Source organism: Triticum urartu, chromosome 6 (assembly GCF_003073215.2).
Source record: "Triticum urartu cultivar G1812 chromosome 6, Tu2.1, whole genome shotgun sequence".
Lineage (NCBI taxonomy): Eukaryota > Viridiplantae > Streptophyta > Magnoliopsida > Poales > Poaceae > Triticum > Triticum urartu.
Genome location: NC_053027.1, coordinates 338,175,514 through 338,319,692, shown reverse-complemented (window position 1 = coordinate 338,319,692; position 144,179 = coordinate 338,175,514).

Sequence of the window (144,179 nt, the reverse complement as noted above, 5' to 3'; positions counted from 1 at the left end):
ATGCATTTATATGACATTTTATATGATTTTTTGGGACTAACCTATTAACCTAGAGCCCAGTGCCAGTTTCTGTTTTTCCTTGTTTTTGAGTTTTACAGAAAAGGAATACCAAATAGAGTCCAATTGACGTGCCAATTTTTGATGATTTTTTATGGACCAAAAGAAGCCCCCAGAGTAAAAGAGTTGGGCCAGAAGAGTCCCGAGCCGTCCACGAGGGTGGGGGCGCGCCCTACCCCCCCGGGCGTGCCGCCCTATCTCGTGGACGACTCGGGGACCCCCTGACTTGTTCCGACGCCAAAAATTCCTATAAATACAGAAACCTCCAGAAAATAACCTAGTTTGGGAGTTCCGCCGCCGCAAGCCTCTGTAGCCACCAAAAACCAATCGGGGCCCTGTTCCGGCACCCTGCCGGAGGGGGGATCCCTCACCGGTGGCCGTCTTCATCATCTCGGTGCTCTCCATGATGAGGAGGGAGTAGTTCGCCCTCGGGGCTGAGGGTATGTACCAGTAGCTATGTGTTTGATCTCTCTCTCTCTCTCTCTCTCGTGTTCTTGATTTGGTACGATCTTGATATATCACGAGCTTTGCTATTATAGTTGGATCTTATGATGTTTCTCTCTGTGTACTCTCTTGTAATGGATTGAGTTTTCCCTTTGAAGTTATCTTATCGGATTGAGTCTTTAAGGATTTGAGAACACTTGATGTATGTCTTGCATGTGCTTATTTGTGGTGACAATGGGATATTCACGTGATCTACTTGATGTATGTTTTGGTGATCAACTTGCGGGTTCAGTGACCTTATGAACTTATGCATAGGGGTTGGCACACGTTTTCGTCTTGACTCTCCGGTAGAAACTTTGGGGCACTCTTTGAAGTTCTTTGTGTTGGTTGAATAGATAAATCTGAGATTGTGTGATGCATATCGTATAATCATACCCGAGGATACTTGAGGTGACATTGGAGTATCTAGGTGGCATTAGGATTTTGGTTGATTTGTGTCTTAAGGTGTTATTTTAGTACGAACTCTATAATAGATCAAACGGAAAGAATAGCTTCGTGTTATTTTACTACGGACTTTTGAATAGATCGATCAGAAAGGATAACTTTGAGGTGGTTTCGTACCCTGCAATAATCTCTTCGTTTGTTCTCCGCTATTAGTGACTTTGGAGTGTCTCTTTGTTGCATGTTGAGGGATTTTTATATGATCCAATTATGTTATTATTGTTGAGAGAACTTGCACTAGTGAAAGTATGAACCTTAGGCCTTGTTTCCTAGCATTGCAATACCGTTTAAGCTCACTTTTATCGCTTGCTACCTTGCTGTTTTTATAATTTCAGATTACAAAAACCTATATCTACCATCGATATTGCACTTGTATCACCATCTCTTCGCCGAACTAGTGCACCTATGCAATTTACCATTGTATTGGGTGTTTTGGGGACACAAGAGACTCTTTGTTGTTTGGTTGCAGGGTTGTTTGAGAGAGACCATCTTCATCCTACGCCTCCCACGGATTGATAAACCTTAGGTCATCCACTTGAAGGAAATTTGCTACTGTCCTACAAACCTCTGCACTTGGAGGCCCAACAACGTCTACATGAAGAAGGTTGTGTAGTAGACATCAGGCCCTTTTCTGGCGCCGTTGCCGGGGAGGTTAGCGCTTGAAGGTATATCTTTAGATCTTGCAATTGAATCTTTTAGTTTCTTGTTTTATCACTACTTTAGTCTATAAAAGAAAACTACAAAAAATGGAAGTAAGGTTGCCCCATATGCTTCATCTTTTTAATGTCTTTCGTGAAAATAAGGATTCTGATAATTGTGCCAAAGTGTTAGAAGAAGAATGTATTAAAATGTTTGGCACTAAATCTTTTGATGATGAGCATGATTGCAATGTTGTTAGTATGAATTCCTTGAATATGCATGATGCTAATGATATGCAAAGCCACAAGCTTGGGGATGCTATGTTTGATGAAGATGATATTTTTAGTCCCCCAAGTTTTGATGAGCAAATTTATTATGATGATAGCATGCCTCCTATTTATGATGATTATGTTGATGAAAGTGGTTTCGTAGAGGTCATGACTTTATTTAGTGATGAATCCACTATTTCGGAAGAGGTTCCAATTGATTATGAGAACAAAGTTGCTATCTATGATCATTATTGTGATGACATGTATGCTATAAAGAAGAATGATAACCATGAAACTTGTCATCATGATTTTAATTTTCAATTGGATTATGCCTCATATGATAGGTATTTTGTTGAGTTTGCTCCCACTATTCCGAATGAGAAGAATTTTGCTTATGTGGAGAGTAGTAAAATTTCTATGATTGTAGATCATGAAAAGAATGCTTTATGTGATAGTTATATTGTTGAATTCATTCATGATGCTACTGAAAATTATTATGAGGGAGGAATATGTGCTTGTAGGAATTGTAATAATATCAAGTTTCCTCTCTATGTGTTGAAAATCTTGAAGTTATCCTTGTTTTACCTTCCTATGCAAGTTGATTCTTGTTCCCACAAGTTGTTTGCTCACAAATCCCTATGCATAGGAAGTGGGTTAGACTTAAATGTGCTTGTCATATGCATGATTCTCCCGTTATGTTTCAATTCTTATATTTTATGTGAGCATCATTGAAATCATCATGCCTAGCTAGGGGCGTTAAACGATAGCGCTTGTTGGGAGGCAACCCAATTTTATTTTTGTTCCTTGCTTTTTGTTCCTGTTTAGTAACAAATAATTCATCTAGCTTCTGTTATGATTGTGTTTTTTATGTTTTAGTTAGTGTTTGTGCCAAGTAGGATCTTTTGGGTGATTGTTGTTTGATCTTGCTGAAAAAATAGAAAGTATGCGCTCTCGAGAATAATTTTCATTTTTTACCAGAGAGTGATAAAATACCAATTCTAACTGCGGTAGATCAATATACAAATTATTTAGGTCGTCCTAATTTTTCAGAAGTTTTTGAGTTACAGAAGTATTCGAAACCTCCAGATTGCTACAGACTGTTCTATTTTTGACAAATTCTGTTTTCTATGTATTGTTTGCTTATTTTGATGAATCTATGAGTAGTATCAGAGGGTATGAACCATAGATAAGTTGGAATATAGTAGATATTACACCAATATGAATTTAGAATGAGTTCACAATAGTACCTAAGTGGTGATTTATTTTCTTATACTAACGGAGCTTACGAGTTTTCTGTTAAGTTTTGTGTTGTGAAGTTTTCAAGTTTTGGGTAAAGATTCGATGGACTATGGAATAAGGAGTGGCAAGAGCCTAAGTTTGGGGGATAACCAAGGCACCTAAGATAATATTCAAGGACAACCAAGAGACTAAGCTTGGGGATGCCCCGGATGGCATCCCCTCTTTCGTCTTCGTTCATCGGTAACTTTACTTGAGGCTATATTTTTATTCACCACATGATATGTGTTTTGCTTGAAGCGTCATTTTATTTTATTTTGTTTTGCTTGCTGTTTGAATAATATACCAAGATCTAAAATTCTTAAATATTAAAGAGTCTTCACATAGTTTCATAATTATTCAACTACTCATTGATCTTCACTTGTAACTTTCGAAGTAGTTTGCCGTTTGCTCTAGTGTTTCACTTATATCTTTTAGAGAACGACAGTGGTTTTATTTTGAAGAAATAGATGAACTCTCATGCCTCACTTATATTATTTTGAGAGTCCTTTAGAACAGCATGGTAATTTGCTTTGGTCATTAATTTAGTCCTAGTATGATGGGCATCCAAGATGGGTATAATAAAAACTTTCATATAGAGTGCATTGAATACTATGAGAAGTTTGATACTTGATAATTGTTTTGAGATATAAAGATGATGATATTAGAGTCGTGCTAGTTGAGTAATTGTGAAATTGAGAAATACTTGTGTTGAGGTTTGCAAGTCCGGTAGCATGCACGTATGGTAACCGTTGTGTGACAAATTTGAAGCATGGGGTGTTTCTTTGATTGCCTTCCTTATGAGTGGCGGTCGGGGACGAGCGATGGTATTTTCCTACCAATCTATCCCCCTAGGAGCATGCGTGTAGTGCTTGGTTTTGATGACTTGTAGATTTTTGCAATAAGTATGTGAGTTCTTTATGACTAATGTTGAGTCCATGGATTATACGCACTCTCACCCTTCCATCATTGCTTGCCTCTTCGGTACCGTGCATTGCCCTTTCTCACCTTGAGAGTCGGTGCAAACTTCACGGTGCATCCAAACCCCATGATATGATATGCTCTATCACACATAAGCCTCCTTATATCTTCCTCAAAACAGACACCATACCTACCTATTATGGCATTTCCATAGCCATTCCGAGATATATTGTCATGCTACTTTCCACCGTTCCGTTTATTATGACACGCTCCATCATTGCCATATTGCCTTGCATGATCATGTAGTTGACATTGTATTGTGGCAAAGCCATCGCTCATAATTTTTTATACATGTCACTCTTGATGCATTGCCCATCCCGGTACACCGCCGGAGGCACCCATATAGAGTCATATTTTGTTCTAGTATCGAGTTGTAATCCTTGAGTTGTAAATAAATAGAAGTGTGATGATCATCATTATTAGAGCATTGTCCCATGTGAGGAAAAAAAAGAGAAAGGCAAAAAGAGAAGGCCCAAAAAAAGAGAAAGGTAAAAAAAGAGAAGGCCCGAAAAATGAGAGAAAAAGAGAGAAGGGGCAATGCTACTATCCTTTTTCCACACTTGTGCTTCAAAGTAGCACCATGATCTTCATGATAGAGAGTCTCCTATTTTGTCACTTTCATATACTAGTGGGAATTTTCATTATAGAACTTGGCTTGTATATTCCAACAATGGGCTTCCTCAAATGCCCTAGGTCTTCGTGAGCAAGCAAGTTGGATGCACACCCACTTAGTTTCTTTTGTTGAGCTTTCATACATTTATAGCTCTAGTGCATCCGTTGCATGGAAATCCCTACTCCTTGCATTGACATCAATTGATGGGCATCTCCATAGCCCATTGATTAGCCACGTCAATGTGAGACTTTCTCCTTTTTTGTCTTCTCCACACAACCTCCATCATCATATTCTATTCCACCCATAGTGCTATGTCGATGGCTCGCACTCATATACTGTGTGAAAGTTGAAAAAGTTTGAGAATACTAAAGTATGAAACAATTGCTTGGCTTGTCATCGGGGTTGTGCATGATGGGGGCATTTTGTGTGACGAAAATGAAGCATGGCCAAACTATATGATTTTGTAGGGATGAGCTTTCTTTGGCTATGTTATTTTGAGAAGACATAATTGCTTGGTTAGTATGCTTGAAGTATTATTCTTTTTATGTCAATATTAAACATTTGCCTTGAATCTTATGCATCTGAATATTCATGCCACAATAAAGAGAATTACATTGGAAATTATGTTAGGTAGCATTCCACATTAAAAATTCTGTTTTTCTTTATCATTTACCTACTCGAGGACGAGAAGGAATTAAGCTTGGGGATGCTTGATACGTCTCCAACGTATCTATAATTTTTTATTGTTCCATGCCATTATATTATCCATCTAGGATGTTTTATATGTATTTGTATGGTATTTTATATGATTTTTGGGACTAACCTATTAACCTAGAGCCCAGTGCCAGTTTCTGTTCTTTCCTTATTTTTGAGTTCTACAGAAAAGGAATACCAAACGGAGTCCAATTGATGTGCCAATTTTTGATGATTTTTTATGGACCAAAAGAAGCCCCGAGAGTAAAAGAGTTGGGTCATAAGAGTTCCGGTCCGTCCACAAGGGTGGGGGGCGCCCTACCCCCCCCAGCGCGCCGCCCTATCTCGTGGACGACTCGAGGAACCCCCTGACTTGTTCCCGACGCCAAAAATTCCTAGAAATACAGAAACCTCCAGAAAATAACCTAGATTGGGAGTTCCGCCGCCGCAAGCCTCTGTAGCCACCAAAAACCAATCGGGGCCCTATTCCGGCACCCTACCGGAGGGGGGATCCCTCACCGGTGGCCATCTTCATCATCCCGACACTCTCCATGACGAGGAGGGAGTACTTCACCCTCGGGGCTGAGGGTATGTACCAGTAGCTATGTGTTTTATCTCTCTCTCTCATGTTCTTGATTTGGTACGATCTTGATATATCGCGTGCTTTGCTATTATAGTTGGATCTTATGATGTTTCTCTCCATCTACTCTCTTTTAATGGATTGAGTTTTCCCTTTGAAGTTATCTTATCGGATTGAGTCTTTAAGGATTTGAGAACACTTGATGTATGTCTTGCATGTGCTTATCTGTGGTGACAATGGGATATTCACGTGATCTACTTGATGTATGTTTTGGTGATCAACTTGTGGGTTCAGTGACCTTGTGAACTTATGCATAGGGGTTGGCACACGTTTTCGTCTTGACTCTCCGGTAGAAACTTTGGGGAACTCTTTGAAGTTCTTTGTGTTGGTTGAATGATTAATATGAGATTGTGTGATGCATGCATATCATATAATCATACCCGCGAATACTTGAGGTGACATTGGAGTATCTAGGTGACATTAGGGTTTTGGTTGATTTGTATCTTAAGGTGTTATTCTAGTACGAACTCTAGGATAGATCGAACGGAAAGAATAGCTTCGTGTTATTTTAATACGGACTCTTGAATAGATCGATCAGAAAGGATAACTTTGAGGTGGTTCCGTACCCTACAATAATCTCTTCATTTGTTCTCCGCTATTAGTGACTTTGGAGTGACTCTTTATTGCATGTTGAGGGATTGTTATATGATCCAATTATGTTATTACTTTTGAGAGAACTTGCACTAGTGAAAGTATGAACCTCAGGCCTTGTTTCCTAGAATTGCAATACCGTTTATGCTCACTTTTATCGCTTGCCACCTTGTTGTTTTTATAATTTCAGATTACAAAAACCTATATCTACCATCGATATTGCACTTGTATCACCATCTCTTCGCCGAACTAGTGCACCTATACAATTTACCATTGTATTGGGTGTGTTGGGGACACAAGAGACTCTTTGTTATTTGGTTGCAGGGTTGTTTGAGAGAGACCATCTTCATCCCATGCCTCCCACGGATTGATAAACCTTAGGTCATCCACTTGAGGGGAATTTGTTACTGTCCTACAAACCTATGCACTTGGAGGCCCAACAACGTCTACAAGAAGAAGGTTGTGTAGTAGACATCAAATATGCTGACATGTATGAATGTTCAGTTGCTCAACGTGTTTTGAGTGTGCAGGTTACACAAGCAGAGAAAATCAGAGGCATAATTTGTTACATACAAAGGGAGTTGTGAAGGAACATTTTGTTCGCGTCATCATAGATGGAGGGAGTTGTAACAACTTGGCTAGCATGGAGATGGTGGTTGTCGGTGTCAAAACCGGCGGATCTCGGGTAGGGGGTCCCGAACTATGCGTCTAGGTCGGATGGTAACAGGAGGCAGGGGACACGATGTTTTACCCAGGTTCGGGCCCTCTTGATGGAGGTAAAACCCTACGTCCTGCTTGATTAATATTGATGATATGGGTAGTACAAAAGTAGATCTACCACGAGATCAGAGAGGCTAAACCCTAAAAGCTAGCCTATGGTATGATTGTTGTTCGTCCTACGGACTAAAACTCTCCGGTTTATATAGACACCGGAGAGGGCTAGGGTTACACAGAGTCGGTTACAATGGTAGGAGATCTACATATCCGTATCGCCAAGCTTGCCTTCCACGCCAAGGAAAGTCCCTTCCGGACACGGGACGAAGTCTTCAATCTTGTATCTTCATAGTCCAGGAGTCCGGCCGAAGGTATAGTCCGGCCATCCGGACACCCCCTAATCCAGGACTCCCTCAGTGGTGAAGCTATCTCTGACCACAAGACCACATCCACATCCTTACTACATCCAATGGTTCAACAACAGCGGCAAGGTTAAGGTAACACGTACTGTTCGTGTGCATTTTAGTATCTCTACATATGCTAATTATGTTGATTACGATGTGGAACGATGCAAGCATGTTCCTTATTACTTGGTAGACCATGGCAATTTGATAAAAAAATTATGTACACCATGGTAGAAATGATCAGTATACTCTTGTTCATAAGGATAAACATATTACTTTGCTTCCTATGTCTCCTGATTCCATTTTGAAAGATGATATTAATAGAGCTAATAAAACAAAACAGGAGAAATATTATTAATGCCTCTACAATCAACACACATACACGATGTACCATCCTTTTTCGTCACTAGAATAATTCGCTTGGTCATCTGGAGCAGATCGAAAGCTACGCCCCTGGCCATCAGGTTAGATTTGGAAGTTTGAACTATACGCCCGACATCCACGGAGACTTGATCTTCGACGGATTCGAGCCACAGCCGAGCGCGAAAAAGACTTGGTCACTACAATCTATGTCCTTGTGTTGCTCCTATTATTCTAGTGACGAAAAAGGATGGTACATCGTGTATGTGTGTTGATTGTAGAGGCATTAATAATATTACTATTCGTTATCGTCATCCTATTCCTAGGTTAGATGATATGCTTGATGAATTGAGTGGCTCTATAATATTCTCCAAAGTTGATTTGCGTAGTGGATACCATCAAATTCGTATGAAATTGGGGGATGAATGGAAAACAACATTTAAAACTAAGTTTGGATTATATGAGTGGTTAGTCATGACTTTTGGGTTAATTAATGCACCTAGTACTTTCATGAGATTAATGAATGAAGTTTTACGTGCTTTTGTTGGATGATTTGTGGTAGTCTATTTTGATGATATACTGATTTATAGCAGATCTTTGGAGGAACATGTGGAACATTTACGTGCTGTTTTTATTGCTTTACATGATGCACGTTTGTTTGGTAGCCTTGGGAAGTGCACCTTTTGCACCGACCGAGTATCTTTTCTTGGCTATGTTGTTACTCCACAGGGAATTGAAGTTGATAAAGCCGAGATTGAAGCTATTGAGAGTTGGCCGCAGCCCAAAATGGTCACACAAGTGAGGAGTTTTCTTGGACTCGCTGGTTTCTATAGGCATTTTATGAGAGATTTCAGCACCATTGTTGCACCTCTCAATGAGCTTACAAAGAAGGATGTGCCTTTTGTTTGGGGTACCGCACATGAAGAAGCCTTCATGGCATTGAAAGATAAGTTGACACATGCTCCTTTACTCAAACTTCCTGATTTTAATAAGACTTTTGAGCTTGAATGTGATGCTAGTGGAATTGGATTAGGAGGTGTGTTATTACAAGATGGCAAACCTGTTGCATACTTTCCTGAAAAATTGAGTGGGCCTGGTTTGAGCTATTCTACTTATGACAAAGAATTATATGCTCTTGTTCGGACCTTAGAAACATGGCAACATTATTTATGGCCCAAAGAATTTGTTATACATTCTGATCATGAATTTTGAAACACATTAAAACTCAAGCAAAACTGAACCATAGACATGCTAAATGGGTTGAATTCATTGAGACTTTCCCTTATGTCATTAAACACAAGAAGGGTAAAGAAAATGTTATTGCTGATGCATTGTCTCGTCGTTATACTATGCTTTCACAACTTGACTTTGAAATATTGGGTTTGGAGACCATCAAAGATCAATATGTGCATGATGCTGAATTTAAAGATGTATTGCAGAATTGTAAGGAAGGGAGAACATGGAACAAGTTCGTCGTTAACGATGGATTTGTGTTTCGTGCTAACTAGCTATGCATTCTAGCTAGCTCCGTTCGTCTTTTGTTGTTGCGGGAGGCGCATGGAGGAGGATTAATGGGACACTTTGGCATGAAGAAGACGGAGGATATACTTGCTACACATTTCTTTTGGCAGAAGATGAGACGGGATGTTGAGCGTTTTGTTGCTCACTGCACTATGATAACCCACAAGTATAGGAGATCGCAATAGTTTTCGAGGGTAGAGTATTCAACCCAAATTTATTGATTCGACACAAGGGGAGCCAAAGAATATTCTCAAGTATTAGCAGCTGAGTTGTCAATTCAACCACACCTGGAAACTTAATATTTACAGCAAGGTATTTAGTAGCAAATTAATATGATAGTAGTGGTAATGGTAGCAAAAGGTAATGATAACAAAAGTAATGTTTTTGGTATTTTGTAGTGATTGTAACAATAGCAGCGGAAAAGTAAATAAGCGAAGAACAATATATGGAAAGCTCATCGGCAATGGATCGGTGATAGAGAATTATGCCGGATGCGATCGATCATGTAACAGTCATAACCTAGGGTGACACAGAACTAGCTCCAATTCGTCAATGTAATGTAGGCATGTATTTCGAATATAGTCATACGTGCTTATGGAAAAGAACTTGCATGGCATCTTTTGTCCTACCCTCCCGTGGCAGCGGGGTCCTATTGGAAACTAAGGGATATTAAGGCCTCCTTTTAATAGAGTACCAGACCAAAGCATTAACACATAGTGAATACATTAACTCCTCAAACTACGATCATCACCGGGAGTGGTCCTGATTATTGTCACTTCGGGGTTGCCGGATCATAACACATAGTAGGCGACTATAGACTTGCAAGATAGGATCAAGAACTCTCATATATTGATGAAAACATAATAGGTTCAGATCTGAAATCATGGCACTCGGGCCCTAGTGACAAGCATTAAGCATAGCAAAGTCATAGCAACATCAATCTTAGAACATAGTGGATACTAGGGATCAAACCCTAACAAAACTAACTCGATTACATGATAAATCTCATCCAACCCATCATCGTCCAGCAAGCCTACGATGGAATTACTCACGCACGGCGGTGAGCATCATGAAATTGGTGATGGAGGATGGTTGATGATGACGATGGTGATGGATTCCCCTCTCTGGAGCCCCGAACGGACTCCAGGTCAGCCCTCCCGAGAGGTTTTAGCGCTTGGCGGCGGCTTTGTATTGTAAAACGTGATGAATCCTTCTCCTTGAGTTTTTTCTCCCCGAAAGTGAATATATAGAGTTGGAGTTGGGGTCGGAGGAGCACCAGGGGGCCCACGAGGTAGGGGGGCATGCCCTGGGGGGCAGGCGCGCCCCACCCTCGTGGCTAGGGTGTGGGCCCCCTAGTCTTGATCTTTTGCCAGTATTTTTTATTATTTCCAAAAAGACGCTCCGTGGAGTTTCAGGTCATTCCGAGAACTTTTGTTTCTGCACATAAATAACACCATGGCAATTCTGCTAAAAACAGCGTCAGTCCGGGTTAGTTCCATTCAAATCATGCAAGTTAGAGTCCAAAACAAGGGCAAAAGTGTTTGGAAAAGTAGATACGATGGGGACATATCAACTCCCCCAAGCTTAAACCTTTGCTTGTCCTCAAGCAATTCAGTTGACAAACTAAAAGTAATAAAGAAAAACTTTTACAAACTCTGTTTGCTCTTGTTGTTGTAAATATGTAAAGCCAGCATTCAAGTTTTCAGCAAAGATTATGAACTAACCATATTCGCCATAACGCTTAGGTCTCATGTTTACTCATATCAATGGCATAATCAACTAGCGAGCAATAATAATAAATCTTGGATGACAACACTTTCTCAAAACAATCATAATATGATATAACAGGATGATATCTCGCTAGCCCTTTCTGAGACCGCAAAAGATAAATGCAGAGCACCTTTAAAGATCAAGGACTGACTAGACATTGTAATTCATGGTAAAAGAGATCTAGCCAAGTCATACTCAATGTAAACTAACAGTAATGAATGCAAATGACAGCGGTTCTCTCCAACTGGTGCTTTTTAATAAGAGGATGATGACTCAACATAAAAGTAAATAGATAGGCCCTTTGCAGAGGGAAGCAGGGATTTGTAGAGGTGCCAGAGCTCGGTTTTGAAATAGAGGTGAATAATATTTTGAGCGGTATACTTTCATTGTCAACATAACAACCAAGTGATGGCGATATCTTCCATGCTACACACATTATAGGAGGTTACCAAACAGAATGGTAAAGTTTATACCCCCCCTCCACCAACAAGCATCAATCCATGGCTTGCTCGAAACAACGAGTGCCTCCAACTAACAACTCTGATTGCCACTGGTTGGCAACCATCTCCGGATCCCACTGGTAATTAGACTGTCGTGGAGGATCAACTTGTGGTTCCGACTCTGGCTCTGTGGCTGATGTAGGGTTCCGGTAAGCGTGAATGTCCTCCGGTGAGACGAGGTACTGGCCTGTAGATAAATCAAACAAGGAAGGAGCAGGCAAGGTGATAGTCTCAGGATGACGTTTATCAAAGAACAATTTGTATTTAAGCTCCCCTTCCCTATTCTTTATAATAAAATCATGCGCTACCATACTCTTATATGTTATAATATGCAGCAAGGCGTGAAGCATAGATACCACCAAAGATGGGGCCCTTTGTATGGTTCAGACTTAACCGTTTAGCAATAATACCGCCCATACTAACAGAGTCGTCACGGAATAAACCATGGAACAAAATAAAAATATCAGGAACACTAAGGTTTCCACAGTTTCCGCGACCAATTAAGCAATGACTAGCAAATATTGCAAAGTAGCGTAAAACAGGAAAATGTATGCTAGTGATTCTTGCATCGGAAACCTTCCTAGTTCCCCTACAGTGATAGTGTCAATAAACCCATCCATGTCTTTACGATGTGGTTCCTCTAAGCTACCCTCGAAAGGTATTTTGCAAACCCTGCAAAATTCATATAGTGACATCTTCTTAACCACATCATATAAATGAAACTCTACTGAAGGAGGTGATTCCCTAGGATAATAGTAGAAGTTTTGCACAAAAGTATTGGTGAGTAAGAGATACTGTTTGCGTTGGTCGTGGAGGAAGTCGGTGAGGCCTGCATTCTTAGCCAATTCATAAAAATCCTCATAAATCCCGGTTGCTCTTAAGAAATCATCGGAGGACCATTCACACGGCCTAACCTCCGCGGTGCGAAGCAGATTATATTTGGGCTTCTTTGCTTCTTCATTTTGCTTTTCCTTCGAGCTTCGACTTGATGAGCCCCTCAAAAATCTCTTCATTATTTTCTGAAAAATTCTGAAATTTTTAGTAACTTCAAAATAAAAGTGAACCAAACTCAACAAAATTGATAGCAACTACTCCTACAAGTGCCTAGAGCCCATATCATGCATTAGAACTACTTGGAACCATATAAATTTGACATGCAAGCTCAAGAACAGGGTCACCTAAGCAGCAAAAATATGCAATGAATAAAGCACTAGAACAAAAACTAATTAGACTAATGGAGGAGTCACATACCAAGGAACAATCCCCCAAGCAGTTTTGTGAGAGGTGCTTTGAGCAAGGAGATCGAAAATGGCAGCAAAATGAGCTTGGACTCGGGTTTGAGCTGGATAATGGTGTTTGTGGGAGGAAGAAGGAGTGTGTGGGTGCAGGAATAAGTGGAGGAGGGCCACCATGGGCCCACGAGGCAGGGGGGCGCGCCCAGGGGGGTAGGGCGCGCCCTCCACCCTCGTGGCCAGGTGGATGCCCCCTGTTGTGTTCTCAGTGCCAAATATTCTCAAATATTCCAGAAAAAATCATATTTAAATTTCAGGGCATTTGGAGAACTTTTATTTTCGGGGTATTTTTATATTGCATGGATAATTCAGATAACAGACAAAAAATACTGTTTTTATTTTATTTAATATAAATAACAAAAAGTAAAAGGAGGGTACAGAGAGTTGTGTTTTCTAAATTCATCCATCGCATGATCAACAAAAGGAATCCATTAACAAGGTTGATCAAGTCTTGTTAACAAACTCATTCCAAATAACATGGAACCGGAGAATTTTTGAATAACACTAGGTTACCTCAACGGGGATATGCACATCCCCAACAATAAGAATATCATATTTCTTCTTGACAGTAGGAAGAGGAAATTCAAAACCTCCAAAAATAATCGATGGAATTTTTCCAATTGAATTGATACTGTGGACTTGACGTTGTTTCCTCGGAAAGTGTACCATTTTCTCATTACCATTAACATGAAAAGTGACATTGCCTTTGTTGCAATCAATAACAGCCCCTGCAGTATTCAAAAAGGGTCTTCCAAGAATAATGGACATACTATCATGCTCGGGAATATCAAGAATAACAAAGTCCGTTAAAATAGTAACGTTTGCAACCACAACAGGCACATCCTCACAAATACCGACAGGTATAGAAGTTAATTTATCAGCCATTTGCAAAGATATTTCAGTAGGTGTCAACCTATTCAAATCAAGTCTACGATATAAAGAGAGAGGCATAACACTAACACCGGCTCCAAGATCACATAAAGTAGTTTTAACATAGTTTCTTTTAATGGAGCATGGTATAGTGGGTACTCCTGGATCTCCAAGTTTCTTTGGTATTCCACCCTTAAAAGTATAATTAGCAAGCATGGTGGAAATTTCAGCTTCCGGTATCTTTCTTTTATTAGTAACAATTTCTTTCATGTACTTAGCATAAGGATTCATTTTAAGCATATCAGTTAATCGCATACGCAAAAAGATAGGTCTAATCATTTCAGCAAAGCGCTCAAAATCCTCATCATCCGTTTTCTTGGATGGCTTAGGAGGAAAAGGCATGGGTTTCTAAACCCATGGTTCTCTTTCTTTACCATGTTTCCTAGCAACAAAGCCTCTCTTATCATAACGTTGATTCTTTGATTGTGGGTTATCAAGATCAACAACAGGTTCAATTTCTATATCATTATCATTGCTAGGTTGAGCATCAACATGAACATTATCATTAACATTATCACTAGTTTCAGGTTCATTACCAGATTGTGTTTCAGCATTAGAAATAGAAATATCATTTGGATTCTCAGGTGTTTCAGTAATAGGTTCACTAGAAGCATGCAAAGTCCTATCATTTTTCTTTTTCTTCCTTTTAGGAGGAGTAGGTGCATCTATATTATTTCTCTGAGAATCTTGCTCAATTCTCTTAGGATGGCCTTTAGGATACAAAGGTTCCTGAGTCATCTTACCAGTTCTAGTAGCCACTCTAACAGCAAAATCATTATTCTTACTATTCGATTCATTGAGCAAATCATTTTGAGCTTTAAGTACTTGTTCTACTTGAGTGGTAACCATAGAAGCATGTTTACTAATAAGTTTAAGTTCACCTTTGACATTAGCCATATAATCACCCAAGTGTTCAAGCATATCAGCACTACGTTTTAATTCTCTACCAAAATAAGCATTGAAGTCTTCTTGCTTAACCATAAATTTATCAAACTCATCTAAGCATGGGCTAGCAAACTTAGTAAATGGGATTTCAGCTTTATCATATCTATAGAGAGAATTTACCTTTACTACCTGTGTCGGGTTATCAAGACCATGTGTTTCTTCAATAGGAGATGGATTAAAATTATGCATTTCTTTGACATGCGGTAAATTAAGACCATGTATTTCTTCAATAGGAGGTGGATTAAAATTATGCATTTCTTCGACAGGCGGTAAATTAAGACCATGTATTTCTTCAATAGGAGGTAAATTCTTAACATCTTCAGCTTTAATACCCTTTTCTTTCATGGACTTCTTTGCCTCTTGCATATCTTCAGGACTGAGAAATAGAACAACTCTCTTCTTCGGAGTTGCTTTAGGAATAGGCTCAGGAAGTGTCCAATTATTTTCATTAGTCAACATATTATTTAATAGAATTTCAGCTTCATCCGGTGTTCTTTCCCTGAAAACAGAACCAACACAACTATCCAGGTAATCTCTGGAAACATCGGTTAGTTCATTATAAAAGATATCAAGTATTTCATTTTTCTTAAGAGGGTGATCAGGCAAAGAATTAAGTAATTGGAGAAGCCTGCCCCAAGCTTGTGGGAGACTCTCTTATTCAATTTGCACAAAATTATATATATATCCCTTAAAGCAGCTTGTTTCTTATGAGCAGGGAAATATTTACCAGAGAAGTAGTAAATCATATCCTAGGGACTACGCACACAACTAGGATCAAGAGAATTAAATCATATCTTAGCATCACCCTTTAATGAGAACAGAAATATTTTAAGGATATAAAAGTAGCAAGTTCTCTCATCATTAGTGAACAGGGTGGCTATATCATTTAATTTAGTAAGATGTGCCACAACAGTTTCAGATTCATAGCCATAAAAAGGATCAGATTCAACCAAAGTAATTATATCAAGATCAACAGAGAATTCATAATCCTTATCAGTAACACAGATAGGTGAAGTAGCAAAAGTAGGGTCAGGTTTCATTCTAGCATTAAGGGATTGCTGCTTCCATTTAGCTAATAACCTCTTTAGATCATATCTATCATTGCAAGCAAGAATAGCTCTAGCAGATTCTTCATCCAGAACATAACCCTCAGGAATAACAGGCAATTCATATTTATTAGGGGGAGAGTCCTCATCATCACTTTCATCAATATTATCAGTTTCAATAATTTCATTCTCTCTAACCCTAGCAAGTTGTTCATCAAGAAATTCACCAAGTGGCATAGTAGTATCAAGCATAGAACTAGTTTCATCATAAGTATCATGCATAGCAGAAGTGGCATCATCAATAACAAGTGAGATATCAGAATGAATAGCAGAAGCAGGTTTAGGTGTCGCAAGCTTACTCAAAACAGAAGGTGAATCAAGTGCAAAGCTAGATGGCAGTTCCTTACCCCCCTCGTAGTTGAGGGATAAATCTTGGTTCTTGGATCTTTCAAGTTCTTCATAATGATAAGCAGATATAAATCCCAAGTGACTCAAAGAATAGAGCTATGCTCCCCGGCAACAGTGCCAGAAAATAGTCTTGATAACCCACAAGTATAGGGGATCGCAACAGTTTTCGAGGGTAGAGTATTCAACCCAAATTTATTGATTCGACACTAGGGGAGCCAAAGAATATTCTCAAGTATTAGCACCTGAGTTTTCAATTCAACCACACCTGGAAACTTAATATCTGCAGCAAGGTATTTAGTAGCAAAGTAATATGATAGTAGTGGTAACGGTAGCAAAAGGTAATGATAACAAAAGTAATGTTTTTGGTATTTTTTAGTGATTGTAACAATAGCAGCGGAAAAGTAAATAAGCGAAGAACAATATATGGAAAGCTCGTAGGCAATGGATCGGTGATAGAGAATTATGCCGGATGCGATCGATCATGTAACAGTCATAACCTAGGGTGACACAGAACTAGCTCCAATTCGTCAATGTAATGTAGGCATATATTCCGAATATAGTCATACGTGCTTATTGAAAAGAACTTCCATGACATCTTTTGTCCTACCCTCCCGTGGCAGGGGGGTCCTATTGGAAACTAAGGGATATTAAGGCCTCCTTTTAATAGAGTACCAGACCAAAGCATTAACACATAGTGAATACATGAACTCCTCAAACTACGGTCATCACCGGGAGTGGTCCTGATTATTGTCACCTCGGGGTTGCCGGATCATAACACATAGTAGGCGACTATAGACTTGCAAGATAGGATCAAGAACTCTCATATATTGATGAAAAAATAATAGGTTCAGATCTGAAATCATGGCACTCGGGCCCTAGTGACAAGCATTAAGCATAGCAAAGTCATATCAACATCAATCTCAGAACATAGTGGACACTAGGGATCAAACTCTAACAAAACTAACTTGATTACATGATAAATCTCATCCAACCCATCACCGTCCAGCAAGCCTACGATGGAATTACTCACGCACGGCGGTGAGCATCATGAAATTGGTGATGGAGGATGGTTGATGATGACGATGGTGATGGATTCCCCTCTCTGGAGCCCCGAACGGACTCCAGGTCAGCCCTCCCGAGAGGTTTTAGCGCTTGGCGGCGGCTTTGTATTGTAAAACGTGATGAATCCTTCTCCTTGATTTTTTTCTCCCTGAAAGTGAATATATAGAGTTGGAGTTGAGGTCGGAGGAGCTCTAGGGGGCCCACGAGGTAGGGGGCGCGCCCTGGGGGGGGGGCAGGCGCGCCCCCACCCTCATGGCTAGGGTGTGGGCCCCGTGGTCTTGATCTTTTGCCAGTATTTTTTATTATTTCCAAAAAGACGCTCCGTGGAGTTTCAGGTCATTCCGAGAACTTTTGTTTCTGCACATAAATAAAACCATGGCAATTCTGCTGAAACAACGTCAGTCCGGGTTAGTTCCATTCAAATCATGCAAGTTAGAGTCCAAAACAAGGGCAAATGTGTTTGGAAAAGTAGATATGACGGAGACGTATCACACTACATGTGAAAAAGATAAGTCACGACTCAATCCTCATGGTTTATGTATGCCTTTGCGTGTACCTAGTGTTCCTTGGGAGGATATATCTATGGACTTTGTTTTAGGTTTACCTCGAACAAAGAAGGGGAGGGATAGCATATTTATTGTTGTGGATAGGTTCTCAAAAATGGCACACTTTATGCCATGTCATAAAAGCAATGATGCTGCTAATGTTGCCGATTTGTTCTTTCGTGAAATTATTCGCTTGCATGGTGTGCCAAATACAATTGTTTCAGATCGTGATACTAAATTTCTTAGCCACTTTTGGAGATGTTTATGGGCTATGTTGGGGACTAAACTATTTTTTAGTACTACATGTCACCCCCAAAGTGATGGACAAACTAAAGTAGTCAATAGAACATCGTCTACTTTGCTTAGGGCTGTTTTGAAGAATAACAAGAAAATGTGGGAAGAATGCTTGCCTCATATTGAATATGCTTATAATCGTTCATTGCATTCTACTACTAAGATGTGCCCTTTTGAATTTGTGTATGGTTTCCTTCCTCGTGCACCTATTGATTTGTTGCCTCTTCCATCTTCGTAGAAGGTTATTTTTGATGCTAAACAACACACTGAATTGATCTTTAAAAATGCATGAGCTAACTAAGGAGAACATTGAGTTTATGAATGCTAAATATAAACTTGCTAGAGATAAGGGTAGAAAATGTGTTGTCTTTGAACTCGGAGATCTTGTTTGGTTACATTTGCGTAAGGACAGATTTCCTGATTTGCGCAAATCAAAACTAATGCCACGTGCTGATGGTCCATTTAAGGTGTTGGAGAAAATAAATGATAATGCATATAAACTTGAGCTGCCTGCAGATTTTGGGGTTAGTCCCACTTTTAACATTGCAGATTTGAAGCCTTATTTGGGTGAGGAAGATGAGCTTCCGTCGAGGACGACTTTATTTCAAGAAGGGGAGGATGATGAGGACATCAATACCATTGTTACACCCACAGCCCTACTGCTACATATACTAGACCAATTACTAGAGCTCGCGCATGCCAATTAAACTATCAGGTACTTTCGTTTCTTGGTAATGATTCTAATGTTCATGAGAATATGATGCTGCCTAAATTGGATATGTTTGTTTTGCTTACAAATGAAGGGCCTGGCATGGATAAGAGGGATGAACACTGGAGCAAGACCAAGCATGGAGATGATAGCATGCACAAGGGGAACAAGAATAGAGTTACAAGTGATGATTTCAAGACTTTGAAGCCACCATAAGGAGTGCATGAAGCCTTGGACGAAATACACAAGATGCCACTTCATAAATTTTGTCCAGAGGCTATTCTAGGTGCTGCGTGATACGCCCATTTTGCATCAAGTTTTCTTACTGTTATTTATAATGTTTTTACCAATAATAATGCTTTTTGGAGTAATTCTAATGCCTTTTCTCTCATAATATGCAAGGTATACACAAAGACGGAGAATTCTGGCAACTGGAAATCTAGACCTGGAAAAGCTACATCAGGCCACCTATTCTGCACAACTCTAAATGAGCTGAAACTTCATGGAGAATTTTTATGGAATATTTGAGGAATATTGGAGAAAATAACTACCAAAGGGGCCCCACCAGGTGGGCACAACCCACCTGGGTGCGCCAGGGAGCCCAGGCACGCCCTGGTGGGTTGTGCTCACCCAGGCCCACCTCTGGTGCCCATATTATGGTATATAAGTCATTTTGACCTAGAAAAAAATAAGGAGAGGACTTTCGGGACGGAGCGCCGCCGCGTCGAGGCGGAACTTGCGCACGAGCACTTTTGCCCTCTGGCGGAGCGATTCGGCCGGGGAACTCCCCTCCCAGAGGGGGAAATCATCATCATCATCATCACCAACAACTCTCCCATCTTGGGGAGGTCAATCTCCATCAACATCTTCAACAACACCATCTCCTCTCGAACCCTAGTTCATCTCTTGTGTTCAGTCTTGTTACCGGAACTATAGATTGGTGCTTGTGGGTGACTAGTAGTGTTAATTACATCTTGTAGTTGATTACTATATGTTTTATTTGGTGGAAGATTATATGTTCAGATCCAATATGCTATTTAAAACCCCTTTGATCTTGGGCATGATTATCGTTTATGAGTAGTTACTTTTGTTCTTGAGGTCATGGGAGAAATCATGTTCCAAGTAATCATGTGAACTTGATATGTGTTTGATATTTTGATAGTATGTATGTTGTGATTCCCTTAGTGGTGTCATGTGAACGTCGACTACCTGACACTTCACCATATTTGGGACTAAGGGAATTCATTGTGGAGTAGCAATTAGATGGTGGGTTGCGAGAGTGATAGAAGTTAAACCCCAGTTTATGCACTATTCCGTAAGGGACCGATTGGATCCAAAAGTTTAATGCCATGGTTAGAATTTATTCTTAATACTTTTCTCGTAGTCGCGGATGCTTGCAGGAGGGTTAATCATAAGTAGGAGGTTTGTTCAAGTAAGAACAACACCTAAGCACCGGTCCACCCACATATCAAATTATCAAAGTACCGAACACGAATTAAGCCAACATGATGAAAGTGACTAGATGAAATTCCTGTGTACCCTCAAGAACGCTTTGCTTATCATAAGAGACTGTTTTGGACTATCCTTTGCCTCCAAAGGATTGGGCTACCTTGCTGCACTTTTGTTACTACTATCGTTACTTTCTCGTTACAAATTACCTTGCTATCAAACTACTCTGCTACTTACAATTTCAGCACTTGCAGACATTACCTTACTGAAAACCACTTGTCATTTCCTTCTGCTCCTCATTGGGTTCGTCACTCTTACTTATCAAAAAGAGCTGCAATTGATCCCCTATACTTGTGGGTCATCAAGGCTATTTTCTGGCGCCATTGTCGGGGAGTGAAGCACCTTTGGTAAGGAAACATTTATATATTGTGCTGAAATTTATTGTCACTTGTTACTATGGAAAACAATCCTTTGAGGGGTTTGTTCGGGGTATCTTCACCTCGACCGGAACCACAATTAGCTACCCCTCAACCTAATGCACCTACTAAAAATATTGAATATGAAATTCCTTCGGGTATGATAGAACAACTGCTAGCTAATCCTTATGCAGGAGATGGAACCGAACATCCTGATATGCACTTGATATATGTAGAACGAATTTGTGGATTGTTCAAGCTTGCAGGTTTACCCGGAGATGAAGTTATGAAGAAGGTTTTTCCTTTATATTTGAAGGTAAAAGCATTGGCATGGTATAGGCTATGCGATGATATTGGATCTTGGAATTGGAATCGTTTGAAATTGGAGTTCCACCAAAAAATTTATCCTATGCATCTAGTTCATCGTGATCAAAATTGTATATATCATTTTTGGCCTCGTGAAGGAGAAAGTATCACTCTAGCTTGGGGGAGGTTTAAGTCAATGTTATATTCATGCCCCAATCGTGAGCTCTCAAGAGAAATTATTATCCGGAACTTTTATGCTCGGCTTTCTCGTAATGATCAAACTATGCTTGATACTTCTCGTGCTGGTTCTTTTATAAAGAAGACTATTGAATTCCGGTAGGATCTTTTGGAAAGAATTAAGCGCAACTTTGAATATTGGGAACTCGACAAAGGTAAAGAGTTAGGTATGAAACTTAAGTATGTCTGTGTTAAGTATTTCATGGATACCGATACTTTTCAAAAGTTTAGCACTAAATATGGACTTGACTCTGGGATAGTAGCCTCCTTTTGTGAATCATTTGCTACTCATGTTGATCTCCCTAAAGAAAAGTGGTTTACATACCACCCACCTATTAAAGAAGAAATCAAAGAACTGGTACCAGTTAAAGAAGAAACTATACTTTATAATGTTGATCCAGTTGTTCCTTCTACTTATATTGAGAAACCACCTTTCCCTGTTATGATAACGGAACATGCTAAAGTTTCAACTGTGGTTAACAAAAGCTATATTAGAACACCTAAACCCAATGAACAAATTAAAGTAGAGCCTAGTATTGCTATGGTTAAAGATCTCTTGGAAGAAGATATGGATGGGCATGTTATTTACTTTTGTGAAGAAGCTGCTAGAATTGCCAAACCCGATAAAAAGGATTAACATAAACCTGTTGTTCGCATGCCTGTCATCCCAGTTAAAATAGGAGATCATTGTTATCATGGTTTATGTGACATAGGTGCTAGTGTGAGTGCTATTCCTTACACCTTATACCAAGAAATTATGAATGACATAGCACCCACAGAGATAGAAGACATAGATGTTACTATTAAACTTGCTAAAAGAGACACTATTTCACCAATTGGGGTTGTTAGAGATGTTGAAGTTTTGTGTGGGAAAATAAAATACCCTACTGATTTTCTTGTTTTTGGTTCCCCACAAGATGATTTTTGTCCCATTATATTTGGTAGACCTTTCTTGAACACCGTTAATGCTAAGATAGATTGTGAGAAACAAACTGTCGGTGTTAGTTTTGGTGATGAGTCTCATGAGTTTATTTTTTCCAAGTTTAGTAGAAAGCTTCATGAAAAAGAATTACCTAGTAAGGATGAATTAATTGGTCTTGCTTCTATTGTTGTACCACCTACTGATCCTTTAGAACAATATTTGCTAGACCACAAAAATGATTTTCATATGCATGAAATAAATGAAATAGATAAGATTTTGTTTGAACAACGTCCTCTACTTAAACACAATTTGCCTATTGAAACCCTAGGAGGTCCTCCTCCACCTAAAGGTGATCCTGTGTTTGAATTAAAATAATTGCCAGACACTTCGAAATATGCTTATCTTGATGAAAAGAAGATATATCCTATTATTATTAGTGCTGACCTTTCAGAACATGAAGAAGAAAGATTATTGAAAGTTCTAAGGAAGCACTGACCTACTATTGGATATACTCTTGATGATTTAAAGGGCATTAGTCCCACTCTATGTTAGCACAAAATTAATATGGAACCTGATGCTAAACCCGTTGTTGATGACCAACGTCGGTTAAACCCGAAGATGAAAGAAGTGGTAAGAACGTAAATATTAAAACTTCTAGAAGCAGGTATAATCTATCCTATAGCTGATAGTAGATGGGTAAGTCCTGTTTATTGTGTTCCTAAGAAAGGAGGTATAACTGTTGTTCCTAATGACAAGAATGAACTTATTCCACAAAGAATTGTTACAGGTTATAGAATGGTTATTGATTTTAGAAAATTAAACAAAGCAATTAGAAAAGATCATTACCCTCTGCCTTTTATTGATCAAATGCTTGAAAGATTATCTAAGCACACACACTTTTGCTTCCTTGATGGATATTCTGTTTTTTCACAAATACCTAGTTCTCAACCTTATCAAGAAAAGACCACTTTTACTTGTCCCTTTAGAACCTATGCTTATAGACGTATGCCTTTCGGTTTATGCAATGCACCTGCTACCTTTCAAAGATGTATGACTGCTATATTCTTTGATTTTTGTGAAAAGATTGTTGAGGTTTGCATGGATGACTTCTCTGTTTATGGGAAGTCTTTTGATGATTGTTTAAGCAATCTTGATCGAGTTTTGTAGAGATGTGAACAAACAAATCTTGTCTTGAATTGGGAGAAGTTCCACTTTATGGTTAATGAAGGCATTATCTTGGGTCATAAAATTTCTGAAAGAGGTATTGAAGTGGACAAAGCAAAGGTTGATGCAATTGAGAAAATGCCATGTCCTAAAGATATAAAAGGTATTCGTAGTTTCTTAGGTCATGCTGGTTTCTATAGGAGATTTATCAAAGACTTTTCAAGAATTTCTAGGCCTCTTACGAATCTTTTGCAAAAGGATATTCCTTTTGTTTTTGATGATAATTGTTTAGAAGCCTTTGAAACACTCAAGAAAGCCTTAATTTCTGCACCTATTGTTCAACCACCTGATTGGAACTTGCCTTTTGAAATTATGTGTGATGCTAGTGACTATGCTGTTGGTGCTGTTCTAGGACAAAGAGTTGATAAGAAACTGAATCTTATTCATTATGTTAGTAAAACTCTAGACAGTGCTCAAAGAAATTATGCTACTACTGAAAAAGAATTCTTAGCAGTGGTGTTTGCTTGTGATAAATTTAGACCTTATATTGTTGATTCCAAAGTAACTATTCACATAGACCATGATGCTATTAAATATCTTATGGAAAAGAAAGATGCTAAACCTAGACTTATTCGTTGGGTTCTCTTGTTACAAGAATTTAATTTACATATCATTGATAGAAAAGGAGCTGAGAACCCTGTAGCTGATAATTTATCTAGGCTTGAAAATGTGCTTGATGACCCACTACCTATTGATGATAGTTTTCCCGATGAGCAGTTAGCTGCAATAAATGTTGCTCACAGTACTCCTTGGTATGTTGATTATGCTAATTACATTGTTGCTAAATATTTACCGCCTAGCTTTACGTACCAACAAAAGAAAAAAAATTCTTCTATGATTTAAGACATTACTTTTGGGATGTCCCACATCTTTATAAAGAAGGAGTAGATGGTATTATTAGACATTGTGTACCTGAGCATGAATTGGGACAAATCCGACGTAAATGTCACTCCGAAGCTTATGGAGGGCATCATGCTGGAGATAGAGTTGCTCAAAAAGTATTACAATCTGGATTTATTGGCCTACTCTCTTCAAGGATGCTCGCAAGTTCGTCTTATCTTGTGATGAATGTCAAAGAATAGGTAATATTGGTAAGCATTAAGAAATGCTTATGAATTATTCACTTGCTATTGAACCATTTGATGTTTGGGGATTTGATTACATGAGACCTTTTCCTTCCTCTAATGGGTATACACATATTTTGGTTTACTATTGATTATGTTACTAAATGGGTAGAAGCTATTCCAACCAGTAGTGCTGACCACAACACTTCTATTAAAATGCTTAAGGAAGTTAAGGTTTGGAGTCCCTAGATATTTAATGACTGATGGTGGTTCACACTTTATTCATGGTGCTTTCTGTAAAATGCTTGCCAAGTATGATGTTAACCATAGAATTGCATCACCTTATCATCCTCAGTCTATTGGTCAAGTTGAACTTAGCAATAGATAAATAAAATTAATTTTGCAAAAGACTGTCAATAGGTCCAGGAAGAATTGGTCTAAGAAATTAGATGATGCACTTTAGGCTTATAGAACAACATATAAAAATCCTATGGGTATGTCTCCATATAAAATGGTTTATGGAAAAGCCTATCATTTTCCTCTTGAGTTAGAACACAAAGCTTATTGGGTAGTTAAAGAACTCAACTATGATTTCAAACTTGCTGGTGGAAAGAGGCTATTTGATATAAGCTCCTTAGATGAATGGAGAACTCAAGCTTATGAAAATGCAAAATTATTCAAAGAAAAAGTTAAAAGATGGCATGACAAAAAAATCCAAAAGCATGAGTTTAAAGTTGGAGAATATGTTCTTTTGTACAACTCTCATTTCAGATTCTTTGCAGGAAAACTCCTCTCAAAATGGGAAGGCCCCTATGTCATCGAGGAGGTTTATCGGTCTCGAGCCATTAACATAAATAATTCTGAAGGTACTAACCCGAAGGTTGTCAATGGACAACGAATAAAGCATTATATCTCAGGTACGCCCATTAATGTTGAAAGTAATATTATCCAAACTTTCACACCGTAAGAACACATAAAAGAGTCCTTCCGGAACACCACAGAATCGTGAAAATAAGGAGGTACGTGATACGATAAGTAAACGAACTCCGAAAAATCCGCAAAAACATTTTTTATCAGTTTTGGAATATTTAGAAAATTTGGAAATAAAGAAACTTCCAGGAAGCATCCCCTGGTGGGCACAAGACACCAAGGCACGCCAGGCATGCCTACCGTGCCCAGGTGGGTCGTGCCCACCTGGGACACCTTCCGAACTCCGTTTTTCTTCTGTTTGCTTGTCCCCCAAGATAAAAAATCTATATATACTTCCTGAACCTGTTGATCACCGTATCACAAAGAAATCCTCTGTTCTCTTTTCTTGCTGTTTTTCTGCCAGATCCCACCTACCATGGCCACCTCAGGCTCCTCCAAGGACAAGTTCTTCAAGAACGTCATCAGCCCATATCTGCGGGAGGTGGTGCATGTAACGCCCAAGATGCGGCAGCTATATCTCCCACATGTCGAGGCATGATTTAGAGGCATAACCGCCTTTTGGTATTGTCGCAAGAAGGATCATCTTCACACAATCCCATGTAATGAACAAGGTAGTAAATAGTTGGCTTACAATCGCCACATCACACAACGATCAAATTATTCATACATCATTCGGAGAACACACAAAGTCCAACTACAGACGAAACCAAATGAAAAGAAGATAACCCCAAATGCTAAATCCCTATCATCCCAACTGGGCACCACTACTCATCATCTGGAAAGGAAACATAGTAACAACCAAGGTCTTCGTCGAACTCCCACTTGAGCTTGGTGGCATCACCTGCATTGGTATCATTAGCACCTGAACTGTTTTGGTAATATCTGTGAGTCACGAGGACTCAACAATCTCAAAACCCGCGAGATCAAGACTATTTAAGCTTATAGGTAGGATGTGGTTATAATGTGGAGTTGCAGCAAGCACTAAGCAAATATGGTGGCTAACATACGCGTACAAGAGTAAGATGAGAAACTACGCAACGGTCGTAAACTAGAAGTGATGAAGAAGTGATCCTAAACTACTTACGTTCAATCATAACCCAACCGTGTTCACTTCCCGACCCTCGTCGAAAAGAGACCATCACGGTTACACACGCGGTTGGTGCATTTTAATTAAGTGTCAAGTTCTCTACAACCGGGCATTAACAAATTCCCATCTGCCACATAACCGCGGGCACGACTCTCGAAAGTTTATACCCTGCAGGGGTGTCCCAACTTAGCCCATAACAAGCTCTCACGATCAATGAGGGATATTCCTTCTCCCGAAATAACCCGACCAGACTCGGAATCCCGGTTACAAGACATTTCGACAATGGTAAAACAAGACCAGCAAGACCGCCCGATGTGCCGACAAATCCCGATAGGAGTCAGACGTTTCTCGTTCTCAGGGCACACCAGATGGGCCAGACGTCGGGTTGGCTGAGACCCTGGTTGCCCAGGGGGCACTGGACATCGCCCAGGTTGGACCCGCACTTAGAGGAACACTGGCCCGAGTTGTTGGTTAAGAATTCCTCGGGTTAATTACTCCCTAGGAAAATTTTAGTTGTTATTAGGCAATGGTAAAACCAAGGTTGGGCCTTGCTGAAGGAGTTTTATTTAAAGCGAACTGTCAAGGGGGTCCCATAACCCCAATCGCGTAAGGAACGCAAAATCAAGGAACATAACACCGGTATGATGGAAACTAGGGCGGCAAGAGTGGAAACAAAACACCGAGCAAAAGGCCAAGCCTTCCACCCTTTGCTAAGTATATAGATGCATTAATCAAATAAGATATATTGTGATATCCCAACATGTCCATGTTCCAACATGGAACAACCTGCAAGGCACCTACAACTAGCAACGCTATAAGAGGGGTTGAGCAAAAGCGGTAACATAGCCAAACAACGATTTGCTAGGAAGGTGGGTTAGAGGATTGACATGGCATTATGGGAGGCTTGATAAACAAGTGGTAGGTAGCGCGACATAGCGATAGAACGAACAACTAGCAAGCAAAGATATAAGTGATATCGGGGGTAATGATCATCTTGCCCGCAAAGTTCTCAGGGTTGTCGAAAGCTTGTTCCTCGTAAATGTACTCGACAGGTTCCTCCTTCACGAACTCATCTCCCAGCTCTACCCAAAGCAAGAATGCAAGCAACAGCATAACAATCAATCACGGTGCAATGCACAAGCAACATGATGCAAGACATGGCATGTAATGCGAGATATGATGTGCAATGCATATGGGTACTCCCAAGGGAAAAGATGATCATGGCATCAACTTGGCAAACCAAGCATGCCACTGGAAAGATTAGGAGATTTCGGTCAAAATCGATATAAAGATCACCGGAAACAGATGCACGGTTTGCAAATGACGAGCAAAACAAGACCGTTGCAAAACTGCGCTTAACAACATCATAGCACTTAAAATGCATCATGAAACTATACTACAACACTCCAACATAGCAACAAAGCACATGGCAGTGAAGTACAGTTCAAACTCTATAAATCATAAACACTGAGGTCCTGCTAGAACTCACTAGAACAAGCCTAGAACAGCATGGAAAAAAATGCAAATGACAACAGTTTACATACTTTGCAGTTTTCCACTGATCATGGCAGAAACATCAGGTAGCAATGTTTAGAGCTAGTAAACTACATGCTACAGGAACATTATGGCAAACAAAGGCATGACATGCTAGTACTAAAGGCAATGAACAAAACTCCCTTACTGAACTTGAGCCAAAGATGCACAGAAAAGATGGTAGCATCAATGCAAACATGGCAAGTGATATGAACAAATTCAGACTTAGTAGAAAATCATGGCATGGCAAAAACAGATTCATGATAGCAACTTTGCAAGCTCATGTCACTCACCACAAATCGTTTCATGGCATCACAAGGTAACCAACAGTAAGAAGACACATTTATGAAGCTAAACATGGCAAGAGCAAGTTCATAGGATGCATGGATCACTAGCAAAACACATGGCAAAAATGAACTTCCTGTTAACAAACTGACATCAATAATATATAGCAGAAGGAGAGCATGGTATTGACAAGCTACACCACCCCATAATTACAATCAGAGGCATGAATGGATATAGCATAACCATATCTTCAAAACACCCTTACTAAACTTCATTCAAATATGCAAGGATTTACTTGTGGCAACAAGTCAACATAGCAACCTAATGTAACAGGAAAAGGCTTAGCAGAAAAACTAAGTAGCTGAAAACAACAACATCAAGTGGTCTACTTTGCATGCTTGTGCTAGTCACCACAGGGCACATAAAATACAAGGCTTGCACCACTATAAAGATGTCATGAAGATACTCCTAAAACATGTAGACATGCTGCTCAAAGGACGCACACACAAAATGCTATGAAAAAGACAAAACAACAAGTTATGATGGATTCCAGCAGACAACATCATATAGCACTTTTGCAACGAAAATTAGGGCATCAATATGGACAGTAACATGCATGAAAATGACACTAGCATGTAGAGCATCACAAGACGAACATTTCGATATATCATATGCGCACATCGGAGCTACGGGCACGAAGATATTGCAGGTCAAACATGTGCACATGAGATGAAAATTCATGGGGCTTAGAGAAATTTTTACCCCGTGAGATCTAGGGTTCGTCGGTGCACGAACCGAGGCAAGCTCAAACTCGCGGGAGGAAATGGCAGGGAGGTGGCCGGCGGGGTTGGAGAGGGCCGGCGAGGGTCCGGGTGTCCTGATCCGGTGCGGGGCTCGCCGGAGCCGGTGAGGGCGACGGTGGGCACGGCTCCGGCGGGCGGCGCGCGGGGCGCGGGGTGCGACCGGGCGGCGGCAGGGCACGGTGGAGAGGCAGTGGCGCTGACACGTGGCGACGCAGGATTCGCGGTGGGGACGGCGGCGGACGTGTCTGGCCGTTGGCGGACGCGTCCGGCGGTGCGGAGGAGGTGGGAGCTAGGGTTTCGTCCACAAATTCAGGGGGGGGGGCTATTTATAGGTAGAGGGAGCTAGGAGAGTCCAAATGATGTGCGATTTTCGCCCACACGATCGTGATCCAATGATGGAGAGCATGGAGGGGGTTTAGATGGGCTAGTGGGCTGTTTTGGAGGGGTGCTGGGCTGCAAAGAGAGAGGGGTTTCGGCGGTTACACGGTTAACCGTTGGGGCATCAAACGACCTTGATGTCTACTACACAACCTTCTTCTTGTAGACGTTGTTGGGCCTCCAAGTGCAGAGGTTTGTAGGACAGTAGCAAATTTCCCTCAAGTGGATGACCTAAGGTTTATCAATTCGTGGGAGGTGTAGGATGAAGATGGTCTCTCTCAAACAAACCTGCAACCAAATAACAAAGAGTCTCTTGTGTCCCCAACACACCCAATACAATGGTAAATTGTATAGGTGCACTAGTTCAGCGAAGAGATGGTGATACAAATGCAATATGGATGGTAGGTAAATGTTTTTGTAATCTGAAAATATAAAAACAACAAGGTAACTAATGATAAAAGTGAGCACAAACGGTATTGCAATGCGTTGAAACAAGGCCTAGGGTTCATACTTTCACTAGTGCAAGTTCTCTCAACAATAATAACATAATTAGATCATATAACTATCCCTCAACATGCAACAAAGAGTCACTCCAAAGTCACTAATAGCAGAGAACAAATGAAGAGATTATCGTAGGGTATGAAACCACCTCAAAGTTATCCTTTCTGATCGATCTATTCAAGAGTCCGTAGTAAAATAACACGAAGCTATTCTTTCCATTCAATCTATCATAGAGTTCGTACTAGAATAACACCTTAAGACACAAATCAACCAAAACCCTAATGTCACCTAGATACTCCATTGTCACCTCAAGTATCCATGGGTATGATTATACGATATGCATCACACAATCTCAGATTCATCTATTCAACCAACACAAAGAACTTCAAAGAGTTCCCCAAAGTTTGTACCGGAGAGTCAAGACAAAAACGTGTACTAACCCCTATGCATAAGTTCACGAGGTCACGGAACTCGCAAGTTGATCACCAAAACATACATCAAGTGGATCACATGATATCCCATTGTCACCACAGATAAGCACGTGCAAGACATACATCAAGTGTTCTCAAATCCTTAAAGACTCAATCCGAAAAGATAACTTCAAAGGGAAAACTCAATCCATTACAAGAGAGTAGAGGGGGAGAAACATCATAAGATCCAACAATAATAGCAAAGCTCGCGATACATCAAGATCGTACCACCTCAAGAACACGAGAGAGAGAGATCAAACACATAGCTACTGGTACATACCCTCATCCCCGAAGGTGAACTACTCCCTCCGCGTCATGGAGAGCACCGGGATGATGAAGATGGCCACCGGAGAGGGACTCCCCCCTCCAGGAGGGTGCCGGAACGGGTCTAGATTGGTTTTCGGTGGCTACAGAGGCTTCTGGCGGCGAAACTCCCGATCTGTTCTGCTCTTTGATGTTTTAGGGTATATGGACATATATAGGTGAAAAAAGTCGGTCAGGGGAGCCACGAGGGGCCCATGAGGGTGGGGGGTGCGCCCAGGGGGGCAGGCGCGCCTCCCTACCTCGAGGCCACCTCGAAGCTTCCTTGACTTCAACTCCAAGTCTCCTGGACCACGTTTGTTCCAAAAATCATGCTTCCGAAGGTTTCATTCTGTTTGGACTCCGATTGATATACCTTTTCTACGAAACACGGAAACAAGGGGAAAACAGAAACTCGCACTGGGCTCTGGGTTAATAGGTTAGTCCAAAAAATAATATAAAAGTGTTTCATAAAGCCCATAAACATCCAAAACAGATAATATAATAGCATGGAACAATAAAAAATTATAGATACGTTGGATACGTATCAGCATCCCCAAGCTTAATTCCTGCTCGTCCTCGAGTAGGTAAATGATAAAAACATAATTTTTGATGTGGAATGCTACCTAACATATTTATCCATGTAGTTCTCTTTATTGCGGCAAGAATATTCAGATCCATAAGATTCAAGACAAAAGTTTAATATTGACATAAAAACAATAATACTTCAAGCATAGTAACAAAGCAATCATGTATCCTCAAAATAACATGGCCAAAGCAAGCTATCCCTACAAAATCATATAGTCTGGCTATGCTCCATCTTCACCACACAAAGTATTTAAATCATGCACAACCCCGATGACAAGCCAAGAAATTGTTTCATACTTTTGGTGTTCTCAAACTTTTTCAATCTTCACGCAATACATGAGCGTGAGCCATGGATATAACACTATAGGTGGAATAGAATGGTGGTTGTGGAGAAGACAAAAAGGAGAAGATAGTCTCACATCAACTAGGCATATCAATGGACTATGGAGATGCCCATCAATAGATATCAATGCGAGTGAGTAGGGATTGCCATGCAACGGATGCACTAGAGCTATAAGTGTATGAAAGCTCAACAAAAGAAACTAAGTGGGTGTGCATCCAACTCGCGTGCTCACGAAGACCTAGGGCATTTTGAGGAAGCCCATCATTGAAATATACAAGCCAAGTTCTATAATGAAAGATTCCCACTAGTATATGAAAGTGACAACATAGGAGACTCTCTATCATGAAGATCATGGTGCTACTTTGAAGCACAAGTGTGGTAAAAGGATAGTAGCATTGCCCCTTCTCTCCTTTTCTCTCCTTTTCTTTTTTGGGCCTTCTCCCCTTTTTATGGCCTTTCTCTCTTTTTTTTCGTCCGGAGTCTCATCCCGACTTGTGGGGGAATCATAGTCTCCATCATCCTTTCCTCACTGGGACAATGCTCTAATAATGATGATCATCACACTTTATTTACTTACAACTCAAGAATTACATCTCAATACTTAGAGCAAAATATGACTCTATATGAATGCCTCCGGCGGTGTACCGGGATGTGAATGACTCATGAGTGACATGTATGAAAGAATTATGAACGGTAGCTTTGCCACAAATACGATGCCAACTACATGATCATGCAAAGCAATATGACAATGATGAAGCGTGTCATAATAAACAGAACGGTGGAAAGTTGCATGGCAATATATCTCGAAATGGCTATGGAAATGCCATAATAGGTAGGTATGGTGGCTGTTTTTAGGAAGGTAAAAGGTGGGTTTATGATACCGGCGAAAAGTGCGTGGTATTAGAGAGGCTAGCAATGGTGGAAGGGTGAGAGTGCGTATAATCCATGGACTCAACATTAGTCATAAAGAACTCACATACTTATTGCAAAAATCTATTAGTTATCGTAACAAAGTACTACGTGCATGCTCCTAGGGGGATAGATTGGTAGGAAAAGACCATCGCTCGTCCTCGATCGCCACTCATAAGGAAGACAATCAATAAATAAATCATGCTCCGACTTCATCACATAACGGTTCACCATACGTGCATGCTACGGGAATCACAAACTTTAACACAAGTATCTCTCAAATTCACAACTACTCAACTAGCATGACTCTAATATCACCATCTTAATATCTCAAAACAATCATCAAGTATCAAACTTCTCATAGTATTCAATGCACTTTATATGAAAGTTTTTATTATACCCATCTTGGATGCCCATCATATTAGGACTAGTTTCATAACCAAAGCAAATTACCATGATGTTCTAAAGACTCTCAAAATAATATAAGTGAAGCATGAGAGTTCATCTATTTCTTCAAACTAAAACTACCATCGTGCTCTAAAAAGATATAAGTGAAGCACTGGAGCAAATGACAAACTACTCCAAAAGATATAAGTGAAGATCAATGAGTAGTCGAATAATTATGCAACTATGTGAAGACTCTCTAACATTTAAGAATTTCAGATCTTGGTATTTTATTCAAACAGAAAGCAAAATAAAATAAAATAAAATAAAATGACTCTCCAAGCAAACACATATCATGTGGTGAATAAAAATATAGCTCCAAGTAAAGTTACCGATGAATGAAGACGAAAGAGGGGATGCCTTCCGGGGCATCCCCAAGCTTAGGCTCTTGGTTGTCCTTGAATATTACCTTGGGGTGCCTTGGGAATCCACAAGCTTAGGATCTTGCCACTCCTTATTCCATAGTCCATCGAATCTTTACCCAAAACTTGAAAACTTCACAACACAAAACTTAACAGAAAACTCGTAAGCTCCGTTAGTATAAGAAAATAAATCACCACTTAGGTACTGTTGTGAACTCATTCTAAATTCATATTGGTGTAATATCTACTGTATTCCAACTTCTCTATGGTTTATAAACCTTTTTACTAGCCATAGATTCATCAAATAAGCAAACAACACATAGAAAACAGAATCTATCAAAAACAGAACAGTCTGTAGTAATCTGTAGGTTCCGAATACTTCTGTAACTCCAAAAATCCTGAGAAATTAGGAAGTCCTAGGCAATTTGTTTATTGATCTACTGCAGTTGGAATTGGTATTTAATAGCTCTCTGGTAAAAAATGAAAATTATTCTCGTGAGCGCATACTTTCTTTTTTTTACAGCAAGATCAAATAACAATCACCCAAGAAGATCCTAAAGGCTTTACTTGGCACAAACACTAATTAAAACATAAAACCACATCTAACCAGAGTCTAGATGAATTATTTATTACTAAACAGGAACAAAAAGCAAGGAACAAAAATAAAGTTGGGTTGCCTCCCAACAAGCGCTATCGTTTAACGCCCTTAGCTAGGCATGATGATTTCAATGATGCTCACATAAAAGATAAGAATTGTAACATAAAGAGAGCATCATGAAGAATATTACTAGCACATTTAAGTCTAACCCACTTCCTATGCATAGGGATTTTGTGAGCAAACAACTTGTGGGAACCATAATCAACTAGCATAGGAGGGCAAAACAGGCATAACTTCAAAACTTTAAGCACATAGAGAGGAAACTTGATATTATTGCAATTCCTACAAGCATATATTCCTCCCTCATAATAATTTTTAGTAACATCATGAATGAATTCAACAATATAACCAGCACCCAAAGCATTCTTTTCATGATCTACAAGAATAAAAAATTTACTACCCTCTGCATAAGCAAAATTCTTCTCAATCGGAATAGTGGGAGTATCATAAGAGACTCGAATACTATAAATTGTTTCCACATTAAAAGAGTAATGTTCAGAAAAATGGTAATCATAATCATTACAAGTTTTATAAATATAATCATCACTACTTTTTATAGCATATGTATCATCACAATAATTATCATAAGTAACAACTTTGTTCTCATCATAATCGATTGAAACCTCTTCCAAGATAGTGGAATCATCACTAAATAAAGTCATGACCTCTCCAAATCCACTTTCATAATTATCATAATAAGATTCAACATCCTCGAAAATAGTGGGATCATTACTTCCTAAAGATGACACTCTTCCAAACCCACTTTCATCAATATAATCATCATAAGTAGGAGGCATGCTATCATCACTATAAATTTGCATATCAAAACTTGGGAGACTAAAAATATCATCTTCATTAAACGTAGCATCCCCAATCTTGGGACAAACATTAATTGCAGCAAATATATTCTCAAAAACATCATCTTCATCAAGCATAGCATCCCCAAGCTTGGGCCTTTTCATATCATAAGCATAATCACTCTCATCATTAATAATATGGATAGCACCAATAGTATAGCAATTATCATCATCACAATGAGAAATAGGAGCAACATCATTTGGGAGAGATACCTTTCTACCTTTACTTCTCCGTCTTTTCCTTTTCTTCTTCACATCATGTGTGGGTTCAATCCTCTTTTTGGAGCTCCTTATTAATGAGATTGGTTGAATAGAAGGCTCCTCCTCGTTACCCGATTCATCATAAGAAATAATAGGAGAATATTGGGAAGTCTCTTCCGTTCCGTTAGTATTATCTTCATCTTCTATTTGTTTTCTTTTCTTTATGTAATTGGCAATATAAGGATTTTCAATGCAATTCACCGCACAATACATATAAATTTCTTCTAGATCAATATCGAGGAATTTCTCATGGTTATATTCTAGAATATGCTTAGTTTGACATTTCATTTCTTCATAACCCAAAAGAAAACTAAGTTCATTATGATGTGCAAGGGAAATCAAGTCATCACAATTTTGGACACGATTCGATCATGAAACAATTTGCATTTGATATTTAAATGACCATGTTCATTGCAAAATTCACAAGTATGGCTAAGATATTTTAAATTTTCAGCACTAACATCTAGCCTCTCTTGCAACCATTTAGTTTCCAAATACTTATGCCTCTTGCAAAATCTATCTTCCTTGTTTGTTATGTACTTGCAAACTCTATGCACTCCACAAAAATTGACATGCTTATAAGAGATATTTTCATCATAACTAGTGCAATCATCATTAGTACTATGGATATTCAAAGAGTTCATACTAATAACATTACAATCATGCTCATCATTCAAAGGTTTAGTGCCAAACATTCTATAGACTTATTCTTCTAGCACTTGAGCACAATTTTCCTTTTCATCATTCTCACAAAAGATATTAAAAAGATGAAGCGTATGAGGCAAACTCAATTCCATTTTTTTGTAGTTTTATTTTATAAACTAAACTAGTGATAAAACAAGAAACTAAAAGATTCGATTGCAAGATCTAAAGATATACCTTCAAGCGCTAACCTCCCCGGCAACGGCGCCATAAAAGAGCTTGATGTCTACTACACAAGCTTCTTCTTGTAGACGTTGTTGGGCCTCCAAGTGCAGAGGTTTGTAGGACAGTAGTAAATTTCCCTCAAGTGGATGACCTAAGGTTTATCAATCCGTGGGAGGTGTAGGATGAAGATGGTCTCTCTCAAACAAACCTGCAACCAAATAACAAAGAGTCTCTTGTGTCCCCAACACACCCAATACAATGGTAAATTGTATAGGTGCACTAGTTCAGCGAAGAGATGGTGATACAAATGCAATATGGATGGTAGGTAAATGTTTTTGTAATCTGAAAATATAAAAACAACAAGGTAACTAATGATAAAAGTGAGCACAAACGGTATTGCAATGCGTTGAAACAAGGCCTCTGTAACATCCCAAATTTTCAATTTGGAATGTTATACACTAGATCATATGCATATCATATTTTCTTGCATTTTGGTTGATCCTAGAAATTTCACGCAACTCAAGGACCCTCGGAGAGAGTTGGAGATTTCGTTATTTTCATATTTGAGAGTTCTCTCGAATTTTGAAAATAGGATCATTTGATTTATTTATTTTATCTTCAATAATTTTTCCGGTGTCAAAATATATGAGAGAGGGAATAATATGACTTTCCCAAATTTAGGAAAAATGAAGATATAATAAATAGATCAATTTTGCTTTCCGGTGTTTATTTGCATTTTATTTGGATAGGGAAAAATGCGCGTTTTCAAAAATTGCATTTTAGGTCCGGAGAAAAGTTCATTTTGTTCGGCTCATTTTTAGGAGTCGGGGAAAATTTACTTTAGATTTTTCGGAGTTCGTTTAGATCCCTTTTTGTTTTTTTTTTTGCGCGAGAAACTTTTAAAAAAAAATAAAAATTGAGCAGCGCCTTGGGCCAAAGGCCCAAGCCAAGCTACCTACCGCGCGCTCCCAGGCGCCAGGCGCCGAGCCAGGAGCCGGTCGGCCGCCGCCGCCTCTTGCTAGGACCGAATCCTTTTAGGATTCTAGGGCGCCCCCTTGTCCCCTTTTCCTTATTTCGTTTTCTTTAGTCCTACTCCGTTTATTTTCTAGATCTTTCCTACTCCTATTCTAATTCCTTGTCCTCTACCCCAAGTAAACCCCTCCCCTCCCCAATATAAATACCCAAGCACCCCCCTCTAAACACATCAAATCAAAGCTCTCCTCCACCCCGCACCTTACCACCGCCGCGCCGCATCACACCGCGCCCTGCGTCACCGCCGCCGCCGCCTCACCCGCGCCGCCACCCCACACCCCCGCGCCGCCGCCGCACCTCGCCGCCGCCGCCGCCCTCACCCGCGCCGCCACCCCACACCGCGCCGCCCGCCGCCTGCCGCCGCCGCCACACCTTGCCCACGCCGCCGCCCTACGCCGACGCCGCCGGAGCCCCTCACCGGAGACCTCGCCAAGGTAGCCCCGCGCTACATCTATTCTTTTTCTCGGATCGTTTTCTTCATTCGTTCCGATTCTTTTCTTCTCTAAACCGTTCCGGTTTTCTAGATCGGTTTTTCGTTTGGTTTTCTTCTCCGAAACCCTAGATCGGATTCGTTTTCTTTTCTGATTTAGTTGCCTTTGGACCGTTTGCCGGACCGTTCGTCCTAACGAACGTGATCACCGGATTCTTCTAGGTTAACGACGTCCGTTCGTTTAACCGTTCTTCTTTTTCTTTTCGTCGGATTTATTCCGCGATCGCGATCTCAGATCCGATCTTCTTTCTAGTCTTTCTTTTCGCTCGTTTATCGGAATCAGGTGATTCAAGCGCCTGGAGTTTCGTCTCGAAACCGCCGTTCCGTCTAATCAACTTGAACAAGCTTTTGTTACAGTAAAATTTTGACCTAGTTTCAACTTGCTAGAACCGAGTTGTTTTCTTCCGCCGTTTGTTTTTCGTTCTTTCTTGCAACCGGAGTTCTTAAGTTGAACTACCTGGTTCGTTCTCTTGTTCGAGTTTTACCTGTGCATTAGATGAGTACTTATTGTATGCTTGTTGTTTGTCTGCGATAGATTACCCGGATTGCGCCGCTTGTTACTTCGAAACCCTAGGACTCGCGGATCATCAGCAAGGCAAGTAACACTTTGATCATACCTTTCTACAACCCATGTTTTATTGCATTAGATCAATCCTCACACATTGCATGATTAGGATCTAATTAAATTGTGGGATGGGAAGTAGATGAGGTAGTACCTATTACCTGTATTATTATGAAACCTTTGGGAGTTACTTCTACGTTTGCTTATTATGCCATGCTATGCTAGTAGACGTGGATTGGGTGAGTGGATATCCATGACAGATGTGAGATGATAATTTTAATGGTTTATTTAAGGTGGCAACTTAAACACACATCTGGGTGGATTGAGGCACCTGATGTCTATCAGGACTTGCCTGTTTTTTTTTGGACCGCCACCCAGGCTCAAAGGGATCATAAGATCTTTCATGCTAGAAACTTCCGTGTGCAGCCACATGCTACTATGGGCTCTGGAATAGTTGACTAAGTTGTGCGAACTCTTACGGGGTGGACTAGCAGATGTAGGGGATGTAGGTGTACCGGTCTACCCCACATGTAAGGTGCTAGTGCTTCTGAAAGACTATGTCTCGGTCATCCGTCTTCTCAAACACCATGTAGTGCGAGAAACCAAACGGAGGCGATCGAGTCATGTGGGGAAAAGTGCGCAAACTCTGCAGAGTAACAAACTAATCATGATTAGCCGTGTCCCCGGTTATGGACAACTTGAGTATCTAGTACTTGAATATCATTGTGAATCTCAACATGTTACTTCTAATTAATGTTATTGGGTTTTAATTACTTTTAATTGGGATTGAGAATGCTGTCAACCATTCTCAATGTTTCACAACCACCATGATAGTTAAATAAATTTATTCCTTTGCAGTAGGGAAAAATTGGCTTTACGCAAAACTGTAACCATAGAGCTTTCCACCAGCCATATATGCATGTAGTATAGCTGTTTCATTCCATTACTCTCTATGTGTTACTTTGCCAGCATATTCCATGTGCTGACCCGTTTTCGGGCTGCAACGTTAATGTTGCAGACTTTTCAGACGATGATTGAGGTGCGTTTAGGTCGTGGTTCTATACTCAGTGATGCCGCTGGAGTTGATGGACCCATTTATCTTCCAAGTCTTCCGCTGTTATCTTTAAAATATGGCCTTAAGTCATATTTATTGTAATAAGTTCTTTTTGAGCCATCGATGTAATAAGTGTGTGATTGCAACTCTGCTATAAAACCTCGATGTACTGTGTGGTGTCAGCATTACTGATCCAGGGATGACACCGTAGCACAGTAGACGTGATCCATTCGGGTCAGGTCGCTACAGAGATGGTATCAGAGCACACGCTGACTGTAGGACATGACCACTAAGTTAAAGCCATAGATCACCCTTCTCTTCTCATTTTCTAACTCCTCATCTTTTCTACTCTTTTAGGATGACGCACGCGAAGATTAAGTACGCTCAACCGGATGAAGGCACACCATTTGGATTTCACCTGAAGGAAGTCACCAAGTACCTGAACATTGGATTACCAAGCTTCACGGGAACCTTCAACGCCACCCTGCCTGAAGAGGAGCGCTGGAAGATTCAAGCTCACGTTCCGGGAAGAACATTCGCGCCAATCACGAAGCCATAGATAGTGTTTTCAATGCACCAACCTGGAGTCTAGGAAGGAGCATGGCAGCTCATATCACCATAGGACGCATTGGAGAAGTTTATCAAGAAGACCTCAAGGATACTATCTACCAGATTTGCGGACGCCGTGATGAACAATGGGAGTTAGTCAGGACCAAGAAGGATAGATCCATTGCATCTTTCATCCAGGAGTTAAACCAGCACATTCGACGCCACGAGAACCAGATGTGCAATGATATGGTAGAGTTGAAGAATGCGAAGGCAAGGATCATCGAGCTAGAAAGAGAACTGAAGTCTACACGCAAGGACTACATGGACGAGATCGTAGCTCTAGCAAGGCACAATTGCGATCTTAAGCAGGAGATTGAAGAACTCAAGAGCAAGTTAGCATCCCAGGAGGACGACAAGTACGTCGCATGTCCAGACAACTACATCATCATCGACGACACCGATTCGGATCCAAGTGAACCCGACTTTGAAGACGAAGCTGGAGTAGATATCATGGAGTCTTCCACCGGTTCAAATTTCTAGATGACCACCAGATAGTAGTAGTATTCCCCCATGTAAACACATTATAGTCGAGCACTTTTGCGATAGTTAGACCGTTTGTAAGCCCTTGTTTGATTGATTGAAGTGAATTGTGTGCTTTTGCCTCATGTGCATATGGGTAGTGTTTTCCCTTTAGACCCCCTCTATTCTTAATTCTCGTCTTTTCTAAACCCTCAGATGCCTCCGAGACGTGACAATGGATTTCCACCGGAGCTCACTCAGTTTATCCAGCAGCAGAATCAATTGATGCAGATGTTAGTCCAGAATCAGCAGAACAACAACAACAACCCACCACCACCACCTGTTGACCACTTAGCCCGTTTCCTTAGGCTGAATCCGCCGGTGTTTTCCAGTAGCACCGAGCCAATAGTAGCAGACGATTGGCTCCGCAAGATAGGAAGGGAGTTGACCACTGCAGGATGCACGGATGGTGAGAAAGTGAAGTTTGCCGCACACCAGCTTGACGGACCCACGGCAGCATGGTGGGAGAATTTCACAGCCACTTACCCAGTTGACACTGTCACATGGGATCAGTTTCAGCAAGCTTTCCGCACTGCCCATGTTTCAGCAGGAGCTATGGCCATAAAGAAGCGTGAGTTTCGCAACTCACGCTAAGGAGGAAGGACTGTTGGCCAGTATGTGGAGGAGTTTAGTAAGCTAGCCCGTTATGCCCCAGATGACGTTGCTACGGATGCAGCTAAGCAGGAGAAGTTTCTGGAAGGATTGAATGATGAGCTAAGCATGCAGTTGATGGTAGCGAGTTTCAACAACTACAAGGAGATTGTAGATCATGCCATCATGATTGAAGGGAAGCAACAGCAGATTGAGAACCGTAAGAGGAAGTATGGACAGGGGAAGTATAACTCTGGAGCCCAGCAGAAGCCCCGTTTTACCCCTAAACCGGGATTTCAGTTTCAGCATACCCATGGAGGAGGTAGCTCGCACAACCATAATGGCCACAAGAATGGTAATGGGAATGGAGGAAGCAACGGCCAGAACCGGACCACCCCATCGACCCCAACCAAGAGAGAACTGAGTCAAGTCACCTGTTTCAAGTGTTCGAAGACCGGACATTATGCCAATGAATGTCCCGAAGGCCAGAATGGAAATGGCAATGGAAGCTCTGGGAAGAAGCCGAACCCTTTCAATAGGGGACAGGTGAACCACGTTAATGTGGAGGAGATTGAAGATCAGCCCGATGCAGTAATCGGTAAGTTTTTGGTTAAGTCATTTACTGCACTCGTTCTTTTTGATACTGGTGCATCGCATTCATACATATCAAGGGGATTTGTGGAGAAGTATAGCCTGCCCACTAGGATTCTTAAAAACACCTATGCTAGTAAGCTCGCCAGGAGCAGAATACATGGCCAGACAAGGATGTTTCCAAGTACCATTGAGTATAGGAAGGCATGTATTCCCAACGGATTTAATTATTCTGGAATTCCAAGGTCTGGATGTGATTCTTGGTATGGATTGGCTGTCGATGTATGGAGGAAACATCGATTGCGCCAGTAAGACAATTTTGCTTACCACACCAGAAGGAAGAAGGATCAAGTATGTATCCTGGCATGTGCCAAACAGGACACAAGTGAATTGCCTAACAGGAGTTGTGCAGGAGGAAGTACCAGTGGTAAAGGATTTTCCTGATGTATTTCCTGAGGAATTACCAGACATGCCACCGGATAGAGACATTGAGTTTTTGATTGAGTTATTGCCAGGTACAGGCCCAATATCGAAGCGACCGTACCGGATGCCAGCAAAGGATTTGGTGGAAATTAAGAATCAGATTAAGGACTTATTGGATAAAGGTTACATTCGCCCAAGTTCTTCACCTTGGGGATCACCCGTACTTCTAGTGGAAAAGAAGGATGGATCATTAAGGATGGTTGTAGATTATCGGGGATTGAATGAAGTAACCATCAAGAATAAGTACCCACTGCCAATGATTAATGATCTGTTTGATCGATTACAAGGAGCTAAAGTGTTTTCCAAGATCGATTTGCGATCAGGGTACCATCAGTTGAAGATTCGAGAGCAGGACATACCTAAGACAGCATTCACCACAAGATATGGACTGTATGAGTATACCGTTATGTTATTTGGATTGACTAACGCACCTGCCTATTTTATGAACCTGATGAACAAAGTGTTTATGGAGTTTTTGGATAAGTTCGTCGTAGTGTTCATTGATGACATCCTAGTTTATTCAAAGAATGAAGAGGAGCATAAGGAACATTTGCGTTTGGTTTTGGAGAAACTAAGGGAACATCAGTTATATGCCAAATTCAGCAAATGTGAGTTTTGGTTGAAGGAAGTTGGATTCCTCGGACACGTTATATCCGGAGAAGGTATAGCAGTTGACCCCACAAAGGTTGAGACCGTAACCGAATGGGAAGCACCAACAACAGTTGGAAAGATCCGGAGTTTTCTTGGACTCGCAGGATACTACCGGAGATTTATTGAGAATTTCTCAAAGATGGAGAAGCCTATGACGGAGTTGTTGAAGAAGGAAACTAAGTTCAAATGGACTAAGGAGTGTGAGGCTAGTTTCCAGGAGTTGAAGAAACATTTGGTTACCTCACCGGTATTGATTTTGCCAGATCAGACCAAGGATTATGAGGTGTATTGCGACGCTTCACGTCGAGGACTTGGAGCAGTGCTTATGCAGGAAGGGAGAGTTGTTTCGTATGCATCACGACAACTGAAGCCTCATGAGTTGAATTATGCCACGCATGATTTGGAATTAGTAGCCGTAGTGCATGCGTTGAAAACGTGGAGACATTTCCTCATTGGAAATCATTGTGAGGTGTACACGGATCACAAGAGTTTGAAGTACATTTTCGCGCAGAAGGAGTTGAACCTCCGACAAAGGAGATGGTTGGAGCTCATCAAGGATTATGACATGAGATTGCATTACCATTCCGGAAAGGCTAATGTAGTAGCTGACGCATTGAGCCGTAAGAGCCATGTCAATACCCTAGTGACGGGGAAAATACCCAAGGAGTTAGCAGAAAACCTTCGTGAGCTATGTTTGGAAATAGTTCCGAGAGGCTATGTAGCAGCATTGGAGATTCAATCAATATTGATGGATAAGATCAGAGAAGCTCAGAAATCTGACAAGGAGATTGCTGCTATAAAGGAGAAACTTAGCAAAGGAAAAGCAAAGGGATTTCGTGAGGATGAGCACGATACCCTATGGTTTGAGGGCCGTGTTTATGTGCCCAATGACCCGGAGATCAGGAAGTTGATTTTGCAGGAGGCACATAATTCACCATATTCGATTCACCCAGGGAATACCAAGATGTATTTGGATTTGAAGGAAACATTCTGGTGGACCGGAATGAAGAAGGATATTGCAGCGTATGTAGCAGTTTGTGACGTATGTCAGAGAGTAAAAGCAGAGCATCAGAAGCCAGGCGGATTGTTACAACCATTGCCGATACCCGAATGGAATTGGGATAAGATAGGCATGGATTTTATCACAGGACTACCCAGGACGAAAGCAGGATATGACTCGATATGGGTAGTAGTTGATCGTTTGACGAAGGTAGCACATTTCATTCCAGTTAAGACCACTTACACCAGTGCTAAGTTGGCAAAGATATACATGACTAGAATCATTTGTTTGCATGGAGTTCCGAGGAGTATCGTATCAGATAACAGTTTCGTTCCATGACAACAGTAACGAAGTTGGAGACCGTCAATTCTTTGGACCAGATTTGATTAAGGAGTCAGAACGGAAGGTTAAGTTGTTTCGCGATAGGCTCAAGGTAGCCCAGTCCAGGCAGAAGAGCTATGCAGATTCTAAACGCAAGGAGACAGTTTACGAAACCGGAGACAGAGTTTACCTTCGAGTATCCCCACTTCGAGGAGTTAAGCGCTTTGGAGTTAAGGGAAAGTTAGCACCGCATTTCGTTGGACCGTTTAAGATCGTGAAACGTATGGGAGAAGTCGCTTATAAGTTGGAATTACCAGAAGGACTGTCAGGAGTTCATGATGTATTCCATGTTTCTCAGCTGAAGAAATGTCACGCCGAGATGGCGGAGGTACCGCTAAGAGATACAGTGCCATTAGAAGCGATTCAGTTAAAGGATGACCTAACATATGAGGAGAAGCCAGTCAAGATTCTCGATGTTGCCAGTAGAGTTACTCGCAGCAAGGTTATCAAGTTTTGCAAAGTTCAGTGGAACCACCATTCAGAGGATGAAGCCACCTGGGAGAGAGAAGAAGATTTGCTCAAAGACCACCCTCACCTATTTTCTAGCCAACCCGAATCTCGAGGGCGAGATTCATCTTAAGGGGGGGTAGGTTGTAACATCCCAAAATTTCAATTTGGAATGTTATACACTAGATCATATGCATATCATATTTTCTTGCATTTTGGTTGATCCTAGAAATTTCACGCAACTCAAGGACCCTCGGAGAGAGTTGGAGATTTCATTATTTTCATATTTGAGAGTTCTCTTGAATTTTGAAAATAGGATCATTTGATTTATTTATTTTATCTTTCAATAATTTTTCCGGTGTCAAAATATATGAGAGAGGGAATAATATGACTTTCCCAAATTTAGGAAAAATGAAGATATAATAAATAGATCAATTTTGCTTTCCGGTGTTTATTTGCATTTTATTTGGATAGGGAAAAATGCGCGTTTTCGAAAATTGCATTTTAGGTCCGGAGAAAAGTTCATTTTGTTCGGCTCATTTTTAGGAGTCGGGGAAAATTTACTTTAGATTTTTCGGAGTTCGTTTAGATCCCTTTTTGTTTTTTTTTCTGCGCGAGGAAACTATTTAAAAAAAAATTGAGCAGCGCCTTGGGCCAAAGGCCCAAGCCAAGCCACCCACCGCCGCGCTCCCAGGCGCCAGGCGCCGAGCCAGGAGCCGGTCGGCCGCCGCCGCCTCTTGCTAGGACCGAATCCTTTTAGGATTCTAGGGCGCCCCTTGTCCCCTTTTCCTTATTTCGTTTTCTTTAGTCCTACTCCGTTTATTTTCTAGATCTTTCCTACTCCTATTCTAATTCCTTGTCCTCTACCCCAAGTAAACCCCTCCCCTCCCCAATATAAATACCCAAGCACCCCCCCCTCTAAACACATCAAATCAAAGCTCTCCTCCACACCGTGCCTTGCACCGCCGCCGCGCCGCATCACACCGCGCCCTGCGTCACCGCCGCCGCGCCGCCTCACCCGCGCCGTCACCCCACACCCCGCGCCGCCGCCGCACCTCGCCGCCGCCGCCGCCACCTCACCCGCGCCGCCACCCCACACCCCGCGCCGCCGCCGCACCTTGCCGCCGCCGCCGCACCTTGCCCATGCCGCCGCCCTACGCCGACGCCGCCGGAGCCCCGTTCACCGGAGACCTCGCCAAGGTAGCCCCGCGCTACATCTATTCTTTTCCTCGGATCGTTCTCTTCTAATCGTTCCGATTCTTTTCTTCTCTAAACCGTTCCAGTTTTCTAGATCAGTTTTTTGATCGGTTTTTCTTCTCCGAAACCCTAGATCGGATTCGTTTTCTTCTCCGATTTAGTTGCCTTTGGACCGTTCGCCGGACCGTTCGTCCTAATGAACATGATCACCGGATTCTTCTAGGTTAACGAACGTCCGTTCGTTTAACCGTTCTTCTTTTTCTTTTCGTCGGATTTATTCCGCGATCGCGATCTCAGATCCGATCTTCTTTCTAGTCTTTCTTTTCGCTCGTTTATCGGAATCAGGTGATTCAAGCGCCTGGAGTTTCGTCTCGAAACCGCCGTTCCATCTAATCAACTTGAACAAGCTTTTGTTACAGTAAAATTTTGACCTAGTTTCAACTTGCTAGAACCGAGTTGTTTTCTTCCGCCGTTTGTTTTTCGTTCTTTCTTGCAACCGGAGTTCTTAAGTTGAACTACCTGGTTCGATCTCTTGTTCGAGTTTTACCTGTGCATTAGATGAGTACTTATTGTATGCTTGTTGTTTGTCTGCGATAGATTACCCGGATTGCGCCGCTTGTTACTTCGAAACCCTAGGACTCGCGGATCATCAGCAAGGCAAGTAACACTTTGATCATACCTTTTCTACAACCCATGTTTTATTGCATTAGATCAATCCTCACACATTGCAAGATTAGGATCTAATTAAATTGTGGGATGGGAAGTAGATGAGGTAGTACCTATTACCTGTATTATTATGAAACCTTTGGGAGTTACTTCTACGTTTGCTTATTATGCCATGCTATGCTAGTAGACGTGGATTGGGTGAGTGATATCCATGACAGATGTGAGATGATAATTTTAATGGTTTATTTAAGGTGGCAACTTAAACACACATCTGGGTGGATTGAGGCACCTGATGTCTATCAGGACTTGCCTTTTTTTTGGACCGCCACCCAGGCTCAAAGGGATCATAAGATCTTTCATGCTAGAAACTTCCGTGTGCAGCCACATGCTACTATGGGCTCTGGCATAGTTGACTAAGTTGTGCGAACTCTTAAGGGGTGGACTAGCAGATGTAGGGGATGTAGGTGTACCGGTCTACCCCACATGTAAGGTGCTAGTGCTTCTGAAAGACTATGTCTCGGTCATCCGTCTTCTCAAACACCATGTAGTGCGAGAAACCAAACGGAGGCGATCGAGTCATGTGGGGAAAAGTGCGCAAACTCTGCAGAGTAACAAACTAATCATGATTAGCCGTGTCCCCGGTTATGGACAACTTGAGTATCTAGTACTTGAATATCATTGTGAATCTCAACATGTTACTTCTAATTAATGTTATTGGGTTTTAATTACTTTTAATTGGGATTGAGAATGCTGTCAACCATTCTCAATGTTTCACAACCACCATGATAGTTAAATGAATTTATTCCTTTGCAGTAGGGAAAAATTGGCTTTACGCAAAACTGTAACCATAGAGCTTTCCACCAGCCATATATGCATGTAGTATAGCTGTTTCATTCCATTACTCTCTATGTGTTACTTTGCCAGCATATTCCATGTGCTGACCCGTTTTCGGGCTGCAACGTTAATGTTGCAGACTTTTCAGACGACGATTGAGGTGCGTTTAGGTCGTGGTTCTATACTCAGTGATGCCGCTGGAGTTGATGGACCCATTTATCTTCCAAGTCTTCCGCTGTTATCTTTAAAATATGGCCTTAAGTCATATTTATTGTAATAAGTTCTTTTTGAGCCATCGATGTAATAAGTGTGTGATTGCAACTCTGCTATAAAACCTCGATGTACTGTGTGGTGTCAGCATTACTGATCCAGGGATGACACCGTAGCACAGTAGACGTGATCCATTCGGGTCAGGTCGCTACAACTACTCCCTCCTCGTCATGGAGAGCGCCGGGATGATGAAGATGGCCACTGGAGAGGGACTCCCCCCTCCGACAGGGTGCCGGAACGGGTCTAGATTGGTTTTCGGTGCTTACGGAGGCTTCTGGCGGCGGAACTCCCGATCTATTCTGCTCTTCGATGTTTTTAGGGTATATGGACATATATAGGCGAAAGATGTTGGTCAGGGGAGCCACGAGGGGCCCACGAGGGTGGGGGCGCGCCTAGGGGGCAAGCGCGCCTCCCTGCCTCGTGGCCACCTCGAAGCTTCCTTGACTTCAACTCCAAGTCTCCTGGATCACGTTCGTTCCAAAAATCACGCTCCCGAAGGTTTCATTCCGTTTGGACTCCGTTTGATATTCCTTTTCTGCGAAACACTGAAACAAGGGGAAAACAGAAACTGGCACTGGGCTCTGGGTTAATAGGTTATTCCCAAAAATAATATAAAAGTGTTTAATAAAGCCCATAAACATCCAAAACAGATAATATAATAGCATGGAACAATCAAAAATTATAGATATGTTGGAGACGTATCAGACCTCCAAATGGAAACAAATTTGACAGGCGGCCTACCGGTGTTGTACCAAGGCCACTCGACAAATCTCGGCCCATTCCGAGAACGTTTTTCTCCCACTCACGAAACAAGATCTGAGGTGTGCAATGGGTGCATGTTTGAGTGTCGGATTCCGAAATGGACAACGGGGAAAATGACCGGATGCATGAGACGAACACGAATGCAAATGAGATGCACATGATGACATGAGATGAAATGCATGACATGAACAAAATGCAAAATGAAGACAAAACCCAACCATGAAGGATATAACATATCACATTGTCGGAAATGGCAAGAGTTGGAGTTACAATTATGGAATGTTACATCTGGGGCGTTACAACTCTCCACCACTACAAGAGGATCTCGACCCGAGATCTAGGACTGAAAGAACTCCGGATATTCGAAACGGAGGTGATCCTTGCGCTCCCATGTGGCTTATTGGTCGGAATGGTGAGACCACTTAACTTTCAGGAATTTGATCGACTTGTTGCGAGTTTTGCGCTCGGTTTCTTCAAGAATGGAAACTGGATGCTCATGATAAGACAAATATTCTTGGAGGTCAATCTCTTCGAAGTTGATAGTGCGCTCAGGGGTCTTGAAGCACTTGCGAAGCTGTGACACATGAAACACATCATGCACATTTGAGAAATTGGACGGAAGCTCAAGTTGATAGGCGAGGTCGCCTCTTTTGTCAATGATCTTGAAAGGACCCACGTATCTAGGGGCAAGCTTCCCTTTGATACCGAAGCGTTGAGTGCCTTTCATGGGAGAGACTCGAAGGTCGAAATGGTCTCCGATCTCGAATGCCAAGTCACGGTGCTTGCTATCATAGTAACTCTTCTGGCGCGATTGCGCGGCTTTGAGATTTTTACGGATGACTTTACACATTTCTCCAGCTTCTGTGATCAAGTCATTGCCAAGAAGTTGGCGTTCACCAGTCTCGGACCAATTGAGAGGAGTACAACACTTTCTGCCATAAAGAATTTCAAATGGGGCCTTGCCCGAACTTTCTTGGAAGCTGTTGTTGTAGGAGAACTCAGCATATGGAAGGCAATCTTCCCACTTCGTACCGAAAGGGATGACACAAGCTCTGAGCATGTCTTCGAGGATTTGATTGACTCGCTCGACTTGGCCACTTGTTTGAGGATGGAAAGCCGTGCCCAAGCGAATGTTGGTGCCCATGGCCTTCTGGAAGGAGTCCCAGAACTTGGAAGTGAAAATGCTTCCGTGGTGTGAGGAGATCAATTGCGGAATTCTATGCAATGCGACAATTCTGGAGGTGTATAGCTCTGCCAACTGAGCTGCCGTGATAGATTCTTTGATTGGAAGGAAATGATCCAATTTTGTAAGCTTGTCAATGACAACGAATATAGCATCATTCCCATGTTTGGACTTGGGAAAGCCAGTGACAAAGTCCATTTTGACATGATCAAACTTCCATTCTGGAATAGCAAGATGTTGGAGGAGACTAGCTGGTCGTTGATGTTCTGCTTTCACCCTTCAACAAACATCACATTCATTCATGAATTGAGCAATCTCTCGCTTCATTCGAGTCCACCAATACGATTGCTTGAGGTCATGGTACATCTTCGAACTGCCTGGGTGAATGGAAAGGAGAGAATTGTGCGCTTTGTTCATTATGACCTTCCTTAGATCACCTTTAGGAACCACAATCCGGTCCTTGAAGAATAAGGTGTCCTTGTCATCAATGCGATAGCACTTGTATGTGGTTAAGCCCTTGGCAATACCAAGTTTCACCTTCTTCACCATGGTATCAAGGAGTTGTGCCTCACGAATTTGATCTTACAAAGTTGGAGTGACTAGAAGGTTGGCAAGAAAACCTCAAGGAACAACTTGGAGGTTGAGCTTTCGAAAAGCTTCACAAAGATCCGGTTGGAATGGCTTGAGAATTAAGCTATTGCAATAAGCCTTTCTGCTCAAAGCATCTGCAATCACATTGGCCTTGCCTGGAGTGTATTCAATAGTTGGATTGTTGAATCATTTCGACCCAATGAGTTTGCTGGAGGTTGAGGTTGGGTTGAGTGAAGATATATTTGAGGCTCTTGTGATCGGTGAAAATGTCCACTTGCCTTCCCAACAAGAGATGTCTACATGTTATTAATGCATGGACAACTACCGCCAACTCAAGGTCGTGAGTGGGGTAGTTCCTTCGTTTGGCTTCAACTGACGAGAGTATAGGCCACAACTTTCTTCTCTTGCATTAACACGGCACCGAGACCTTGCAATGAGGCATCTCAGAAAACTTCGTATGACTTGGACTTATCAAGAGGAGTTAGGACAGGAGCTATGACGAGTTTCTCTTTGAGAGTGTTGAAAGCAACATCACACTCAGGACTCCAGGAATACTTGACATGCTTCTGGAGGAGGTTGGAAAGAGGCTTAGCAATCTTTGAGAAATTCTCAACAAATCTTTGGCAATAGCTTGCAAGCCCAAGGAAACTGTGGAGCTTCTTGACATTCTGAGGATGCTCCCAATTCACAATTGCAGAAACCTTCTCTAGATTAATAGCAATGCCCTTGGCAGAGATGATGTGACCAAGGTAAATAACTTCATCAAGCCAAAGCTCACATTTGGAGAACTTTGTGTAGAACTGATACTCTCTGAGCTTGTCGAGCACCAATAGCAAATGTTTGGCATGATCCTTCTTATTCTTGGAGAACACCAAGATATCATCGAGATACACCAGGACGAATTCATTGGTTTAGGGGTTGAAGATGAAATTCATCATGCGAGAGAATGTTGGAGGGGCATTGACAAGGCCGAAAGACATGACAGTATATTCATAAGAGCCAAAGCTTGTTATGAATGTTGTCTTAGGGATATCTTCTTCACGAATGTGAATCTGATGATAGCCCATACGGAGGTCAAGCTTGGAAAACACCTTTGCACATTTGAGTTGCTCGAATAGCTCATTGATGTTGGGAAGTGGACACTTATTCTTGATTGTCTTCTTGTTCAATGGACGGTAATCGACGCAAAGTCGGTCCGTGCCATCCTTCTTCTAGACAAAAAGAACACCACAACCCCATGGAGATGAACTCGGTCTGATCAGACCCAGACGCTCTTGTTCATCGAGCTGTTTCTTCAATTCTTTCAGCTCCTTTGGCCCAAGCTTGTATGGGCGCTTGAAAACGGGTTCAATACCGGGCTCAAGATCAATAACGAACTCGACTGGCCGGTGAGGAGGCATACCCGGAAGCTCTTCTGGAAAGACATCTTGATACTCACAAACAACTGGAATCTGAGAAATAGCGTCTAACTCTCCCTTCTCATTGAGAGAGAACAACTGAATGGTTTCATCACGAGTGGCATAGATGATCACATCCTCAGAAGAGTGTGTCAATTTAATTTCCCTGGCAGCACAATCAAGGAAGGCATTGTGCTTATAAAGCCAATCCATTTCGAGAATCACATCAATATCAGAGTCGACGAGAACAATTGGGGAAGCCAGAAATTTATAATTGCCCATCTTGATGGAAACATCCCGAACCACTGAGATCGCGTGCATGAATAAACCCAGAGAAACAACTGATAACGGTCTAGGAAAATCTTGAAAAACTGACTCATGCTTTGATGCAAAAGGTCTTGAGATGAAACAATGCGATGCACTAGTATCAAATAAAACTTTTGCGGGAATATCATTAAGTGGGAGATTACCCATGATTACTTCTGAAGAATCCTCTACTTGAGCTGAATTCATCAAGTTCACCCTTGCAGACTTGGGATTGTGCTTGACAACTGCATTGCTTGCTGACCTCACAGGAGGAGGAGGCGGAAGGTGCCTTTGGTTGAATCACTTGCTAGCATAGTGAACTTTCTGCTGACACTTGTTGCAAGTAACCTCTGAGAGCGGACGATGATAAGGAGGAGGAGGACCACCTGTCCTTGAAGCTTGAGTCTGAGATTTGTTCTGATAGCCTGGGTTGGGTGGGTGGGGAGATCCATGGCCACATTTGTTCTTCTGCTGGTAGGGCTGACGAAACGGAGGAGGTGGAGGAAGCCAGAACTTCTGTTGCTTAGCTGCCACTTGTGAGGGAGAAGAAGACTGGACTGCAGCCCTGATTCTCTTCTTTGAAGCCTCACACTTGAGCTGAGCAGCTTCTTGCTTGAGGGCCATGTCATAGAATTGATCGAACTGAGTAGGCTCAACAAGAACAAGAGCTAATTGCAGATCCTCTCTGAGGCCACCCCTGAAGTGATAGATCATGCTCTTTTCATCAGGAACATCCTGCCTTGCGAAGCGAGCAAGCTTCTGAAACTGGATGTTGTATTGATACACGGACATGCTTCCTTGCTTGAGATCGCGGAATTCCTCACGCTTGCTCTCGACAACACTTGTTGGAATGTGATGAGCTTTAAAGTCCCAGCAGAAATCAGTCCAGGTAATCTCTCGACCTCCTCTGGAATCTTTGTATTGCTGATACCAATCAGCTGCTTGGTCCTTGAGCTGAAAAGAAGCGAACTTGACGTCCTCATGCCTGACAATGCTACATTCAAAATGCTTGTTAATGTCCACGAGCCAATCATCGACGTCCATGGCCTCGGCAAAATTGCTGAAAGACTTTGGCTGATTTGCAAGAAACCGGTTGAGGGTAGCAAACTGAGGCTGATTATTGAATTGCCCTTGGCCTTGATTCCCTTGGTTTCCTTGACCTTGGTTGCGCTCTTGCAAGAGTTGCAAAAGCATCTGGGTATTGGCGTTGGTGGCTGCCATCACAGCTTGCCATGCCTCTGGAGGCGGAGGAGGTGGTGGAGGTGGACGGTTCACCTGATCCCCATCGTTGCGGTCTGGATTCAGACGCATTGGAGGAGCCATCCTGAAGAGGGTGACATCCGTTAGAACCATGATAGACAGATAGACAGATAGACAAGCTGAATCAACAGATAGAAATTGCAACATATAGTCTTCACAATAAACATTTGAACAAAGATTGAACGAATGAATTCCAAAGTTAACACTGCACGACCATTAGGGTGAGAAGCCACTTAGACAAAGGTTGATGAATGAAACAACAAGGTACGACTGGAACAAATAAAATATAAGGATTACCCATTCCCATACCAATTATCTGCCGGAAGAATAACTAAGAGCTACTTGAATTACCACCTATAAACTCCCGGAACTTTCTAGTTGTGCAATCTGGTGTTGGGGATACAGGGAGGCACAATATATATCACACAACTAACAAGCCCTACGCTCCAACTGTATCCATCTATCAACACATATCCAAGAAAACTCCAGAAATCATGTACCTCAACCTTCGAAAAGCATCCGTTATACAAGCTGTGGCAATACTCCCAAACTCCCTCCATAGTACTAGGTGGCATCGAGGTTATCTCACCACTAACGACATAAAAGAGATTTTTGATGTCGGCGAACTCAGGTATTCTAGAACTGCAACGATAAAATTGTGACAACAACACCTCAGAGCTCAACTCCCTGGGACATTGCCACAACCCCTAAATGTCAGGAGGCACCAAGAACAATGTTCTCATCACAAGAATATCAGAACGATCCTAAGATACCCGCATGATCCTAATTTTTTTAGTGAAAATGAGGAGAGGAAAGTGAAAACATCTACGTCAGGAGGCCTCACCAGAGCGACGAAGGGGCTGAGGAGTAAAAAGAATCCTACTCTCCGATATATATAATCCTAAGACTCAAAACATTTTTGTTTTAGACTCACCAACGTCAGCGATTCGATCAAGCAAGGGGGCTCCTAAGTCGGGGATGGCTCTGATTACCAACTTGTAACGCCCAAGATGCGGCTATATCTCCCACATGTCGAGGCACGACTTAGAGGTATAACTGCATTTTGGTATTGTCGCAAGAAGGGTCATCTTCACACAATCCCATGTAAAGAACAAGGTAGTAAATAGTTGGCTTACAATCGCCACGTCACACAATGATCAAATTATTCATAAATCATCCGTCGTACACACAAAGTCCGACTATGGACGGAACCAAATGAAAAGAAGATAACCCCAAATGCTAAATCCCGATCATCCCAACTGGGCACCACTATCGATCATCCGGAAAGGAAACATAGTAATGACCAAGGTCTTCGTCGAACTCCCACTTGAGCTCGGTGGCATCACCTACACTGATATCATCGACACCTGCAACTATTTTGGTAATATCTGTGAGTCACGAGGACTCAACAATCTCGAAACCCGCGAGATCAAGACTATTTAAGCTTATAGGTAGGATGTGGTTATAAGGTGGAGTTGCAGGAAGCACTAAGAAAATATGGTGGCTAACATACGAGTAGAAGAGTAAGATGAGAAACTACGCAATGGTCGTAAACTAGAAGTGATCAAGAAGTGATCCTGAACTACTTACATTCAATCATAACCCAACCGTGTTCACTTCCCGTCCCTCGTCGAAAAGAGACCATCACGGTTACACACGCGGTTGGTGCATTTTAATTAAGTCAAGTGTCAAGTTCTCTACAACCGGGTATGAACAAATTCCCATCTGCCACATAACCATGGGCACGGCTCTCAAAAGTTTATACCCTGCAGGGGTGTCCCAACTTAGCCCATCACAAGCTCTCACGATCAACGAAGGATATTCCTTCTCCCGGAATAACCCGATCAGACTCGGAATCCCGGTTACAAGACATTTCGACAATGGTAAAACAAGACCAGCAAGACTGCCCGATGTGCCGACAAATCCCGATAGGAGTCGCACGTATCTCGTTCTCAGGGCACACCGGATGGGCCAGACGTCGGGTTGGTGAGACCCTAGTTGCCCAGGGGGCGCCGGACATCACCCAAGTTGGACCAGCACTCAGAGGAACACTAGCCTGGGTTGTTGATTAAGAATTCCTCGGGTTAATTACCCCCTAGGAAAATTTTAGTTGTTATTAGGAAAATGGTAAAACCAAGGTTGGGCCTTGCTGGAGGAGTTTTATTCAAAGCAAAATGTCAATGGGGTCCCATAACCCCAACCGCGTAAGGAACGCAAAATCAAGGAACATAACACCGGTATGACAGAAACTAGGGCGGCAAGAGTGGAACAAAGCACCGAGCAAAAGGCCAAGCCTTCCACCCTTTGCCAAGTATACATATGCATTAATTAAATAAGAGATATTGTGATATCCCAACATATCCATGTTCCAACATGGAACAACCTGCAAGGCACCTACAACTAGCAACGCTATAAGAGGGGTTGAGCAAAAGCGGTAACATAGCCAAACAACGATTTCCTAGGAAGGTGGGTTAGAGGATTGACATGACATTATGGGAGGCTTGATAAACAAGTGGTAGTTAGCGCGACATAGCAATAGAACGAACAACTAGAAAGCAAAGATAGAAGTGATATCGGGGGTAATGATCATCTTGCCTGCAAAGTTCTCAGGGTTGTCGAAAGAGTGCTCCTAGTAAACGTACTCGACATGTTCCTTGTTCACGAACTCGTCTCCCGGCTCTACCCAAAGCAAGAACACAAGCAATGGAACAACAATCAATCATGGTGCAATGCACAAGCAACATGATGCAAGACATGGCATGGAATGCGAGATATGATGTGCAATGCATATGAGTACTCCGGAAGGGAAAAGATGATCATGGCATCAACTTGGCAAACCAAGCATGCCACTGGAAAGATTAGGAGATTTAGGTCAAAATCGATATAAAGATCACCGGAAGCAGATGCACGGTTTTCAAATGACGAGCAAAAGAAGAACGATGCAAAACTGCGCTTAATAGAATCATAGCACTTAAAATGCATCATGAAACTATGTTACAACACTCCAACATAGAAACAAAGCACATGGCAGTGAAGTACAGGCGAAACTCTACATATAATGACCACTGAGCTCCTGCTAGAACTCACTAGAACAAGCCTAAAACAGCATGGCAAAAATGCCTATGACAACAGTTTACAGACTTAGCAGTTTTTCACTGATCATGGCAGAAACAGCATTAGGTAGCAATGTTTAGAGCTAGTAAACTACATGCTATAGGAACATATTATGGCAAACAAGGCATGGCATGCTAGTACTAAAGGCAATGAACAAAACTCCCTTACTGAACTTGAGCCAAAGATGCACAGAGAAGATGGTAGCATTAATGCAAACATGGCAAGTGATACGAACAGATTCAGACTTTGTAGAAAATCATGGCATGGAAGAAACATATTCATGATAGCAATTTTGCAAGCTCATGCCACTCACCACAAAGTGTTTCATGGCATCACAAGGTAACCAAAAGTAAGAAGACACATTTGTGAAGCTAAACATGGCAAGAGCAAGTTCATATGGTGCATGGATCACTAGCAAAACACATGGCAAAAATGAACTTCCCGTTAACAAACTAACAACAACAATATTTAGCAAAAGGAGAGCATGGTAATGACAAGCTACACCACCCCATAATTACAACAAGAGGCATGAATGGATAGAGCATAACCATATCTTCAAAACACCCTTACTGAACTTCATTCAAATATGGAAGGATTTACTTGTGGCAACAAGTCAACATAGCAACCTAATGTAATAGGAAAAGGCTTAGCAGAAAAACTAAGTAGCTGAAAACAACAACATCAAGTGGCCTACTTTGCATGCTTGTGCTAGTCACCACAGGGCACATAAAAATACAAGGCTTGCACCACTGTAAAGATGGCATGAAGATGCTCCTAAAACATGTAAACATGATGCTCAAAGGACGCACACACAACATGCTATGAAAAAGACAAAACAACAAGTTGTGATGGATTCCAGCAGACAACATCATATAGCACTTTTGCAACGAAAATTAGGGCATCAATATGGACAGTAACATGCATGCAAATGACACTAGCATGTACAGTATCACGAGACTGTAATATCCCAATTATCAATTTTATGTTATACATAGGTCATCATATGCATATCATATTTTATTTGCATTTTTGGTTGAGATACTAGAAATCTTAAGCAAATCAAGGACCCAAGGAGAGATTTGGGGATTTCATAAATTTTCATAATTAATTTTTCTTAAATTTGAAAAGAGGATCAATTTGGTTTTAATATTTTTCTCTCAAATTATTTCCAATATTTAAATTAAAAGAGAGAAGATAATATGACTTCTTCAAAAGAGAAGGAATATTGGAGAAGAAAATTTAAAATCAAATTTATATTTTATTTGAATTAGAGAAAAATATGCATTTCTGAAAATTGCATTTTAGGCCAGAAAAATGTTCACTTTGTTCTAAATAATAGTTTTAGACGGTGAAAATTGTTTTTGGCATTTTTAGACTTTTTTTTTTATTTTTTTAGGATTTTTCTTCGGGCGATTTAAAAAAACTTTTCCCGCCCGACTGGGCCGAAGCCCAGCCGAGCAGGCCAGCCCACCTGCGCGCCGCCTCCCTCCCGCGCAGAGCCCCACCGCTGCACGGACGCCGAGGGGAGTCCAAGCCGGACTGCACCCCGCGCCGCCCCCTTCCAAAAGGCGCCGCCGCCCCCCGGCCTTTAAATACCGCCGCCGCCGCCGGCTCCTGTCCACCTCGCCCCACCGCAGCCGCCGCTAGTCACCGCCGCCGCTGCAGCTTGCGCCCGCGCCGCTCGCCGCCCGCTGCCGCTGCTACCGCCGCCGCCGCCCGCTTGCGCCGCCGTCACCGGCCCACAACATCGCCACCGCCCCTGCCTCGACCTCGTCGAAGCTGCCACCGCCGACCGCCGCCGCCGCCGAACCGGTAAAACCAATCTCGGTTTTCTCCGATTTATTTTTTCTAGGGTTTTGTCAGTTGGTTTAGATCGGTTTTTTCAGTTTAGGTAATTAGAGAACGTTCGTTCGAACGTCTTAGTTAGCGAACGTATTCGTTCGTTTGTCCCTGATAGCGAATGTTCGTTCGATAGCCTTATCTTTTTCGGCCAGGGACCTATCCACGATTAATTTTATTACAGATTAGCCCCTGATCTTCAAACCTTTGTAACTTTTTACTCGTTCGTCCAATCCAGTGAAACCAATGCCATAATTTTCATCTTGTTCCCTCTTTCCAGATAATCAACTTGAACATGGTTTTGACAATTTAAAATTTGGTTTCAAGTTGATTTGAATTGGAACTTCTTTTGATCGTAGTTTGAGTTTCATAGCTCCGATTTGATAGATTCTTTTTGCAAATTGAAGCTCTTCAGTTGAATTTTCAGTTTGGATCTTTTCATTTTAGTTTTACCCTTGCATCCTTTGATTGATTGGTCATGTATGCTATCGTTTGTTTATGATAGAGTTTCCGGAGTGCGGAGCGTGCTACTACGAGTCACTAGGGTTTTCAGATCACCAGCAAGGCAAGTAACACTTTGATCATACCCCTTATTACCTAGTTTTTATGTATTAGTTCAATCCTCAAAACACTGCATGGTTAGGACTTGAATACTTGTGGGTACTGGGAAGTAGTGATGAGGTAGTACCTATTGCCTTTAATTTCAAACCCTGGTAGTTACTTCTACGTTATGCTTATACTGCTATGCTATGCTCATAGACATGGTTTGGTTTGAGTGATCCATGAAAGATGTGAGAGTTTTAATTATTGGTTAAACTTAAGGTGGCTACTTTAATACACATCTGGGTGGATTGGTTGAGGCACCCTGGAGCACCCAGTGGTTGTCTGGGCACCTGGAGCAATCCATTGTTGTCCTAGGATATCCCGGAGTACCCGTGTGATCATCCTACGGTTTGCCAAGGATCATAAGATTATTCATGCTGGAAACTTCCGTGTGCAGGCTCAAGCCATCATGGGCTCTGGCATAGTTGAGTAAGTTGTGTGACCTCTTTCAGTGGTAGGCTAGCAGATGTAGGGGATGTAGGTGGTACTGTCTACCTAGAGTAAAGAGTTAATACTTCTGAAAGACTGTGTCTCGGTCATCCATTTCTCAAACACCATGTAGTGCGAGAAAATCCAACAGAGGAGATTGAGTCTTGTGGGGAAAACTGCGCAAACCTCTGCAGAGTGTATAAACTAATCATGGTTATCCGTGTCCTTGGTTATGGACATCTTGAGTATCTGGTACTTGAATTATTGATTTGATCTCATCACTCTATTAATTAATTTGTTGGGTTGATGATTATTAATTTTGGATTGAGTTGGAGGAACCTTCTCAATGTTTTCAACAAACTTTGTAGTTAAATAAAATATATTCCTTTGTTGTAGGGAAAAACTAGCTTTCTGCAAAAATAACCATAGAGCCTCCACCATCCATATATGCACTTAGTTATAGCTGTTACTTGTTCATTGCTTTATAGTGTTATCTTGCCAGCATATTCCATGTGCTGACCTACACAAGCTGCAACGTATTATGTTGCAGAGTTTTCAGACAAAGAGTAAGGTGCGCTAGGTCATTGTCGTGCACTCAGCTATGCCGTTGGAGTTGATGGAGTCATTTTACCTTCGAAGCTTCCGCTGTTATCTTCATTAGATGGCCTTCAGCCATATTATTGTAATAAGTACTCTCTTTTGATATATTCAATGTAATAAGTGTGTGATTGAACGTTGTTATAAATCCTTCAAGTACTGTGTGTGTCAGCATAACCGATCCAGGGATGACACTTATACATAGAGATTTGACCGTTTGAGGTCGGATCGCTAAAAGATGGTATTAGAGCACACGCTGACTGTAGGACGCGACCACTAAGATATGCCACAGGACCCTCTTCTCTACTCATTTCTGACTCTTCTCCACTTTCCACTCTATAGATGTCGGACCCAAGGAACAAGTTTGCTCAACTGGATGAAGACACCCCTTTTGGACGACACTTGAAGGAGGCCACTAGATACCTGAACATCGGAATACCAAGCTTCACGGGAACCTACACTGCCACTCTACCGAAGAAGAGCGCTGGACAATTCGAGTACATGTTCCAGGAAGGACATTCACGCCAGTTATGAAGCCCATAGAGTTTTCCTTTGATGCACCAACCTGGAGTCTAGGAAAGAGCATGACAGCTCACATCGCCATGGGACGCATCGGCGAAGTTTACCACAAGGATCTTAAGGACACCATCTACCAGATAGGTGGACGCCGAGATGAGCAATGGGAGATGATCTGCACTAGGAGGGACAAGTCCATTGCAGCCTACATCCAGGAGTTAAACCAACACATTCATCGTCAGGAGAACCAGATATGCGCCATCATGATAGATCTGAAGAAGGTGATGACCAGGAATATGGAGCTAGAAGAGGAACTCAAGTCTACACGCGATGGATATGAAGAGGAAATTGCAGTACTACTAGAGAAGAATGAAGACCTGAAGAAGAAGCTAGGAGTACTCATGGGAGACCCTGCACCAGGAGGTGACGACCATCCCGAAGACTACATCATCATCGACGACACTGACTCCGATCCCGACAGTGATGATGATTATGAAGACGAAGCTAGAGCAGATATTATGGAGTCCTCTTCCGAATAAAATTTCTAGTCGACCACCATATTATCAGTAGTATTCCCTCCATGTATATAGTAGTAGTCCGAGTATTTTGTAACGGTAGCTAGATCGATTTGTATGCCCTTGTTTGAATTGAGTGGTGTGATTTGAATGTGTTTGTCTCATGTGCATATGGGTAGTGACTTTCTCCTTAGACCTCACTCTATTCTAATCTCTCCCCTCTAAACTTATCAGATGCCTCCGAGACGTGACCCCAGTTTTGTCTTCCCACCGGAGCTCACTCAATTGATCCAACAGCAGAATGACTTGATGCAGCTACTAGTCCAGAACCAAGGCAACAACAACAACAACAATCCACTGCCACCACCTCCAGTTGACAACTTAGCCCGTTTTCTGAGGTTGAATCCGCCGGTGTTTTCTAGTAGCACCGAGCCGATCGTTGCTGATGACTAGCTCTGCAGGATTGGAAGGGAGCTAACCACCACAGATTGCACAGATGCTGAGAAGGTGCGCTTTGCCGCACATCAATTGGATGGACCCGCAGCCTCATGGTGGGAGAATTACACATCCACATTTCCCATAGCCAATGTCACATGGATCAGTTTCAGCAAGCTTTCCATACAACCCATGTCTCAACTGGAGCAATGAGTATGAAGAAGCGTGAGTTTTGAAACTTACGCTAGGGAAATCGTACTGTGGGGCAGTACGTGGATGAGTTTAGTAAGTTAGCTCGCTATGCCCCAGATGATGTGGCCACAGATGCCGCGAAGCAGGAGAAGTTTATGGAAGGGATGAATGATGAGTTGAGTATGCATTTGATGGTAGCAACATTCAATAACTACCAGGATTTGGTAGACATGGCCCTTATGATTGAAGGCAAGCATCAATAGATAGAGAGGCGCAAAAGGAAGTATAGACAAGGGAAGTACAATTCTGGAGCTCAGCAGAAGCCTCGTTTTACCCCGAACTCGGGAGGACACACACATAACCACGGAGGCCATACTCATAATGGAGGGAGTTCGCATAACCATAGTGGCCCCAAGAATGGGAATGGGAATGGAGGAAGCAACGGACAGAACTGTTCCAACCCAACAACACCTGTCAGGAAGGATCCAAGTCACATTACTTATTTCAAGTGCGGGAAGACTAGACACTACGCCACAGAATGTCGTGAAGCAAAGAATGGAAATGGCAATGGAAGCTCAGGTAAGAAGCCAAACCCTTTCACCAGAGGTCAGGTGAACCGCATCAATGTGGAGGAGGTTGAAGAACAGCATGCTGCAGTGATCGGTAAGTTTTTGATTAAGTCATTTACCGCTCTCGTTCTTTTTGACACTGGTGCATCGCATTCATACATATCAAGGGGATTTGTGGACAAGTTTAAGTTGCCAACCTTAGCCCTTAGGTCACCCATGTTAGTAAGCTCGCCAGGAGCAGAGTATAGGGCCAGCCGATGGTGTGATTGGTTACCCCTAACCATTGGTAGCCACGTTTTCCCCTCAGACCTAATAATTTTGGAGTCCCAAGGATTGGATATAATATTAGGCATGGATTAGTTATCGAAGTATGGAGGAAACATTGATTGTGCTAGTAAGTCAATTTTACTTACCACCCCGAAGGGAAAAAGGATCAAGTACGTGTTTAGGCATGCGCCAAGGAGGACCCAAGTGAATTCTCTCTCGGGAGTTGTTCAGGAAGAAGTGCCTGTTGTGAAGGATTACCCGGATGTATTTCCAGAGGAATTACCAGGCATGCCACCAGATCGAGACACTGAGTTTTTGATAGAGTTGTTGCCAGGCACTGGACCAATATCGAAGAGACCGTATCAGATGCCCACAAAATGATCTGGAGGAAATTAAGAAGCAGATTAAGGAGTTATTGGAGAAAGGTTACATCTGACCAAGTTCATCACCGTGGGGAGCCCCAGTGCTCTTAGTTGAGAAGAAGGATGGATCTTTGAGAATGGTCGTTGATTATCAGGCATTGAATGAAGTAACGATAAAAAACAAGTACCCACTACCGATGATCAATGATCTATTTGACCAGTTGTAAGGAGCGAAAGTATTCTCCAAGATCGATCTGCGATCAGGATACCACTAGTTGAAGATCCGAGAACATGATATACCTAAGACAACTTTTACCACAAGGTATGGGCTATATGAGTACATAGTCATGTCATTTGGATTGACTAATGCCCCTTCCTATTTTATGAGTATGATGAACAAGGTGTTCATGGAGTTTTTGGATAAGTTCGTTGTGGTGTTCATTGATGACATTTTGGTGTACTCAAAGAATGAAGAGGAACACAAGGAACACTTGCACCTAGTTCTCGAGAAGCTCAGGGAACATCGGCTATATGCCAAGTTTAGCAAGTGTGAGTTTTGGTTAAAGGAAGTTGGATTTCTTGGACATGTTATATCAGGAGAAGGTATAGCCGTAGACCCTACGAAGGTTCAGTCTGTCACTGAGTGGTTGGCACGCACCTCAGTTGGAGAGATCCGAAGTTTTCTGGGACTCGCAGGATATTATAGGAGGTTCATTGAGAATTTCTCCAAGATTGCGAAACCCATGACAGAGTTGTTAAAGAAGGACACCAAGTTCAAATGGACCGAAGATTGTGAGGCCAATTTTCAGGAGTTGAAGAAACATTTGGTTACAGCCCAGTGCCGATTCTTCCAGATATACGCAAGGATTTCCAAGTGTATTGTGACGCTTCTCACTTGGTACTTGGAGGTGTACTTATGCAAGACGGAAGAGTTGTTTCATATGGCTCATGACAGCTTCGACCTCACGAGTTGAATTATGCCACACATGATTTGGAGTTAGCAGCCGTAGTGCATGCGCTCAAGACCTGGAGACATTTCCTGATTGGAAATAGATGTGATGTGTACACGAATCATAAGAGTTTAAAGTACATTTTCACACAGAATGAGTTGAATCTCAGGCAGAGGAGATGGTTGGAGCTCATAAAGGATTATGATATGAAGTTGCACTATCATCTAGGCAAGGACAATGTCGTAGCAGATGCTTTGAGCCGCAAACATTATGCTAATACCCTGGTAAGCGGAGGATTACCGCAGGAGTTAGTTGACGATCTCAAGGAACTTCGTTTGGAGATAGTTTCAAGACGTTTTGTTGCAACAATGGAGATTTAGACTACATTATTGGGAAAGATTCAAGAAGCTCAGAAGGATGATAAGGAAATTGCTGAGATTAAGGAGAAGATGAGCAAAGGAAAAGCCAAGGGTTTTCGTGAGGATGAACACGAGACTTTGTGGTTTGAGGATCGTGTATATGTGCCAAATAATGCGGCGACCAGGAAGTTAATACTTCAGGAAGCTCATGACTCGCCATACTCGATTCACCCCGTAAACACCAAGATGTATTTGGATTTGAAGGAATGTTTCTGGTGGACAGGTATGAAGAAGGATATTGCCGAGTATGTGATGTATGTCAGAGAGTGAAGGCAGAGCATCAGAAGCCAGCCGGATTATTACAGCCTATGCCGATACCTGATTGGAAGTGGGATAAACTTGGTATGGACTTTATCACCAGATTACCCAGGACCCGATCAGGATATGATTCTATCTGGGTAGTAGTTGATCGCTTGACCAAGGTTGCTCACTTTATCCTAGTGAAAACCACCTATACAAGCACGAAGTTGGCCAAGATATATATGACCAGGATTGTATGTCTGCATGGAGTTCCGAGGACCATCGTATCAGATAGAGGGACACAGTTTACCTCGAAGTTTTGGAATCAGCTGCACCAGACTTTGGGTACTAGGCTGGAGTTCAGTACCGCCTTTCATCTGCAGACAGATGGACAGACCGAGAGAGTCAATCAGATTCTGGAGGACATGTTGAGAGCGTGTGCGCTAGATTATGGATCTAGTTGGGATGACAATTTACCTTACGCAGATTTCTCATACAACAACAGTTATCAGGCTAGTTTGAAGATGGCCCCTTTTGAAGCCTTGTATGGAAGGAGATGAAGGACACCGTTAATGTGGGATGAAGTTGGAGACTGTTAGTTATTTGGACCAGATTTGATCAAAGAGTCCGAAGAGAAAGTTAAGTTGATTTGTGATAGACTGAAGGTAACTCAGTCTAGGCAGAAGAGTTATGCCGATACTAAACGCAAGGAGGTAGTCTATGAAATTGGAGAGAGAGAATATCTTCGTGTGTCACCACTTCAAGGAGTTAAACGATTTGGAGTTAAGGGAAAGTTAGCCCCGAGATTTGTAGGACCATACCGAGTTCTGGAACGTATGGGAGAGGTTGCCTACAAGTTGGAGTTACCCAAAGGATTGTCAGTAGTTCATGATGTGTTTCACGTTTCCCAGTTGAAGAAGTGCCATGCAGAGATGGCTGATATTCCTCCAAGAGATACAGTGCCCCTGGAAGCAATTCAGTTGGAGAGTGATCTAACCTACGAGGAGAAACCCGTCAAGATTCTCGAGTTTGCCGGCAGAGTTACCCGCAACAAGGTTATCAAGTTTTGCAAGGTTCAGTGGAGCCACCACACCGAGGATGAAGCCACCTGGGAGCGAGAAGAAGACCTACGGAAAGACCACCCACACCTATTTTCTAGCCAAGCCGAATCTCGAGGGCGAGATTCATCTTAAGGGGGTAGGTTTTTAACATCCCAATTTTCAATTTGGATGTTATACATAGGTCATCATATGCATATCATATTTTATTTGCATTTTTGGTTGAGATCCTAGAAATCTTAAGCAACTCAAGGACCCAAGGAGAGAGTTGGGGATTACATAAATTTTCATATTTAAATTTTCTTAAATTTGAAAAGAGGATCAATTTGGTTTTAATATTCTCCTCTCCAATTATTTCCAATATTTAAATTAAAAGAGAGTAGATAATATGACTTCTTCAAAAGAGAAGGAATATTGGAGAAGAAAATTTAAAATCAAATTTATATTTTATTTGCTATTTTAATTGAATTAGAAAAAATATGCATTTTTGAAAATTGCATTTTAGGCCAAAAAAATGTTCACTTTGTTCTAAATAATAGGTTTAGACGGTGAAAATTGTTTTTGGCATTTTTAGAATTTTTTATATATTGTTTTTGGGATTTTTCTTCAGGCGATATTTTTTAAAAAACTCTCCCCCAACTGGGCCAAAGCCCAGCCGAGCAGGCCGGCCCACCTGCGCGCCGCCTCTCTCCCGCGCAGAGCCCCGCCGCCGCACGGATGCCGATGGGAGTCCGAGCCGGACTCCACCCCGCGTCGCCCCCTTTCCCAAGGCGTCGCCGCCCCCCGGCCTTAAAATACCGCCGCCCCCACCGCCTCCTCTCCACCTCGCCCCACCGCACCCGCCGCTAGCCACCGCCGCCGCCACAGCTCGCGCCCGCGCCGCTCGCCGCCCGCTGCTGCTGCCGCCGCTGCCCCTGCCTCGCCCTCGCCGGAGCCGCCACCGCTGCCAAACCGGTAAAACCGATCTCGGTTTCCTCGGTTTTCTCCGGTTTATTTTTTTCTAGGGTTTTGTCGGTTGGTTTAGATCGTTTTTTTGGTTCGCTAATTAGTGAGCGTTTGTTCGAACGTCTCTGTTAGCGAACGTATTCGTTCATTTGTCCCTGATAGCGAACGTTCGTTCGATAGCCTTTTATTTTTATTTTTTTCGGCCAGGGACCTATCCACAATTATTTTTATTGCAGATTAGCCCCTGATCTTCAAACCTTCGCAACTTTTTACTCGTTCGTCCAAATCTAGTGAAACCAACGCCAAAATCTTCATCTTGTTCCCCTGTTTCCAGATAATCAACTTGAACATGGTTTTGACAATTTAAAATTTGGTTTCAAGCAGATTTGAATTGTAACTTTCTTTTATCGTAGTTTGAGTTTCGTAGCTCTGATTCGATTGATTCTTTTTGCAAATCGAAGCTCTTCAGTTGAACTTTCAGTTTGGATCTTTTTATTTGAGTTTTAATCTTTCATCCTATGCTTGATTGCTCATGTACGCTATTGTGTGTTTACGATAGAGTTTTCGGAGTGAGAAGCGTGCTACTACGAGTTACTAGGGTTTTCAGATCGTCAGCAAGGCAAGTAACACTTTGATCATACCCCTTATTACCCAGTTTTTATGCATTAGTTCAATCCTCAAAGACCGCATGGTTAGGACTTGAATACTTGTGGGTACTGGGAAGTAGTGATGAGGTAGTACCTATTGCCTTTAATTTCAAACCCTGGTAGTTACTTCTACGTTATGCTTATACTGCTATGCTATGCTCATAGACGTGGTTTGGTTTGAGTGATCCATGACAGATGTGAGAGTTTTAATTAATGGTTAAACTTAAGGTGGCTACTTTAATACACATCTGGGTGGATTGGTTGAGGAACCCTAGAGCACCTAGTGGTTATCTGGGCACCTGGAGCAATCCATTGTTGTCCTGGGATATCCCGGAGTACCAGTGTGATCATCCTATGGTTTGCCACCCAGGCTCAAAGGGATCATAAGATTATTCATGCTGGAAACTTCCGTGTGTAGCCACAAGCCATTATGGGCTCTAGCATAGTTGAGTAAGTTGTGTAACCTCTTTCAGTGGTAGGTAGCAGATGTAGGGGATGTAGGTGGTACTGTCTACCTAGAGTAAAGAGTTAATACTTCTGAAAGACTGTGCCTCGGTCATCCATTTCTCAAACACCTTGTAGTGCAAGAAAATCCAACGGAGGAGATCGAGTCTTGTGGGGAAAAGTGCGCAAACATCTGCACAGTGTATAAACTAATCATGGTTAGCTGTGTCCCCGGTTATGGACATCCTGAGTATCTAGTACTTGAATTATTGATTTGATCTCATCACTCTATTAATTAATTTGGTGGGTTGATGATTATTAATTTAGGATTGAGTTGGAGGAACCTTCTCAATATTTTCAACAAACTTTGTAGTTAAATAAAATACATTCCTTTGTTGTAGGGAAGAACTAGCTTTCTGCAAAAATAACCATAGAGCCTCCACCATCCATATATGCATATAGTTATAGCTGTTACTTGTTCATTGCTTTATAGTGCTATCTTGCCAGCATATTCCATGTGCTGACCTACACAGGCTACAACATATTATGTTGCAGAGTTTTCAGACGAAGCGTAAGGTGCGCTAGGTCGTTGTCGTGCACTCAGCTATGCCGTTGGAGTTGATGGACTCATTTTACCTTCGAAGCTTCCGCTGTTATCTTCATTAGATGGCCTTCAGCCATATTATTGTAATAAGTACTCTCTTTTGAGTTATTTGATGTAATAAGTGTGTGATTGAACTTTGTTATAAATCCTTCAAATACTGTGTGTGTCAGCATTACCGATCCAGTGTGACGCCCCCGATTCAATCGTACACTAATAATGCACGCAAATGTGTACGATCAAGATCAGGGACTCACAGGAAGATATCACAACACAACTTTAAAACATAAATAAGTCATACAAGCATCATAATACAAGCCAGGGGCCTCGAGGGCTCGAATACAAGTGCTCGATCATAGACGAGTCAGCGGAAGCAACAATATCTGAGCACAGACATAAGTTAAACAAGTTTGCCTTAAGAAGGCTAACACAAACTGGGATACAGATCGAAAGAGGCGCATGCCTCCTGCCTGGGATCCTCCTAAACTACTCTTGGTCACTGTCAGCGGGCTGCACGTAGTAGTAGGCACCTCCCAAGTAGTAGTAGTCGTCTTCAACGGTGGCATCTGGCTCCTGGACTCCAGCATCTGGTTGCGACAACCAGAAAGAAAGGAAAGGGGGAAAAAGGGGGAGAAAGCAACCGTGAGTACTCATCCAAAGTACTCGCAAGCAAGGAGCTACACTACATATGCATGGGTATCAAATGGAATAAGGGTATCATATGTGGACTGAACTGCAGAATGCCAGAATAAGAGGGGGATAACTAATCCTTTTGAAGACTACGCTTCTGGCAGCCTCCGTCTTGCAGCATGTAGAAGAGAGTAGACTGAAGTCCTCCAAGTAGCATCGCATAGCATAATCCTAACGGATGATCCTCCCCTCGTCGCCCTGTGAGAGAGCGATCACCGGTTGTATCTGGCACTTGGAAGGGTGTGTTTTATTAAGTATCCGGTTCTAGTTGTCATAAGGTCAAGGTACAACTCCAAGTCGTCCTGTTACCGAAGATCACGGCTATTCGAATAGATTAACTTCCCTGCAGGGGTGCACCACATATCCCAACACGCTCGATCCCATTTGGCCGGACACACTTTCCTGGGTCATGCCCGGCCTCGGGAGATCAACACGTCGCAGCCCTACCTAGGCACAACAGAGAGGTCAGCATGCCGGTCTAAATCCTATGGCGCAGGGGTCTGGGCCCATCGCCCATTGCACACCTGCAAGTTGCATACGCGGCCGGAAGCAGAACTAGCCCCCTTAATACAAGAGCAGGCTTACGGTCCAATCCGGCGCGCGCCACTCAGTCGCTGACGTCACGAAGGCTTCGGCTGATACCACGACGTCGAGTGCCCATAACTGTCCCCGCATAGATGGTTAGTGCGTATAGGCCAGTAGCCAGACTCAGATCAAATACCAAGATCTCGTTAAACGTGTTAAGTATCCGCGAACACTGACCAGGGCCAGGCCCACCTCTCTCCTAGGTGGTCTCAACCTGCCCTGTCGCTCCGCCACAAAGTAACAGTCGGGTGCCTTCGGGAACTCAGGCCCACCACTACCTGGATGGAGCCACCTGCCCCTTCAGCCCCCATCTCCGAACATTATCATAAGTAATGTAACAGTATAAGTATATATCATATGCCCGTGATCACCTCCCGAGGTGATCACGGCCCAGTAGTATAGCATGGCAGACGGACAAGAGTGTAGGGCCACTGATGGAACACTAGCATCCTATACTAAGCATTTAGGATTACAGGTAAAGGTAACAACAGTAGTAGCAAGGACAGGCTATGCATCAGGATAGGAAAAGAAAAGTAGTAACATGCTACACTACTCTAATGCAAGCAGTAGAGAGGAGAATAGGCGATATCTGGTGATCAAAGGGGGGCTTGCCTGGTCGCTCTAGCAAGAGAGAGGGGTCGTCAACACCGTAGTCTTACTGGGTAGCGGCGGCATCGGTCTCGGTGTCTAGAGAGAGAAGAGGGGGGAGAAACAATAAATATAATGCAAACAAATGCATGACGATGCATGACATGAAAAAGCGTGATGCTAGGGGTGCCCTAACGCGGTAAGAGGTGGTACCGGTGAAGGGGGGAAACATCCGGGAAAGTATTCCCGGTGTTTCGCATTTTCGAACAGATGAACCGGAGGGGGAAAGTTGCGTGTTCTCTATGCTAGGGATGCGTGGCGGACGAACGGGCTGCGTATCCGGGTTCGTCTCGTCGTTCTGAGCAACTTTTATGTACAAAGTTTTTCCATCCGAGCTACGGTTTAATTTATTTTAATTTTCAAAGTTTTTAAATCATTTTTAGAATTATCAGAATTAATTTAATTAGAAAATGCCATTATGATGTCAGCATGACATCAGGGTGATGTCACCAGTCAACAGTCAGTTGACTTGGTCAAACTAACGCGTGGGTCCCGCATGTCATTGACTGATTAGCTAATTAGCAATAGTTAATTAGGTTAATTAGCTAATTAAACCAGAATTAATTAAGTTAATTAATTAATTAATTAAAATTATTAAAATTATTATTATCATTTTATTTAATTTTTCAATTCTTTTAATTCTATTATTTTTTTAACACGTTCTGTGGGCGGGGCCCATATGTCATTGGGCCAGGGGGGAGATGCGGGTTTAGTGTTAGCGGGCGCCTGGAGCGGGCGCTGGGCACCCGCCCAGGTCGACAGGGAGGGAACGGCGCTGGGCACCGGCAGCCACAGCGACGAGCGACAGCAGCGGCACAGGGGGCCAAGGCTGCACGTCGGCGGGCCGCGACAAGGCCGCCGCAGGACGAAAACGGCAGCGGGCGGCGCGTGCGCGCGCGCACACGGCGGGGAGAAGCAGCAGGCAGAGCATCACCACGGGCGCGGTCGTGGGTGTGTTCAGGGGCGCCGGGGCGCACGCTCTTCGTGAGGGCGGGTGCGGGGAGCGCGTCGGGCGATCGCATCGCGGCGCGGTGATGGCGACGCAGGCTGGGCGCAGTCGTGGTCGCGGTGACCGAGCCCACTGGCCGGAGACCGGACGGCGCGTATGGCGGCCTACGGCGGTGAATCGAGGAGGGGGAGAGGGGGAGTAGCCATGGGAGCTCACCCCGGAGCTGTTGGCGTGCTCAGACGCGTCGGGGGCGACCGGAGTGCGCAGATCGAGCGGCGACACAGGCGACGTGGTCGGAGGGGATGGATCGAGGGCGACGGCTCCGGAGCGCTCCGGCTTGACCTGGTTCACGTCGATGACATAGACGAGGTGGGGTGGCGCCTGGACTTGAGGGAGGTGGCAGAGGGCGGCGCCTTTCGGGGGAGGTGCCGACGCCGGGGTCGAGCGACTCCGGGCTCGGGCGATCCGACAGGGAAGAGAACGAGGAGGTGCTCCGGCGACGGGGTGGCTCCGGCAAAGCAGAGGCGGGACGACGCGGCGACAGTGTGTGGCGGCGGCATCAGGGACGATGTGGTCGGGGTGGTTTGCCCCGATCTAGAAATCGGGGGTGGGGGGGTGGGGGGGTGGGGGGAGCGAGCGAGAGAGAGTGGGGGTCGGGCGTAGTGGGGGAGAGGGGCTAGGGTTTCTGGCACCCTGGGGGGAGTAGTAGCTGGCGCGGTTGGGCCGGCCTGGCAGCCCAGTAGCCTGTTGGGCCGAGGCCCAGCTAGGGGGGTCCTTTTACTTTGTTTTGTTTTTGTTTTAATCACGTTTAGTCTTTTTTTTATTTTTCTCTTTACTGTTTTATTTTTAGTCTCATCTTATCTGAGTTTTATAAAAACATAAAAGCTATGCCAAAATTAGTATTACTAATTATACCTCTGTTACCAAAGTTTAAACCCCTAGATGAAATAGTTTAACATTTTAATAATTATAATTTTATTTAAACATTTGTTTTTGCTACCATTTTAATAATCTAAGAGTATTTAAACATTTTATAAAAGTGTGGTTCCTCCACCGTAATTACTTCTGCATCATTGGGCACAACCCAAACATTTTAGTTTTAAAGTTTGAAAATTTTGATGTTTGCCTTTTATTCAATTTTGAATTAGAATTGGTTTTTGAACTAACGCAGGATTATCAATAGTAACTGCGGTGACGTGGCATCATTAACGGGGGATTAGTGTAGCCTAATTATTCGGGCGTCACAATTCTCCTCCACTACAAGAAATCTCGTCCCGAGATTTAAGAGGGGAGTAAGGGGGAAGTTCTGGTTATGATATTCTAGCGGTCCTTCTCGAAGAAGTTAATCCCTTTCGTTGATGTCTTCAATTCTTTATTCCAATGCATCATGATGAAGTTTTCGTCCTTTCTTCGGGGAACTCCATCGTACTTACGAATAGGTAAGGGGCAGCTCTACAATGATAGGATGTTATAAGGGAAAATCATCTGGGGGTATCCCAAGAATGAACATATGAGTATCTCTCGAGTTGAACAAATGAAACACATCGGGAGCAAAGTAAGACTGTGCAATAAGAAGTTTCGAGCGGATAGGCAATCGTTCATTGCCTAAAACAGAGTGTAAAAGGGGTTCAGAGCAACGGGAATAAGTATTGTGTTCGATACCAGAATTGATCACTAGGAATGTGGCTCGCAAATTACATACGAAACGAAGCGCAAGGGATAACTTCGAAACAGGGATGTACAGGAGAGTCAGGTTTCGATCCTGTGGAACTGTGGGTTATGGGTCCACCATGTGGGTTAAAAGTAGAAGGAGCGGTGACATCTTGCTCGGTCATGACAGCAAGGCATGTCAAAAGGGTAGCCTGTCAATTATGTCGGCAACAACGTCGGTACCAAGGGCGAGGGGCGAAGAGAACTATCTTCCTGCTCGTTGAACGAGGCGGGCCAATAGGCAAGGTTCTCGTCCATCGGTGGTTATCGGAATGTCAACAACAATAGTAACAGGGTCTTACTGACAGAGTTGTACACTGAGGTGCGTATAAAAGCGGAGACATATTACTGCTTAGATCATATAAACCTCAAGAAGGCTAAACAGGACAATGGAAAGGAAAATGTGATTATTAGGTTAAACAGATCAATGGGAAGGAAAATGTGTTTAAACACATATTTCAGGGGTATATCCTTCCCAAGAACAAGCAGAGCATGATATCCATGATAGGATATAATTGTAGAAAACCATTTTGGTAACAGGAGAGAAATTTCATGACATTACCCAATCAACGGTGTTAGGATAATTGATGAAGAAAATGCAGCATTGTGCTTCAAATGTTCCTTTTGAAGATCGAAGTACCACATACATGCTTCGAGATAGCATTGACAAGGTCTTTAAGCAAAGGTCAAATTTTGGATACACAAAGGATCCATCAGGAACAACTCATAGAATAAGTCTTGCAATAGGTCCTCCAACCAGGTGTGCTAGGCATGACGTCACCTTACCGGGTCATATAAGACCAATGCTATAACTCTTGGATATATGTTCCAACCATCATATCTGACCAGGATCCAGATCTGATTGGTGTTAGGATAACTCAGATTCAGGATGCCTGAGAAAAAAGGTGCAACACAAATTGTCGAGATGACATTGTAAGGTTCTCAGGGAAATGAACTATGGAAACGAGTTCCAAACAAGGGTTCACCATTAAATCAAGGAGAGGTGAGGAGGTGACTGATTGACTCAGCGATAATTCAACGAGGTATCCAAAGGGATGCATCTCCCCAATTATGTGGATAAGGAGATAGCATTTGTCATATCAAATGATATAATGAAGCATGCTCGAGGAAAACATACACAATTAAACATTGGTTGAAAGGTGCGCCCGAAATATGGGTTGGGCTGCACGACCAATGTCGGAATGGTGATTCAATAATCAATAGTCTAAGAATGAACGGCCGACCATTAACTTCAAAGCAATAGGGATGCTAGAAGGGCAGAATCCAAACATCACCGTTCACTTGTTGGTACACCGGTTGGAATCAACACGAGGATCAAGAAAGAATGGTGATGACGAGAAGCATCACTATACCAAGAATTATTAAGAGGTGGAGCAATTCTCACAACATCCACGACATAACAGATGGTGATACTCCAAGGTAGAACATATCATAAGCTAGATAGCAAGGAAATCAAGATACAACACAAAATATGAACAAGTTTGTGTTGGGGGAAGGCAAGAATTGTTGTCGATGATAACACAATTCATCGAGGGGCAAGGATGGTACTTCTCATCCTGAATTTCGACACACAACTTGGAAGAAGTAAAATTGTTGACAATGATCACGACAAATTTGTCGAGAGGTTTTCAAGAAGATGTAGTTGATCGATGATGACATCAAGTCAAAGGAATGATGAAAGCGAAAGGTTATTGGAACCACGGGTAGGACACAAACTCGAAATCAAGTTTGCTGTTCAAGGAGAAGTGATATGATGAGGAAGATCGACGCAAGATTAGCTCACTGTCAAAATTTATGCTCTGGGAAGAAGGACCAGGTAGCACAGTTAAAATTTGGCACGATAATGATATAGCTGATCAGGCTTGGAATGACTTGAAGGATTATTAAACTCATAAGCAACAAAGATTAATTAGAGTTATCGAACGAGAGTGCGGAATCGGTTCACTTACCGGTGTTCTTGAGCGACTTAACAACTCAGAACCCATGAAAAATTAGAATCGGTGAGAAATAATAGTTGATGGAGACTCATAAGATGCAACACAGTTCTTAGATATACTCAAGATACCAGAGGGTAATACTCGACTGTAGATCAAGGTAGAGGTTGGACTGGTGTATTGACTTGCAAAAGACAAGTGCTTTAACTTGTCCGAGAAATGGGATCAAGAGAAAATATGGTCGAAACCACGATTGTATAGGATCAGTTTACAGATACCAGATGATATTATATCAACAAAATAGTTATTATTACAAGAAGCTTCTATGGTAGGATCTACGTCGTGTCCATGGGCATGAACACAAAGTTCAAGGTCGACTCCCACTTCTTCAATGTATAACCTTCCATTCACCTCTCACTTTCGAAGAAGTTGTAGTGTTGATATTTTATCTAGCAAAACACCAGAAGAGTATGACTCGTGAAAACTTTCGAGTTCACACATATTAAGGAAGGCATAGGTTCAACCCGTCAGGGTATCGTGGAAACATATACCACAAGCTTCAATAGTAAATACCACAAGCTCGAAAGCAGAGCATGGTTGGTCAATCAGAGGATAGGATTTACCAATGGAGAAAGAACTTCCAAAGGGATTGAATATGAAGGATGCTATCGGATAAAATCCAACAGAGGATCCGGTGGTCCTCAAAGGATCTGATGTGAGCATCGGTACTCAACCAGAGGAAGAAACAATGCAAGGAGATCAGACTATAGAAACAACTGACTAATTCAAAGCTCAAATGCAAAAGAATTATGATTTCCGACCAAGGGATCGGAAGCAAACACTTTGATTAAGGATGGATAAGTTACGTATGCTTAGGGTACAATCAATGGCAATCCGATTGGTCGAGAACCAGCTCATGTTTAAAATGATGTCTGAGCCGGAAGGATAAATCCTGAGGATTGCAAGCATTCACAACCATATTGGATCAAAGACCCAAATTGACAATGACAAGGGATGCCAATAATGATTACGAGACTTATGGGATTAACCATAATGCAAGCAAGCAAGAATTTCAAGGGCAATAAGCTGCTAAGGATTTTCGGAAGATCGAATATTATTTCGAAGACGTTAGTGAAACACATAAACAACTGGGGATGAGCGGATACTCGGTAGGTGCGAGAATTTATCCATAGGGACATTCAGGCGGCAAAGAACTGCAAGGCGGTAGGCACAAAGTATTCTCAGAACAATAGAGAGAATTTCGGGGTATCTTGCAATAACAAGATCAGCTAGGAATAAAAGTAAGGACGACTGGTGTATCTATTTATCCATAGGGATAATTCGGTGGTAGGGAATTGCAAAGGCGGCGGGCACAAAGTCTCAAGAGAACATTGGAGAGTATCTTCGGAATCTTCTGGTGCAGCATGCGATCATCTGAAGTGAGGGCTCTCCGGGAGAAGTATTTTCGAGAACCTAAAGTTAGTTTTGTTTTTTGTAAAATCATTTAACCCGAGTAGGAGAGAGTTAGAATCCTAGAGTAAGGATCGAGGAGTAAAAGATTCTAATACCACCCAGATGGCGACGTGGGCCCGTAAGGCACACATCCATGTTAGTAAAAGTTTTTGTAATGTCTAGACTCAACTTGGGCCAAGGAGTGTGGAAGGGGAATTCCTACAGGCAGTCGGCTCTGATACCAACTTGTGACGCCCCCGATTCAATCGTACACTAATAATGCACGCAAATGTGTACGATCAAGATCAGGGACTCACGGGAAGATATCACAACACAACATTAAAACATAAATAAGTCATACAAGCATCATAATACAAGCCAGGGGCCTCGAGGGCTCGAATACAAGTGCTCGATCATAGACGAGTCAGCGGAAGCAACAATATCTGAGCACAGACATAAGTTAAACAAGTTTGCCTTAAGAAGGCTAACACAAACTGGGATACAAATTGAAAGAGGCGCTGGCCTCCTGCCTGGGATCCTCCTAAACCACTCTTGGTCGCCATCAGCGGGCTGCACGTAGTAGTAGGCACCTCCCGAGTAGTAGTAGTCATCTTCAACGGTGGCATCTGGCTCCTGGACTCCAGCATCTGGTTGCGACAACCAGAAAGAAAGGAAAGGGGAAAAAAGGGGGAGAAAGCAACTGTGAGTACTCATCCAAAGTACTCGCAAGCAAGGAGCTACACTACGTATGCATGGGTATCAAATGGAATAAGGGTATCATATGTGGACTAAACTGCAGAATGCCAGAATAAGAGGGGGATAACTAATCCTTTCGAAGACTACCCTTCTGGCAGCCTCCGTCTTGCAGCATGTAGAAGAGAGTAGACTGAAGTCCTCCAAGTAGCATCGCATAGCATAATCCTAACCGATGATCCTCCCCTCGTCGCCCTGTGACAGAGCGATCACCGGTTGTATCTGGCACTTGGAAGGGTGTGTTTTATTAAGTATCCGGTTCTAGTTGTCATAAGGTCAAGGTACAACTCCAAGTCGTCCTGTTACCGAAGATCACGGCTATTCGAATAGATTAACTTCCCTGCAGGGGTGCACCACATATCCCAACACGCTCGATCCCATTTGGCCGGACACACTTTCCTGGGTCATGCCCGGCCTTGGAAGATCAACACGTCGCAGCCCTACCTAGGCACAACAGAGAGGTCAGCACGCCGGTCTAAATCCTATGGCGCAGGGGTCTGGGCCCATCGCCCATTGCACACCTGCACGTTGCGTACGCGGCCGGAAGCAGAACTAGCCCCCTTAATACAAGAGCAGGCTTACAGTCCAATCCGGCGCGCGCCACTCAGTCGCTGACGTCACGAAGGCTTCGGCTGATACCACGACGTCGAGTGCCCATAACTGTCCCCGCATAGATGGTTAGTGCGTATAGGCCAGTAGCCAGACTCAGATCAAATACCAAGATCTCGTTAAACGTGTTAAGTATCCGCGAACACCGACCAGGGCCAGGCCCACCTCTCTCCTAGGTGGTCTCAACCTGCCCTGTCGCTCCGCCACAAAGTAACAGTCGGGGGCCGTCGGGAACTCAGGCCCACCACTACCTGGATGAAGCCACCTGCCCCTTCAGCCCCCATCTCCGAACATTATCATAAGTAATGTAACAATATAAGTATATATCATATGCCCGTGATCACCTCCCGAGGTGATCACGGCCCAGTAGTATAGCATGGCAGACGGACAAGAGTGTAGGGCCACTGATGGAACACTAGCATCCTATACTAAGCATTTAGGATTGCAGGTAAAGGTAACAACAGTAGTAGCAAGGACAGGCTATGCATCAGGATAGGATAACGAAAAGCAGTAACATGCTACACTACTCTAATGCAAGCAGTAGAGAGAAGAATAGGCGATATCTGGTGATCAAAGGGGGGGCTTGCCTGGTCGCTCTAGCAAGAGAGAGGGGTCGTCAACACCGTAGTCGTACTGGGTAGCGGCGGTGTCGGTCTCGGTGTCTAGCGAGAGAAGAGGGGGTAGAAACAATAAATATAATGCAAACAAATGCATGACGATGCATGACATGAAAAAGCGTGATGCTAGGGGTGCCCTAACGCGGTAAGAGGTGGTACCGGTGAAGGGGGGAAACATCCGGGAAAGTATTCCCGGTGTTTCGCATTTTCGGACAGATGAACCGGAGGGGGAAAGTTGCGTGTTCGCTATGCTAGGGATGCATGGCGGACGAACGGGCTGCGTATCCGGGTTCGTCTCCTCGTTCTGAGCAACTTTTATGTACAAAGTTTTTCCATCCGAGCTACGGTTTAATTTATTTTAATTTTCAAAGTTTTTAAATCATTTTTAGAATTATCAGAATTAATTTAATTAGAAAATGCCATTATGATGTCAGCATGACATCAGGGTGATGTCACCAGTCAACAGTCAGTTGACTTGGTCAAACTAACGCGTGGGTCCCGCATGTCATTGACTGATTAGCTAATTAGCAATAGTTAATTAGGTTAATTAGCTAATTAAACCAGAATTAATTAAGTTAATTAATTAATTAATTAAAATTATTAATAATATTATTATCATTTTTATTTAATTTTTCAATTCTTTTAATTCTATTATTTTTTTAACACGCTCTGTGGGCGGGGCCCATATGTCATGGGCCAGGGGGGAGATGCGGGTTTAGTGTTAGCGGGCGCCTGGAGCGGGCGCTGGGCACCCACCCAGGTCGACAGGGAGGGAACAGCGCTGGGCACCGGCAGCCACAACGACGAGCGACAGCAGCGGCACAGGGGGCCAAGGCTGCACGTCGGCGGGCCGCGGCAAGGCCGCCGCAGGACGGAAACGGCAGTGGGCGGCGCATGCGCGCGCGCACACGGCGGGGAGCAGCAGCAGGCAGAGCATCACCACGGGCGCGGTCGTGGGTGTGTTTAGGGGCGCCGGGGCGCACGCTCTTCGTGAGCGCGGGTGCGGGGAGCGCGTCGGGCGATCGCATCGCGGCGCGGTGATGGCGACGCAGGCTGGGCGCAGTCGTGGTCGCGGTGACCGAGCCCACTGGCCGGAGACCGGACGGCGCGTATGGCGGCCTACGGCGGTGAATCGAGGAGGGGGAGAGGGGGAGTAGCCACGGGAGCTCACCCCGGAGCTGTTGGCGTGCTCAGACGCGTCGGGGGCGATCGGAGTGTGCAGATCGAGCGACGACACAGGCGACGTGGTCGGAGGGGATGGATCGAGGGCGACGGCTCCGGAGCGCTCCGGCTTGACCTGGTTCACGTCGACGACGTAGACGAGGTGGGGTGGCGCCTGGACTTGAGGGAGGCGGCAGAGGGCGGCGCCTTTCGGGGAAGGTGCCGACGCCGGGGTCGAGCGACTCTGGGCTCGGGCGATCCGACGGGGAAGAGAACGAGGAGGTGCTCCAGCGACGGGGTGGCTCCGGCAAAGCAGAGGCGGGACGACGCGGCGACAGTGTGTGGCGGCGGCATCAGGGACGATGTGGTCGGGGTGGTTTGCCCCGATCTAGAAATCGGGGGTGGGGGGGTGGGGGGGTGGGGGGAGCGAGCGAGAGAGAGTGGGGGTCGGGCGTAGTGGGGGAGAGGGGCTAGGGTTTCTGGCGCCCTGGGGGGAGTAGTAGCTGGCGCAGTTGGGCCGGCCTGGCAGCCCAGTAGCCTGTTGGGCCGAGGCCCAGCTAGGGGGGTCCTTTTACTTTGTTTTGTTTTTGTTTTGATCACGTTTAGTCTTTTTTTTCTCTTTACTATTTTATTTTTAGTCTCATCTTATCTGAGTTTTATAAAAACATAAAAGCTGTACCAAAATTAGTATTACTAATTATACCTCTGTTACCAAAGTTTAAACCCCTGGATGAAATAGTTTAACATTTTAATAATTATAATTTTATTTAAACATTTGTTTTTGCTACCGTTTTAATCATCTAAGAGTATTTAAACATTTTATAAAAGTGTGGTTCCTCCACCGTAATTACTTCTGCATCATTGGGCACAACCCGAACATTTTAGTTTTAAAGTTTGAAAATTTTGATGTTTGCCTTTTATTCAATTTTGAATTAGAATTGGTTTTTGAACTAACGCAGGATTATCAACAGTAACTGCGGTGACGTGGCATCATTAACGGGGGATTACTGTAGCCTAATTATCCGGGCGTCACATCCAGGGATAACACTTATACATAAAGATTTGACCATTTGAGGTCGGATCGCTACAGAGATGAACATTTCGATATATCATATGCACAAATCGGAGCTACGGGCGCGAAGATATGGCAGGTCAAACATGTGCACATGAGATGGAAATTCCTGGGGCTTAGAGAAATTTTTACCCCGCGAGATCTAGGGTTCGTCGGCGCACGAACCGAGGCGAGTTCGAACTCGCTGGAGAAGATGGCGGGAGATGGCCGGCGGGGTCGGAGAGGGGCGGTGAGGGTCGGGGCAGCCGGATCCGGTGCGTGGCTCGCCGGTTCCGGTGAGGGTTCCGGCGGGCGGCGTGCGGCACGGCAGACGTCGAGCGGCGACGCGCGGCAGCGGCAACGTCGGGCGGCGAGTAGCAGCGGCATCGTCGGGCGGCGGCGCGGGGCGCGACCGGGCGACGACGGGGCACGGTGGAGAGGCGGCGGCGCGAGGCGTGGGGCGCGACCGGGCGGCGACGGAGCACGGTGGAGAGGCGACGACGCTGACACATGGCAATGGGGGATTCGCGGTGGGGACGGTGACGGATGTGTCCGGCCGTCGGCGGACGCGTCCAGCGGTGCAGAGGAGGTGGGAGCTAGGGTTTCATCCGCAAATTCGGGGGGGGGGGCTATTTATAGGTAGAGGGAGCTAGGAGAGTCCAAATGAGATGCGGTTTTCGCCCACATGATCGTGATCCAATGACGGAGAGCATGGAGAGGGTTTAGATGGGCTAGTGGGCTGTTTCTGAGGGATGCTGGGCTGCAAAGAGAGAGGGGTGTCGGCGGTTACATGGTTAACCGGTGGGGCTTCAAATGACCTCCAAATGGAACAAAATTTGACAGGCGGCCTACCGGTGGTGTACCAAGGCCACTCGACAAAGCTCGGCCCATTCCGAGAACGTTTTTCTCCAGCTCACGAAGCGAGATCTGGGGGGTGCAACGGGTGCATGTGTGAGTGTCGGATTCCGAAACGGACAATAGGGAAAATGACCGGATGCATGAGATGAACACGAATGCAAATGAGATGCACATGATGATATGAGATGAAATGCATGACATGAACAAAATGCAAAACGAAGACAAAACCCAACCATGGAGGATATAACATATCACATTGCCGGAAATGGCAAGGGTTGGAGTTACAATTATGGAATGTTACATCCGGGGCGTTATAGTGCATCACCCTTAGACCATCGAGATGCATGAGGGGTGCTTCACCTTCGCGATGTGCCATGTCCCAAGGGGACGGGAACCGTGGAGGCTAGGCTTGAAGCTATGGATCAAGATGTCTTCGGTGCAAGGGGATGGTGGAGCGTGGGCTCAATGCCAATCACCTCATGATCACGGACCTCTCCCGTGATCTCAAGGTGGATGGAAAGCCCATGAAGGACTTCGTCTTCACCCTCAACGAGCAAATCAACTTCCTCCAAAGCCAGATCTATGATCTCCAAAACCAAGTCTTTGAATATGGGGTGAGGTCTAAAGGTATGAGTTTGGCTGCTAGTTGCAGGACCCGTGAGACTCACTCCTCCTCTTATGATGGTGGACCACTAGCATGGAAATCCGAGGACAAGATCTCTACACCATCATCTTCTTCTTCACCACCAAAGGAGAATTGAGTATCGGGTATGGGCACTGCCCTTGGCTTCCGCCAAGCTTGGGGGAGGTGCCCCAGTATTGTATCATCCCACTATCTTTTTGCCTTTACTTATTTTAGTTCGATCTTTTGCTTTATATGAATAAAAGTTAGTTCGATCCTTTTTCTTTGAGAGTTTTCTTAGTGATCTATCTTTGTAATCATGTGCAAGTTATATAATGAAGTTTAGTTTGAGTTTTTGCTTTCTTTACTTCCATGTTGCAAATAAAAGAAAATAAATAATGAAGATAAAAAGAGAAAGGAGTTAAATAAGAGAAAGGAAGTAAATCAAAAAGATCATATACTAATCTTATGGTAGGTGATGACACCACATAAGGAAAAGTATAAGTAGAAAATTTTATTACAGATTGACAAACATATCATTAGTCAATGATGCAACTCATGAAAGAATTAATAAGTGAAGAGAAGATTCACATATAAATATACTATCCCAGAAATCTTTTGTGATTGTGAGCCCTCATCAAAATATTTATGCCAAAATTGTTGAGGTTGGACAAGGAAGATAACTTAATGGTTTATGTTTGTTTATATTCACATAGAAGACATATTATCATAGATCCTTTAACATGTGGTGCTTGCCCCTATCTTTGCTAGGCAAAAATTCTGCACTAAGTAGAGATATTACTTGTGCATCCAAAAACCCTTGAACCCAAATCTTATTTTCAAGTGTCCACCATACCTACCTAGGGATTGAGAAAGATCCCTCAAGTAAGTTGTCAACGGTGCAAAAAGGCAATAAAAATTGCTTCCAAAAGTGTGAGATCATTTAGTGTAAGAGAAAATTGAGCGTTGCACGGACTTGTGATGGTGAAGAATAAAAGCGAAAGACTGCATAATAAAGGTCGATATCACACGTGGCAATGTAACGTGACGTTCTTTTGCACTAAGGGGTTGAGCATACAAACAAATAAGCGCATGGCAACCTCTGCTTCCCTCTGCGAAGGGCCTATCTTTTACTTTTATGTATTTACTTTTATGCAAAGAGTCAAAGTTTTCCTTCTATTCCTTTTTTATTTTTCTCCTTTGGCAAGCATCATGTGGTGAGGAAAGATCTAGGCACATATGTCCAGTTGAATATAGATAGCATGAGTTATTATTGTTGACATCACCCTTGAGGTGAATTCGTTGGGAGGCGAAACTATAAGCCCCTATCTTTCTATGTGTCCGGTTGAAACGTTTTGCTCATGTGTACGCAGTGAGCGTTAGCAATCATAGAAGACTATATGATGGTTGAGTATGTGGACTTGCCAAAAGGCTCCGATACGTGACCCTTCTTGAAAAGATGATGAGTTGTAGTTGGAAAGTTGACTGAGAACATAGTTTGTTGGTTTCTAATAGATTTTTTGCTTTCTACTTCAATTGTGTGATGAATTGTCACTTATTCATGAGAAGTCTATGATAAAAGTCTTATGGTTAATTTTGTTGTTGTTATAATAATCTACATGATGCTTCTATGTACGTATTTTGTTTTTATCGACACCTCTCTCTCAAAGCATGTGGACATGTTTTTCGATTTTGGTTTTCGCTTGAGGACAAGCGAGGTCTAAGCTTGGGAGAGTTGATACGTCCATTTTCCATCATGTTTTCTTACTATTATTTATAATGTTTTTATCCATAATAATGCTTTTTGGAGTAATTCTAATGCCTTTTCTCTCGTAATATGCAAGGTATACACAAAGAGGGAGAATTCCGGCGGCTGGAAATCTGGACCTAGAAAAGCTACATCAGGCCACCTATTCTGCACAACTCCAAATGAGCTGGAACTTCACGGAGAATTTTATGGAATATTGGAGCAAATAACTACCAGAGGGGGCCCACCAGGCGGGCACAACCCACCTGGGCGCGCCAGGGAGCCCAGGAGCGCCCTGGTGGGTTGTGCTCACCCAGGCCCACCTCCAGTGCCCATCTTCTGGTATATAAGTCATTTTGACCTAGAAAAAATAAGGAGAGGACTTTCAGGATAGAGCGCCGCCGCCTCGAGGCAGAACTTGGGCAGGAGCACTTTTGCCCTCCGACGGAGCGATTCCGCTGGGGGAGCTTCCCTCCTGGAGGGGGAAATCATCGTCATCATCATCACCAACAACTCTCCCATCTTGGGGAGGGAAATCTCCATCAACATCTTCAACAACACCATCTCCTCTCAAACCCTAGTTCATCTCTTGTGTTCAATCTTGTTACCGGAACTATAGATTGGTGCTTGTGGGTGACTAGTAGTGTTGATTACATCTTGTAGTTGATTACTATATGGTTTATTTGGTGGAATATTATATGTTCAGATCCAATATGCTATTTAATACCTCTATCATCTTGAGCATGATTATTGTTTGTGAGTAGTTACTTTTGTTCTTGAGGTCACGGGAGAAATCATGTTGCAAGTAATTATGTGAACTTGATATGTGTTCGATATTTTGATAGTATGCATGTTTTGATTCCCTTAGTGGTGTCAAGTGAACGTCGACTACATGACACTTCACCATAATTGGGCCTAAGGGAATGCATTGTGGAGTAGCAATTAGATGGTGGGTTGCGAGAGTGACAGAAGCTTAAACCCCAGTGTATGCGCTATTCCGTAAGGGACCGATTGGATCCAAAAGTTTAATGCTATGGTCAGAATTTATTCTTAATACTTTTCTCGTAGTTGCGGATGCTTGCGGAGGGTTAATCATAAGTAGGAGGTTTTTTCAAGTAAGAACAACACCTAAGCACCGGTCCACCCACATATCAAATTATCAAAGTACGAAACACGAATTAAGCCAACATGATGAAAGTGACTACATGAAATTCCCGTGTACCCTCAAGAACGCTTTGCTTATCGCAAGGGACCGTTTTGGCCTGTCCTTTGCCTCAAAAGGATTGGGCTACCTTGCTGCACTTTTTTTACTACTATCTTTATTTGCTCGTTACAAATTACCTTGCTATCAAACTACTCTGCTACTTACAATTTCAGCACTTGCAGACATTGCCTTACTGAAAACCACTTGTCATTTCCTTCTGCTCCTCGTTGGGTTCGACACTCTTACTTATCGAAAATAGCTACAATTGATCCCCTATACTTGTGGGTCATCACTGATTCACCTTATTATGGGGCCAGGCCCATGTAATTTTGAAATACTTAAGTATAGGTTGTTTTTAGAGTCCGTATGTGTGGGGAAACAAGAGTTAGGGTTGGTTTCGGACCCCTCCTCCAAGGGCATCGAAATTCTCCCCTCTTCCTCCATATATACAACCCTTAGGGCGTCGTTTAGAATTTGAGTTTTGTTTAGATTAAAAGTTCACCATAGTTGCACCTTCACGTACTTCATTTGTGTTCATCGACGAGACCAAGCCATCACGGAACCCCATTTTCATTAATAAAGCTTTCCTCTTATATTCGCAATATCCAGATTGTAATTTCAGTTTCTTGCTTGTTCTTTGTTTGCTTGCAGGAAATAGACCTTCGTGGTCAGGTTGACCATGCTCCGGCGTGGTCATTAACCCCGCGGAGTTGGTTTAGCGATTTCTAAGGCGTGACATCCTCGCACGTTCGTAGTCGGATTGTCAAAGTCTACTCCATCAAAAATGATAGCCACCATCTCATCGAAAGATCGGGCCCTTCGTGTCTATCAGCTTGCAGCTCACAAAAATATTTTTTGTGCATTTTTCAGATTTTTTGCTGTTGATTTGGGTGAATTCAATTTCTAATGCAGTTTGCTAATTCTTTGTGTGTACTTCGGCTGGTGCGGCCATGAGGTTCAGCCAGCTCCTGCTTGTAGTTCGCCATGGTAGCCTGGCCACTCTGGCTTGTTGCATGATGCACCTTGTCGTCGGTGGTGCAGTCTGCATGTGTGCAATACCGTGATGCAGTGCGGTTGTGTGTGGCCTGTAGCTTGGTGCGAGCGGGCATGCAGTTTAGTTCGCTGTCTATGGATTTTTGTGTGTATCGAATCTATTTGGTTGGTATATGATTTATTGTATGTAAAAAAATATTTGTTGGGAAGTTCATTTCAGCAATCATTAATGATTCATTTTCAAGAAAAAAATGGATTGATGCAGCCCACTTGGAGGAGTCTTGTGGTTCACGGCATTCACTTGTTTCATTGCAAAAATGAAATGGCGCAGCTCACTATGTCTTTATCATATAGATCTGGCTTTGAAGCTCACTTTGTTGTCTCATGCAGTTTGTTATAATACTCCTCCCCGGTTCGCTTGGTAAAAAGGAAAAAAAAATATATCTCAAAGAAGCTTGCTTTTCATTATATGTAGTTCACTCGCTCAGTCCCCGCAGTCCACTCACCCGGTCTATGCACGTAAAAAAATTTGAGTTTGGAAAAAACTCACAAGGTTCACTTTCGGTAGTGTCGCGGCCCGTTTACGGTAGTCTCGAGGTTCACTTTTCATAGTATTGCGGTTCACCAACGCTTGACATGATGTGCACTCCACCTCGTTTGGGAAAATTTATGTCCCACAAAAAAGAAATCATGCAGTGCACTTGTCCGCCTGATGAAGTGTGGTTTTTAGTTTAAAGCAGTGCGGTTTGCTACCTCGTTTGGGAAAATTTATGTCCCACAAAAAAGAAATCATGCAGTGCACTTTGCCCGTCTAATGAAGTGCGGTTTTCAGTCTAAAGCAATGCGGTTTGCTGTCTAATGCAGTACAAACGACGATTTTGGTGTTGCGAAAAAACAAAGTGTCCGCATTTTGTTAAAATCAAAATTGCTCTTAAACCATAAGGAATCAAAGAGAGTGTTCTACATGAAAAAGTTGTGCCTCATCAATATCTTTCCAAGGGCGTATAATTTGAACCATTTCGATTAGAAGTTTGTAAAAATTTCGCGAAAAACGGCTGCTGCCACTCGTCGTCAGCCACATGATTTTCAATATTAACTTAAAACCGTAAGGAATCTCAAAAACATTTCTACATATGAAAGTTGCGCCTCATCCATAGCTTTCCAATGGCGTATAACACGACTGATTTCAACAAATGGTTCAAAAACTGGAGTGAAAACAGTACCGAAAATTGCAAAAATTTCAAAAAACAAAATTTCGCGATTTAGTAAATTTGAAACTGCTCTGAAACCGTAATGAATTAGGAAAAATAATACATATGAAAAAGTTGCACCTGGACGATATATTCCCAATGGCGTATCATTTGCTTCATTTCGTCAAGCGGTTTAGAAAAAAATGCGAGCTACCACTCGTCGTGTGTCGCACCGTTGTCGAAATTGCTCTTAAACCATGACGAATCTTTGAAAGTGTTCAACATGGCGAAGTTGCACCTAATCCATATCTTTCAAACCGTATATTACATGCCTCGTTCCGATAAACGGTTAAAAAACTAAAGCGAAAAAGGTACCAAAAAAACACCGCATGTAGTTTTTTCGGACGCATAGTTCACTAGTGTGTGTGTTGCAGTACATCAGTACATCAATGCTGATCATGTCCATTCATCAGTTCGACTGAAACTACAACAGATACAAAATAGACAACAAAGTTTAATAACACCCAACGATGCAAGTTCAACTTGTACATTACCTTCAGTGCATGACATGTTACCCATATCATGTGTACGAGAAAATGAAGAAAAGATTAATCCCAAAACTGTTGAATGTCATTGTAGAAACATGCAAGGCGGCACATGCAGGGAGGGTTTGATGAGCCAAGCAGATATGAGGCACCGCCTGGTTGGGTAACACCAGAAATAGCATCTGGATACTTCAACAATACAAGCAGATTTCAAGCTACACCAGAATCATCAGAAGCACGGACTGGTTCTTCTATGCAGCAAACACTGATATCTAGGAATACAAGCTTTGCCACTGCTGGGGTGCAGCAAGGTCAACAATGTCCCCAACAACAAATATTTTCCTTCCCTAGCGCATGCAGAAAGGCAAGGACACACAGGCTTCCAGTAGTCAGTCCATCAACATCAATCATCCGTGCTGCAAAAGCGCTAGCGATGGGAAGACCAGGCCAAAGAGACAGGAATGTTCGCCACTCTAGCAGGGTGCAAAGTACAAGATCTGAGCCATATAGACAGGAGCAACCTCACAACGAATCTAAGGGAAGACGGTCGTACAATGAGAGACGGAGAGCTTCATAAACATTGCTCCCTCCAAGAGATGCATTGCTGCATGTGCCGAGGGTGACACCATCCTGAAGGAAATATGCCCTAGAGGCAATAATAAAGTTGTTATTTTATATTTCCTTATTCATGATAAAAGTTTATTATTCATGCAAGAATTGTATTGATCAGAAACCTTAATACATGTGTGAATACATAAACAAACACTATGTCCCTAGTAAGCCTCTACTAGACTTGCTCGTTGATCAAAGATGGTTAAGGTTTCCTAATCATGGACATGAGTTGTCATTTGATAATGGGATCACATCATTAGGAGAATGATGTGATGGACAAGACCCATCCATTAGCTTAGCATAACGATCTTTCATTTTTATTGCTATTGCTTTCTTCATGTCAAATACATATTCCTTCAACTATGAGATTATGCAACTCCCAGATACCGGAGGAATGCCTTGTGTGCTATCAAATTTCACAACATAACTGGGTGATTATAAACATGATCTACATGTATCTCCAAAGGTGTTTTTTGAGTTGGCATAGATTGAGATTATGATTTGTCACTCCGAGTATCGGAGAGGTATCTCTGGGCCCTCTCGGTAATACACATCATAAGCTTGCAAGAAAATGACTAAGGAGTTAGTCACGAGGTGATGTATTACGGAACGAGTAAAGAGACTTGCCGGTAACGAGATTGAACTAGGTATGAAGATACTAACAATCAAATCTCGGGCAAGTAACATACCGATGGACAGAGGGAATTACGTATGTTGTCATAATGGTTCGACCAATAAAGATCTTCATAGAATATGTAGGAGCCAATATGGGCATCCAGGTTCTGCTATTGGTTATTGACCGGAGAGGTGTCTCGGTCATGTCTACATAGTTCTCGAACCCGTAGGGTCCGGACGCTTAACGTTCGATGACGATATAGTATTATATGAGTTATGTGATTTGGTGACCGAATGTCGTTCGGAGTCCCCGATGACATCACGGACATGACGAGGAGTCTTGAGATGGTCGAGAGGTAAAGATTGATATATATATATAGGACGATGGTATTCAAACACCGGAAGTGTTCCGGAGGGTACCGGGTACTTATCGGGTCACCAGAAAGGAGTTTCGGGCACCCCCGGCAAAGATATGGGCCTTATGGGCCAAGTGAGGGAACACACCAGCCCTGGTGCGCCCCTATAGAGGCCAGCCCTATGAGGAAGAGAAGGAAATAGGGGAGGGCAAGGAAAGTGTGGATTAGGATTCCTACTTCCGTCCCTCTCCCCCCTCTTCCCTTCCACCTCAGTTATATATGACACGGGGGGCGCGCGGCTTGGGAGGGTCTCCAAGTAGGATTCCTCCTACTTGGGTGCCTCCTATGGCTCCTCCTCCATCCCTCGCACCTATATATATGAGGAGGGGGGCACCTAGCACACAACAGACAATTTCCTAGCCGTGTGCGGCGCCCCCTCCACCGTTTACACCCTCGGTCATATTGTCGTAGTGCTTAGACAAAGCTCTGCTATGATCACTTTACTATCACCGTCACCATGCCGTCGTGCTGACTGAACTCATCTACTACCTTGACGTCTTGCTGGATCAAGAAGGCGGAGGTGTCGTGTGTTCGGTACTTGATTGGTTGAAGCGCGAAGAAATTCGACTACATCAACCGTGTTGAGAAACTCTTCCGCTTACGGTCTACGAGGGTACATGATGCGAAGCATCCCAAGGTCATCCCCATGGACGCATCTACACCCCAACGACACCACTTGGACCAATGACACGAGCCCGAGCCAAGGCTATCGAAGATAAGGTGAACTCACTCCTCTCCGAACTTCCACTTTCTATGCATGAGACATGGCTACTACCTAAGTCCGAGGTGTTGTGCATGATTAGGCACCAAGAGGACCCTCCCGAAGATGCGCATGAAGATGTACAAGTCCCCAAGTCCACGGATGAGGAGAACCAACGGAAGGAGCCAAGAACATCTCCCAGGCCCCGGACATCCGACCATGACCCCGGACATCTGGCCCCTAGAGCGTCATCCACTACAGCAGCTCAGCCGCCAGAAGCTACAGGCCCCGGACATCTGGCCCCGACAGCCCGGACATCCGGCCTCTCCCGAGCCCCCGGACATCCGGCCGCCAGCCCGGAAATCCGGCCCCTCCGAACCCGACAGCAACAAGTGCCACCACTCCAGCCCGGACATCCGGCCTCCCCAGCCAGGACATCCGGCATCGCCTGAAATCCCGGACATCTGGCCCGACCAGCCCGGACATCCGGCCTCCCCTGTCTGCGCACAGTGAAGGGCCGAGGCCCATGTATCCCTTCTCCCCCTAGACTATATATACTCCACCTCGCCCAACTTTCTAGGGTTAGCAAAGGATTAGCTCATATTTGTGTGAGAGCTTTGCTCATCCACTTGGATACCTTCTCCATGGAGATTCGAGCCTCCACCGGAGAAGATCCCCCAAGCGGATTCAAGAACCCTCTTTAGGGAAGAACATCAAGACCTCCTCACGGAGAAGACCGGTTACTGTGTATCATCCTTAGTTGTCCGTGGATCGTGTATCTTCTCTTATGTATTCGAGGATCTAGCACTTGTGTGACTTGTTCTTGTTAGTTTGAGTGTTCCTCTTGTGTTTCCCCTCGTGATTTCCCTCGTCCCCCTCTTTGTGTTCCTCGTGTTCTTCGCGGGATCCGCTCCTTTCGTGAAAGATCGGCCGATTAGGGTTCTACCCTACATCAGTACGTAGACACACTCCCCCCTCGTTGCTATGCATCTCCATGGATAGATCATTGCGTGTGCGTAATTTTTTATATTTTCCATGCAACATTTCCCAATAGTGGCATCATGAGCCAGGTGTATGCGTAGATGATATGCACGAGTAGAACACAAAGAGTTGTGGGCGGTGATCGTCATACTGCTTACCACCAATGTCTTATTTTGATTCGGCGGTATTGTTGGATGAAGCAGCCCGGACCAACCTTACATGACCACGTTCATGAGACCGGTTCCACCGACAGACATGCAACTAGTTTTGCATAAAGGTGGCTGGCGGGTGTCTATTTCTCCTACTTTAGTTGAATCGAATTTGACTATGGTCGGTCCTTGAAGAAGGTTAAAACAGCAAACTTTACGAAACACCGTTGTGGTTTGATGCGTAGGTAAGAAAGGTTCTTTCTAGAAGCCCGTAGCAGGCACGTAAAACTTGCAACAACAAAGTAGAGGACATCTAACTTGTTTTTGCAGGGTATGTTGTGATGTGATATGGTCAATACATGATGAGATATACGTTATTGTATGAGATGATCATGTTTTGTAAGATATCTGGCAACCGGCAGGAGCCTTATGGTTGTCGCTTTATTGTATGAAATGCAAATGCCATGTAATTTCTTTACTTTATCACTATGCGTTAGCGATAGTTGTAGAAGCAATAGTTGGCAAGACGACCACGACGCAACGATGGAGATCAAGGTGTCGAGCCGGTGACGATGGAGATCATGACGATGTTTTGGAGATGGAGATCAAAAGCACAAGATAATGATGGCCATATCATGTCACATATTTTGATTGCATGTGATGTTTATCTTTTATGCATCTTATTTTGCTTAGTACGGAGGTAGCAATATAAGATGATCCCTTAACTAAATTTCCAGGTATAAGTGTTCTCCCTGAGCATGCACCGTTGTGACAGTTCGTCGTGTTGAGACACCACGTGATGATCGGGTGTGATAGACTCTACGTTCACATACAACGGTTGCAAGACAGTTTTGCACATGCGGAATACTCGGGTTAAACTTGACGAGCCTAGCATGTACAGACATGGCCTCGGAACAATGGAGACAAAAGGTCGAACATGAGTCATATAGTAGATATGATCAACATAGAGATGTTCACCATTGATGACTACCCCATCTCACGTGATGATCGGACATGGGTTAGTTGATATGGATCATGTATCACTTAGAAAACTTGAGGGATGTTGATTTAAGCGGGAGTTCATTAGTAATTTAATTGAATTTAATTTATCATGAACTTAGTCCTGATAGTATTTGCAAATCTATGTTGTAGATCAATAGCTCGCGATATAGCTCCCTTATTTTTGATATGTTCCTATAGAAAAATAAGTTGAAAGATGATAGTAGTAATTATGCGGACTGGGTCCGTGATCTGAGGATTATCCTCATTGTTGCACAGAAGAATTATGTCCTTGATGCACAGATAGGTGAAAGACCTATTGCAAGAGCAGATGCTGACGTTATGACCGTCTGGCAAGCTCGATATGATGACTACTTGATAGTTTAGTGCACCATGCTTTACGGCTTAGAACCGGGACTTCAAAAATGTTTTGAACGCCACGGAGCATATGAGATGTTCCAAGAGCTGAAAATAATATTTCAGACTGATGCCCGTGTTAAGAGGTATGAGACCTCTAACTAGTACTTTGCCTACAAGATGGAGGAGAATAGCTCAACTAGTGAGCATGTGCTCAGAATGTCTGGGTACTACAATCGCTTGAATCAAGTGGGACTTAATCTTCCAGATACGATAGTGATTGACAGAGCTCTCTAATCACTATCACCAAGTTACTAGAACCTCGTGATGAACTATAATATGCAAGGGAAGACGAAAAGGATTCCCAAGCTCTTTGCGATGCTCAAATTGGCGAAGGTAGAAATCAAGAAATAGCATCAAGTGTTGGTGGTTAACAAGACCACTAGTTTCAAGAAAAAGGGCAAGGGAAAGAAAGGAAACTTCAAGAAGAACGGCAAGCAAGTTGCCCCTCCCATGAGGAAGCCCAAAGCTAGACCCAAACCAGGAACTGAGTGCTTCTACTTCAAAGGAAATGGTCACTAGAAGCGGAACTGTCGGATTTCGGGTTCCGGCAGACCCTTAAGGTTCGAACACTGGGGTGCACGCGGAGATTACACCTTCTACCTCTCCGTCTCGCAAAGATCTAGACTACTGAAAGAACTGCACAAGGGACACAAGGTTTATACTGGTTCGGGCCACCGTTGTGGTGTAATACCCTACTCCAGTGTGTGGTGGGTGGATTGCCTCTTGGGGCTGATGATGATGAACAATACAAGGAAGAACAACCTTGCAAGGGTCTATTCTTGGATGGGGCGATGAACTGCTGGGAGGAGTTCAGCCACCTTTCTCTTTCTCTCTCTCTCTCTCTAGCCAATCGACCGAACCCCTTTGCTATGTGGGTGGCTGGTCCTATTTATAGGGGCCCTGGTCCTCTTCCCAAATATTGAGCGGGAAGGGAGCCAACAATGGCGGGCTAATTGGAAGGGGGACAGCAAGTATCAACTATCCTGACAAAAGCAGTCTTCGCCTGCGCAAAGCTCTGGTGATGACGCCGTCTTGGGCTCCACGGTGACCTCCGTCTTGTAGTCCTCCTGGTCTTGGTCTTGTTGCACCGAAATGGCAACCTTTGCCTGATGCCTCGGTACTCCGCGGCTGCGCTTGCTCCCTTTGCACCAAAGAGGAAAGGAGGACGCTGCGCGGGCTGGCACCCGCCTGGCGCCCTGAGTCGTCATGGCTTGCGTCACGGGCACCTCGTGAGGTACCCCGCCTTGATCTCTCCGCCTCCTCGCGAGCCAGCCTGACGAGGCCGCGCCTGAGGAAGTTCCACGTCGTCCGCCCCGCGAGGCTTGGCCCCTCGCGAGGGTCTTGAGTCTTGTGTTGATGAAGATGGGCCGTGCCGGGCCCCCTTTGAGCCACGCCGCAGGCCGCAGGCAGGCAAGTCTGGGGACCCCCGTTCCCAGAATGCCGACAGTAGCCCCCGGGCCCAAGGCGCGCCCATACTTGGCCGTGCCGAGAGGCGAAAGGGCAAGGGCGAAGCGCCACAGGCCCTAACAGCCTGCGGCCTTGGGCGCCGCGTGGCGGTTGATTGGACGCAAGTGTTTCAGCAACCGCGCAGGTTGCTAAAGGAGCGACATCTACCCAGACTTTGCCTTTTGCTTTCTCTGGTTGCTGCTCAGATCCCCTTTCTTGCGCCTCCCCCTTCTTCCTCCAAGTTTCCAGATCTGCTCCGGCTGCGTGACCTAGGAAGCCATGGCGCCTCGTCAGTCTCCCGCCGAAGCTTGGTACTCACCTGCTCTGGACTTGCCGAACGTGTCCAAGGCGAGCCTTGCCCAGCTGCGCCAGATGGCGGCGGCGCAGGGCATCAATGGGGCGCAGGTGTTCAAGGCCGGCTCCGCCACCCCTGAGGGCCGAGGGAGCACCTTTTATCCTCTCTTTGTAAGCTCCATTGCTGCTGGCCTGGTGCCTCCCTTCTCTGAGTTTTTCTTCTCTGTCCTCCGCCATTACAACTTGCAGGCTCTACATCTCCACCCCAACTCCGTCCTTCTCCTGGTGATCTTCGCTTACTACTGCGAGGCCCACGTAGGGGTGCAGCCTTCAGTGGCCTTGCTGCGCCACTACTTGTCCCTCCGGGTCTCTCGCGGTTCTCCTTCCGCGTGCGCAAGCTTCGTCGCGTATGGCGGCACCATTGCCATCTCGAATCCCAGGAAGAGGATTGAGGGCTTCAGGAGCAAGTGGGTCTTGGTAGATGCCGGGCGCGTCCACCCAAGGTTGATCTTGCCCGCGGAGCAGCCCGCGAGCTCCAGCGACTGGTGCCGAGCGGAGCTCACGGACCCCCACGCGAAACTGGTGTTGGAGAAGATGGACGCGGACCTGAGGCCGGTCAGCTCGGCGGCGGCGAAGTTAACCGGTGCGTCGCTGCTGAGGGAGTTCCTGGAGCACCAGCTGGCTCCACTCCGACAATACTCACCTCCGATGTGGAGGCCTTATCCGAGCCCCGCGGCCTTGGGCGACGAAGATTTGGCCGCGGTCCTCCAATCTCTGGTCGGGGGCGAGGTGGCAAGGCTGGAGGGCGCTCCCAAGCCCTTGTTCCTTCGCGACGACTGGGAGCAGGTGGTGGAGTCCATGCCCGTTTTCAACGGGGACGGGCTCGTGCCCGCGGCGGCTTCCGAGGGACTGGTGGACGTGCCCTCCGGCGACTCCAGCAAAGAGGAGGACGAAGAGGAGCAAGAAAAGGGGCCTGGCTCCGAAGCGACCGACGGAGAGTCGAGGGCTCCCCTCCCCCGGTGCAGGCCCCGCAGTCTCCGCCTTTCTTCGAGCGATGATGACGAGGATGGAGACGAGCAGGTCGGCGGGAGCCTTCCCCTGATCCCGAAGAAGGACAGGACCGGGCTGATCTCCCACGGGTCTGCCCCTGCCCCGAGGCAGTCTGCAGACGCGCCTTCTGCTTCCGAGGTTGACCCTTCCAGCCGGCTATCGGGCTTCAAGTTTGGCGGGAGGCTGCCCGAGCTCACCGGCGATGACCCGTAAGTGCTTGACCCTTGTCTTTATTTCTTGCTCCGCTGCCGAGGCTTGACGTTCGCATCTCTTGAATAGGCTGGCGCCCGCGGCGAAGAAGCCGAAGGGGGCTCCTGAGGCTCCATCCGCGGCAGCGCCTCCGCCTGTGGAGGAGGGTGACCGTGGCGCGCGGGCTTCTCCCGCCCGGTCGTCCTCGCGAGGCCTGGCCGAGCTGGCTGGGGCGAGCTCAGCCCCCATGGCCCAAGTGACTCCTATGGTGCCTTTGCCCACTACCGCCACCATAACCGCTGGGGCGCAACAGGCTCCACCTCCGGACGCTGTGGTCTTGCCGTTGCCGCCTTCTTCCCCCGTTCCGCCGACTGTTGCTTCTCCAACTCCTCCTGCCGTCCTGGAGCGTGCTGTTGCTGAACTAGACCGACTGTAGCAGGATCTTCTTGCCGACCCTCGCCTGGTGGCCGGGCGCTTGGAGCTAGCTTCAGGATGGATTCGCTCCGACGCCTCGATCCGGGCGGCGCTGGTTCAAGCCTCGACGGCCTGCGATGAGGAGAGGCAGGCCGTCCTTGAGACGAAGGCTGCTCGTGACGTAGCCCTGGGGGAGGTGGTTGTAGTCCGCGATCGCTGCAAGGCGCTGGAGAACGAGCTGCAAGGCCTGCGGGACCAACTTGCGAAAGAGGTTCGTCTTCGCCAGGAGCAGGAAGAAGGCATGAAGGCTCGCGAGGTGGCCCTCGAGGGCCGGGAGGCCAAGCTCAAGAAGCACCGCGACCGCCTAGGTGCGTTGGGGAAGGAGTTGGAGGCGATGAAGGTCAAGCTGGACAGCAAGGCCAAGGTTCTTGCCGAGGATCGCGTAGCCTTCGCAGACATGGAGAAGAAGGCTCTTGCTTCGCTGAAGATGCTCTACGCCAGTGGCCTGGAGAGCCCGCTGGCCGGCGCCGAGGACGGCCCCGCCAAGCTGCTTCCCTTCCTGGTTCGTGCTCTTGAGGATGTCACCCTTGGCCTTGGCCCCACGGCCGAGGCCGAGGCGCGTGTCCTGTCTTCTGCTGCGCTGACGCGGGTCTTCACCCACATCTACCTTCGCAACCCCAGCGCCGACCTCGACAGCCTGTTGGAGCCAGTAAGCGGCGAGGGCGCTGCCGCCGCTGCCGAGGCCGTGAAGGGCTGCGCTGAGGCTCTGCTAGGGAAGTTCCGGGCCTTCAGTACCAAGTCAAAGCAGGATGCTTCCGGTCCTGCTGCTCCATGAGGCGGGGCTACCCGCGCTGCTCCACCGCCGCCAAGTGACTCCGCTACTGCTCCTGTCCTACTTTTAATTCCTACACATGCATCATGCCTCGGGGAGGCATTTAAACTCGCGTTTGGTGTTGAAACGACAGTATGGACTATAATATTTGCTTTTAAGTTCCTTGAATTTTATGCTTTTCTTCCCTACTTGCTTGTGTTCTACGCCGGCAGAGCCCGGCCCCGCGCGTACCTCACCCAGCATTAGCCCCAACCGGAAACCAGGACGGACCAAAGGAGTGAGGGGCTATGGAGATAGTTAGGCTCCTGAGTCGCGATGCTCAGGAGTCCCCCTTGGCGCACGAACAACAAGTAGGGAGGTGTGATGTAGGTGGATCTTCCGTTTTACGTCTGCAGAGCCCGACTCCGCGCGTACCTCACCCAACATTAGCCCCGACCGGAAACCAGGACAGGACCAAAGGAGTGAGGGGCTACGGAGCCAGTTAGGCTCCTGAGTCGCGATGCTCAGGAGTCCCCCTTGACGCGCAAACAGCAAGCGATGAGGTGAAATGCAAGTGGGACCACTGTTCTACGTCTGCAGAGCCCGGCCCCGCGCGTGCCTCACCCAGCACTAGCCTTTCGGAACTAGGGAGTGAGGGGCTACGGGACCAGTTAGGCCCCTGAGTCGCGATGCTCAGGGTTCCCCCTTGACGCTCAAACGGCCTTCATACCTTGGCTCCGCTCGGGGAGAGACGCGCGACGAACCAGGCCCGAGGGGCCTGGCTGGGTGGCGTACGTCTGGGCGTGACCTAGGCGCAGCCCCCGTGCCCAGCCCCCTCGCGCGGCGCTCCCGAGGGGAGGCGTTGCGATGAGGCTAGACACTGAGCTCTGGGCTCCCTGAGGTTGATGCGGCCCGGGGGCCACCCTCAGTTGTTTATCACCAGCGCGGAGCATAGCGCTTCCGCATGTGTACGGACATAGCTGCTCCTCGGTAGTGTCGTCAGCCAGCGCGGAGCATGGTGCTTCCACTGGTACGTGGGAGGGGGCTCCCCTCCGGGAGGAGCCCCTGGGGCGTGTACAGCCCCGCCCTGACACGTGGCCAGCACGGTAGGGCTAGGTGAGGTGTATCTGGGCACCCGTGAGCCAGCACGGGACTCACGGGGCCCTACCTCTAGGCGGGTTGCGCCTGGCACTGGGCCTTATCTTGTGCTGTGTTCCTGCAAATTTGGTTAGATGCCGGCACTCTACGTCCTCGGGTCCCGGCCCTCGAGCTTGTCTCAGCCATCGCTGGTATGCCAGGTCGCGATGCCGTGGACATGGCCAGAGGGTGAGGGCTGGAGAGCCAGTAAGAGCCCTGAGTTGCGATGCTCAGGTACCCTCCCTTTAACGTGCAAGTGGTCGACATGGAGAAGAAGAGGCGCCGTGGACAGGCATCAAGTAATCAAGCATGACGGGCGAATGCATAGCCGGAAATAAACGCAAGGGAGATACATGCCGCTGGGCCTGGCCCGAGCGACTGGGGGGTGATGCAGCCCGAGGGGCGCCCCCAACAAAGCAGGCTAACGACATGAAATAAAAGGGATACATACCGCAGGGACGGACCCACGCGGCCTGGGAACGATGCAGCCCTGGGGGGGCGCTCCCAGCTGGAAATGAAACTTGTAAGATGTCACCTGAGGGTGTCGAGGGCGAAGGGGTGTTGGTGCAGCAGAGTCGGTAGGCCGCGGAAGCCGATCCTCACGAGCCCCCAAGCCCAGGGGCCTCGGGAGGCTCCGGAGGCACTGGTAGCTCTTCGCGAATCATCTCCACCTCCGCCAAGGCTGCGGATCGCCTATCTTCTTGAGCCTCCATGATGCCCCTCATGAGGCGCTGGCGCATTGCAACCACGCTCGGCAAGCCGTAAGGCATGCGAACATAGCTGTGGGGCGGACCCCCGCATTGCCCCACTCGCGAGGGCCAGAGGCACTCCATTGTGGCGGCTTGGTTGAGCCCTGGTACGTCGATGCAGACGCGCAACCCACCATCCTCTCCCGGATGGGGAGCCACAGCCGGTAGACGGTGGCAACCTCTCATGATTCTTGATTCCTGTAGTTCTTGAATGGCCTTGTCGACAAACTCTTGCGGGTCTGACCTTCCTTGCCTTGCTCCTTCTTGAGGGGAACGTGCTTCGAAACACGCCTCCATGTGGTGCCCAAGCGCCTCCCTCGTGACTGGCCAGGTCAGTGGCCCTCCAGGGGAGAGCCCCCGAGCCCTGCCTGAGGAGGGCACCGGGCGCGCTTTCCTATGCGATGGAAGGAGGTTCCCCCTTGGCAGATGCGGGCCCTGAGGGGCCCGCCTCCCGAGGGGCCGGTCCGGACGATGTCTTCTTCTTCTTGGGGGTGGTCTCAGGAAGCCTCCTGCTCCCGTGATCCGGGTCTTCCAGTGATGCGGCCTGAAAGGCTCGCTCCAGGGAACACACTGCATCCTTCTCTTCACAGGGCACCGTGATGACTCCGCCACTTCCTGGCATCTTGAGGACGTTGTAGCCATGGTGAGTCATGACCATGAACTTGGCCAGCGCTAGGTACCCGAGGATGGCGTTGTACGGCAGGCGGATGTGGGCGACATCGAAGTCGATGAGCTCGGTGCGGTAGTTGTCGTGTGCCCCGAAGGTGACAGGGAGGTGGACTTGCCCAATCGGGACCGTGGAGCCGTCGGTGACTCCGGAGAAGGGCTTGGTTGGCTGAAGCTAGTCGTAAGGCACTTGGAGATTGTTGAACGTTTCCACGGACAGGACGTTGAGCCCTGCCCCACCATCGATGAGGGTCCTGGTGACCAGTACATTACTGATGACTGCGGAGCAAAGCATCGGGAGGACTCCGGCTGTGGCCGCACACTTGAGTTGATCCGCTGAGCTGAATGTGATGGCGCATGCCGACCACCTGAGAGGGCGCGTTGCTTCAAGCCTGGGGAGGACTGCGTTCACTTCGCGGGCAAACTGCTTGAAGATGCGTTGGGAGGCTGGGGCTTGAGCTCCGCCCAGGATGCACGCGACGGCGCGTGGCTCCTGGAAGCCCCTAGGCCCTTCGTCTTGATGGCGGTCCTCGTTTCTCCTTGGCTGAGGCGGCAGTGGAGGGAGGCCTGCGTGGCCCTGTGGGAGATCCTCACGAGGCTGATTTCTCCAGTCCCCCTCGCGAGGCAGGTCTCGCCAGCGATCCTCGCGAGGTTGATCGCGCCACCCTTGGTGCGGGCCGCGGTCTTCCCAGCGTCCTGCGTTTCTTCCTCCTCCTCGGCCGTAGCCCCGATCGGTGTGTTCGGGACGACGGCCGATCCTTCCTTCTCGCACGGCGCGGAGTTCTTGGCATTCGTTGGTGTTGTGGGTGTGGAGGTCGTGGTACACACAGTACCGGCCGCCCCGGGAGGACTCAGGCAGATCTTTGCCCCGCTTGGTGTCTGGTTCTGCCACGAGCACGGCAGCCCCCTTGCGCTTCACATCCTTGGCCTTGGGATTCTTCTCTTCTGGGTCTGCGGCAGGCAGCTCAAGGAGGGAGAGGCGTCCCTCCTCAGCCCTGGCGCACTTGGTCGCCAAGTTTTACAGCTCCAGGGAGGTGCATAGGTCTTCATGCATCGCTAGCTCCTCCTTCATCTTGACGTCGCGCACACCATCGGAGAAGGCCGAGATGGTGGCCTCCTCAGACACCTTGGGGATCTTGAGGCGCGCGCTGTTGAAGCGCTAGATGTACTTTTGCAGGGTCTCTCCAGGTTGTTGCTTGATGCGGCGCATGTCGCTCACGACGGGTGGCCGGTCACGAGTACCTTGGAAGTTGGCGATGAAGCGGGTGCGCATCTGGTCCCAGGAAGAGATCGTGCCTGGAGCCAGATTCAGGAGCCAGGTGCGAGCTCCTTCCTTGAGTGCCATGGGAAACCAGTTCGCCATGACCTTCTCGTCCCCGCTGGCAGCTTCGATGCCCAGCTCATAGAGCTGGAGGAACTCGGCAGGGTCAGTCGTGCCGTCATAACAAGGAGGCAGGTCTGGCTTGAACTTGTCGGGCCACACGACGCTATGCAGCTCGGTGGTGTAGGCACGGCAGCCTGCGGTGGCCACGAAAGGCTTCAGCTGGTGGAGAGCTCGGTCTTGAGGGTCCCCACGCGCTACAGCTAGGAGCAGCGCGGGGTCTTGGCGTGCCGGAGCCGGAGCAGGGAGCGCCCGGGCAGCTCCTTGCGGGCGAGGGACTTCTTGGCAGCTCCGTTCTTGCTGCGCTGGCACCTGACGGAGCGGGTTCCGCCCAGGGGACACGCGCCTTGGAGCCATGGCATCTTCTTGGAGAGGAGGCGGCTGGTACGCCCCCGGAGCTTCGTAGCCCGCATGGGGCGGGGTGCGGCGCGGCGGAACGGACGGCGCGGGAGAGCCCCCCGCGGCGCGGACGAGCTCGGCGACGCGGTCGAGCCACTCTTCGTAGACGTCGTCGACCGGACGGTAGCGCAGGAGCTCATTTGCCGCGATGAGCGCAGCTCGAGCCTCCAAGGGTGCGCAGAGCGTGCGGGACGAAGAAACAGCTGGTGTGAGCGATGGAGTGGCGGTACGGCCGTCTTGCCGCACGGATGGATGCTGAGACGACGCTTGCTGTTCGCCCCCCGCCGGGCCGGTGGCAGCGTTGATGGCGGGCGACGGGGAATGACGAGGACGTCCACCGACGGGCGCCGTCTGGGCAACGCGGGAAGCGATGGTGGCCCGGCGCTCGATGCCGGCCCGACGGGCGTCAGACATGGATGCGACGGTAGGAGGAGAACGGGGCGGAGGAAGACGAATTCCGGCGCACCCCTACCTGGCGCGCCAAATGTCGGATTTCGGGTTCCGGCAGACCCTTAAGGTTCGAACACTGGGGTGCGCGCGGAGATTACGCCTTCTACCTCTCCGTCTCGCAAAGATCTAGACTACTGAAAGAACTGCACAAGGGACACAAGGTTTATACTGGTTCGGGCCACCGTTGTGGTGTAATACCCTACTCCAGTGTGTGGTGGGTGGATTGCCTCTTGGGGCTGATGATGATGATGAACAATACAAGGAAGAACAGCCTCGCGAGGGTCTGTTCTTGGATGGGGCAATGAACTGCTTGGAGGAGTTCAGCCACCTTTCTCTTTCTCTCTCTCTCTCTAGCCAATCGACCGAACCCCTTTGCTATGTGGGTGGCTGGTCCTATTTATAGGGGCCCTGGTCCTCTTCCCAAATATTGAGCGGGAAGGGAGCCAACAATGGCGGGCTAATTGGAAGGGGGACAACAAGTATCAACTATCCTGACAAAAGCAGTCTTCGCCTGCGCAAAGCTCTGGTGATGACGCCGTCTTGGGCTCCACGGTGACCTCCGTCTCGTAGTCCTCCTGGTCTTGGTCTTGTTGCACCAAAATGGCAACCTTTGCCTGATGCCTCGGTACTCTGCGGCTGCGCTTGCTCCCTTTGCACCAAAGAGGAAAGGAGGACGCTGCGCGGGCTGGCACCCGCCTGGCGCCCTGAGTCGTCATGGCTTGCGTCATGGCCACCTCGTGAGGTACCCCGCCTTGATCTCTCCGCCTCCTCGCGAGCCAGCCTGACGAGGCCGCGCCTGAGGAAGTTCCATGTCGTCCGCCCCGCGAGGCTTGGCCCCTCGCGAGGGTCTTGAGTCTTGTGTTGATGAAGATGGGCCGTGCCGGGCCCCCTTTGAGACACGCCGCAGGCTGCAAGCAGGCAAGTCTGGGGACCCCCGTTCCCAGAACGCCGACAGGAACTATCCCAAAAACTTGGCGGATAAGAAGGATGGCAAAGTGAACAAATGGTCACTCTAGCAACCCACTATAAGCGAATCATCAAACTATTGCAACACCGTGCAGTGGGAATCCTTCACGTGCGCGCAGCACAGAAGGCACCATAGGACAACACCAAGATAAAACATACAACTCAAACCAATCTATATCATCAATCAACCCAAAAGACAAAATAAATCTACTCAAAACATCATAGGATGGCAACACATCATTGGATCATAATATATGGCATAAAGCACCATGTTCAAGTAGGGGATTACAGCGGGGTGCAGGAGAGTGGACTGCTTAAGAGAGATGAGGAAGGTGATGAAGATGGTGATTGATACGTCTCCGTCGTATCTATAATTTTTTATTGTTCCATGCCAATGTTCTACAACTTCTACATACTTTTGGTAACTTTTTATAGTATTTTTGGGACTAACATATTGATCCAGTGCCTAGTGCCAGTTCCTGTTTGTTGCATGTTTTTTGTTTCGCAGAAAATCCATATCGAACGGAGTCCAAACGGGATGAAAACTTACGGAGATTTTTTGGAATATATGTGAATTTTGGGAAGTGAAATCAACGCGAGATGATGCCCGAGGGGACCATGAGGGTGAGGGGCACACCCTGGGACCTCGTGGCCACTCCGTATGGCGGTTTGTTCCCTTCTTTCGCCACAAGAAAGCCAATATCCGGATAAAAATTGTGTCAAAATTTCAGCCCAATCAGAGTTACGGATCTCCTGGAATTTAAGAAACGGTGAAAGGGCAGAAACAGGGAGCACAGGAACAGAAGGAAATAGAGAGAGAGGTCCAATCTCGGAGGGGCTCTCGCCCCTCCACCACCATGGAGGCCATGGACCAGAGGGGAAACCCTTCTCCCATATAGGGGGAAGGTCAAGGAAGACGAAGAAGAAGGGGGGCTCTCTCCCCCTCTCTCCCGGTGGCGCCGGAACACCACCGAGGCCATCATCGCGACAATGATCTACACCAACAACTTCACCGTTGTCATCACCAACTCTTCCCCCCTCTATGCAGCGGTGTAACCCCTCTTTTACCCACTGTAATCTCTACTTAAACACGGTGCTCAACGCTATATATTATTTCCCAATGATGTATGGCTATCCTATGATGTTTGAGTAGATCCGTTTTGTCCTATGGGTTAATTGATTATCGTGATTGGTTTGAGTTGTATGTTTTATTATTGGTGCTGTCCTATGGTGCTCTCCGTGTCGCGCAAGCGTGAGGGATCCTGTTGTAGGGTTTGCAATATGTTCATGATTTGCTTATGGTGGGTGGCGTGAGTGACAGAAGCACAGACCCGAGTAAGTAGGTTGTTTGCCTATGGGAGTAAAAGAGGACTTGATGCCTTATAATGCTATGGTTGGGTTTACCTTAATGATCTTTAGTAGTTGCGGATGCTTGCTAGAGTTCCAATCATAAGTGCATATGATCCAAGAAGAGAAAGTATGTTAGCTTATGCCTCTCCCTCAAATAAAATTGCAATAATGATTAACGGTCTAGTTATCGATTGTCTAGGGACAAATAACTTTCTTGTGACAAAAAGCTCTCTACTGAAACTAATTTAGTTGTGTATTTATCTAAACAACCCCTAGCTTTTATTTACGTGCTCTTTGTTATCTTCCAAACCTATCCAACAACACCTTCAAAGTACTTCTAGTTTCATACTTGTTCTAGGTAAAGCGAACGTTAAGCGTGCGTAGAGTTGTATCAGTGGTCGATAGAACTTGAGGGAATATTTGTTCTACCTTAGCTCCTCGTTGGGTTCGACACTCCTACTTATCAAAAGAGGCTACAATTGACCCCCTATACTTGTGGGTTATCAAGACCTTTTCTGGCGCCGTTGCCGGGGAGCAATAGCGTGGGGTGAATATTCTCGTGTGTGCTTGCTTGCTTTATCACTAAGTGGATTTTATTTGATGTTCTAAGTTGTTCTCTATCTTTAGTTATGGATATGGAACACAAAATACCAGAAAATTAGGTTTACTTGCTGCTCATGAAGATGGGGAACCTCCTAAAACCCTCGATGCTCATTATGTGAAAGATATTATGCACTGCACTAATAATCCTAAGAAAACCCATTCAATTATATAATGGAGGACACTTTGGATCAACGTGAATACTTGAGGGATTATCGCTTGACTCAAAAAGGGAAACTATTATGAGATCAAATTTATATGTTGCATTGGTATGCTCGGCAACTATGCTTGAGATATGATTATACTTGTTGCTCTAGGATGAAGGCTCCACACCTTCCATTTTCATGTAAATTTAATGAAAATGAAACCTTAGCTTCTTATGCTAATGGTATATATGATTACCATGATGTGGAACGAATAGAAGAATTTCTTGCTTTTAAGGGTGCTTGTGAAATTGAACCTTTGTTTAAAGAGTTTGAAGATTTTGATGATTCAGTTTATAGACCTGAAAATTTAGCTATCCTTAAATATTGCTATGAGAATTATAAATACAATTATGATATTGATGAATTTATAGAGAAAGTCTCCGCTGTCTGAGAAGAGAGTAATATTTTGCAGGAGTCTATGGAAGAAGAAATTGATGAAACTGTGAGCTCATTGGATGAAAAAGATGATGAGGAGAGCGAAGAACAAAAGGAGAAACATCGGATTAGCTACCCGTGCCCACCTTCTAATGAGAGTAACTCTCTAACTCATACATTATTTAATGTCCCTTCGTTCTTACCGAAGGATGAATGCCATGATAACTGCTATGATCCCGTTGATTCGTTTGAAATATCCCTTTTTGATGAACTTGATGCTTGCTATTCTTGTGGCCAAGATGCCAATATGAATTATGCTTATGGATATGAACTTGCTATTGTTCCTTATGTTAAACATGAAATTGTTGCTATTTCACCCACACATGATAGTCCTATTATCCTTTTCAATTCTCCAAACTACACTATATCGGAGAAGTTTGCACTTATTAAGGATTATATTGATGGGTGGCCTTTTACTGTTGCACATGATAATTTTGATGAATATAATATGCATGTTCTTGGTGCTCCTACTTGCAATTATTATGAGAGAGGAAATACATCTCCACCTCTCTATGTTTCCAACACAATAAAATTGCAAGAAACGTCTTATGCTATGCATTGGCCTTTACTTGATGTGCATGAATTGTTCTTATATGACATGCCGATGCATAGTTAGAGAGTTAGACTTCATCATTGCTTGATATATGTTGCTTTGTGCTCACTACTAAATGCCAAACCATTTCTATTTCAAATTGGCTTTGATATACCTTGGGATCCGGGTGGATTCATTACTTGAGAACCTTATGCCTAGCTTAATGGCTTTAAAGAAAGCACTGCCAGGGAGACAACCCGGAAGTTTTAGAGAGTCATTTATCTCTGTTGAGTGCTTTTATAGAGTTTAAAAACAAAAAAATAAAGAGGGGAACCCAAAACTTTTCAAAAAGGAAAGTGAAAGTGAGAGAGACAAGCATTGTTGAAGTGAGGGAGCTCCTTGAACTTTGTTCATGCTCATGGAAACTTTGTGAATCTTGATTACAGAAACTTTTCAACAAAAATAATTATCCCCTTGTACAATTCCATTGTATTATAAAAATAATGTGCCAAGATTTGCCTTCAGGATGTTTACACTGGTTATTGGTTTGTGTGGTGCAAAACAGAAACTTTGCCTGTAGTGCGCGATTTTACATGTTTTACTGGAATGTCAAACGGTTCTGAAACTTGTTGCACTGTCTTTCTATACAATTATTTTATTTTTACTAATTTTTGCAGAATTTTTGGAGTACCATAAGTATGGTAATGTTCAGGTTACTACAGACTGTCCTGTTTAAGACAGATTCTGTTTTTGATGCATTGCTTTGTTCTTTTTGATGAAACTATCGATTGTATTGGTGGTATAAGCCATGGAAAAGTTATATTACAGTAGCTACAATGCAAAATAAAATATGGATGAGTTTGCAATAGTACTTAAAGTGGTGATTTGCTTTATTATACTAATGGATCTCACGAGTGTTTTTTTAAGTTTTGTGTGATTGAAGTTTTCAAGTTTTGGGTGAGATCACGATGGATGAAGGAATAAGGAGTGGCAAGAGCCTAAGCTTGGGGATGACCGAGGCACCCCAAGGTAATATTCAAGGACTCCCAAGAAACTAAGCTTGGGGATGCCCCGGAAGGCATCCCCTCTTTCTTCTAACGATCATCGGTAATTTTACTAGGAGCTATATTTTTATTCGTCACATGATATGCGTAAATCGTGGAGCGTCATGTGCTTTTTTACTTTACTTTTAATAAATTCACCATGCTGGTTTTAATAAATTCACCACGCTGGTATGAGATAGTCCTTGGTTGATATATAGAATGCTCTTTGCACTTCACTTATATCTTTTGTGTATGGCTTTATAGAATGCTTCATTTGCTTCGCTTATATCATTTGAAGTTTGGATTGCGTGTTTCCCTACACATAGAAAACCGCCATTTGTAGAATGCACCTTTGCTTCACTTATATTTGTTAGAGCGTGGGCATATCTTTTGTAGAAAGAATTAAAGTCTCTTGCTTCACTTATATCTATTTAGAGAGATGACAGGAATTGGTCATTCACATGGTAAGTCATTAAATCCTACATAAAACTTGTAGATCACCGAATATGATATGTTTGATTCCTTGCAATAGTCTTGCGATATAAAGATGGTGATATTAGAGTCATGCTAGTGGGTAGTTGTGGATTGTATAAATACTTGTGTTGAAGTTTGTGATTCTCGTAGCATGCACGTATGGTGAACCGTTATGTAAAAAAGTTGGAGCATGAGGTATTTGTTGATTGTCTTCATTATGAGTGGCGGTCGGGGATAGCGATGGTCTTTTCCTATCAATCTACCCCCTAGGAGCATGCACGTAGTACTTTGTTTTGATGAATAATAGATTTTTGCAATAAGTATGTGAGTTCTTTATGACTAATGTTGAGTCCATGGATTATACGCACTCTCACCTTTCCATCATTACTAGCCTCTTCGGTACCGTGCATTGCCCTTTCTCACCTTGAGAGTCGGTGCAAACTTCGCTGGTGCATCCAAACCCCGTGATATGATACGCTCTGTCACACATAAGCCTCCTTATATCTTCCTCAAAACAACCACCATACCTACCTATCATGGCATTTCCATAACCATTCCGAGATATATTGCCATGCAACTTCCATCATCATCATATAAATGACCTGAGCATTTATTGTCATATTGCTTTGCATGATCATAAGATAGCTAGCATGATGTTTTCTTGGCTTGTTTGTTTTTTGATTTCATTGCTACGCTAGATCATTGCACATCCCGGTACACCGCTGGAGGCATTCATATAGAGTCATATCTTTGTTCTAGTATCGAGTTGTAATATTGAGTTGTAAGTAGATAAAAGTGTGATGATCATCATTATTAGAACATTGTCCCATGTGAGGTTATCAAAATAAAAGTGGCCAGAGAAGCCCTCCCCCCCCCCAAAAAAATATAGAGAGGCCAAAGAAGCCTACAAAAAGGAAAAAAATGAGAGAAAAGAGAGAAGGGACAATGTTACTATCCTTTTACCACACTTGTGCTTCAGAGTAGCACCATGTTCTTCATATAGAGTGTCTCTTGAGTTATCACTTTCATATACTAGTGGGAATTTTCATTATAGAACTTGGCTTGTATATTCCAACGATGGGCTTCCTCAAGTTCCCTAGGTGTTCATGAGCACGCAAGTTGGATGCACACCCACTTAGTTTCAGTTTGAGCTTTCATACATTTATAGCTCTAGTGCATATGTTGCATGGCAATCCCTACTCCTCGCATTGACATCAATTGTTGGGCATCTCCATAGCCCGTTGATTAGCCGCGTCGATGTGAGACTTTCTCCCTTTTTTGTCTTCTCCACACAACCTCCATCATCATATTCTATTCCACCTATAGTGCTATTCCATGGCTCATGCTCATGTATTGCGTGAAAGTTGAAAAGGTTTGAGAACATCAGAAGTATGAAACAATTGCTTGGCTTGTCATCGGGGTTGTGCATGATTTGAATATTTTGTGTGATGAAGATGGAGCATAGCCAGACCATATGATTTTGTAGGGATAACTTTCTTTGGCCATGTTATTTTGAAAAGACATGATTGCTTTATTAGTATGCTTGAAGTATTATTGTCTTAATGTCAAATGATAGACTATTGTTTTGAATCACTCGTGTCTTAATATTAATGCCATGATTAGATTACATGATCAAGATTATGCTAGGTAGCATTCCACATTAAAAATTATCTTTTTTATCATTTACCTACTCGAGGACGAGAAGGAATTAAGCTTGGGGACGCTGATATGTCTCCGTCGTATCTATAATTTTTGATTGTTCCATGCCAATATTCTACAACTTTTACATACTTTTGGCAACTTTTTATACTATTTTTGGGACTAACATATTGATCCAGTGCCTAGTGCCAGTTCCTGTTTGTTGCATGTTTTTTGTTTCGCAGAAAATCCATATCAATCTGAGTCCAAATGGGATAAAAACTTACGGATATTTTTTTGGAATATATGTGAATTTTGGGAAGTGGAATCAATGCGAGACGATGCCCGAGGGGCCCACGAGGGTGAGGGGCGCGCCCTGGGCCCTCGTGCCACTCCATAAGGCAGTTGGTTCCCTTCTTTCGACGCAAGAAAGCCCATATCCGGACAAAAATTTTGTCAAAATTTCAGCCCAATCGGAGTTACGGATCTTCGGGAATTTAAGCAACGGTGAAAGGGCAGAATCTGGGAGCATAGAAACAGAAGGAAACACATAGAGAGAGATCCAATCTCGGAGGGGGTCTCGCCCCTCCGCCGCCATGGAGGCCATGGACCAGAGGGGAATCCCTTCTCCCATCTAGGGGGAAGGTCAAGGAATAAGAAGAAGGGGTCTCTCTCCCCCTCTCTCCCGGTGGCGCCGGAACGCCGCCGGGGCCATCATCATGACAACGATCTACACCAACAACTTCATCGCCACCATCACCAAATCTCCCCCCTCTATTCAGCGGTGTAACCCCTCTTTTACCCGCTGTAATCTCTACTTAAACATGGTGCTCAATGCTATATATTATTTCCCAATGATGTATGGCTATCCTATGATGTTTGAGTAGATCTGTTTTGTCCTATTGGTTAATTGATGACCGTGATTGGTTCGAGTTGCATGTTTTATTACTGGTGTTGTCCTATGGTGCTCTCTGTGTCGCGCAAGCGTGAGGGATCCCCGTTCTAGGGTTTGCAATATGTTCATGATTTTCTTATGGTGGGTGGCGTGAGTGACAGAAGCACAGACCCGAGTAAGTAGGTTGTTTGTGTATGGGAGTTAAAGAGGACTTGATGCCTTATAATGCTATGGTTGGGTTTTACCTTAATGATCTTTAGTAGTTGCGGATGCTTGCTAGAGTTCCAATCATAAGTGCATATGATCCAAGAAGAGAAAGTATGTTAGCTTATGCCTCTCCCTCAAATAAAATTGCAAAAATGATTAACGGTCTAGTTATCGATTGTCTAGGGACAAATAACTTTCTCGTGACAAAAAGCTCTCTACTAAAACTAATTTAGTTGTGTATTTATCTAAACAGCCCCTAGCTTTTATTTACGCGCTCTTTATTATCTTCCAAACCTATCCAACAACACCTACAAAGTACTTCTAGTTTCATACTTGTTCTAGGTAAAGCGAACGTTAAGCGTGCGTAGAGTTGTATCGGTGGTCGATAGAACTTGAGGGAATATTTGTTCTACCTTTAGCTCCTCATTGGGTTCGATAGTCCTACTTATTGTAAGAGGATACAATTGATCCCCTATACTTTTGGGTTATTAGTGATGTTGATGAAGACGATCATCGCGGCGATGGTTCCCCCGGCGGCACTCCGGCGCCACCGAGATAGAGGGGGAGAGAGTCTCCCCCTTGCGCTTCCTCCTCCATGGCCTCCCCCTAGACGGGGAGAGGTTCTACCTCTGGTCCTTGGCCTGGATGGTGATGATGGCCCCCTCCAACTTCCTCCTCCATGGCCTCCGGTGATGATGGCCCCCTCCGGCAGGGTGCCAGAGAGGGCCTAGATTGATTTCTCGTGGTTACAAAGGCTTGTGGCGGCAGAACTTCCGATCTAGGGTTCTTTCTGGGGGTTTTGGTATTTATAGGAATTTTTGGCATCGGTCTCACGTCAAGGGGGTGCTCGAGGAGTCCACAAGCCGGGAGAACCCTCTTGGGGGGGGGGGGGTAGGGCGCGCCCCTAGGCTTGTGGCCTCCTCGGTCACTTCCTGGCCTAGCTCCGGTGCTTCGGGGGTCTCTTTTGGTCCATAAAAATCACCATAAATTTTCAGCCCATTCCGAGAACTTTTATTTTTGCACAAAAAATGACACCACAGTAGTTCTGCCGAAAACAACTCCAGTCTGGCTAGTTTTAATAAAATCATACCAAAACCATATAAAATTGTTGTAAACATGGAACAAATACTTCATAAATTATAGATACATTGGAGACGTATAGGATCCCCAAGCTTAATTCCTGCTCGTCCTCGAGTAGGTAAATGATAAAAGAAATAATTTATGAAGTGTGAATGCTAGCATAGTGCATAAATTTGATAAATGATAGTTCCAAACACCTTTTCTAGCATCATTATATAGCATAAACTGTAGCTCATCTCATAAAACTTTGCATGATCAAGTAACAAGTTGTTCACATGTTAAAGTGTAGACCATAAAGTTTCTTGAAAACTAACAAACTATGCTTCCAGTCACCAAACAATTGCAATTCATCTTATTTTCAGGAAGGGTCTATGTAAGAGCTTTGATTTAGCAAATTCCACATACTCAATTATCATATAGTCTTCCATGAATGCTAACACTCAAAGCTTATTTTTAGAACAAATAGCATCCATCGAACACAGAGAAAGATAGGGGCTTAATGTTTCGCCTCCCAACTTATTTATCATAAAGATAATTGTCAACAATAATAATTCATGATCTATTTGAATGTCCATATATGCTTGGATCTTTCCCCACCACATGATGCTTGCCAACTAAAGAATAATTGAGGTTGAACTAAGAATGAATGATATTGACTCTTGCATAAAAGTAAATACATGAAAGTAAAAGATAGACCCTTCGCAGAGGGAAGTTGATGTAGGGTAGAACCCTAATCGCCCAATCTTTCACGAAAGGAGCGGAATCCCGCGAAGAACACAAAGAACACAAAGGGGAAACACAAGAGGAACACTCAAACTAATAAGAACAATTCACAAAAGTGCAAGATCCTCGGATACATAGAACGATACACAGTCCACGGTCAACTAGGGACAATACACGGTAACCGGTCTTCTCCGTGAGGAGGTCTTGATGTTCTTCCCTAAAGAGGGGTCTTGAATCTGCTTGGGGGATCTTCTCCGTAGGAGGCTCGAATCTCCGAGGAGAAGGTAACCAAGTGGATGAGCAAAGCTCTCACACAAACATGAGCTAATCCTTTGCCAACCCTGGCTAGAAGGAATGGGTGGAGTATTTATAGTCTTAGTGCAAAAGAGGGGGCAAAGGGGTACATGGGCTGTGGCCCAACACGAATCAGCACACAGGCGGCGGACGTCCGGGGGTCACCGGTCGTCCGGAGGCTCGCGAGGGTCTGGACGTCCGGTCGGGGTCGGACATTCGTAATTTCGGCTCGGGTGTGCTTTGGTCGGACGTCCGGGCATCGTCGGTCGTCCAGGGGGCTTCGGAAATCCATAGGTTTGGCTCGGGTGCGGGGGTGTCGGTCGTCCGGAGAGGGCCGGACGTCCGGAGCCTGGAGTTCGTCAGATGTCCGGTCTAGGCCGGTCGCCAGAGCCTGTAGCTTCTCCTGCATCTCTTCTTCTTCTCCATCTTCATGTCCACCTTCCTCTTCTTCTTCTCCTTGCTCCTTATCTTCTCCATGATACCTGAGTATGCACAATGTATCCATATGAGGTAGTAGCCATGTCTCATGTGCATCGAAGTGGAAATCTGAGAGGAGTGATGTCACCTCGGTTTCGAGAGCTCTTGCACGTGCTCGTGTCATGGGTCCAAGAGGTGTCGTAGGTGATGTAGTTGGGTCCATGGGGATGGCCTTGGGATGCTCCGCATCAGAAGCAGATGTTTTCATGCACTTTTTAATTTTGGATGTGCAAACCCTTAATGCAAAGGAACGTCACATTGTATTGCCCTTTGTGATAGCAACTTTTATTATGCAGTCCGTCGCTTTTATTTGTTTACCATCACAAGTTTGTACAACACTTATTTTCCCTTACAATAAAAGATCATACATATTTAGGAGCAATTTTTATTGCTTTTTGCATCGATGACAACTTACTTGAAGGATCTTATTCAACCCATAGGTAGATATGGTGGACACTCATGGCATGAAACGGGGTTTAAGGGTTTTTGGATTCACAAGTAGTATCTCTACTTAGTACAAATTTTTGGCTAGCAAAAGATCCTAAGCAAGCGCCACATGTTGGAGGATTCATAACAATATAACTTCTATACAAATATACCCAAACACAACTCATTACGTTGTCTTCCTTGTCCAACTTCAACTAATTTTCTCAAGTTTGAAAATAATTAATGGGGCTCACAATCATAGAAGATGTCAAAGATAGTATATTTATATGTAAAATCTCTCTTCTGTCAATATTGTTTCATGAATTGTTCAAGTGACCAATGTTGTGTTTGCTAACTTTCAATAAATTTTACTCCCCATGGGATAAGCATATGAATCAAATATAATTTTAGATTTATGATATTTAATTCATTCAACCATTTACTCGTAGGATATAAGTGAAGCACGAGAGTAAATGACAAAACTACTCCAGAAAGATATAAGTGAAGATCAATGAGTAGTCAAATAGTTAAATAGCCATGGGAGGACTCTCTCTCATTCAAGATTTCAGATCCAATGATTTTATTCAAATAGCTAGTAAAGTGAAAATACGCTCCAAGCAAAACACATATCATGTGACGAATAAAAATATAGCTCTGAGTAAGGTATACCGATATTTTTGAAGACGAAAGAGGGGATGGTTTCCGGGGCATCCCCAAGATTAGGAGCTTGAGTCTTCCTTGAATATTACCTTGGGGTGCCTTGGGCATTCCCAAGCTTAGGGGTTTTCCACTCCTTATTCTCCTCATATCGACATCTCACTCAGAACTTGAAAACTTCAATCACGCAAAACTTAACGCAACTTTGTGAGATGGGTTAGTATGATAAAGCCGAATCATTCACTTTGGTACCGATGAGGACATCAATACCATTGTTACACCCACAGGCCCTGCTACTATACATACTGGACCAATTACTAGAGCTCGTGCATGCCGATTAAATTACCAGGTACTTTTGTTTCTTGGTAATGATTCTAATGTTCATGAGAATATGATGTTGCCTAAATTGGATACATTTGTTTTGCTTACAAATGAAGGGCCTAGCTTGGAGAAGGATGAACATTGGAGCAACAACAAGCATGAAGATGATGGCATGCGCAAGGGAAACAAGAACGAAGTTTCAAGTGATGATTACAAGACTTTGAAGCCACCGTGATGAGTGCATGAAGTCTTGGATGAAATATACAATATGCCACTACACAAATTTTGTCCAGAGTCTATTATAGGTGCTGCGTCACATGTAATTTAGAAATACATAAGTATAGGTTGTTTTTAGAGTCCGTATGTGTGGGAAAACAAGAGATAGGGTTGGTTTCAGACCCCTTCCCCAAGGGACACGAAATCCCCCCTATTCCTCCATATATACAGCCCTTAGGGCGTTGTTTAGACTTTGGGTTTTGTTTAGATAAAAAGTTCACCATAGCTGCAACTTCGCGTACTTCGTTTGTGTTCAATGACCAGAGCAAGGCATCACAGAACCCCACTTAATCAATAATGCTTTCCTCTTTTATTCGCAATATCCAGATTGCAATTTTAGTTTCCTGCTTGTTCTTCGTTTGCTTGCAGGAAATAGACCCTCGTGATCAGGTTGATCGTGCTCCGGTGTGGTCAATAACCTCTCGGAGTTGTTTTAGCGATTGCTAAGGCACGGCATCCTCGCACGTTCGTAGTCGGATTGTCAAAGTCTACTCCACCATAGACGATAGCCACCCTCTCATCGAAATACGGGACACCTTTGCCTCTATCAAGTGGTATCAGATTTCCAGGTTGCTCGGTGAGATTTTATAGTTTTTTGTAGTTTAAATCGAGTCTGTTCTTCATACCTACAGTCCATGAAAAAGCCAAATTTTTTTTAGGGTTAGTTCATCATATCCGAACCAATCTGAGCCTTTGCATAATATTTTTAGGGTTTTCCATTGTTGAATTTGCGGTTGCATCGTCGTGTCTAGTTGCTGGTCTTAGTGTCTAGTACTTTAGAGTTTCGAGTTCTGTTCACAAGTTGTCATGCTGCCGCTGCCTCATCGTCATCACCGCTGCCATATACCACCATCATCATCACCGCTGCCATATACCACCATCGTCGTCACTGCTTCCATATACTACCATCGTCATCACTGCTGCCATATACCAAATATCAACCACCATCACAATAATTCGAGTCCACCTCCATCACAAATTCGCTACCAGTCCGTGTTCCACCGCCCTACATATATCCACCACCAGTCCGAGTTTCCACCAGATTCATCTCCACCACCAGTCCTAGTTTGAGTCCAGTATTTGTTCTTTTGTTTTCGATTTCCAAATCACGCCATACTCCGAGTCGTGACCAAGTCGGACTCCCCAACTTTTGTGCTACCGCAGTAGAAAAATAGTTCCTGTTAAAAAAAGTAGGTCTGGAAAATTTTGGCTAGGTAGTTTTTAGACTATTTGTAGACTTTTTCGAAAAAAATTGTTGCAGAGCAAAAAAAGAGGAAAAAAGTGCAAAAAGGTGAAAAAGAGAAAAAAACAGAGTGTGCTCCTCCCTTGTTTACGTGCAGCGTCGTGATTTTGTTAGTGTTCTAGGCTCGCGTCTCTAGCACGGTCTAGCCTAGGATCAGCACAGTACAGTCGTTGACTGTTTATTCAACTTTGCTTCTCTGAATTGATTATTGCTGACATTTTTGCTGCTATATCATAAGCCTTCCCAGCTCCACATACATCTATGTCGTGCGTTTGACACCACCTAGCAATCGCTCTGTCCAAGTTTTGAGAGTTTTGACTGCAACGGTTGCCGATCACCACTTGCTGCTGGGTAAGAACTAGTAAGAATTTGAGATTCTCTTGACGGATTTGTGACACACCACCACCACTTCATAGTAGTCTGTAGGATCATATTCTAGTGTGTTTCTATTGCTGCTAACCATGGCAGGATCACAAGCCGATGAGACTGATTGGGAGAACATGACGAACAAACAACTACATGATAACTTTCAGCAAATGATGAGTGGACAGGTGCAAGATGTGCTAAACAAATTTGAAGAGGCCATGGAGAAGATAGATGGCATTGAGAAGACGTTCGAAACAAAGCTCGATAACAAGTTTAATGAATTGCTCGCGAGTCTTCCACCACCATCGCCGGCTGCACCTGTCGCACCTCTACAACAACAAACAACAACAACAACAACAACAATGTTGCCTTCCAAATCAAGTGGGATGAGCACTGCGTGTTCCCCTTGAGCCTGGATGAAATTCTGGTACCACTGCTACTGCTATTGATGCTTTTGTAGGTCCTACTGCCACTGCAGAGGGGGAGGACTATTACGACGTTGAGGTTGATCAAAATCAAAACTACGTGCAACCATCAGCACCACCACCAGTAGGTCGACCTTAGGCATATAATCGCAATGGTAGGGCTACAGCACCACCTCAGGTACGAGATCATGACCATCTTCCTAAATTAAAATTGAATATTCCACCATTCGACGGTACATATGTTCCTGATATATATCTTACTTGCCAGTTAGAAACTGAACAACGTTTTATAGTCCCCCTCACAAGGACAAACGTAGCTTTGTGCACATGATTTATGGTCCGAAAATTCATATTTCTTCGTAAATTCAAGAAAATCCAACGGCTACAAGCCTTATACTCCTTGTTTTCGTCGTGTGGCATGCTGTAACTTACATGTGTGACAACCAAGAACCAAAGGGCATTCTTGGCATCGGTCAATATATATGTGGAAATTATATCTCCAACATCGAGGACAAAATTTTTTTGGGTGGTTCGGCAAAAAGCGTCACGGGAAAGTGAAATTCTTTCAAGGGCCGTATAATGGACCGGTGTTCACTAAAACGGTCATAACTTTGTCATTCGGAGTCCGTTTCGGACCCAAAAATACTCAAAATGCTCACGGCGAGTGGGCGAATCAAGAAAATACTCCCCACTTGCACCAGGAGGCCCAGGGTGCCTTAAAATTCGGCCTTAAGGAGGACTTTTTGGCCCTAAAAGTCAAATAACATCATTCACCCTTCTTTTCGGACAAGTTTCTAAACCCATTGGCCTTTCCTTTTGAAGGAAATTCGAGAGATTATGTTGATTGTAGACATTAGTCACCGTGACAAGGACAAATGTAACTTTGTGCACATGATTTATGATCCGTAAATTCCTATTTCTCTGGAAATTCAAGAAAATCCAGCGGCTACAAGCCTTATACTCCTTGTTTTCGCCTTGAGGCATGTTGTAACTTACGTGTGTGAGAGCCAAGAACCAAAGGGCATTCCTGGCATCGGTCAATATATACATGGAAATAATAGCTCCAGCATTGAGGACACAAAATTTCGGGGCGGTTTGGCGAAAAGCGTCACGGGAAAGTGAAATTCTTTCAAGGACTGCCATGTAACAGACTGGTGTTCCCTAAAACGTTCATATGTTTGCCATTAGGAGTCCGTTTTGGACCCACAAATACTCAAATTACTAGCGACGATCGTGCAAATCGAGAAAATACTCCCTGCTTGCACTAGGAGGCCCGGGGTGCCTTCAAATTCGGCCTTAAGGAGGACTTTTTGGCCCTGAAAGTCAAATAACATCATTCGCCGCTCCTTTTCGGACAAGTTTCTAAACCCATTGGCCCTTCCTTTTGAAGGAAATTCAAGAGAACATGTTGATTGAAGACATTAGTCCCCCTAGCAAGGACAAACATAGCTTTGTGCACATGATTTATGATCCGGGAACTCCTATTTCTTCGTAAATTCAAGAAAATCCAGCGGCTACAAGCCTTATACTCCTTGTTTTCGCCGTGTGGCATGCTGTAACTTACGTGTGTAACAGCCAAGAACCAAAGGGCATTCTTGGCATCGGTCAATATGTACATGGAAGCAATATCTCCAACATAGAGGACACAAAATTTCGGGGCGGTTCGGCGAAAAGCATCACGGGAAAGTGAAATTCTTTCAAGGACTGTTATATAATGGACCGGTGTTCACTAAAACGGTCATAACTTTGTCATTCGGAGTCGTTTCAGACCCACAAATACTCAAAATGCTCGCAGCGAGTGTGCTGCTACCTGTTCAGCACTGCGTTGGTTTTCCCTTGAAGAGGAAAGGGTGATGCAGCAAAGTAGCATAAGTATTACCCTCAGTTTTTGAGAACCAAGGTATCAATCCGGTAGGAGGCCACACGCAAGTCCCTCGTACCTACAAAACAAATAAGAACCTCGCAACCAATGCGATAAAGGGGTTGTCAATCCCTTCATGGTCACTTACGAGAGTGAGATCTGATAGAGATGATAAGATAATATTTTTTATATTTTTATGATAAAGATTAAAAGTAAAGATTGCAAAATAAAAGGTAATAGAAATATCTTGTTAACGAAGATTAATATAATGGAGAATAGACCCTGGGGCAATACGTTTCACTAGTGGCTTCTCTCAAGATAGCATAAGTATTACGGCGGGTGAACAAATTACTGTCGAGCAATTGATAGAAAAGCGAAGAATTATGAGAATATCTAGGCATGATCATGTATATAGGCATCACGTCCGTGACAAGTAGATCGACTCCTGCCTGCATCTACTACTATTACTCCACACATCGACCGCTATCCAGCATGCAGCTAGAGTATTAAGTTCATAAGAACAGAGTAACACATTAGGTCAGATGACATGATGTAGAGGGATAAACTCAAGCAATATGATATAAACCCCATCTTTTTATCCTCGATGGCAACAATACAATACGTGTCATTTCCCTTTCTGTCACTGGGATCGAGCACCGCAAGATTGAACCCAAAGCTAAGCACTTCTCCCATTGCAAGAAAGATCAATCTAGTAGGCCAAACCAAACTGATAATTCGAAGAGACTTGCAAAGATAACCAATCATACGTAAAAGATTTCAGAGAAGAATCAAATATTGTTCATAGATAGACTTGATCATAAACCCACAATTCATCGGATCTCGAAAAACACACCGCAAAAAGAGTTACATCAAATAGATCTCCAAGAAGACCGAGGAGAACTTTGTATTGAGATCCAAAGAGAGAGAAGAAGCCATCTAGCTAATAACTATGGACCCGAAGGTCTGACATAAACTACTCACACATCATCGGAGGGGCCATGGAGTTGATGTAGAGGCCCTCCGTGATCGATGCCCCCTCCGGCGGAGCTCCGGAAAAGGCCCCAATATGGGATCTGTTGGGTACAGAAGGTTGCGGCGGTGGAAATAGGGTTTCGTGGTGCTCCTGGATGTTTTCAGGGTATATGAGTATATATAGGAGGAAGAAGTAGGTAGGTTGAGCCACGAGGGGGAGGGCACGCCCCCTGCCTCGTGGCCTCCTCGGTTGTTTCTTGACGTCCACTCCAAGTCCTCCGGATCACATTTGTTCCAAAAATCACGTTCCCGAAGGCTTCATTCCGTTTGGACTCTGTTTGATATTCCTTTTCTGCGAAACACTGAAATAGGCAAAAAACAGCAATTTGCACTGGGCCTTGGGTTAATAGGTTAGTCCCAAAAATAATATAAAAGTGTATAATAAAGCCCATTAAACAACCAAAACAGAATATATAATAGCATGGAACAATCAAAAAACACAGATATGTTGGAGACGTATCAAGCATCCCCAAGCTTAATTCCTGCTCGTCCGCAAGTAGGTAAATGAAAAAAACATAATTTTTGATGTGGAATGCTTTCTAGCATATTCTTCAATGTAATTTTCTCTATTGTGGCATGAATGTTCAGATCCGAATGATTCAATATAAAAGTTTAATGTTGACATAAAAATAATAATACTCCAAGTATGGTAACCAAACAATTATGTCTTATCAAAATAACATAGCCAAAGAAAGCTTATCCCTACAAAATCATATAGTTTGGCCATGCTTCATTTTTGTCACACAAAATGCTCTAATCATTCACAACCCCGATGACAAGCTGTAGCGACCAGACCTCAAACAGTCTGATCTCTGTGCTCCGGTGTCATCCCTGGATCAGTAATGCTGACACCACACAGTACTCGGAGGATTTATAGCAGAGTAGCAATCACACACTTATTACATCGAGTGTCTCAAAAGAGAACTTATTACAATAAATATGGCTTAAGGCCATCTAATAACGATAACATCGGAAGGCTTGGAAGATAAGTGAGTCCATCAACTCCAACGGCATCACTGAGTATAGAACCATGACCTAAAAACTCCTTAATCATCGTCTGAAAAGTCTACAACATTAACGTTGCAGCCCGAAACGGGTCAGCACATGGAATATGCTGGCAAGGTAACACATAGAGAGTAATGGAATGAAACAGCTATACTACATGCATATTTGGCTGGTGGAAAGCTCTATGGTTACAGTTTTGCGTAAAGCCAATTTTTCCCTACTTCAAAGGAATAAATTTATTTAACTATCATGGTGGTTGTTAAACATTGAGAATGGTTGACAGCATTCTCAATCCCAATTAAGCATCATCATTAAACATAACCCAACAAAATTAATTTAGAGTAACATGTTGAGATTCACATGAAAATCCAAGTACTAGATACTCAAGATGTCCATAATCGGGGACACGGCTAACCATGATTAGTTTATTACACTCTGCAGAGGTTTGCGCACTTTTCCCCACAAGACTCGATCGCCTCCGTTTGGTTTCTCGCACTACATGGTGTTTGAGAAGACGGATGACCGAGACATAGTCTTTCAGAAGCGCTAGAACCTTACGATCGGGTAGACCGTAGCACCTACATCCCCTACATCTGCTAGTCTACCACTGTAAGAGTTCGCACAACTTAGTCAACTATGCTAGAGCCCATAATAGCTTGTGGCTGCACACGGAAGTTTCTAGTATGAATAGTCTCATGATCCCTTTGAGCCTGGGTGGCGGTCCAAAAGAAAACAGACAAGTCCTGGAATACCCAGGTGCCTCAATCCACCTAGATGTGTGTTTAAGTTGCCACCTTAGATAACCATTAATTAACAATCTCACATCTGTCATGGATATCACTCACCCAATCCACGTCTACTAGCATAGCATGGCATAATAAGCAAACGTGAAGTAACTCCCCAAGGTTTGATAATAAACAGGTAATAGGTACTACCTCATCTACTTCCCATCCCACAATTTAATTAGATCCTAATCATGCAATGTGTGAGGATTGATCTAATGCAATAAAACTGGGTAGTAGAAAAGGTATGATCAAAGTGTTACTTGCCTTGCTGATGATCCGCAAAACCTAACGATTTGAAGTAACAGGCGGCGCACTCCGGGTACTCTATCGCAAACAAACAAATAAGCATACAATAAGTACTCATCTAATGCACAGGTAAAACTCAAATAAGAGATCTAACCAGAAGGTTCAACTTAAGAACTCCGGTTGGCAAAAAGAATCGAATCGAACAAAGCAACGAAAGTCAAACGGCAAAAGAAAACAACTTCGTTCTAGTAATCTGGATCTAGGGAAAATTTTACAGTAGCAAAATCTTGTTTAAGTTGATTAAACAGATAGAGGGTTTCGAGACGAATCCCTAGGCGCTTGAATCGCCTAATTCCGATAAACGAGCGAAAAGTTAAACTAAAACGAAAATCGGATCAGGAATTGCGATCAGAAAAATCGCGGATTTTAATCCGAGAAAAAGAAAAACGACGAACGCCGATGTTTTTTCGGCACGGAAAACGAGGCGCGACGAACCTCGGGCGGCGGGATCATCGGCGGCGGCGGCGGCTCCGACGGCGTGCGCGGATCGAGGCATGGTTGATGGGCTGGGGTGGCTCGGGGCGGCGCTATTTAAAGGCTGCCCCGGGCGGTGTCCCGCTCGGGTACGGCCCGAAGTCGGTTCGTTTTTTTTAATTATTCCGCTCGGAAGAAAAATAAAAATAAATACTAAACGAACTCCAAAAATTCCAAAATAAATTTTCACGGGCTTCTAAAATCAAGCCGCACAAGGTGAACATTTATTTGGGCCCTAAATGCAATTTTGAAAAACGTACATTTTTCCTAAATTCAAATAAAACACCGAAAAACTCCGAAATAAAATCTTATTTGATTTTCTTATTAAATCCTCAATATTTCTTTATTTTGGGAAAGTCATTTTATTCCCTCTCTCATATTTTTGTAATAGAAATAATTGATGATAAAATAAATAAAATCAAATGATCCTATTCTCAAAATTTGAGAAAACTCAAATATGAAAATAACGAAATCCCCAACTCTCTCCGTGGGTCATTGAGTTGCGTAGAATTTCTAGGATCAACCAAAATGCAAAATAAAATATGATATGCATGATGATCTAATGTATAACATTCCAAATTGAAAATTTGGGATGTTACACAAGCCAAGCAATTGTTTCATACTTAGCCTTTTCAAACTCTTTCAACTTTTACGCAATATATGAGCGCGAGCCATGGACATAGCACTATGGGTGGAATATAATATAATGATTGAGGTTGTGTGAGAAGACAAAAAGGGAGAAAGTCTCACATTGACGCGGCTAATCAATGGGCTATGGGGATGCCCACCGGTTCATGTCAATGCAAGGAGTAGGGATTGCCATGCAACGGAAGCACTAGAGCTATAAATATATGAAAGCTCATCAAAGAAACTAAGTGGGTGTGCATCCAACTTGCTTACTCACGAAGACCTAGGGCATTTGAGGAAGCCCATCATTGGAATATACAAGTCAAGTTCTATAATGAAAAATTCCCACTAGTATATGAAAGTGACAAAATAAGAGACTCTCTATCATGAAGATCATGGTGCTACTTTGAAGCACAAGTGTGGAAAGGACAGTAACATTGTCCCTTCTATATTTTTCTCTCTTTATTTTTATTTTATTTGGGCCTTCTTTTCTCTTTTTTTATGGCCTCCTTTTTTCGTCCGGAGTCTCATCCCGACTTGTGGGGGAATCATAGTCTCTATCATCCTTTCCTCACATGGGATAATGCTCTAATGATGATCATCACACTTTTATTTATTTACAACTCAAGAATTACAACTCGATACTTAGAACAAAATATGACTCTATGTGAATGCCTCCAGCGGTGTACCGGGATTGCGATGAATCAAGAGTGACATGTATGAAAAATTAAGCATGGTGGCTTTGCCACAAATACGATGTCAACTACATGATCATGCAAGGAAATATGACAATGATGATGTGTGTCATAATAAATGGAACAGTGGAAAGTTGCATGGCAATATATCTCGGAATGGCTATGGAAATGCCATAATAGGTAGGTATGGTGGCTATTTTGAGGAAGATATAAGGAGGCTTATGTGTGATAGAGCATATCATATCACGGGGTTTGGATGCACCGGTGAAGTTTGCACCAACTCTCAAGGTGAGAAAGGGCAATGCACGGTACCGAAGGGGCTAGCAATGATGGAAGGGTGAAAGTGCGTATAATCCATGGACTCAACATTAGTCATAAAGAACTCACATACTTATTGCAAAAATCTACAAGTCATCAAAACCAAGCACTACGTGCATGCTCCTAGGGGGATAGATTGGTAGCAAAAGACCATCGCTCGTCCCCGATCGCCACTCATAAGGAAAGCAATCAAAGAACACCTCATGCTTCAAATTTGTCACACAACGTTTACCATACGTGCATGCTACGGGACTTGCAAACTTCAACACAAGTATTTCTCAATTTCACAATTACTCAACTAGCACACCTCTAATATTACCACCTTTATATCTCAAAACAACTATCAAGCATCCAACTTCTCTTAGTATTTAAAATTTATAACCAAAGCAAATTACCATGCTGTTCTAAGGGACTCTCAAAATAATATAAGTTAAGCATGAGAGATCAATTATTTCTATAAAATAGAACCACCGCCGTGCTCTAAAAGATATAAGCGAAGCACTAGAGCAAAAGTATCCAACTCAAAAGATATAAGTGAAGCACATAGAGTATTCTAATAAATTCCAATTCATGTGTGTCTCTCCCAAAAGGTGTGTATAGCAAGGATGATTGTGGTAAAATAAAAAGCAAAGACTCAAATCATACAAGACGCTCCAAGCAAAACACATATCATGTGGTGAATAAAAATATAGCTCCAAGTAAAGTTACTGATGAACGAAGACGAAAGAGGGGATGCCTTCCGGGGCATCCCCAAGCTTAGGCTTTTGGTTGTCCTTGGATTTTACCTTGGGGTGCCTTGGGCATCCCCAAGTTTAGGCTCTTGCCTCTCCTTGTTCCATAATCCATCAAATCTTTACCCAAAACTTGAAAACTTCACAACACAAAACTTAAAAGAAAATCTCATGAGCTCCGTTAGTAAAAGAAAACAAACCACAACCTCAAGGTACTGTAATGAACTCATTCTTTATTTATATTGGTGTTAAAGATACTGTATTACAACTTTTCTATGGTTCATAAACTCTATTACTAGCCATAGATTCATCAAAATAAGCAAACAACACACGAAAAATAGAACCTGTCAAAAACAGAATAGTCTGTAGTAATCTGTAGGTTTCGAATACTTATGGAACCCCAAAAATTCTAAAATAAATTTCTAGACGTGAGGAATTTATCTATTAATCATCTGCAAAAATAATTAACTAAATAGCACTCTCCAGGAAAAATGGCAGCAAATCTCGTGAGCGCTAAAGTTTCTATTTTTTACAGCAAGATCGCAAAGACTTTCCCCAAGTCTTCCCAAAGGTTCTACTTGGCACAAACACTAATTAAAAGCATAAAACCACATATAAACAGAGACTAGATGAATTATTTATTACTAAACAGAATCAAAAAGCAAGAAACAAAAATAAAATTGAGTTGCCTCCCAACTAGCGCTATCGTTTAACGCCCCTAGCTAGGCATAAAAGCAAGGATAGATCTAGGTATTATCATCTTTGGTATGTAATCCATAAGTGGCTCTCATAATAGATTCATAAGGTAATTTAATTTTCTTTCTAGGAAAGTGTTCCATGCCCTTCCTTAACAGAAATTGGAAGCTAATATTCCCTTCTTTCATATCTATAATTGCATCAATCGTTCTAAGGAAAGGCCTACCAAGAATAATCGGACATGTAGGATTGCAATCTATATCAAGAATAATGAAATCTACGGGCACATAATTCCTATTTTCAACAATAAGAACATCATGAATTCTTCCCATAGGTTTCTTAATGGTGGAATCCGCAATATGCAAGTTTAAAGAACAATCATCAAATTCACGGAAACCTAGCAAATCACACAAAGTTTTAGGAATCGTGGAAACACTAGCACCCAAATCACATAAAGCATATCATTCATGATCTTTAATCTTAATTTTAATAGTAGGTTCCCACTCATCATGAAGTTTTCTAGGGATAGAAACTTCCAATTCAAGCTTTTCTTCATAAGATTGCATTAAAGCATCAACGATATGTTTAGTAAAAGCTTTGTTTTGACTATAAGCATGCGGAGAATTTAGCACGGATTGCAACAAGGAAATACAATCTATTAAAGAACAATTATCATAATTAAATTCCTTGAAATCCAAGATAGTGGGTTCATTGCTATTTAAAGTTTTGACCTCTCCCATCCCACTTTTATCAATTTTTGCATCAAGATCTAAAAACTCTGAATCATTGGGACGCCTTCTAACAAAATTTGACTCATATACAGTCCCATCATTATCAAGATTCACATTGCAAAACAAAGATTTAATAGGGGACACATCAATAACTTTTAGATCTTCATTATTATTATCATGGAAACTAGAAGAACACGCTTTCACAAAGCAATCTTTTTTAGCACGCATCCTAGTGGTTCTTTCTTTGCATTCATCAATGGAAATTCTCATAGCTTTGATAGACTCATTGATATCATGCTTAGGTGTAATAGATCTAAGTTTCAAAGAATTAACATCAAGAGAAATTCTATCCACGTTCCTAGCCAACACATCAATCTTAGACAATTTTTCTTCAATCAAAGCATTGCAACTCTTTTGTGAACTAATAAATTCTTTAATATTAGATTAAAAATCAGAGGGCATCTTATTATAATTTCTATAAGAATTGTTGTAGGAATTACCATAATTATTAGAGGAATTACTAGGAAACGGCCTAGGATTAAAATTACCTCTATATGCGTTATTACCAAAATTGTTCCTACCAACAAAATTCACATCCATAGATTCATTATTATTCTCAATCAAAATAGACAAAGTCATATCATTAGGATCAGAAGAAACACTCTTATTAGCAAACAATTTCATAAGCTCATCCATCTTTCCACTCAAAACATTGATTTCTTCTATAGCATGCACCTTTTTATTAATAGATCTTCCAGTGTGCCATTGAGAATAATTAACCATAATATTATCTAGGAGGTTAGTGGCTTCTCCTAAGGTGATTTCCAGAAAAGTGCCTCCCGCGGCCGAATCTAAAAGATTTCTAGAAGCAAAATTCAATCCGGCAAATTGTTTTTGTATAATCATCCAATGATTCAAACCATGTGTAGGGCAATTACGTATCATTAATTTTATCCTCTCCCAAGCTTGTGCAACATGTTCATGATCAAGTTGCTTAAATTTCATAATATCATTTTAAGATTGATGATCTTAGCGGGAGGAAAATACTTAGAGATAAAAGCATCTTTGCACTTATTCCATGAATCGATACTATTTTTAGGAAAAGACGAAAACCAAGTTTTAGCACGATCTCTAAGAGAAAACGGGAATAGCTTCGGTTTAGCAATATCATTATCCACATCTTTCTTCTTTTGCATATCAAACAAATCAACGAAGTTTTTTAGATGGGTAGCGTCATCTTCACTAGGAAGGCCGGAAAACGGATCTTTCATGACAAGATTCAGCAAAGCATCACTAATTTCACAAGATTCAGCATCGGTAAGAGGAGCAACCGGAGTGCTAATAAAATCATTATTGTTGGTATTGAAAAAATCACACAATTTAGTATTGTCTTGAGCCATTGTGACAAGCAAGTAATCCAACACACAAGCAAACAAGAAACAAGCAAAACGAGACGAACTAGAGAAGAGAGAGGGAACGGAAAAGGAGGGCGAATAAAACGGCAAGGGTGAAGTGAGGGAGAGGAAAACAAGAGGTAAATGGCAAATAATGTAATGCGAGGGATAAGAGTTTGTGATGGGTACTTGATATGTCTTGACTTGTGCATAGACTCCCCGGCAACGGCGCCAGGAATCCTTCTTGCAACCTCTTGAGCACTATGTTGGTTTTCCCTTGAAGAGGAAAGGGTGATGCAGCAAAGTAGCGTAAGTATTTCCCTCAGTTTTTGAGAACCAAGGTATCAATCCGGTAGGAGGCCACACGAAAGTCCCTCGCACCTACACAAACAAATAAGAACCTCGCAACCAATGCGATAAAGGGGTTGTTAATCCCTTCACGGTCACTTACGAGAGTGAGATCTGATAGAGATGATAAGATAATATTTTTGGTATTTTTATGATAAAGATTAAAAGTAAAGATTGCAAAATAAAAGGTAATAAAATAGCTTGTTAATGGAAGATTAATATAATGGAGAATAGACCCGGGGCCATACGTTTCACTTGTGGCTTCTCTCAAGATAGCATAAGTATTACGGTGGGTGAACAAATTACTGTCGAGCAATTGATAGAAAAGCAAATAATTATGAGAATATCTAGGCATGATCATGTATATAGGCATCACGTCCGTGAGAAGTAGACCGACTCCTGCCTACATCTACTACTATTACTCCACACATCGACCGCTATCCAGCATGCATCTAGAGTATTAAGTTCATAAGAACATAGTAACACATTAGGTAAGATGACATGATGTAGAGGGATGAACTCAAGCAATATGATATAAAACCCATCTTTTTATCCTCGATGGCAACAATACAATACGTGTCGTTTCCCTTTCTGTCACTGGGATCGAGCACCGCAAGATTGAACCCAAAGCTAAGCACTTCTCCCATTGCAAGAAAGATCAATCAAGTAGGCCAAACCAAACTGATAATTCGAAGAGACTTGCAAAGATAAGCAATCATACATAAGAGATTTCAGAGAAGAATCAAATATTGTTCATAGATAGACTTGATCATAAACCCACAATTCATCGGATCTCGACAAACACAACGCAAAAAGAGTTACATCGAATAGATCTCCAAGAAGATCGAGGAGAACTTTGTATTGAGATCCAAAGAGAGAGAAGAAGCCATCTAGCTAATAACTATGGACCCACAGGTCTGAAGTAAACTACTCACACATCATCGGAGGGGCCATGGAGTTGATGTAGAGCCCCTCCGTGATCGATGCCCCCTCCGGCAGAGCTCCGTAAAAGGCCCCAAGATGGGATCTCTTGGGTACAGAAGGTTGTGGTGGTGGAAATAGGGTTTCGTGGTGCTCCTTGATGTTTTCAGGGTATATGAGTATATATAGGAGGAAGAAGTAGGTCGGTTGAGCCACGAGGGGTCCACGAGGGGGGATGGCGCGCCCAGGGGGTAGGTGTGCCCCCCAGCCTAGTGGCCTCCTTGGTTGTTTCTTGACGTCCACTCCAAGTCCTCTAGATCACGTTTGTTCCAAAAATCACGTTCCCGAAGGTTTCATTCCGTTTGGACTCCGTTTGATATTCCTTTTCTGCGAAACACTGAAATAGGCAAAAAAACAACAATTTGCACTAGGCCTTGGGTTAATAGGTTAGTCCCAAAAATAATATAAAAGTGTATAATAAAGTCCATTAAACATCCAAAATAGAATATATATAATAGAATGGAACAATCAAAAATTATAGATACGTTGGAGACGTATCACGTGTGAATCCAGAAAATACTCCCTGCTTGTGCCAGGAGGCCCAGGGTGCCTTCAAATTCGGCCTTAAGGAGGACTTTTTGTCCCTGAAACTCAAATAACATCATTCGCCGCTCCTTTTTGGACAAGTTTCTGAACTCATGGCCCTTCCTTTTGAAGAAATACGAGAAATTACGTTTATTGTAGACATTAGTCCCCCTGGGAGGACAAACGTAGCATTGTGCACATGATTTATGATCCGGAAATTCCTATTTCTTTGTATATTCAAGAAAATCCAGCGACTACAAGTCTTATACTCCCTGTTTTTGTCGTGTGTCATGCTGTAACTTACGTGTGTGACAGCCTAGAACCAAAGGGCATTCTGGCATCGGTCAATATATACGTGGAAAAACTATCTCTAACATCGCGGACACAAAAGTTCGGGGCGGTTCGGCGAAAAGCGTCACAGGAAAGTGAAATTCTTTCAAGGACTGCCATATAATGGACTGATGTTCACTAAAACGGTCATAACTTTGTCATCCAGAGTCGTTTCAGACCCACCAATACTCAAAATGCTCGTGGCGAGCATGCGAATCCATAAAATACTCCCTGCTTGCGCCAGGAGGCCCGGGGTGCCTTCAAATTATGCCTTAAGGAGGACTTTTTGGCTCTAAAAGTCAAATAACATCATTCGCCGCTCCTTTTTGGACAAGTTTCTGAACCCATTGGCCCTTCCTTTTGAAGGAAATTCAAGAGATTATGTTTATTGTAGACATTAGTCCCCCTGGCGAGGACAAACGTAGCTTTGTGCACATGATTTATGATCCGGGAAATCCTATTTCTTCGCAACTTCAAGAAAATCCAACAGCTACAAGCCTTATACTCCTTGTTTTCGCCGTGTGGCATGCTGTAACTTACGTGTGTGATAGCCAAGAACCAAAGGGCATTCCTGGCATCGGTCAATATATACATGCAGACAATATCTCCAACATTGAGGGCACAAAATTTCGGGGCGGTTCGGCGAAAAGTGTCACGGGAAAGTGAAATTCATTCAAGGACTGCCATATAATGGACCGGTGTTCACGAAACCGGTCATAACTTTGTCATTCGGAGTCCGTTTCGGACCCACAAATTGTCAAAATTCTCGTGGCGAGCGTGTGAATCCAGAAAATACTCCCTGCACACGTGAGGAGTCCCGGGGTGCCTTCAAATTCGGCCTTAAGGAGGAATTTTTGGCACTGAAAGTCAAATAACATCATTCGTCGCTCCTTTTCTGACAAGTTTCTGAACCCATTGGCCCATCATTTTGAAGGAAATTCGAGAGTTTACATTGATTGTAGACATTAGTCCCCCTAGCAAGGAAAAACGTAGCTTTATGCACATGATTTATGATCCAGGAATTCCTATTTCTTCGTAAATTCAGCGGCTACAAGCCTTATACTCCTTGTTTTCGCCGTGTGGCATGCTGTAACTTACGTGTGTGACAGCCAAGAACCAAAGGGCATTCTTGGCATTGGTCAATATATACGTGGAAACTATATCTCCAGCATCGAGGACATGAAATTTCGGGGCGGTTCGGCAAAAAGCGTCATGGGAATGTGAAATTCTTTCAAGGACTTCCATATAAAGGACCGGTGTTCACTAAAACGGTCATAACTTTGTCATTTGGAGTCCGTTTCGGACACACAAATACTCAAAATGCTCGAGGCAAGCATGCGAATCCAGAAAATACTCCCCGCTTGCTCCAGGAGGACCGAGGTGCGTTCAAATTCGGCCTTAAGGAGAACTTTTTGGCCCTGAAAGTCAAATAACATCATCGCCGCTCCTTTTCGAACAAGTTTCTAAACCCATTGGCCCTTCCTTTTGAAGGAAATTCGAGAGATTACATTGATTGAAGACATTAGTCCCCCTGGAAAGGACAAACGTAGCTTCGTGCACATGATTTATGATTCGGGAATTCCTATTTCTTCGAATATTCAAGAAAATCCAGCAGCTACAAGCCTTATACTCCTTGTTTTCGCCGCGTGGCATGCTATAACTTACGTGTGTCATAGCCTAGAACCAAATCGCACTCCTGGCATTCGTCAATATATACGTGGAAACAATATCTCTAGCATCGAGCACACAAAATTTCAGGGCGGTTCGGTAAAAAGCGTCATGAGAAAGTGAAATTCTTTCAAGGACTGCCATATAATTGACCGGTTTTCACTAAAACGGTCATAAGTTTGTCAGTCGGAGTCTGTTTCGGACCCACAAATACTCAAAATGCTCGCAGTGAGCATGCAAATCCAGAAAATACTGCCTGCTTGCGCCAGGAGGCCCGAGGTGCCTACAAATTCGTCCTTACGGAGGACTTTTTGGTCTTGAAAGTCAAATAGCATCATTCGCTGCTTCTTTTCGGACAAGTTTCTGAACCCATTGGCCCTTCCTTTTGAAGAAATTCGAGAGATTACATTCATTGTAGACATTAGTCCCCATGACAAGGACAAACGTAGCTTTGTGCACATGAATTATGATCCAAAAATTCCTATTTCTTCATAAATTCAAGAAAATCCAGCGGCTTAAGCCTTATACTCCATTTTTTCACCGTGTGGCATGCTATAACTTATGTGTGTGACAGCCAAGAACCAAAGGGCATTCCTGGCATCGGTCAATATACACGTGGAAACAATATCTCCAGCATCGAGGCAACAAAATTTCAGGGTGGTTCGGCGAAACGCGTCACGGGAAAGTGAAATTCTTTCCAGGACTGCCATATAATGGACCGGTGTTCACTAAAACGGTCATAACTTTGTCATTCGGAGTCCTTATGGAACCACAAGTACTAAAAAAATCGCGCGACGAGTGTGCAAATCCAGAAAATACTCCCTGCTTGCACCAGGAGGCCCGGGGTGCCTTCAAATTCGGCCTTAATGAGGACTTTTTGGCCCTGAAAGTCAAATAGCATAATTCGCCGCTCCTTTTCGGACAAGTGTCTGAACCCATTGGCCCTTCCTTTTGAAGAAAATTCGAGAGATTACGTTTATTGTAGACATTATTCCCCTTGGAGAGATCAAACGTGGCTTTGTGCACATGATTTATGACAGGGGAATTCCTATTTCTTCGTAAATTCAAGAAAATCCAGCGTCTACAAGCCTTATACTCCTTGTTTTCGCCGTGTGGCATGCTATAACTTACGTGTGTGACATCCAAGAACCAAAGGGCATTCCTGGCATCGGTCAATATATATGTGGAAACAATATCTCCAGCATCGAGGACACAAAATTTCGGGGTGGTTCGGCGAAAAGCGTCACGGGAAAGTGAAATTCTTTCAAGGACTGCCATATAATGGACCGATGTTCACTAAAACGGTCATAACTTTGTCATTCGGAGTCCGTTTTGGACCCACAAATACTCAAAATGCTCGCGGAGAGCGTGCGAATCCAGAAAATACTCCCTGCACGTGAGGAGGCCCAGGGTGCCTTCAAATTTGGCCTTAAGGAGGACTTTTTGGCTCTGAAAGTCAAATAACATCATTCGCCGTTCCTTTTCACACAAGTTTCTGAACCCATTGGCCCTTCCTTTTGAAGGAAATTCAAGAGATTACATTGATTGTGGACATTAGTCCCCTTGGCGAGGAAAAACGTAGCTTTATGCACATGATTTATGATCCGGGAATTCCTATTTCTTTGTAAATTCAAGAAAATCCAGCAGCTACAAGCCTTATACTCCTTGTTTTCGCCGTGTGGCATACTGTAACTTACGTGTGTGACAGCCAAGAACCAAAGGGCATTCTTGGCATTGGTCAATATATACGTGGAAACTATATCTCCAACATCAAGGACATGAAATTTCGGGGCGGTTCGGCGAAAAGCGTCACGGGAATGTGAAATTCTTTAAAGGACTGCCATATAAAGGACACGTGTTCACTAAAACGGTCATAACTTTGTCATTTGGAGTCTGTTTCGGACCCACAAATACTCAAAATGCTTGCGGAAAGCATGTGAATCTAGAAGATACTACCCGCTTGCGCCAGGAGGCCCGGGGTGCCTTCAAATTCAGCCTTAAGGAGGACTTTTTGGCCCTGAAAGTCAAATAACATCACTCGCCGCTCCTTTTCGAACGAGTTTCTGAACCCCTTGGACCTTCCTTTTGAAGGAAATTTGAGAGATTACGTTGATTGAAGTCATTAGTCCCCCTGGAAAGGACAAACGTAGCTTTGTGCACATGATTTATGATTCGGGAATTCCTTTTTCTTTGAAAATTCAAGAAACTCCAGCAGCTACAAGCCTTATACTCCTTGTTTTCGCCGTGTGGCATGCTATAACTTACGTGTGTCGTAGCCAAGAACCAAAGGGTGCTCCTGGCATCGGTGAATATATACGTGGAAACAATATCTCCATCATCAAGGACACAAAATTTCAGGGCGGTTCGGCAAAAAGCGGCACGAGAAAGTGAAATTCTTTCAAGGACTGCCATATAATAGACCGGTGTTCACTAAAACGGTCATAAGTTTGTCATTCGGTGTCTATTTCGGACCCACAAATACTCAAAATGCTCACATCGAGCGTGCAAATCCATAAAATACTCCCTGCTTGCGCAAGGAGGCCCGAGGTTCCTTCAAATTCAGCCTTATGGAGGACTTTTCGGTCCTAAAAGTCAAATAACATCGTTCATCGCTTCTTTTCGGACAAGTTTCTGAACCCATTGGCCCTTCCTTTTGAAGAAAATTCGAGAGATTACATTCATTGTAGACATTAGTCCCCATGAAAAGGACAAACATAGCTTTGTGCACATGATTTATGATCCAGAAATTACTATTTCTTCGTAAATTCAAGAAAATCCTGTGGCTTAAGCCTTATACTCCATTTTTTCGCCGTGTGGCATGCTAAAACTTACGTGTGTCATAGCCAAGAACCAAAGGGCACTCCTGGCATCGGTCAATATATACGTGGAAACAATATCTCCAGCATCGAGGCAACAAAATTTCAGGGTGGTTCGGCGAAAAGCGTCACGGGAAAGTGAAATTCTTTCCAGGACTGCCATATAATGGACCGATGTTCACTAAAACGGTCATAAGTCTGTCATTCGGAGTCCGTTTTGGACCCACAAGTACTAAAAAAAATCTCGTAGCGAGTGTGCAAATCCAGAAAATACTCCCTGCTCGCGCCAGGAGGCCCGGAGTGCCATCTAATTCGGCCTTTAGGAGGACTTTTTGGCCCTGAAAGTCAAATAGCATAATTCGCCGCTCCTTTTCGGACAAGTGTCTGAACTCATTGGCCCTTCCTTTCGAAGAAAATTCGAGAGATTACGTTTATTGTAGACATTAGTCCCCCTGGCGAGGACAAATGTAGCTTTGTGCACATGATTTCTGACCCGGGAATTCCTATTTCTTCGTAAATTCAAGAAAATCCAGCGTTTATAAGCCTTATACTCCTTGTTTTCGCCGGGTGGCATGCTATAACTTACGTGTGTGACAGCCAAGAACCAAAGGGCATTCCTGGCATCGGTCAATATATACGTGGAAACAATATCTCCAGCATCGAGGACACAAAATTTCAGGGCAGTTCGGCAAAAAGCGTCATGGGAAAGTGAAATTCTTTTAAGGACTTCCATATAATGGACCGGTGTTCAGTAATACGGTCATAACTTTGTCATTCAGAGTCCGTTTCGGACCCACAAATACTCAAAATGCTCGCGGCGAGCGTGCAAATCCAGAAAATACTCCTCGCTTGTGCAAGGAGGCCCGGGGTACCTTCAAAATCGGGCTTAACGAGAACTTTTTGGCCCTAAAAGTCAAATAACATCATTCACCGCTCCTTTTCGGACAAGTTTTTGAACCCATTGGCCCTTCCTTTTGATGGAATTTGAAGAGATTACGTTGATTGAAGACATTAGTCCCCCTGGCAAGGACAAATGTAGCTATGTGCACATGATTTATGATTCGGGAATTCCTATTTCTTCAAAAATTCAAGAAAATCCAACGGCTACAAGCCTTATACTCCTTGTTTTCGCCATGTGGCATGCTGTAACTTACGTGTGTGACAGCCAAGAACCAAATGGCATTCCTGGCATTGGTCAATATACACATGAAAACAATATCTCCAGCATCGAGGACACAAAAGTTTGTGGCAGTTCGGCAAAAAGGGTCACGGGAAAGTGAAATTCTTTCAAGGACTGCCATATAACCAGCGTTCACTAAAACGGTCATAACTTTGTCATTCGGAGTCTATTTCGGACCCACAAATACTTAAAATGCTCGCGACGAGCGTGCGAATCCAGAAACTACTCCCTGCTTGCGCTAGGAGGCCCGGGGTGCCTTCAAATTTGGCATTAAGGAGGGATTTTTGGCCCTAAGAGTCAAATAACTTCATTCACGCTCCTTTTCAGACAAGTTTCTGAACCCATTGGCCCATCCTTTTGAAGGAAATTCGAGAGATTATGTTGATTGTAGACATTAGTCCCCCTGGAAAGGACAAACATAGCTTTGTGAAGATGATTTATGATTCGGGAATTCCCATTTCTTCATAAATTCAAGAAAATCCAGCGGCTACAAGCCTTATACTCCTTGTTTTCGCCGTGTGGCATGCAATAACTTACGTGTGTGACATCCAAGAACCAAAGGGCATTCCTAGGATCGGTCAATATATAGATGGAAAGAATATCTCCAACATCGATGACACAAAAGTTTGTTGTGCTTCAGCGAAAAGCGTCACGGGAAAGTGAAATTCTTTCAAGGGCTACCATATAATGGACCGGTGTTCAGTAAGACGGTCATAACTTTGCCATTCGGAGTCCGTGATCGACCCACAAGTACTCAAAATGCTCGTGGCGAGCATGCGAATCCAGAAAATACACCCTGCTTGCGCCAAGAGGACCGGGGTGCCTTCAAATTCAGCCTTAAGGAGGACTTTTTGGCGCTGAAAGTCAAATAACATCATTTGGCGCTCCTTTTCGGACAAGTTTCTGAACCCGTTGGCCCTTCCTTTTGAAGGAGATTCGAGAGATTACGTTGATTGTAGACATTAGTCCCCATGGCAAGGAAAAACGTAGCTTTGTGCAGATGATTTATGATTCTGGAATTCCTATTTCTTGGTAAATTCAAGAAAATCCAGTGGCTACAAGCCTTATACTCCTTTTTTTCGCCGTGTGGCATGCTATAACTTACGTGTGTGACAACGAAGAACCAAAGGTCAGTCCTGGCATCGGTTAATATATACATGGAAAGAATATCTCCATCATTGAGGACACAAAATTTCAGAGAAGTTCGGCGAAAAGCGTCATGGGGAAGTGAATTTTTTTCAAGGACTGCCATATAATGGACTAGTGTTCACTAAAATGGTCATAACTTTATCATTCGGAGTCCGTTTTGGACCCACAAATACTCAAAATGTTCGCGGCAAGTGTGCGCATCTAGAAAGTACTCCCAACTTGCGCGAGGAGGTCCGGGGTGCCTTCAAATTCGGCCTTAAGGAGAACTTTTTGTCCCTGAAAGTCAAATAACATCATTCGCCGCTCCTTTTCGGACAAGTTTCTGAACCTATTGGCCCTTCCTTTTGAAGGAAATTACACGTTTATTATGAACATTAGTCCCCCTGGCAAGTACAAAAGTAGCTTTGTGCAGATTACTTATGATCCGGGAATTCCTATTTCTTCGTAAATTCATGAAAATCCAGTGGCTACAAGCCTTATACTCCTTGTTTTCGTCGTGTGGCATGCTGTAACTTACATGTGTGAGCGCCAAGAACCAAAGGGAATTCCTGGCATCGGTCAACATATACGTGGAAACTATATCTCCAGCATCGAGGACACAAAATTTTGGGGTGGTTTGGCGAAAAGCATCATGGGAAAGTGAAATTATTTCAAGGACTACCATATAATGGACCAGTGTTCACTAATACAGTCATAACTTTGTCTTCCGAAGTCCGTTTTGGAGCCACCAATACTCAAAATGCTCGTGGCGAGCATGCAAATCCAGAAAATACTCCCTGCTTGCGCTAGGAGTCCATGGTGCCTTCAAATTTGGCCTTAAGGAGGACTATTTGGCCCTGAAAGTCAAATAACATCATTCGCCGCTCCTTTTCAGACAAGTTTCTGAACCCATTGGCCCTTCCTTTTGAAGGAAATTCGAGAGATTACGTTGATTGAGGACATTTGTCCCCTTGGCAAGGATAAACGTAGCTTTGTGCACATGATTTACGATTCAGGAATTCCTATTTCTGCGAAAATTCAAGAAAATCCAGCGGTTACAAGCCTTATACCCCTTGTTTTCGCCATGTGGCATGCTATAACTTACGTGTGTGACAGCCAAGAACCAAAGGTCAGTCCTGGCAACAGTCAATATATACGTGGAAATAATATCTCCAGCATCGAGGACACAAAATTTTGGAGCGGTTCGGCGAAAAGCGTGACAGGAAAGTGAAATTCTTTCAAGGACTGCCATATAATGGACTAGTGTTCACTAAAACGGTCATAATTTTCTCATTCGGAGTCTGTTTTGGACCCACAAATACTCAAAATGCACACGGGGAGCATGCAAATCCATAAATGACTCTCCGCTTGCGCCAAGAGGCCCTGAAAGTCAACTAACATCATTCGCCACTTCTTTTTGGACAAGTTTCTGGACCCATTGGCCCTTCCTTTTGAAGGAAATTCGAGAGATCACGTTCATTGTAGATATTAGTCCCCTTAACAAGGATAAATGTAGCTTTTTGCACATGATATATGATCAAGGAATTCCTTCCTACTTAAATTCAATAAATTCCAGCAGGTACAATCATTATACTCCTTGTTTTCGCTGCGTGGCATGCTGTAACTTACGTGTGTGACAGCCATGAACCAAAGGGAATTCCTGGCGTTGGTCAATATATAGGTGGAAATAATATCTCCAACATTGAGGACACAAAATTTTGGGGCAGTTCGGCTAAAAGCGTCATGGGAAAGTGAAATTCTTTCAAGGACTGCCATATAATGGACCAGTGTTCACTAAAACGGCCATAACTTTGTCATTCGGAGCCCGTTTCGGACCAACAAATACTCAAAATGTTCGCGGCGAGCATGCGAATCCAGAAAATACTCCCCGCTAGCGCCAGGAGGTCTAGGGTGCCTTCAAATTCGGCCTTAAGGAGGAGTTTTTGGCCTTGAAAGTCAAATAACATCATTCGCCGCTCCTTTCCGGACAAGTTTCTGAACCCATTGGCCCTTCCTTTTGAAGGAAATTCGAGATATTACGTTTATTGTAGACATTAGTCCCCCTGGCGAGGACAACCGTAGCTTTGTGCAGATGATTTATGATCCAGGAATTCCTATTTCTTTGTAAATTCAAGAAAATCCAGCTGCTACAAGCCTTATACTCCTTGTTTTCGCCGTGTGGCATGCTGTAACTTACGTGTGTGACAGCCAAGAACCAAAGGGCATTCCTGACATCAGTCAATATACACATGGAAAAAATATCTCCATCATTAAGGACACAAAAATTTGGGGTGGTTCTGTGAAAAGCGTCACGGGAAAGTGAAATTCTTTCAAAGACTGCCATATAATGGACCGGTGTTCACTAAAACGGTCATAACTTTGTCATTTGGAGTCCGTTTTGGACCCACAAGTACTCAAAATGCTTGCAGAGAGTGTGCGAATCCAGAAAGTACTCCCCGCTTGCGGCAGGAGGCCTGGGGTGCCTTCAAATTTGGCCTTAAGGAGGACTTTTTCGCCCTAAAAGTTAAATAAAATCATTCGCCGCTCCTTTTCGGATAAGTTTCTGAAGCCATTGGCCCTTCCTTTTGAAGGAAATTCGAGAGATTACATTGATTGTGGACATTAGCCCCCCTGACAAGGACAAACGTAGCTATGTGCACATGATTTATGATTCGGGAATTCCTATTTCTTTGTAAATTCAAGAAAATCCAGCGGCTACAAGCCTTATACTCTTTGTTTTCGCCGTGTGGCATGCTGTAACTTACGTGTATGACAGCCAAGAACCGAAGGGCATTCCTTGCATCGGTCAATATATACGCGAAAACAATATCCCCTATAGCTGGCCGGCCCAGCCCACCAGGGGCTCCTCCCTGTCGTCTTCCCCCTTGCCAGGAGGACGAGCGCGTGGTCGGCGCGCGCGAGCACACGTCCAGCCACCTCCTGCTTGCTTTCCGCTGCTGGAGTCTACCCCGAGCGCCACGTGCATCGCCCCGACCTTCCTCTGGTCGCCTCTCACTCTCCCACGGCTTCCTCCCCCTTCTCTGCTCTCTCCCCGAACGTGCCCGCCGCCGCCGACGTGCACCACCGCGGCCATCGTCTTCCCCTCGCCTCTCCGACATGCCCAGAAGCTCCCCCTCGTCTACCTCGTCCTTTCCGTCGACTTACGCGACGCCGGACGCCTCAAAGCACCGCCCCCGACGCCTTCTTCTTCCTCGGGTCGCCGAGATCGCCTCCGCCGCGCCACTCGCTCCGGCCCCTCCCCGAGCTCAATTGACTCGCTCGTCGTGTTCTACATGAGCTTCTGATCATCCTCCCCTTCTCCACTCCCTCTCTCACACGCCGTAGCTGCTACCCCGCGTTCACCCGCACGCGCCGCCGCCTGCGCTCGTCGCCGGTAACGCTCCGGTGACCATTTGGTCCCGGCCGTGCGCCCAACATGCTCACCGCCACATGTAGAGTCTTCCCAGCGCCACGCTGCACTCGTTTGCACACCGTAGTGCTGAACTCGTCGTCAGCCGAACTCCGGCCGCTGCCTTGGAGCTCGCCGTGGTCGGCTCCGGCCACCATAGGCCCGGCCTCCACCACCACTCGACGCGCGCCTGCAAGAGCTTTCCAGCGAGCCCAAGAACGGCCTCGTCCGTGCCCTGTGGGCGTTTTCCGAGCCGCGCCGCCGTCTCGGGCCTCGCCGGCATCGAGTCGCCGGTGGGTTTGACCCCGCTAGCCTGGGGTTGACCTTGTTTGACCCCCCCCTCCCAGGGTCACTAACGTGCGGGCCCGTCTCTGTTAATCTTTAGCTAGATTAGATTAGTGCTAATTAACCCTGACAGTTGGTTTAGACACTGACATGTGGGTCCCCGAGCATAATTAGGTTAGTCTAATTTTCTATTAAGATTAGTACTAATATGTGTGGACCCCATGTGTCAGCTTTGACTTTGGTCAAGTCAACGTTGACTGGTCCCACCTGTCATCCACGCAAATCAGCCTGAGCCACTGACGTATGGGTCCCACAGGTTAGGTTTGACCTGGCTGACCCAGTTTACCTACTGACGTCACACGTATGTCATGCTGACGCAGTAAAGCATTTTCTGGATTTAAGTTTATTCAGGAAATTCCAGAAAATGCCCAAAACTTCTAAAAATCATAGAAATTAAACCGTAACTCCAAATGAAACAAATTATATATGAAAAATTATCAGAAAAATCCAATCTATCCATCTGTACCATTTTCATGCATGTTAGAACAACTTAAGGCCACTGTTTAGGACAAATCAAATGAATGGTATTTAAATAACCACATGTGGAGTTTGAATTTGAACTTTGGGTTCAAACCAACTTCATTTAATTGTGTTGCTAGTTGCATTAGCTCAATCAACAACATATTGCCATGTCATTATCATGAATCATGTTGTGCATTGCATTGATTGTGTTCCTTCTCTATTGCCGGTGGTTGTCCCCTCTCGATAGACGTTGTACCAACGCTATGATCGTTGACACTGATGAAGACCCAAGGATATCTTCAGAAGTGCCAGGCAAGAAAAACCCCCTTGCTCATTCCGATACAATCCCACTCTCTCGCTCCTGCTCTCTTTTACTGCATTAGGACAACAACGATTCATATGTTACTTGTTGCGGTAGTTGAACCCCTTATCCTCTGCATGACCTGTCATTGCCATAGTAAATAGATGAAACCCACTAGCATGAGTAGGAGTTGTTTGAGCCCTGATGTGCCTACTCATTCATGCTTGTTGTCATGCCTGCTATTGCATAGAGTTGTGTCAGGTCTGATTCATCGGGGATGAATCGGAGGTGTGTGAACATGTCCTACTGTTGAGAGCTAAGTGTGTGAACATGATTTGGTAAAGGTATCGATGAGAGGCCATGTAGGAGTACATGGTGGGTTGTTTCATTGAAGCCGTCCTTAGGAACTGAGTTCTGTGTTTGTGATCCATGAAACAGCTACTACCACACATTGGGCCCTGAAATATGACCCCGCTCGACTTACTGACCCCTCTCGTCCTCTGTCCAGGAGTTGCAACTAGTTTCTGGTGTTTATAGGTTATGTGTTGGCGGTCGTGCGTAGCGCTGACCCTAGGGGTGGGCTATGATGCGGTAGATACACCGTGGTCGGGTATGCCGGGCGCCCGTTTGGCGTCTCGGGACCCTGTACACATCATTTGGGGCCGTTGAGGACACCCCGTTCGGATTTCCTTGCGGATGGAACCCGAATAGGCGATAAACCTGGACTAGGGACTTGTGCGGTTAGTCAGGTCGTGGTCTACACCCACGTCGGCTTTCGCTTGAAGTCTGCCGAGCACATGTCGTGTGTAGACGCTAAGTGGTGGAAACATGAGTGACGAAGTACACCCTACAGGGTATAAAACTATTCGAATAGCCGCGTCCGCGGTAAAGGACTTCTAGGTTGCCTATGACAGTTCATAGACAAGTGGAAGTGGATACTCTAAAATGCAAAAGATAAGCGTGAGTGCTATGGATGGCGTTCTCGTAGGTAGACGGGAGTGGATCCATAGTGGTGTATTGATTGGTGAATAAGTGGACTCGTGTGCGCCACCTCAAAAGAGTTGCTTGTAGTCATAGTTTAGGTTAGCCACTGAGTCAAAGCTGGCTTGCTGCAGTTAAACCCCACCATCCCTTTGTTGATGCCGATGCATATGTAGCTAGTTCTGATGTAAGTCTTGCTGAGTACTTTTGTACTCACGTTTGCTTAATTTATGTTTTGCAGAGAGACTTCAGTCTCGCTAGTAGTTCCGCGTGGACTTCGATGTTTAGCTTCATACCTCAGCTACGATCTTGTGCCCTTGGCAGGATCTGGTAGATAGTCAGGCTTCTTAGCCTTTTTCATTTGTAGATGTCTGTACTCAGACATGTTAAGCTTCCGCATGTGCTTTGATTTGTATGCTATGATTGTTGGGTCATGAGACCCATGTTTGTAATATCTCGCTCCTCGGAGCCTAATGAATAAATACTTGAGTCGTAGAGTTATGTTGTGATGCCATGTTGTATTTACACATATCGAGCATATTGTGTGTATGATTGAAATGCTTGGTATGTGTGGGATCCGGCAATCTAGTTGTTTATCCTTGGCAGCCTCTCTTATGGGGAAATGTAGTCTAGTGCTTCCATGAGCCATAGTAGTCCGCTACAGCCCGGTTCACCGGAGTCCTGCTAGCCCAGCACTACTGCTCAGGACACTTGACTTGCCGGCATGTGTTTCACTTTTTTCCTGTGTTTGTCCCTTCGGGGAAATGTCACACGGTGACATCCGGAGTCCTGCCTAGCCTGCTACAGCCCGGGTTCCCGGAGTCCTGTTAGCCAGTATTACAGCCCGGATTCACACGCTGCTGACCAACATGCTCGATGTGATTCATGTATGCCTGTCCCCATAGGTTGGTGCCGCTTTGGGTTCACAACTAGCCATGTCGGCCCGGGTTCTCTGTTATATGGATGCTAGCGACACTATCATATACGTGAGCCAAAAGGCGCAAACGGTCCCGAGCCATGGTAAGGCGACACCCGTGGGAATACCGTGCGTGAGGCCGCAAAGTGATATGAGGTGTTACCGGCTAGATCGATGTGACTTGGAATTGGGGTCCTGACAGCTTTGGTATCAGAGCCTGACTGCCTGTAGGATTACCAAGCCAAACTGGTCGAAGTCGTATCTATAAATGCTTTAGTTATATAAGGGAATTGATTGTGGATGGGAACGTAAGGCTCTTTTTACTCCTTATCTTCATGACCTTCTGATCTGAGTCAACCTCTTCTTTTCTACGGGGATTAAGAACTAGGCCTTCTCACCTATCTATCAGGATGACGTGTTACTAATCCATAGACTTATAGAATTGATAGTTTCAAGCCTCAGTTCCATTCCTACTACTTCCGTATGTTGACAGTTGATCTCGGAACCTTGATATTGTGTTGTTGAGTGGTTATGCCACCATTTTGCAGGATGTCTCAAATCTTTTGAGCATTTACAGCCGTTATGTTGTTCGAGTCATCCCAGATTTCTAATTAGTCTGATGCATTTGCAAATTCCTTCTTCCCATCCCGTTGTTCCTTTGGGCCAGATTAAGCACACTAATCGGTGAGTTGAGGTACTCTGTTGCCTCGACATATATGTTGGAGCTATTATTATGACCCTAGGTGTTTTAGGGAGTCACCTAGTAATCTAGCCATGTTTTGTGTTTCCGGTGTGATGATTCTGGCCATCATTCCCGAAAGCAACCCGTGATGCCATTTAGTAGTAGGTATTCTATTCCTGGGTTCTTGAACCCGAGATTCACCCTACTTACCTCCTGCTGATAGTGTTTGCTCGTCCCTTTAGGATATTAGTAACCTTGCGACAGTCTTCAAGGTCCGTGGTATTTCTTCCTTCCAAATACCATGAACTGTTAAGGCAGAAGTTCTTTGAACCAAAATATCACAATCAGAGTACTCTTGGGGAGTTCTCCATTCATAATTGTGATTCTGTCAGTTCTACCTTTCTGCATGGGTTATCTGGAAGAAACCTATTGAACTTGGTTCAACATATTAATCTATGCATCCACAACTTAGAAAGATATATGTCCTCTTGAGTTGTCCCTCTTCATTTTTATTTCAACCATCGCCTATCAATTGATAGTCAGGAGTAATTGTGCATCCGTGTTATCGATGCTTATCATTCTTGTGGTCCGTTAAGCCATTCTATTTCAGAATGACTAGGAGAAACAAACTCCAGTACCTCATCCATATCCAGGATTGGGTCAAAGTAGTTGTGTTCTGTAGATCAAATGCCAACCCAGCTTTTGCTCTGTTCTACCCTGGAGTATTACCCCCTTTATGTCAGGATTGTCATGAGAATTGCACCATCTCTCATGAATTCTTGACGCAGTGATACTTCTCGCCATCATTATTCATTCCTCGGTCCCATGCTGTTGTAACCGAAATGCCGACAAGTGAATTGTGATGTGTGAAATCAATACTCCGAGCAACTCGTTGCTTTGTAGTAAATGGACAATATTCTCATTCTTAGAGTGTTGATTATTAAATCATCATCCTAAGATTGATCGTGCTACCTAGTCCTTATTTCTGGTGCACTCTTTGATCCATGAGTTGGGATTGTGTCAATCCCTCACTCTTTGATCATATCGTCTTGCCCTGAAAAGCAAGATTGTTCTCGAGCTTAGAGTCATATCGTGGTTCGTGATTTTTCGGATATCTTCACGGAAGTATCACCAGGTCATCCCCTGACCGATATGGTGAGTTCGTGATCAAGTTGGTTTACCAATAAACCACTCTTTCTCCAAGAATCCGTGTTGGATACCCCTCAGCTAGTTGGTTAAGCTAAACAACAACTTGGAGAGTTGGAAGGTAAAAGCTTGTATGACCTAGTTCATGTTAAGGGATATCTTTTGTGTGTGTGTGTGTGTTGAAGAAAGATGATATCTCCATTGATTGGTCCTTGTGATCAGTTGTTGGATCTATTGCCTTGTCAAAACTTTGACTTGAGTATGGGCTATCGTCAAGTCAAATCAGAACCAACAATGTTCGTAATTTTGTCTTACTCATGGTTGATCCCTCGAGCATACACCATTACATCCTTTGGTCTGACCAATGCTATTACCGTGTTCACATGATGGTGGAAGTCCAGGGATATGGCAATTCTGATGAGTTGATGTTGAGCCATCAG